The 139,323-nt window shown below is 41.2% G+C and overlaps 2 protein-coding genes and 1 pseudogene across 9 annotated transcripts; 1 reads left to right on the plus strand and 2 right to left on the minus strand.

Annotated features, from left to right (window-relative positions):
* Positions 1-5,576: 5,576 nt before the first annotated feature.
* Positions 5,577-9,073, minus strand: LOC127953053 (uncharacterized; annotated as a pseudogene).
* LOC127952766 (gastrula zinc finger protein XlCGF8.2DB-like) lies at positions 9,004-103,549 on the minus strand. 8 transcript variants are annotated; one of them, XM_052551490.1, is made up of 3 exons: positions 103,449-103,549; positions 20,643-20,766; positions 9,004-11,641 (listed from the first exon to the last, which is right to left on the minus strand). In XM_052551490.1, the coding sequence occupies exons 2-3, from the start codon at positions 20,746-20,748 to the stop codon at positions 10,578-10,580; spliced, it is 1,170 nt and encodes a 389-aa protein (XP_052407450.1). In that variant the 5' UTR covers positions 20,749-20,766; positions 103,449-103,549; the 3' UTR covers positions 9,004-10,577. The 8 variants fall into 8 exon arrangements, with proteins under 8 accessions (XP_052407450.1, XP_052407451.1, XP_052407445.1 ...); XM_052551491.1 differs by having other exon boundaries at positions 103,466-103,543; XM_052551485.1 differs by lacking the exon at positions 103,449-103,549 and adding an exon at positions 21,107-21,204 and having other exon boundaries at positions 20,643-20,799.
* LOC127952774 (uncharacterized) lies at positions 78,652-80,183 on the plus strand. The gene has a single exon (XM_052551509.1). The coding sequence runs from the start codon at positions 79,058-79,060 to the stop codon at positions 79,829-79,831; it is 774 nt and encodes a 257-aa protein (XP_052407469.1). The 5' UTR covers positions 78,652-79,057; the 3' UTR covers positions 79,832-80,183.
* Positions 103,550-139,323: the final 35,774 nt, after the last annotated feature.

Below are 139,323 nucleotides of genomic sequence, written 5' to 3' on the forward strand. Positions count from 1 at the left end.
CTGTGAATAATGTCTATTGACAACATACAAACACACACACACACAAAAATGTATGCATAATTATTATAATTTTTTTTTCTGTTTGCAGAGAGGATCATGTCCAAACACCATGAACAAAACAACACCTGCTCAAAATCCCAGTTTTCAGAACATTGTCAAGAAGTCTGGAGCCAGTAATTCAGACACCAGTCTTAAGGATAATTGGTAAGAAATGGTATAGTTAAGTGATTGTATTTGTCAGGTAACTGATGTCAGCTGAAGATTTGAAACAAATATGATGATTTTCGGATTGCTTAAGTGGAGGAAACTGTGTATTTAGGTATTTACGTTTCCAGTTTTTTGAACAAACACTGTCCCGTATCTTCAGTCAAGTGTGGACTTGGAATTGTTCAACCAGAGCAAGTGTCGCTGAATGATGTTTATGCCACCATTGGTTATCCATCATTTATTATGGACACGTGCATTTTTTTTTCCAAGACTCAAGTTTGTGAGTATACTGAACAAGTTACTGGATCAGCTCTAATTATTATAACACAGTGCCTGTATGAAGAAGAAAAAAAAAATTCAATTGGTGAAAACCAATTTACAATTGGTGGTATTAGTTTATTTAGTAATTTACAATGTCCTGACTGTTTGTTGACTTTAAAATCTATGGGAACTAACTGTAATTACTTATGTATTGTACTGTTTTATTTACGGATAAATTCTGGCAACCACAGCTGTTTTCTGTAAAACTGAACTTTACAATAAAATATTTCATACAGTTGTATTTATTACGGAGATAGACTGTACTTAGGTTTAAAGTATATTTGTTATTTCTTAAAGTAGTTTACCGTGAAACAAGTTTACATTTACAGCTATTATTTTTAAAGTAAATTACTGTAAACAGGTTTACATTATATCTTTTTTATCAAAGTTTAATTTACCGTAAACATTTATTTATTTTAACTTTTTTCCCACTAACTTGTACTTTTACTTTCAATACTTAAGTACATATAAGATTTAAATTTTTTGTACTTAAGTTCAATACATATCACATACTTTAAGACTTTTACTCAAGTAATATTCCAAACAGTGACTTCAACTTCTACCAAAGTCATTTTCTGGTAAGATATCTGTACTTTTACTTGAGTATGATGATCTGTTTTAAAGTTATACAGACTTTTTTTAACCGTGGGGATTATTTTTGCTAATTTTGTTAGATGAATTCTACTACTGGAACCTGCTGTTCATGCAGCTTATAGATTAAATTAATATTTTGAAATTCCTCAGTTTCAACATAAGCATAACATAAACATAAGCATTTTTCCATTACTGGGCTTTATTGCTTGACATATTACTGGGTCTGGTTTGAAATGTTAGATTAAGTCTGACCCCGGCCAATTAAAAATCTGTCAAAAATATGTTTTGTCTGGCATTCAAACAAGCAGTCAGCAGTTACCTTATACCCCAAACCTGTTAACAGCAAGTCTTGTTCCTAGAACTGTATTAACAGTCTTTATCTGTCAGAAAGTTGACTGTGAAGAGGCAGACAAGGGCAGAATCAGGTGTAGAAGTAATGATGATAAAAACGACCAGCAAAAATCCAACAAGTGTTATTATACCACAAGCCGTAGCAAAGGAAAATTATAGCTTCACAACATCAGATTTAACAGTGATGATAAAGGGGTCATATGATGCGATTTCAAGTTTTCTTTTCTCTTTGGAGTGTTACAAGCTGTTGGTGAATAAAGAAGATCTTTAAAAACACAAAGACTAAAGTATCAAATCCAAAAATATATTCTTTATAAAGGTTAAGACTAGGGCTGTAGTACTCGAGTCCGGTCTTGGAATTTGCACTCGGACTTGGCCATTGGACTCGCCAAGTCTTCTAGTTGGTCTCGACCGAGTCCAGCAAAAAAATTAAATAAAACATTTCTCCTTCAAAACAAAACCACATTTGCATGATGTCGCGACTGAAAACGTGTGGAAAACGCTAGGCGCGCCGCTCTCCTTATTTCCAAAGCACTCTGTAATCTGCGCTCGCGCTCCAGTGTCGTCTGCTGTTGCTGGGCAACCATGACCCGCTCTTCATGATGACGCAGAAGTTTCAGCAAAGAATAAATGGAATTCCAGCACTTAAAATCACTTGCAGTAGCTCTGCTAATAGATTCATTTAAAAAATGGCTATCCTTGTACAACTATGATCATCTGTTTCTCCCGGGAAAGGATGTGCATGACCAGCGGTGCACTTACTGCGACCTGAAAAGTTTAGATGTTTCTAATTTATTTTTTTACCTGTTAGATTGTGTTTTATTTACGTCTACACCTAGATAGCCTTTTTTTTTTTTTATCAATAAACACGTATTAATGTATAGCCTTATGCAACAATTACATATGCAAATTTTAAAAACTTTATATATGACATTACATATTTAAATTGTCATGTAACAGCCAGTATTTGTATCTGTAACAATCACAAAATTTTTCCTATCTGCATTCGGATACAACATCGTACAGTTACTTGATAAGACTGTTATGACTTTTTATATATTTTTTCGTAGTTATCACTGAACAAGTATGTCGTGTTAAACTGAAATAATTATTAATTTCTAAAATAATATTTATCATGCAAGCAGAGAGATGTCATGACAAACGTTTAGTGATCATTTGAACACGACTGAATTCATTCGATGCACACATTTTCATTACGCAGAACACTTTGAGTGAGTCTTAATGTTAATGAACTTCACTAAACAGATGTGTGTGTTCCGCGCAAACCAGCAAAAGGTAAATATGCAAACATGTAGGACAAGTAGACAATGTATCCGTAAGCTGATTATTAGCCTACTGTTGAGAGAGAACTGATTTGGTTTTTGAGAGACTGAGACGCGCAGCGCGGCTGTTTGATTGTGAGCGCGCTGTGCTTCGTATCATGGTAGCCTAAGCTTTCAAAATTTGCCTTTTAAATATATACAAATAATATAACGTGTAGCTATGATGTATTATTATAGGTAAAATTACTCTTGCAACGCTCTGATTTCTGAGAGATAAACAGAGAGGCGACAACAATGCGGTGATTTGTGCTCTTTTCACTCATAAAGTTTACATTCATTCACATCTGGCGCTGATCCCCTGGCTCACCTGTTATCTAGCAAACACCAGACTGTGTCAGCTTTAGCCGAGTATTCAGGCAGAATTATTCCTTGAGCGTTATTCGTTTTTTAAGCCATTATACTTGCCATTCCGAATAAGGCATTCGCCTTCAGGCACAACCCTAATTATTACATATTTTATTTTTAGATAAGGTCATATAGTAACAGCTCCATGCAATATTGTAATTCTAAAATTCACGTCGTACTTGCAAACACTTTGTATGCATTATGGTTAATGCATGCTGGAGTAGTCGATTGTTTCCGACAGAGCTCGACTAGTCTATGCAAGCACTAGCACAGTATGACAAAAATTTCGCTGTATTTATGTGCGCATGGCCAGTAGAGCCAAACGTATCCGTTCTAGCCTTGCTGCGCGCATTTGTCATATCCCGAGCTTTGCGTGTGTCTGTGCACTGTGCCAATTAGGCATAGTCATATACATTTTTGACCACAGATATAATGTCAACAAAAAATAAAGTACATAAAAATGATTTGACCTTACAGTTCCAAACTTTGTTTGTTTATCCAAGTTTAGCTCCCAGGGTCGGACTGGGGGTAAAACCAGTACTCATTAGCAAGGCCCCAAAGGAAGAGAGGGCCCTTGAAAAGTATGAATCTGAAATATATATTTTTTACCTGGATATTTTCATGGGTGGGGGCCATGGGGGCCCATCAGGACTGCCTATGCATAGGGCCCGGGATCTTGTTTAATGCCCCTGTTAGCTTTAACCCTAATTATACACACTTGAACCTAATCAAGCTCTTACTAGACACACTAATCTTCCAGGTGTTTTAAGGCCAGTTGGAGCTAAACTTTTCAGGACATTGGCCATCCAGGATGTAGTTTGGAGACCCCTGTCCTACAGAGTTGTTACTTTGCACATGCTTATTGATCATTACAAATAATAATGTAAAATGATTTTCTTAGAATAGGAGATATGCTGTCTCTCGCATCACAAACATTATCAGTAGTTAAGTATGTGGTCTTGAAGAGGACCCTTTTTTCTTTCATTTGGACTCGGTCTTGGACTTGGACTCGAAACTTTTGGACTTGGACTTGACTTGGACTTGAACCTCTTTGGACTCGGTCTTGACTCGGTCTCGACTAGTCCTGGACTTGGACTTGACTTGGACTCGACAAAGCCGGACTTGACTACAGCTCTAGTTAAGACTTGTCCACACCCCCTTAAAACAACTCGTTCTAACACGCCCCCGCATCATGTTGCCTCCCTGTACTCACATACTGCATTTTAATGCAGCCAAATTCTCAATAAAATGGTTTTAATTTATTTATTTTTATATTTCTGTTGTCAGACAAAGGAATTAATATTATAATGACTGAAACACGGTCCAGTAAGACTACATAACCAGCTCTCAAAGATGTTAATCTGCACTGAAATCCTATTCACGACATTGTCTAATGAAATCAAGTAAACATATGACTAAGAGTCATGTGATTTCGGCTATAGACCAAGGCTACTTTGGCGTCATCGAAGGGTAATTCCCCTTTTTGGGGGAAAACAAACGGATTCCTGATACAGAGCTCACTCCAGGGACCTTTTGTTTTTCATTGTTTCTGATGTGTACAGGCCTGTCAGACACAATTACAAACAGATATTGTATAATAGTTATATTGTTTAGTCCTAGCCTGCGAATATTTGAAACTTAAAATCAGTTAACAGCCAAGGTAGCATGCCTAATGAGAGCTAACGTTAATCACGTAGCTTCTAGCAGCTTCGTATTTCTAACTATAACAAAACTGTCAATATATTAAATCAAGTGAAATATGATCCAAGTAAACCACCGACTCCTCTTGACATGGCCTCATCGTCTAGTTTATCATACTGCGAGTATGTTAATGACAAAAGTAGGCTACTTGGTGATTCCACGAGATAATGGTAACGACAATGGTTAGATGTCCATATTTGGCCACTGCGTGGGGTTATTAATCCAGTTTTCAACCATTTCAAAGGGACACCTCTGTAAACACCGTATCCAGTAGCTTCTTTAAATACCTCTCTCGGTCCTCGGCCGGCAAAGAGAGTGTGTATGTTTCTGCCATTTTTGCTATCAAGAAAGTAGAGCGAGTTCTGTATCAGGGGAATCCGTTTGTTTTCCCCCCAAAAGGGGCGTTAACCTTCAATGACGCAAAAGTAGCGCTGGTCTATACTTGCATGCAAAATAGAGTTAGAAGCAGGCCCGGCGCCACAAGGGGGCAAAGCCCCCTCAGATCTGACTTGTGGCCCCTCTGTTTCATTTTTTTATTAATGGTTAAAAATAAAATGTTCAACCTTTTGAGTTAAATAATAATTTAACCGTATCCCCATGGGATTTAGAATGTTCAGTGCTGTAACTCGTGACATTTCTGCCAGATTCAAACGTCTTTCGCGTTAGTTGGCGCTGAGCCAGATACGGACGAGCTCAAAGCTGTCATATATCACGACTATGCAGTGTTTTTAACCTCATGTTTATTTTAGATTTCAGACATTTAAATACACATAAGCACTGGTAAAGCAACAGCCTACATTTGGAGTTTGTAAAATACACACTGTTGTCTGTGGAAGCAAGTGCTAGTGTCGCGTTGGTTGGCACTGAGCCAGAGACGGTGTCCTGACGGGCGAGCTCAGCGCTGTCATATCACAACTATGCAGTGTTTTCAACCTCATAATGTTTATTTTAGATTTCAGACATTTAAATAGACTACACTTAAGCACTGGTAAAACAATAGCCTACATTTGGAGTCTGTGAAAACAGCAAAAACAATCTATTCAAATATAATTTGCCGACGTGTTTTTCATATCAGATAAACACAGTGGAAGTAGGCTAATTATAACGTTTACTCTATTGTTATAAAGATTTTTAAACGTCCAAACACACTCTCTTACACATATTTGAGAATCGGAATATAGGATAGTTGATGACATGGTAAGTAAGTTTGTTAATATTTCAAATAAAAAAGGAAAAACGAAATGAAGGATAGCCTACATCTGTTATACAGTGTTATTGTGGCTGCGGTGTTTCACATGACAAATATGACACGTTGCCATGGAAACATTAAGGGGGGACGTTCTAAAATAACTGTTGCCTTAAAATATTACTCTCGGGAGTCATTTTTGTCGACTGTGCGATTTCCTGATGTGGGTATTAAGTCACATGGAAAATAGAGTTGTTGAAATTTAAAGCAAGGGGCGTGGTTTTATCCAACTCCACACCATTCGGTGTCCGTCGAGCAAATATCTGAACGTGTGATTTTATCAGCAATTCATATTCAGCTAAAATGTGAATTATCATTAATATTCAACAATGGACATAAGAAAGTATATGCAGCATATTTCAGACCATAAAAAGGACACTGAAACTGTTATTGAGAGTGCAGCTGATGAAGATGACAGCCATCAAAATGCAGCTAAAATTTTTTGATGAGCACCAACACTCTTGTCTCTTGTTACCTGCAGTTGCATATGGAGTGTTTTAGGGAGCCCTGTATTTAAAAATCTGTCGTTGCATTAATCATTGATAGTGTAATAAAGTTGAGCCCTCTCAACAATTTCACATTCCACCTCGTCATTTTATCCTGCAGCCGGGCCTGGATACAAGCAACAGAATGTCTGTTTTAACTGAAAGTGCTGTTCCTTTCTGCGCTCGCTGAACAGAGCAGATGCAGAGAGAGGTGTGCGTTGGGAAAGAGAGAGCACACGCTCGTGTGGCAATACTGAAGAGTGAAGAGACCAAATAATGTATGTCCAAGTCGCTAGATTTGTCACTAGCTGGCCAATCAGAGCACACATCACTTTTCAGAGAGATGGAGCTTTGATAAAATCAGCGTGGTTCAGAAAACGTGGCATAGCGGAGAAACTAGTTCTAAAATACACCTCAAGGTGGTGCTTGGACACGTCGTCAGTGATAAACCCCAAGTCAACTGGTGTTTCTGGTCTTTGATCAACAGACACCCTCGCCCCCGGGGCGACCCTGCCGGGGGTGATTAGCCTGTGTCCAAGTGGCGTGCGACTCCACGGATCTCCCCTCCAGATCCACAGCCATCGTGAGGCTTTTTTGGCAACCTCAGAGATGTCCTTTAACTGCAAGGATTTTGAGTGTTCTGAGCAATGACTGTCCAGCAAAACCCATTTTTACCCAACCTCCATTGGCTCACTTCGTGCTTTCCAGCCACCACTCCTGCACTGCTCCACCAGCTCAGCATACTTGGCTCTCTTGTGCTCATTTGCCTCCTCCAGTTCGTCTTCCCAGGGGACTGCATGACCACCTGCCTAGTCGACTCAGATGTTATCACCACATCTGGGCGGAGTGAAGTGACCGGGATGTGATTCGGGAACTTGAGCTGCCTTCCCAGGTCCACTTGAAGATGCCAGGTTCTTGCATTTGCGAGGAGCCCACCTGGGGAGCATGGCTGCTGATATGCCTTCTCCCCAGCTCTGACAAAGGAGATGGTTTGCTTGGAGGGATGCTGACACTTACTGCTCTGGATTGCTACAGTGATTGTATCTCCCAAAGCCCTGAGGATTTGGTCATGTCGCCAGCGAAACCGCCCATCCTCCAACGCCTTTGGACAGCAGCTGAGGATATGCTCTAGTGTGCCACTCCTTTGGCACAGTTGGCATGGTGGTGAGTCTACCAAGCGGTGAAGGTTGGATGGGTTAGGTAGAAGATCATACACTGAACTGATGAGGAACTTGATGCGCAGTGGTTCAGAGTAGGGATATGCCAGTATAAAATTTTCCTCTTGCGATTAATTGCTCATGCTTTTATCATGGTAAACAGTATTATCACAGTATTGAAATTTAGTTTAAATGGGTTAATTAACTTTTTTCTAATAAAAATAATTGAACATTTAAATTAAATAAAACAAAAAAATATATATAAAGCTAAATGTTTTACACAGATTAAAGTGCAAAAGACCCATAGGTATCACTTTACAATCTCATTAGTCAACCATTAACATTCACAATAACTACATTTGCTACATAAGTTATTAATCTTTGTAAAAATAAAAAATAAAATACAAGTCATAGTTCATATTAGCTCATTAAATAATACAGTTGCAACATTACTATAAATAAATTTAAATACACAAATCTGAATGGCTTTTTTAAAAATGCAATAATGTTTCAGAAAGTAGTCCAGCTTGTTTAAGGGGTTTCCAGGGTAAGGACATTTTCTGCAGTTTAGCGCCATCTGCTGTCAGAGAGTGAATGTGCTTTCATTCAGCTCGTCCCTCACGTGTTCCTCCATGTGCTTCTTATACGTGCTTGTTGACATCAGAGTACACAGAGTCTTTCAAGCAGCATACAGCAGTGTTGTGCACTTTGACCAGTTGATGGGAATAGTATTCTCAAAATACATTCCAGATTCAGGATAATTTGTAATATAATTATTCGCGGTATTTAGAAGTGCCCACGATAACAGTATTGTACATATTCATTACAGAGATATATCACATTACCAAATACCGGCACAAGTCTAGTTCAGAGCTCCACAACTCTGCCCAGGTAATCTTGCGCTGCTCTGCATTCTCCCACCTAGTCCAGACGCCTTGCTGTTGCATACCGACCATCTTGGTCAGGCGGTCTTCATCCAGCTCTGTCTGCACCTTGTCCTGCACCAACTGACGCTTCTCCCTCCCTTTTGCTTTATCGTAACGTGGATTAGGGAAACTGCCCAGGCCTGCACGACCCACTGCCACGTTGCCAACTAAGACACCATGCCTCAGCCGTGCCTCCGCTCTGTCCACCGCAACCTGAGCCTTCCACTTCCTTCCTGCCTTAACACAGATTCCAGCTGAAGAGTTTTTAGCATTGGATGAACCTCAATACATTAAGACCTCCCTGGTACGAGTGACCTTGAACTCCTCGGACAGCGGTTGTGTCCTTCAGGGAGCTGTGAAAGATCTTCCCCAAGCTCTTAACTGGTCTTTCGGTCATTGATGAAATGTGTGACCCCTCCAGGGTAAAGCCGAATCGATAGCCCACTTGGACCTGGACTTGGCTAGAGCGAAGAGATGTACTGAGATTGTACATACGGTAATAATTCCCTTCTCTAGCCGTTGCCAGTCAGATGTCAACGTTCCTGATGAAACTCTCAATCTGAAACGGTTGTAGTAATCTAGAATGAGGTTGCGGATCGTTTCTGGCACGTGATGTCTTGTCAGTGTTTCTTTGACCAGCTTGTGGGGTATAGACTCGTAGGCGTAGGTAAGATACAGCCAGAGTACGGCTAGGTCTCCTCTGGTCTCCTTGGCCTCCTGGATCAACTGGCTCACCATTATAATGTACAGTATGTGGAAAATAATGTGTTTTTACCTTAAACTACATAAACACATTTCATTACACCAAATACTCAAAACAATGGGTCTCATTCATGAAACATTCGTAAATATACGAGTAAATATCTGAGTGATTTGCGCGTAAAGAGAACTTCCCGAAAACTCTTCTCCTGATTCACAAAAACTTCGTAAACATCAGATGTGATAGTGAAATGTGTGTGTGTGTTAATGAATTCCAATCAGTCGTAAATGGGACACGCGTGCACGCTCACTCTCAATTACCATAAATCCCGCCTATTAAATCCGACTGACAACTATATATGAGCATCATATTATGACCCCAAACGAAGGATTTCAACATGTCTTCTCAAAAGCGACTGAAAAAGAAACATTTCTCAGCTGCAGAAATTGAAGTTTTATTATCAGAATTTCATTCAAAACGCCACATTTTATTTTCAAGCGTACTAGTGGCGTATCAGGTCCTAAAAAAGGAAGTTTGGAAGCATATTACAGATTCTATTACTGGCTCTCATAATAAAAGTTAAAAGAAAAACCGTATGTAATTAATATATATAATATTATTTTCAAAATGCTGTGTAAATATGTACCCGATTAAGGTGAATTAAAATGCATCCGTATTAATGTGCAAAACGTTCAGACGTTAAACGCACTATTTACGCGTGGCTGGGAGCAGGTGTAGATTTCTTTCTTACCAACTAACATTTGGAAAATACTACCGTTTTAATGAATCCGAAAATTTACGCCAAAACCACTTTACACGCGATTTACACAAAAATTCGTTTTGCTCGTGTTTCATGAATGAGACCCAATGTTTTTTTTTTTATCAGCATCGTACGAGTCCTTTAACAACCTTCAATGAAGACATTATCTTATATCTTAAACTTATATTCCATTTTACAGTTGAAGGAAAAATATTAAAAAAGCCATAATTTTTTTTATAATTACAAAACATATAAACACCAAAAATGACAATAAATGCATGTGTATACAAGAAAGAAAATAAAACAACACAAATGTAGGGTTTCTCTCCTGAAGCCATGCACACACACATACACAGAAGCACCAGATCTGAACATGTCTTCTTCGTATGACTGAGTAGATACTCGGGTGAAACTCTTCACAGGACTGGGGGTGATATGACTCTATCTAGAGTGGACACTCTCATGTCTTTTCAGGTTTCCTAAAATACTGAATCTCTTCTCACAGTGTGAACACTGGTAAGGTTTTTCTCCGGTGTGAACGGTCTGGTGCTGTTTCAGTACATAAAGTGTAAAGAAAGTCTTTCCGCACTCAGAGCAAGTATGATCCCTCACACCACTGTGTCGTTTCTGGTGTATTTTTAAACCATTCAGATGTCTAAAGCTCTTTGCACACAAATAACACACGTAAGGCCTCTCCTCTGAATGTGTTTTCATGTGCTCCCTCAGGTTATCTGGCCTAAAAAACCTTTTACTGCACTGGTCACAGTTATAGATCCGGTCTCTAGAATGATGGAGCAGATGTACTTTGAAAACACTGGACTTCCTGAAACTCTTCCCGCACTGTTCACAGGTGTGCAGGTTTTGTCCCGTGTGGATCTTTATGTGATCATTAAGTAGCTGTTTTCGTGTAAAACTCTGCCCGCAGTGATCACACGAGTGCGGTTTCTCTCCAGTGTGGATTCTCATGTGTTGATTGAGGAGATGTTTGTGTCTGAATCTCTTTCCACACTGACTGCATGTGTGCGGTTTATCTTCAGTGGTTTTAATGCAGGACTTCGCTCCGGCGTGGATTCTCATGTGTGTATTGAGGTTTCCTTTATGTCTGAACTTCCTCCCGCACTGATCACACATGTACGGCATCTCTCCGGTGTGGATTTTCATGTGTTCATTCAGGTTTCCTTTATTTCTGAAGTTCTTCCCACAGTGATCACATGCGTGTGGCTTCTCGTCAGTGTGGATTTTCATGTGTTTGGCCAGGTTTGCTTTTTGACTGAAAGTCTTCTCGCAGAGATCACATGCGTAAGGCTGCATTCCACTTTCAAATTTTGTGTGAAGATTAAGACTTTCTTCACATGTGAAGATCTCTCCACACTGAGGGCAAATGAAACATATTTCGGGTCTTGGTTCCCACGAGGGACTCAAAGATGTTTCATCAGTTTCGATGTCATGATGTTTCTTCCCTTCTTCAATCACTTCTTCCATCTCATTGATCTCTTCCATCAGGTCTAAATGAAATAAAAAATAATAATTTTCATTAAATCATTCAAAATGCCAAAAAGACCTAATATAAAGGGAAACCAATGTGAACAATGATACATTAGCAATAAGTATGATAATTTTGATGGATTCTTTTGACTGGTGTACACGGACCATTCGATTATAATGTCTTTGCAGTGAGAAGTATTAAACATTTGACATTTTTCAAGTCAGAGTTGTAAAATGTTCAAAGTAACATTAGCTAGGTTTCCATCCACCTACAGTCATGTGAAAAAAATAGCACACCCTATGGAAGCCTGTGTGTTCTTTAAAATATTTGAAAATATGGATATTTCATATCAATGTAAAGCAATACTACAAAAAAAATTGTGGAAAGTAAAAATTAGGTCATCCCAACAATTATTCCCACTTAAACTGGCTTAAAGCACACACAGGTGTATCATATCAGGTACACATGATTAGAACATTGTTACGAGGAGGTTGCCCTATTTCAATCTCACACTTTTGGTTTGGTGTGCTCTTGGCTGATGAAGTTAGAGTGGACACCATGGTGAGGTCAAAAGAGCTACCTGGGTCCTTCAAAAAGAAGATTGTAGAAGCTTAGGAGTCTGGAAAGGGATATAAACAGGGTTTGTACAAGGTGCTTAAAGTGCTTGAAGTACTTGAATTTGACTTTTTGAAATTTAAGTCCTGGAAAACCCTTGAAAACAGTCATATTAATGACTAGGTAATTGAAAAGTGCTTGAATTATTTAAAGGCAATATTTATGAATTTACAAAGCAATTTTGAAGTGTATATTTTTTTTCTACGCCTCAGCCCATCCCCCTCCTTCTACCCGCCTTATACGTTAACTCGCTCGTTCTGACATCACTTACCTGGAGCACATTTACGAAATGGTAAAGAGTAAGACGAAGAAATGCCGGGGAAGTGTAAATTTAATCCAGCTTGGCTGGAAAAGGAGCCATATAAAAATTGGCTTCTTGAAGACCCTAAAAGTGTGCATCGTGCACATTGTAAAATATGCCGCAAATCCCTCGAGATTTCAAACATGGGCGAATCGGCACTGAAGAGTCACATGCAAGGGGAGCGTCATGTCAGTGCAGTTGCACGCACTGGACCACCATCCGTCCGAGAATATTTCACCCCAACAGTCACAGAGCAACATGTAAGCATTTTATTTTTGTGATTAATATTTTCAGTTTAAGTAAAGCACCATCCGTTTTCTTCTGGCATTCTTTGGTTTGGTTATAGCATATGATCATGCTCTCATTCAAGTGTTTTTCAAGCGCGATAAGAAACAAAGTAGAAATCAATTCGTTTCCGAAGAAGCGCTGTCTGAAGAGGCATTCTTTGCTGCTCACACGTACACCGAGAGAAAGGCCGCTTCTCCTCAGACAGTGCGCGCCAGTACCGCATTGATTACTTGAGGACGAAACATAAAATTGTCAAAATGACAATTTTGGGGAGTATCCTCGCAAGCACAGTCTTAAATGAGTTTCAAAGACTTAAATGAAGGTCAAGAGCTGGAAAACCGGATTTGTGTCAGATCCGCGAAATGTGCGTCAGGTCTTAAAAAGACAGCTGTCTAATAAACCCACTGCTGTCAGTCTCAATGTTAATCAAAAGAAAAAGAGAAAATCACTTGCTGCTCTTGATTGAATAACATTTGAAGCTTTAATAAGGATAAATCTATATTTTAATAAATGTATTTGTCATGACCATGTCACAGTTAAAACTTTTACGTTTTTTTTTGCAGAGTACCGTGACTTTCATGTTCTCATACTTAGAGTTGCCACAGTCATTGAATACTTTAATGTGCTGTACCTTATTTGTACCATCTTGTTTAATTTTTATTCATCTATTTTCCTTTTTTAGAATTTAAAGTAAATAAAGTATATGTTTGATAAGTGAGACCTGATTGTAGTCCTTGAAAATCCCCAAAATAGTGCTTGAAAATTCCTGGAATTTCATTATACAGTATCTGTACGAACCCTGTATAAAACGATCTCCAAAGATTTTGAAATCAGCCATTCCACTTGTCCGAAAAATAGTCTACATTCAAAACAACTATCAACATGCCCGGGTCTGGCCGCCCAAGCAAGTTCTCCCCGAGAGCAGACCGCAAGATGCTAAAAGAGGTCACAAAAACCTAAAATTTAATCACAGGACCTACAGCAGGCTCTTGCTACTGTTAATGTGAAAGTGCATGCCTCAGCAATCAGAAAGAGACTATAGAAGTTTAACTTTCATGGGAGGTGTGCAAGGAGGAAACCCCTGCTCTCTAAGAAAAACAAAGGCCAGACTTAAGTTTGCCAGAGAGAATGTAGACAAAGGCCAGGACTTCTGGAATAATGTTCTTTGGACAGATAAGTCTAAAATTGAATTATTTGGACACTGAAATAAAGGACTTGTTTGGCGTAAATCAAATACAGCATTCCAGGAAAGGAACCTCATACCAACTGTAAAACATGGAGGTGGAAGTGTCCTGGTTTGGGAGTGTTTTGCTGCAGCAGGACCTGGCCAGCTCACCATCATAGAATCCACCATGAATTCTACTGTGTATCAGGGGGTGCTTGAGAAACATGTGAGACTATCCGTAAAAAATTAAAGCTGAAGTGGAACTGGATCCTGCAACAGGACAATAGCCGTATTTCCTCTGTCGGGCCAGTGTGAGCCAGATCTTAAAACAGGCTGGGCGGGGCTCATAGCCTCGGGCCAGTAGCACCGAAGTCAGAATAGCACAGCGTTTCCACAGGTTTTCGTTGGGCCAAAAAACCCTAGCCATTGGCCCCAAGGAAGCTCAAACGAGGCACGATCAAACCCCGCAAGTGACAGTGGAAACGCATACCAGTAAATCCACTAAGAACTGGCTGAAAACGAAGAAATGGAGAGTAATGTATTGGACGAGTCAAAGCCCAGATCTGAATCACATTGAGATGCTGTTGGCTGACTTGAAACATTCTGTACATGCAAGAAACCCAGCATATATCTCACAGCTGAAACAATTTTGCATTGAGGAGTGGGGCAAACTTTCCTTCGACGGATGTCAGAGACTGGTAGATGGCAACAAGAAGCATCTCGCTGAAGTGATTTCAGCCAAAGGGAGTAACACTCGCTATTAGTGGGCAGGGTGTCCTAACTTTTTCCTCCATTAGAATACACGCTTTGTTAATCTTTTACCAAAAACCAAAAAAGAAAAGAAAATTAAGTTTTATGTTCCATTTTGTGCCCAGTTCATGTAACGTTACCTGGATATTATTTGCCCTGAAGCTGCAGTACAGCAGAGTTTAATCGATCAATTATTGACCAAATAAATAAAAACAGTGTTTAGAATGGTAAGCATATAGAGCAAACACCATTAGCAACGGCTGTTCAATTAATCGAAAAAAAAAAAAAAAACCTGTTTTGATTTCAATTTCTACCGATTATGAAAATACAGTAATCAAGATTAAACAATTAATAATGAATTATAATTTGAATAGTCAAGGATGGTTTTCGTGGGATATGTCAGTCTTATGACATTCAGTTTTAAATGATGGCATCAAATTCATAAAGACCAATATAAGAAAGCTTTTCAGAGATTTCAACAGGTTTAAACTGTAAAAGATGGAAGATATCCAGTGCAGAAGAAAATTTCACAGCAGTGAATAAACGCCTTATTGATAACCCAGTAAGGGTTGGAGATACTGTACATAATTTACCCACTAATGATAACCACTATCAATATACGGGGTCTTAAGATTGCTTTTAAATCCACACTTGCAATTCACTTTCACATTCATGATCATGTTTATACTTTTAAAAGACAAGATATTAGTCAATGACATTCATGATCTGTTGCGCACCAAATCATCCACCGTGGTCTTGTCAATTCATTTTGAGTTAATCCAGTAACATAAAATGAATGAAAATGGCAAAATAATATACCAAACAAAACTATTTCACAAGCCCTGAAGGCATTTTTGGAGTTGTTTTGTCTGAGTGACACACAAAAAAGTAAAGACTCATAACTCATAACTAATAGCTAATAATAGCTCCCCTGTTTTGAAGTGGACAATTACAACCCCAGCGCATCTTAAATGTAGTGTCTGGAAACATCTTGGGTTAATAAAAAGAGCTGCACTTGATCCAGATCAAGTTGATAGACTGGTGTTTCTTGCAAGCAATATTAAGAAATGAATTAGGCTAGGCCAGCGGCTCCCAAACTTTTTTTCCTGCGCACCCCCTTCTATGTCCGCACCCCCAATCCCCACTTAAAAAAAAAAAAAAAACCACAACAAAGCTTTCTTTTATCACCATATAAAGAGTCATGTTTAATCATGCGCAAATAACCAGAACACGCATGACAATAAAAACATCAACAAAGTTTCAATATAATGCAACAAAGCTACGCACAAGCTTCCACTTTTAAGAGGACAAGTGACAGACACAGGCTCAGTAACAGAAAGCACGGTTATTTTCAGCCGCGTAAAAGAAACATTGCAGCATAGGCTAGGCCTATTAAATGACCATGGAGCTAGCAGCATCATCATCTCAACCCGCGGCCCATCACAAATTCAAATGCGGCCCACCATGCTCAATTAATTTATTTTATTTTTTTTAGTTTTACAATTATTATTTTTTTTACACTAATTTAAAAATGTACTTAAGAAATATAAGCTATAGCCTAATTTTTTTGTTAAATTATTTTGTTTCATATATTATTTTCAGACATGATCAGACCTAGTCACACAACATTAGGCATTTACCAAACACATACAAGCGCCCACTTTGGCAGAATTCAATTCAAATAGTCATAAACAGCCATTAGTTCAGTAAAATTGAGCATCAGAATGGCCAAATTTGTTTTTAAGGGAGAAAAAAAAAAGAAATATGAAAAATGCCAGTGATTGAACACATAAAAACAAGACTAGTTGCAGTATCAGTAGTGAAGGAGAGGGCTGGATTTTCGGTTTGCCCCGCAACTTGCTTGAAAAAGTTCAGGCAAATGGAAACACCATATATTATAGCTATCATCCTTAATTGAAGAAATGTGGCAAAACATCTCTGGAGAGAACCTCATATTATTAAATTCGAAAGTGCTTTCCATATTTGGATCAACATAGGCTACATTTGTGAATGCACATTTTCTGCAATGTCGCACGTGAAGTCCTGTTTGTGATGGTCACTGTTAATAAATTTGTGATTGAATTTCCATTACGGTGTGTTTCATTTTTTTGATGCGCGGGAGGTCACGCAGATATTCAAATATATATTCGAATACATGCATGATATTTGAGATCTGTTCGAATTAGATTTTTCTCAAGTGACAGCCCTACAGATGAGCCAACAAAGACTGTCGTCTGCAGAAATTAGCTTAATTTAATATTGACAGGACACAGATGACTGCTCTTTGTAAGGCTTGCATTGAATTGAGTTTAACGTTGAATCTTGCAAAAAAAAAAAAGTGAAATTGAATTCAGACCTCAGGAAGAGGTAGTTTTAAAAATGTTTGTATTTTTTATTCTTTTATTATGTGTTTTATGTTCTGTCGCTGTCATTCTGTTGTACTGCGGAGCTTCCTGTCACGAAAACAAATTCCTCGTATGTGTAAACATACCTGGCAATAAAGCTCATTCTGATTCTGATTTTCTTATTTTGTTTTCTTAATGTGCTACTAATGTTGCGTGATGTCTTGTCTTATATGTGGTTTAAATTCTATCATGCTGCAGAACAAATTGGGGAACGAACTTTAGGGGACAATGAAGTTTTTACAATAACATTTACCTATTGGCAAAATAACAAAATGTAAAGAAACACTGCATAATCTCAGCTGTATACACACACACACACACACACACACACACACACACACATATATATATATATATATATATATATATATATATATATATATATATATATATATATAAATAAATATCCACAGCGATTGATAATGGAGAGTACTGTCTGTGTTTTTATCAACCTGAACAAGGCATTTGATACCATAGATCACAATCAGCTTTGGCTAAAGTAGAACGATATGGTATCAGAGGCATTTCCCATGATTGGTTGAGAGATTTTCTTAGTGCCAGAGATCAATACGTACATATTTACAACTTTGACTCTGAAATAACAAACATAACGCATGGAGTTCCACAGGGCTCTATACTGGGGCCAAAGCGGTTGTACATAAACTGTAATGTACATAATGTACATTGTACATAATAATAATGTAATGTATATAAATGACATTCCGGAGGTCCTGATAAAGTTAAATTGTATCTTGTTTGCCGATGATACTAGTCTCTATTGCTCTGGACAAAATTTAGAGTTCCTCTTGGAGATAGTGGAAAAAGAGCTTTCCAAATTAAAAACTTTATTTGTTTGATTATAACAAATTATCAATGAACTTGACTAAAACTAAATATATTATTTTTGGTAATAGAAAAATTGAGAAACCAATCAAAATTAATCATATAGAAATTGAGAGAGTGTGTAACAAAATTTGTGGGTATCTATATTAAGGCTGCAACTAACGATTATTTTGATAATCGATTAATCGGTCGATTATTTTTACGATTACTCGATGAATCGGTTTATGTACTTATATTTTAGTTTTTTTCAATTTTTTCCCCAAGTAAATTATTAATAAAGGGGTTTTATCATTCAGCATAGATTTTTAAGAGATTTTAACCATTTTGCATTGTCATATCCTCATCAAAAATATACCTGGAGTTGTTTTATTACGTGTTAGCAATCCTTTGACGAACTCTTCTGCAATCAAAACACTGACCCATACTCTAGCAAATTTCACAAGATTTCAAATAATGTTTTCACCATGGCAGTCCTTAGAGCTCCTAAAGTAGTTTAACATTCCAAACAAAGCTTATTAAGGAATCTTTCAGAACATATTTTCACGAAGAATAAGGATAAAACAGAATAAAATTGCAGTGCGCTGTATTTTATTATTTACTGGGAAACAGCTTTATAGCTTATGCTGTGAAAATCTAAACAATCCTTAAAATAAAGTGCCAATGGCATGGAACCTGAATGGAACTCACAATTTAAAGTAAAATCCATCAGAAGGTTGTCCAGAAAAAAAAAAAAAAAATTATTTATTTAAAAATGGAAATCCATATACAGCTATGATCCTTCATCTTGGCTGAGCTTTTAACGTTATTACAGGAAAGGATGAAGCTGATTATTTAGTTCTTGTCACATGACCCGCGGTGCGCTTGCAGCATTCTGAAAAGTTGAAATGTTTTTAACTCGATGCGGTCCGTACGCGCCGCGACCGCGTCGCTTCCATTATGAGCACACATACTGCGCACCTACATTGGAAATAACGAACTTGAGCGCACAAAAGACACGACATGTGAACGGCCCCTTAAACAGTTCAGTAGTGCAGAGTTTACAGGTTAATCTTCTTTTTTGAAGGCTCAAAGTAAAGTACTCCCACATCCCGCTGAATGCTGCAGAGACGCTGTTCGGGAAGCACGTGACATAAAACGAGGCCAGCTATTGGCTATTTGCTACTTCTCCAGTTGTACTGGCTGAGTAAAACCCCCGGTGGCTCATTACTGCCACACTTTGGTCATCGCAGATTTGAAATATGCACGAAATGAGCCGCTTACAGCAAATAAGTTGTTTAGCAACGAATCAATGACTAAATTAGTTGACAACTATTTTAATAATCGATTTTAATCGATTAAATCGATTCGTTGTTTCAGCTCTAATCCATATTGATGATAAACTCAACTGGAAATTAAATATAAACTTTCTAAAGACAAAAATATCTCAAATAATTGGTATAATGTGTAAAATTAAATCATGTAAAAATCAAAATGTACTATATATATTATATAATTCACAAATTCTTCTGTACCTAAATTATTTTGTAGAAATTTGGGGGAATAATTATATTATATTATAATATTATTTATTATCAAACCTTATCTTCATAGTGCAGAAGAAAGCTATTAGAATTGTTAACAGAGTTAATTATTATGCACCAACTAACACATTATTTATTCAATTAAATGCATTGAAACTACAGGATTTAGTTGATCTTAGCTCAGCTCCAATGATGTATCAGGTTCACAATCTCAAGTTTCCAGTCTGTATTCAGGAGAGGTTCAAGCCCAGAGAGACTCAATATAATTTGAGAGGAATCGGGGTCTATCAAAAAATAAGGCCAGGACCAATACCAAAGGGAGGTGTTTCTCAGTTAGAGGTTGTAAATCTATGGAATAGCAAGGATGACACATTAAAACAATCTATATCAATAAAGGTGTTCAAAAAAAATTTTTTTTTAAATCAAATGTGATGGGTAGCTATATTGCATTAGAATTATGTTATTTAGTTTAAATACCATTAAAATAAGTTTAATGAGATTAATAAGTTGAGTTTAATAAGTTTAAAATGGCAGTATAATAGAATGTTTAGAGGGAAATTAACAAGGTGACTTGTGTAATGTTATTAGTAATGGCTTACATTTGAAAAATATCTTCATTAATATGTTATTCATATGAGCCGTTTTTATAAAGCTGGTAATATTCTTACATCTGTTTCCACTTTGCTGCTTTCTGTTGCCTCATGCTGGGTATTTAAATCTTGGTGTAAATTGCGCTAGGCATCAATAAGTGTTTCACTTCAGCCTAAACGCCTTCAGTCATTGCTGTACTATAATAATTCTGTTTGTGTATGTTGTTATGTCTGAATGACTGAAGAAATAAACTACTACTACTACTACTACGAGAGAGAGAGAGCTTAATCACTATCAACACTACAGAAGAGAGCAGAAGAAGAGCAGTGAGTGATTTTGTGTCGTGTCGTTTGATAAATCATACTCAAAGGTTTACTAGACAGAAGAACCGATTGATTAAATGACTGCATGAGTGACTGAATCACAACCATACAGTGATTAACTGTGCAGCTCTATCATATAATCTGACTCCTCACTCCTTCAGTATATAACTGTGTTACACACACATCTGATGAACTGTTTGAGGAAACACAAACACAAACCTATCTGTTCTTCGATGACCTCCTGCGTGATCCAGCAGGACTCTGCTTCTGCTTCATTCATGATCTCTGTGTGATCTTCAGGAGATGAAAACACTCCAGCGTTCATTCATTCATCAGTCAGACACTGAGAAGCACACACACACCGAGGAATACACACCTGTCAGAGGGAGAAGAATCATTTACACCTGTTTGAACTCACATGTCGCGCATACACGGCACTTAGACAGCATTACTTCTCCTCACAGATCACTCTTTCGATCAAGAGACACACACACACGAACACATCTCAGAAGTCTGACTGAATGTAACAGTGTTCCTCACATCGCTGCTACACGATTATTCCGGTCAGCAGACGCACGCGCACACATTTAGCAGTGCACCACACGAACGACCCCGTGAAGAACGGCTGTAACGAGCGAACTCTGTAACTGTATGAAGTGTGTTTACCGTCAACTGCTTCTCACCTCAGAAGAGAGCCGAGGCGCGCGTGGTGACGTCACCGGCGAGCGACACGAAGTTCTTCTTCTTCTGTCGGGTTTCATGGCGGTCTGCATCTCATCTCATCTCAAAGGCGCCCATTTCCGCCCCCCACGAGACTGGAGTGTGAGTATGAGAACGACATCAGAGGAGAGCATAGATGTATATTCTAATTATATATATATATATATATATATATATATAAAAATCAATTTACCTTTCTAATCTTTTTGTACTCTATTTTATTTTAATTTATTTTGCAATTGTGAGTGTATATGTGTGTGTGTGTGTGTGTGTGTGTGTGTATATATATATATATATATATATATATATATATATATATTGTGTGTAAAGACCTCTAACACTAGCTTGCTCTATTCTTTTTTTTTATTCTGTTTTTCTTTTTATTTATTATATTATTTAAGAGCTCATGCTACATGTACTGTGTTAAGCTAACTGAGACTTGTCATAGCACTTATATATCATTGCTCTTTTTGTTGATTCTGATTGCTTCCACTGTCCTCATTTGTAAGTCGCTTTGGATAAAAGCGTCTGGTAAATGAGTAAATGTAAATGTAATGTAGATGTCGCCTTGGCCACGGCAGTTAATTGGAACGAATGCGTCAACAGAGCCGCCAGCTCGGAACAGGGGAGCCCCTCCTCTTTAATGCATCAGCGTCAATGTAGGCAAATGTGATCATGAATGTGATTTTCTAGCTTTTTTTGTGTGTTTTTTTTTTTTGGTTCGTTCCAATGGTCAGACATACATTTATCATTGCGTCAAGAGAAAATTTAAGGTGAAAATGAAAGAGGAAGATTCTGAGTTTATGCCGCCAACACGGCGAATTATGTAGTGGCGGTGCCCCGCACTCATTTGCCATCTTGGCTGGCATTGGCCAGTGAGAGTTGCAACTTCTCTGCCGTTGTGCAATAAGATTTCAGGTAGGTTAGGAAGGAAGGGAGCATATTTACAGAGTCTTGAGTTAATATATATTTAGAGATATTAATTACCATTATTATTACCATATTAATTTGCATTCTTCTTTTGGTTCCGAAGATTCCAACGTGGCTTTTTAAGAACTTGACCAAATCCTTTTGTGCTATCAAAAGGATTGACTTTTTCCCCTACAAGTGAAGCTAATGCATTTAAAACTAAGGTGGACCTTTTTAGGTTCTACAGAAACCTTCATTTGAAGGTATGGTACCATCAGTCGAATAAACTCTTGAATAGCACACCTGAATTGAACTTTGATACCACTCATGATGCCAAGAGACATTTTAAGCCTAAGTTCTAATCACACCTTGATTGCTTTTACCAAAAAGGTTTCTCATGATGTAGACAATATGTTTGACAAAAGACAGAACAGAATAAAACACAATCTTTCAAAACGCGAAAGAGATGCACTGAATTCTCTAACAAAGAATGAGCAGATAATAATAAAGCCTGCTGACAAAGGGGGTGCAGTTGTAGTAATGGATAAATGTTCATGTATGATTGAAGTACAAAGACAACTAGGAAATAATATTTATTATGAACAATTGCAGAGAAATCCAATTGTTCAAATGAACAACGAACTAAGGAACATTTTATCCTTTGGTAGAGACCGATCTCAGACAAGGAATTTACTTTTCTAATGAATGAGAATCCCTAGATGCCATGTTTCTACATGTTGCCGAAGATCCATAAGAATTTAGAACAACCCGAGGGTAGACCCATTATCTCAGGCAATGGATCTTTGACTGAGCCCTGCTCCCAATTTGTGGACTTTTTTTTATAAAACCTCTAGTGCGGGATCTCCCTCCTTTCATTGAAGACAATACTGATGTGCTGTGTAAACTCATGAATATCACAAATGTCAAATGTTATTTGGTGACTCTAGATGTAGCCTCCCTATATACCAATATTGACCACCATTATTTGTTACATAAGTCGGAGACATCACCACCCAACCATTTTTTACTTTCTCTCACAGAATGGATTTTACACAATAATGTGTTCCTCTTCCAAGACGATTTCTTTAGACAACTCAAGGGCACAGCGATGGGTGCATGTTTTGCTCCTAATTATGCCAATTTATTTTTAGGTCACTGGGAAGAGCAATACATATATAATCGATCTATTAACAAATTCTGTGACAAGATAGTATTTTGGGGACGCTTTATTGATGATATCCTCTTTGTTTGGTCTGGGAATGAGGAAGAACTTTTGCAGTTCTATGAGTACATCAATACACCTAACCCTAATACAAAACTATCAATTGAACATTCAAAAACATCTATTAATTTTTTGGACTTGACTATCTCCATAGATGACAATAATCTTTTGCACACAACAATATATAGGAAAAGCTTAACAGAAACACTTAATTGAGGGCTGACAGCTTCCATCTAAGGAACCTGAAAGATAACATTCCTTTTGGACAATTTCAGTTTAGACGAATCTGCAATAATGACTCTGGTTTCGAAAATGCAGGCTCAAGATATGACATTATGACACGCTCGACAACACGCTCTGATCTACTAAAGAAAAAAAAAAGCGGAGGAAAGACATGGCTAAGAACAACTCTAGACCTGTCTTTGTTACCCAATATAGTAGTAGTGCCTCTGAAGTGAAACAAATAATTAAGTCCAATTGGGGGTTGATTCAAAGTGATTCTATTCTGAAAGACATTTTTCCAGAGCCACCTATGACTGTGTTCAAGAAGGCACCATCCATAAGGGACAAACTTGTAAGAAGTTACCTTCCAGGTCCTAGACAAAAAACATGGCTAGAAAAAGGGTTGTGGGGAACCTATAGGTGTGGATCTTGCAGTCATTGTGAGGGTGTCATTCAAAGTGTGATCTGAGAACGCAGAGTGAATTTAAGACTAATGGTTTTATTAACTGTAACTCTGAATATGTGGTCTACCTCCTACAATGCCCATGTGGGTGTTTCTATGTGGGCAGAACTAAAAGAAAACTAAAAGAGTGGTTTTATGAACACAAATACGCAATTAGAGTCAATAACGAAGATTACCCTATGGCCAAACACTATAAAGAAATACACCATAGTGACCCTTTATCTTTGAGAATTCAGGGCATTGAAATTATAAAAAAATCAATATGTGGAGATGATATTTTAAAACAGTTATTGCAACGTTAAACCTTTTGGATATGGAGTTTCAAAGCAATGGACTGTCCAGGATTAAATGAGGAGATAGATTATAGACGTTTTCTGTGATTTTGTAATATTGTTCTTTCCTGTAACTACTCTTTAAATATATTGTAAATGTATATGTGTATGCATATGTATACATGAAGGTGTAAGCATTAATATATGCATGCTACCTGTTGCTTGTGTTTTTGCTTTTTGCTTTGGTGTGCCTGAGTAGTATATGCATGAATGTATGTGCATGCTATTTATTGCTTCTTTGTTTATTGTTGTGACCAGCAGCTTAGGTGTTGAGAACCATGTGAAAGGCGTGCCCTAGCAATGTATGCATGAATATATACATGCATGCTATCTGTTGCCTCTGTGTGGCTGCGTCCGAAATCGAATACTTCTCTACTATATAGTATGGAAAAAGCAGTATGCGACAAATTAGTCACGAGATTCAGTTGTACGTATACTTAATTTGCGTTCTAATATGCCTACTCACCTACTATATAGAAGAAAGAAAGAAAAAAAAAAAAAAAAAAAAAGTATGTGAAGAAAGAAGTACGTTCGAAACCTTAAACCATAAAACAGTAGGCGAGTAATCCCCGGATGTCCTACTGCTTCAGCCAAGATTCTGAAGGGTTCATCGATGGATACTTTTCAATCCCAGAATGCCATGCGGAAAGGATAAATCGTCATCGAACGTGAAGGAGAGCAGAGTAGAGGGTGTTTACAAAGGTGAGTATTATAAAACAAAACACGGTTCCCAGGTCATAAAATCTTATTTGTTGAGCTACTGTAGAGTAAACTGTTGATTTGTTAAGGTGTAAAGACGCTAGCCAGTAACATCATAGTATATTTGTGATGAAAAACAACATCAAAACATGTTTTATTATGTAAAGCGAACAGCGGATCTCCAGTAAGCACATGTACGTCTCCAAAGTGGATTTGCATGAACCATATACATCTTAAAGATGATTAATTGTCTGTTTAATATGAGACAGAGAAATGTTCTAAGAGAACAGCAAATCACATGAACAGACATCTGAGTGAGAGATGTGTGTGTTATTATGTAGAATCAACTGTCTACATTGCTTTAGATGAATGTTAAGTAATGTAAATAAGTAAATCTACATTAAGTAAACATAAGTTATCTATTTCATTTGACCATTAGTGTTGTTGATAAATTGTGGAGCTCTTGTGTTGGATAAAGGGAATTAACACATCACCATTTAGTTCAACTCCGGAGGGTCCACTGGCACCTGACTCGACTCCGGAGGGTCCACCGGAACCTGACTCGACTCCGGAGAGTCCACCGGAACCTGACTCGACTCTGAACTGTCTGTGGAGACCTGAGGCGCCTCGGCTTCGGGCACTGCCTCTGGAACGGTCTCGGGCACCGCCTCGGTCACCAGAACAGCATCGGGCACCGCATCGGGAACGACCTCGGGCACCGCCTCGGCCTCCGGAACAGCATCGGGCACCGCCTCGGCCTCCGGCATCGGGCACAGCCTCTGCCTCCGGAACATTATCGGCCACCGCCTCGACCTCCTGAACAGCATCGGGCACCGCCTCGGTCACTGCATCGGGAACGGCCTCGGGCACCGCCTCGGTCACCAGAACAGCATCGGTCACTGCATCGGGAACGGCCTCGGGCACCGCCTCGGGGACGGCAGCAGCCGCTCGGGAATGTCCTCCTGGACAGCTGTGGCCCGCTCGGGAACGTCCCCCTGGACGGCAGCGGCCTGCTCGGGAACGTTCTCCAGGCTTTGAGGAACAGTAGAAGCCTGTCTCCTCGTCCTCCGCCCTCTACGATGGCGAGTTGGTGGCTCCTTGACTGGCGACTCAGAGTTTGAGTCGGCCATCCTGTGCTGTGGCTCTAAGCTGGCGGCCATCTTGGGCTGTGGCGCTGGACAGGTGGCCAATTTGGGCTGTGGCGCTGGGTTAGTGGCCATCTTGTGCTGTGGCGCTTGGCTGGTAGCCATCCTGGGCAGTGGTGTTACTGATGCTATGAAGGGTTTAATCTTCAAGGATTGAACTGTGGGTCATTTCAATAGAGTTAAAACATAAAAACAACACAAATATATCGGTTAAACTACAATAACAATAAAAGGGCATTTGTGTATTCAACAAGACCGACCACAAAAGGAGCAAATTGCATCAACATCAAAATATTTAGGTAGTAAATATTAAACCTGTAGCAGTCAGTCATATATTTGAAGTTGTTATAACGTCATAGGTCACATGATAACGTAAACATGGCGGAATTAATTCATACTCAACGAGATTTGGCTGTAGAGTACGTACTTTGTTAGCGCTCGTTAAGTAAGTACTTATTGAAATTTAGTACCTACTCATTAAGTATGGGATTTCGGACGCAGCCTTTCTGTTTATAATTGTGACTAATAGCTTTAGTGCTGAGAACTGTGTGAGAGGCATGTCCTAGTAATTACCTGCAGACCTTCAATACTGATTGTCAGCACCTGTGTGTTTGCTTCTACCTGTGTGTCTTTGTCATTATAAGATCAGTTTTTTTATCTGCTTCACTATGCCCTGAAGAAGGCCTCATGCCGCTACGCGTGGGCATTTTAAAGTTGTCCATTTAGGACATGTCATTTTTGCAATGAAGACATTTTAATTATGGAGTGCCTCGGCTATCAGAGATTTATTTTTCTCTACACTGCCTCTTGGGAAAAGTAATTAGTTAGATTACCCCGTTACTGAAAAAATAACGTCGTTACCTAACACCATTCTTTTAAACAGCGTTATTCCAAACACTGTTCCTAATAAACTGTTTATCTGCACTCACACGTGGATGTTAAATGATGTTGTGGGATAATTAAATATATGCTAAATAAACTACAAACATACAATTATATACATTTATTTTGTTCTCACATTCTTTCTTGTAACCCTTCCCTCTCAGTGACAGCTGACTGAAAGGCTCATGATGCAGCTCATTATGCAGGGCTTTCTCTTCTCAGGTGTAAATCACAATGATATTCATGATAGTTGACGCATACTCGCATATGACTTTACCAACAAAAAGTTAATCGATATATTGTTTTCTGTGAGTGAGTAAACAAGATGATTTTCACATAATTTAGAAAGAAAAATTCTAGGCTACAAGCTCCAGTTCTCAACAGTCCCGGGAACCAATGTTATGTATGTGTTTTATTGCCTTATTCAAGTGATTTAACATTTTAGGTTTTTCACTAATCACGCATAAGATTTGTTTTCTCAAAAACATAATCATGTACATATATGCTGCTCACATATTATTATAGCCCAGTTCGTGCTGATTACAGTGAGACTAGAATTTAGCCATTTAGATGTGTATAAGAAACTGAAAAAAGCACAAATGTCAAAACATGACAAAACTTCTCCAGGTGCCAAAAATACCCTTAGACTCCAGAGGGTTAAGTCTATGTGAGTTACAATGCACATATAAAGTGTTGGGAAATGTCTTCTTCAGTATCGCATGTACCCTTCCTCTGTTCCCCGACAAAATCCGACGCACGGCACCGGGTCCAGCTGCTATGGCTCCAGCACTTACAAAATCTATGCTGATGTAGCATCTTGTGTCATGTAGTCCGTTTCCAAATCCCACAGCCCGTTCTTTCAATGTGCCGTTGTGCTGGTCGTTTTGACAAGTCTTTGCACTCATCTGCTAAAATCGCATAATATGTGTCTGGCTCATCATGCAAATCTGCCTATATGTCTTTTGACAAGGAGTGATGTTGGAATTTCCTGTATCTCATTTTGTAGTGTGGTGGAGTAGTTTTCCATTCTTGGTTAATTCATTCAGTCACCTTTTTATTTCTGGGTCATATTTAGAAATCAGGTCAAGTAGTTCCAAAAGGTTACCCTTGTTTAACGCATCTGGGTTTTCCGGCTGCCCACGCAATAGGATTTCTTGTTTTGCACAGAACGGGAGGTCTATGTCTATCAATTAAGGAATTGTCGCTGGCATCGCTTTTTCAGCTGGTTAATAATATTTCGCCGTCCTCACTGTTGACATTGCTTGAAACCATCCATTTTCCCCAGCGCTGCAGCATGTGCCCTGCTGGCTTCATGTTTGCCACAACCCTCAGAGAAATGTTTCCAGTCTTTGAAGCCCGTATTAATAAGTCTATCCTCATAAGCTGCTATCTTGCCCTGATATTTGTGTGGCTGGGAATGTACAAGTTTGGGCTGGCTTGCAGCCTCATCTATTGATGACAGGTCTTCTTGGGGAATGGCGTTTGTGCTAGGCTGCTGAATCCTGTCTCCTCCTATAACACATAAAATGCTATCATAAGTTACCTCTGCTCTGCCTACTGCCAATATTATTTTCCCTCCAGAAAATGTGCATATAGACAGACACTAACGTTAACTTTAGCCTAACTTTTAGCACCCTACATGCCTTGCTGGTGTGAGGGTGTGGCTACTACGGGAGGACTTGATGGGGAGAGGGCGGCCGAGCAGGATGGTCACAACATAAAATTGTCACAGTGTCTGGGTTGTGTTCCCTGGGTTTCCACTAGGTGTCCTCCGTTCCCACGGTGTCTGTCACCTTATCACTTCCTGTTCCCTTATTTGGTCACCTTCCTTCTTGTTTTAGTTAATTGATTGTTCCCCACCTGTCTCCAGTTTCCCCATTATCCTTCTGTGTATTTGTACCCGGTCTGTCTGAGTCTGTGTCACGGAGTCCTTGTCTTATGTGTGATACTTTCCTGAGTCTGTTCTTGACGTGTGTTCTTGTTTGTTATGTTATTGGATATTCTGGTTTTGACCCTGCCTGGACTGTTTACCCTTTTGGATTTGCCCTTTAATAAAATCTCACACCTGCATTTGAAACTCTCTGGGTTTCCTGGATCACCAAACGTGACAAAATTGCAGGAGTTTCCTCCTGCTGTTCCTCTGAGCATTTCTTGTCGAATTTAAAATAAAATAAGCTGTGTTGTGGAAATTCTAATACAATAACAATTTGTAGAGACTGAGAATGAAAAACCAAACAGAGTTTTGTCTTTGTATTGCTTTAATTCTCTGCTGTGAATGATCTGGTTTACACACAGCTTCCGAGTCCGTGTGCAAAGAGATAACACACAGACTCACAGCCCACTTTTTATAGAATGTAAAAAGATACATTGAAGGACAGACTAGGACCCTTGAGCCAATCAAGTTGCTCAGTGCACATCACATCATAACACATGCACATCTCATGCACATCTCATCTTAGATGCCTGGTAACTCTCAAAAACTCCCCATCCCTGGTACACAGTTTCCCTTCAAATGTTGTTTTTCAACCTAAAGCAGTTGCGTGCACAAGTTACATAAAATAACTCAATGTGCCTATCGACTATATATACTACATTTTTCTATGTATGTTAACAAAAGATACTTAAATGAGATTAATGCAATCAATGCCAAATTAACAAAACTAAAAATGTCCATAACCCTCCTCCCTTTTGTTCATTATTGATCACTTATACTGATTAAATGTAGATAAATTTGTGAACACACTACCCTTATAGTTTACATCAATCATGTAAATTCATGATTTAAAACACCATTACTCTTACAAGGGTGAAAAAACAGCATTTGCATTGTCTTTTTTTATGGAACATGGTCATTCCTAACATATAAGCAAGCTATAAAGAAAACAATAACTCTTATACTTGATTATATGTAAAAATCTTAGTGTGATATTCAAACAGAAAAAACTTTCTTAACTTTCCTTCCAGTTGCATCATCTCGTAACACGGACAATGACCTGCTTTAGACCCTCTTTATTCTACAGCATGTAATGCTTACTACTCTTCTTCTGTAGAGCTGCTGCTGGTGTCAGATTTTAGCATCTCATTGTCTTCATCATCAACATCAGAAGCACTCACATATACAAGTCATTGTACATTAACATCTGATGAACTACTAAAGATTTCGTGATTTAATTTGCAGCTCTTCTAATCATTCCCACTACACAAGGCCACATACACAGCAAAAATAAATTCATGGCCAGTGCTGAGATGGCAATTAACCCAAATGTATTCTTCTTTCTGCCGTAAACCCTTAAACCAATTCCATTCCCAATCATCATTGGCATTTACTTCTCTAGCTGTTAACCTGTGAATTGAATTAGTCATGTTTTGAATACAGTTCCCACAAGTACACACACATCCCACCAGGAGATGCGGAGCGCTGGTCCAGTACAAATCTTGCAGTGCAGTCGGCCTCAGTCCTCGTGGTTCCTTCTTGATGCCTTCCATCATCACCTTAGTAGTGTTCATGAAACTTATCAGTTCATACCTCGTGATTTGGACTTCAATTTGAAGAAGGCTGACCCCAAGTGATGGTATTACATGTATAGAAGAACTTTTCAGCTCCGTTCCACAGCCTGTGTTCCCTCTTGTTGAGTTGGTCGTGTAGTTTCACTGCAGTGGTCGGATGGTATGTCTCCTAACAGCTCTTTTCATTGACTTCACCCCCACACAGTGATGTTGCTTCGTGTTCAGCTCCCATTCACCACTGTATGTTTGTTCACCTAAGTCAGCAAGACGTCCCCCTTGGCACGGGACCGCTGGTCAATCACTTCACTGAGCTGTAGACCTCTGGTGGCGCTGGAACCTTCCTGCAGTGACTTGCATGTAGCCACGTAGCTCCCTCTGCCACTTTCACCTCAGTTATGTGTGTTATCAGCAAGACCTGATATCATGCAAGACTCCTTTCGCTGGCTTTGGCAGAGCATCCTTTACCTGCTAAGATATCTGAGAGAGAACAACAGACAACTTTCTACTACACTTTAACATGTCATCTTCACACAAGGCTGTAGATCACAGTGGTTGTGGTTCTGGTCCTACTCCATTGGAAGTTGGCCTGCCAAACAAAATTTCAAATGGACTCAAGTTAGACTGTTCTTTTTGTCATTCTCATGTACATTAACACAATGGGGATTGCTTTGACCCAAGACAGTCCTGTCTGCTCACAACACTTCTTTAATTTTCTCTTTTATGTCACATCTGACTGATGGTTTTATTTGCATTATCAATTGTGCTTTCAATTGTACATTATATTATCAATTCTCTGATTTGGAATTGGGTGTGCCACTTGAGACATAATTTGCCCTCTGTCCACTTTACTTGTGGCACAGATCATAGATGATTGAGAATACCCATCTGCAAAGGAAGTAAATCCCTTTGTGAACCAATATTAATTTAGCAAATCAAACATTCCCCCTTTACTCATGTGATCTAGGCATGTACAAGTTTTGCATAGTGTGGGAAAAAGTGTTTTGGCAGACATGGTCTGTCACCCATTATTTCAACCTTCACCCATTATTTCTTCTCATCTGCTGTGGCAAAAGCTTGCATAGCTGTAAGATAATCAGAAGGGAGTGTGAATTAATCATTGTTAAATGTTACACAGGTAAAAGAAGGTTCTGTTCTCATAGCTGTGTCCTTCGCCGTAGTATCAGCTTACTTGTTACCTAAAATCACAAAATCATAACTCTTGGAATGTGTGACGCATTTGCAGATAGCAACTAACTTTGGTAACAAAATTGCTTCAAACAATGCTGCTATATTATCATGATTTAAATCAGGCTTACCATCACACTTTAGAAATTTCCTGTGTTTCCACAATGCCCCAAAATCAAAACAAACCCCAAAAGAATAACAATAATTTGTGTAAATGGTAACTGTTTGTCCATCAGCAATTGTGCAAGCCTCCGTCAATGCTACTAATTCAGTCGCTTGCGCAGAGCAATGCGCGTGGAGCGCTCCAGATCTTCTTGATGCATATGCAGTGGTTACAGCTTAACTTGCTCTGTTTTTGCCAATTATTTGGGTCTCTAGATACTGAACCATCAATGAATAGAATTAAGTCAGCAATTTTTAAGGGGGTTTCTTTTAAATCTGGTCTTGGTGTACAGACCTGTTAAAATGTGGCAATACAATCGTGTTCTTCCCCATCCTGCTTCGTAGGGAGCAGTGGAGCTGAATTTAACACTGTGCATCTTTTAATTGTGATGTTTGCCATTTCTAATAGAATTGCATTGTACCTGAGCCACCTAGCCGATCACAAATGGGATGTTTTTCTGTTCCAATAGGATCACAGAGACTGTGTGTGGCCTGAGCAAAGTCACATCAGAGTACCCCACAATTTCCCTTGTAGCTAAAATAGCTTTTTCTGAAGATGCAACAGCTCTCAGGCAATTTTGGTATGCCTGCAGCTATCGGACCGGGCTTACTCGAAAAATAGGCCACAGGTCTCCCCCATGATCCTGTAACACACTGGTACTCAACCGGTGGGGGGGTGTGGACACTCTCTTGGCGCGAGTAGGCTACAGGATAGGAGGAAAAAAACCTGAAAAAAAAAATAAAAATTTGCAAAAAAAATGTATCACTGTCATAAAATTTATAGTTTTGTATATACATAACTCCTGAATCAAAATTAAAATGTTTTTGGACTGATTAAAAAAAAGAAAAAGTTTTGAACAAATTGGTTGGTCGATAGTGAGCGCAAATGCAGATGATGCGGCTTTATTAAGCGAGTCATTGAGTCGTTAATTTTAAACGATTCGTTCAAACGGCCGATTCATCCAGAATGAGACAGATGTTTGTGAATGGGTCATTGAATCTTTGACTCAAACGATTTGTTCAAAACACTGAATCATTCAAAACACGATTGAGAGTGTTTCTGTGAGATGTGCTATGTTGTGATCTTTGTATGGATTAATCGGATCTATTTTCGTTGCTAAAATAGACCAAAACAGTCAATATTACGTCTAAAATGTAAGTGACTTAATATTATTAACTTGTTTGTTGAACTGTCATATCAGTGTCACATTTTCAATCGCGAGGTGATGGTAAATTAAGTGATGGTCAATTGTCAGCTCTCTTGGGAGCAGCGGGTGCTGCCGTGAGCCCCTCTCCCGTCCAAAAGCACTCACAGGCGGTCTCAGTAGCCTCGCGCAGCAGTCCCAGCCTGCAGTCAGAGCAGAGAGCAGACACACACACACACCCATCCGCGTCCAGGCTGCAAATGACTCACGCATGCGCATGGCCGCCGCTGTTCCCGCCCTGGCTTACAGAGCGGGGTGCAAATGTAAATGTTCACACTCTCATAAAAAATAAATAAATCACTGCATTTAAATTGACTCACAACATAGCTCTCCATTCACTCTAGTCTAGTCTCTTGCCAAGTTCGCTTGTGCCAGCTCTCGCTCTGTTATCAATCTCGAATTACATAGGCCTTTACTACAGAACCCCAACAGTCTTTTTAAAGACTAAACCCACAAACATTCTTTTTAAAGATTATATCAAATCTCAGCCCTAGCCAGTAATTTTTTTAGCTACACTTAGCTAAAACTACCCACGCGACTAAGACACACACTCACTCACTCACTCACACACACACACACACACACACACACGAGGACTACAATCATTTAGTATTAAAATAAAATCTGAATTTCTGTTAAATAATTATTTTGTTAATTAAAGATCGTGCCTGAGTCCTGACTGATTAGCCCCTGATACGTCTCTCAACAACGCCACACACACAGTTACATATTGCCTAAACTTTATTGTAAACACAAAAAAAATGGAGAAATTTCTTGTGAGGACCAACAAGCCAACCGACGCACCACCAGCTGCAAAAAAGCTTCGAAGGTACGATGAAGCATACCTGCAGTTTAGGTTTACAGTATCTGATCTGAGACCTCAGTGTGTCGTGTGTGCCGAGGTGCTGGCTTACGACAGTATGAAGCCCTGCAAATTAAAAAGGCACCTCGAAACAAAGCATGCTGGCATTAAAAATAAACCGGCTGAATATTTTAAAAGAAAGCTTGATGGCCTCCATCAGCAACAGGCAACCATTTCAGTGCACAGCACTGTGTCTAAACAGTGTTTGGAGGCATCGTATGTAGTGGTCAAAAGAATCGGTAAACTGGGTAAACCGCATACAATCGCAGAGACTCTCATTTTGCCGGCCTCTTCAGTCACACACTACAGGAGAAGCCATTTTCAATGTCCTTGATATTTTTATCCGTGAAAATGGTTTGGCTTGGGACCGATGCGTTGTGTGGGATGGTGCACGTTGTGTGGGATGGTGCGCGGGCAATGACGGGGCGTGAGCGTGGCCTAGCTGCTCGCGTTCAGCAAGGAGCTCCACTTGTGAAATGGACACATTGCATGGTCCATCGCGAAGCACTAGCTGCTAAAAAAAATGCCAGTTCTCTTTGACTCCGTGCTGAACCAGTCCATGAAAATGATAAATCTAATCAAATCACGGCCGCTAAACTGTCGCTTGTTTGGGGTCAGGGCACGAACAGCTGCTTCTGCACACTGAAGTTCGCTGGCTCTCCAGGGGTCGGGTGTTACAGCGGTTGTATGAGCTGCGAGAGGAGGTGAAGTGGTTTTTGACAGAAATCAAATCAGATCTGGCGAAGCATCTGGATGACACTATGTGGCTTGCATCTCCGTCCAATTTGGTCGATATATTTGACCACTTGAATGGCCTCAACCTGTCTTTGCAAGGCCGCGAAACTCATATTTTGCTCCTTGCAAACAAAGTGCACGCCTTCACACAAAAACTAGACCTCTGGCATGGGCGTATCAGTCGAGGGAACTGCGACATGTTCCCCAGCTTCGCAGACTTTATCACTGATGCAGGCACGTCACACGATTTCTCCTCCCTGTTTCAATCAGCGTCTGAGCACTTGTCAGCAATGAGAAAACAATTTGCGACATACTTTAAAGAGGATTATCACTCTTTTGCGTGCACAGCAAACGAGCTATCAATCGATATGCAGGAACAGCTTATTGAGCTGAAGAGTGACGGTAGACTGAATTAACTCTTTAACTCCTGCCCTCTCCTCATTCTGGGCAGCAATGATGCAGGAATACCCTCAACGCTGTGACGTTGCCTTGAAGATTCTCCTTCCTTTCGTGTCAGCGTATTTGTGTGAGGCAGGATTCTCAAAAATGACTGCACTCAAAACGAAATACCGCAATCGTGCACAAATTGAGGATGATTTGAGGCTATGTTTATCAAACATTGAGCCAAGAATTGAGGATCTTTGCAAGGCAAAGCAGGCTCAGGTCTCACATTAACATCACCTACCTGCAAGCTTCTGTAAAAAATGCAGATGATGCCTACTATTAGGCCTAGTAATAATTTTAATAAAGCATATATTAATATCAGAGGTCTGGAGCAATTCCCAATTATAGCAATAGCCTAGTTATGATAATAGGCCTACTGATGATGATGATGATAATAATAATAATAATAACAAAAGGTTGAGAACCCCTGCAGAACAGAAGTCAGAAACCCATTCTCTCATCAACGGTTTCTCTCTGGCTCTGGGAGTCCCAGTGTTGGTGATGTTTGTAGCAATAATATATTCTTTAATGCTTTCTCTGCTTCTGGAATCCAGGTCAGTTTGTCATGGGGTTGCAAGCCCTTCCCATGAGCCAAAGCGTTCAGGGGCGATTCTTTGATAACATAATTTGGAATGAACATTCGACAATACAAACACATGCCCAAAAATGACATTAGTTGCTTTGTCATGATAAGCTTTAGAATCTTTTTAATTGTCTCTTTTAGTTTCTCAGATAAAGATTTGCCATTTTTAGTGATGACCTAAAAATGTCACCTCCCCTTTTACAAACTGACTTATGACCCTCAGCAGCCAAAAGTTCTAAAAGTTTGACAGTATCTTGTTCGCATGTTTCTTTATCTTTTAACAGGGAAAATAGATGTACGCACAGGAGAATTTTACCCCAGCTGCTCTTAATGATTATAAAACTGGTGTTCACGGAGTCTGTAATCAGACTTTGGAGTGACTTGAACTGGTTCCCAATTTTTAACCAGCCCCAAGTCAAATTTAGATAAAGCCCAAAGTGTTTTAGGGAATTCTTTGAGCACTAGGTGAGTCTCTACTTCCTCTGCTGAAAGAAAGGTTGTTGTCGTGTCATCAATCCCTTTAACAACAGTCCCGTGCAAACACATTCTGTCAGGGATCTGCAAGAAATGGGACCCAAATGCAGAATGAGCAGACGAGGGTATTTTATTAACAAGACAAAGACTGGGGAACAGCTGGGGAATTTGCAGTGTAACGGTTCAAACAGATGGGCAGGGCAGACAACAATACGGGCAGAAGGGATGACCACTGAGACAGTCCAAGATAGGTAGACACAGGAAACCCGTAGCTTCAAGCGAAGCTCAAAAGTCACCAGGTAGAGACTCACAAGACCAGATACTGGACACGTCAGAGAGGTGAGCCGCTTCCAGGCAGTGGGGTTCAGTGGTTGTGGGGTTCAGTGGCAAGGAAGTCTGAGTGAGGGCAAGACAGGACAATACACAAAAAAACAAGACTAGGCTCAAAATGACACGTACATTTGAAGACAAAGTTAGAACAAAGTAAAAGAAAACCAAAAGCTATCCAAAGATATGATCAAAGAGTATGAACATAAAAACAAAATCCCAAACTGGAATCACTTAAACAAGAATAGATGAAAATCTAAATCGAATGAGAAACCAAACGAGTTTAGAATACACACAATATTTCTTTCCTTTCTTTTAAACTAGACAAAACTAGAGACCAAAAAGGATATACATAACTAGAAGAGATAAAAAAAAAAAAATAATGATCAAGCTCAAAGGGATAAATTCTGGGCCAAGAGACAAGTAAACACCAAAAACGAACCAGCAGAGACACAAGGAAAGAAACCCCAATATATAGGACAGTAAACATGAGGATCAGGTGAAAGCAATCAAGCAGACAAGGGCTAAACAAGGGGGTGTGACCAGGGGTAACAAGGAGGTGGGACAAGGGGAGCACTTGGCAGACACGAACAAAGACAGAACCATGTGCTCAGACACAAAATAAACAAAGAAACATGGAACAGAGACAAGATGGACAGGGCTGTCAGGGCAGGATCCTGGAACATTCAGTATGCAGACAGTGTTGGATTGTGTTCAACCTTTTCCTCTGCTGTCTCCATCCAATTCACATAAAAAATACACGAACAAAGACAGAACCATGTGCTCAGCTGTTTGTTGTTGACGGCTGAACTGCGTTTGAGCTCCGTCACTATATTCTTTTCATTGACTATTTTTAACTTAAAAATCTATTTTATACACCATCGTTTCCGTTTATATAACGCGTGAATATATCCTCTATTGTATTCTACAACAAAAACAATTAGAGCGACTCGCTATCACTAGATTTATTTTGATCTCCCGGGTCCGCTATTAGCTTTTAGCCAGTTAGCATCAGCAAGCGTGGTTGCTGCTAACTGAGCTTACATTGCTAATACTCTATTCACACACATTACCACTGCTGTACTCACTGTTACTTGCTTTAATGGCGGATGAATGTCTCCACTCTGTGCAGCTCGAGCTCGAGGCCGTGGGGAAGCAGATTCGCGACCTGGAACGGAGGCAGGCCGAGCTGAGAGAGCGGAGAGCCGCGCTGGAATCATCCCGGGCTTACGCTCACAAGTCTGGGTAAGTATACAGCGTGCTGTTAACAGTCCCACCACGTCTACTCCGTGTGTTTCTCTGCGCAGGCCCGGTGCACCCAGGACGCGATCTTCCCAGATGTCCTTCACTGCGACGCCGGGACACCACGGACCCTGGGTGCATCCACAGCGGAGGATGCGAGCCGGGTCCCGGGCGACGACATCTCCCCCTCCTGCCTTCGAGATCTCCATCCAGAACCGCTTCGCTCCCCTCCGCGAGACAGGACGCGACGCTGTGATCATCGGAGACTCCATCGTCCGACACGTAAGTGCTACGTTAGCCGAAGGTAAAGTGCACACTCATTGTTTGCCTGGTGCTCGTGTTCTCGATGTTTCTGCGCAGATACCCGCGATCCTGAAGGACGACGAGAGCCCGAGAGCGGTCGTGCTTCACGCCGGGGTTAACGACACCACGCTGCGGCAGACGGAGACGCTGAAGAGGGACTTCAGGAGCCTGATCGAGACGGTTCGCAGCACGACGCCCGCGGCGACGATCGTCGTGTCAGGACCACTGCCCACGTATCGACGAGGACACGAAAGGTTCAGTAGACTTTTAGCTTTAAATGAATGGTTGTTGTCATGGTGTAAAGAACAGAAACTGCTATTTGTTAATAACTGGAATCTTTTCTGGGAGCGTCCTAGACTGTTTCGCGCTGATGGATTACACCCCAGTCGAGTCGGAGCGGAGCTTCTCTCTGACAACATCTCCAGGACACTTCGCTCCATGTGACTAGTAAGTCAATTCTCAAATAACCATTATGATGAGTTTTGTTCCACCCGCTTAAATGATAAAAGTACTTGTGCTGTAAAACCTATTAAGACTGTGTCTGTTCCCAGAATAGTGAGGTCAAAATATAAATATAAATATAATGTAGGATCTAGAAAAAATCTTATCGTAATTAAACCAGAAAAATGTAAAGTAAATGAACAAAAACAATTTTTAAGGTTTGGGCTCATAAATATTAGATCACTCACACCAAAAGCAGTTATTGTACTAGTTAACACTTCTTTAATTTTCTCTTTTATGTCACATCTGACTGATGGTTTTATTTGCATTATCAATTGTGCTTTCAATTGTACATTATATTATCAATTCTCTGATTTGGAATTGGGTGTGCCACTTGAGACATAATTTGCCCTCTGTCCACTTTACTTGTGGCACAGATCATAGATGATTGAGAATACCCATCTGCAAAGGAAGTAAATCCCTTTGTGAACCAATATTAATTTAGCAAATCAAACATTCCCCCTTTACTCATGTGATCTAGGCATGTACAAGTTTTGCATAGTGTGGGAAAAAGTGTTTTGGCAGACATGGTCTGTCACCCATTATTTCAACCTTCACCCATTATTTCTTCTCATCTGCTGTGGCAAAAGCTTGCATAGCTGTAAGATAATCAGAAGGGAGTGTGAATTAATCATTGTTAAATGTTACACAGGTAAAAGAAGGTTCTGTTCTCATAGCTGTGTCCTTCGCCGTAGTATCAGCTTACTTGTTACCTAAAATCACAAAATCATAACTCTTGGAATGTGTGACGCATTTGCAGATAGCAACTAACTTTGGTAACAAAATTGCTTCAAACAATGCTGCTATATTATCATGATTTAAATCAGGCTTACCATCACACTTTAGAAATTTCCTGTGTTTCCACAATGCCCCAAAATCAAAACAAACCCCAAAAGAATAACAATAATTTGTGTAAATGGTAACTGTTTGTCCATCAGCAATTGTGCAAGCCTCCGTCAATGCTACTAATTCAGTCGCTTGCGCAGAGCAATGCGCGTGGAGCGCTCCAGATCTTCTTGATGCATATGCAGTGGTTACAGCTTAACTTGCTCTGTTTTTGCCAATTATTTGGGTCTCTAGATACTGAACCATCAATGAATAGAATTAAGTCAGCAATTTTTAAGGGGGTTTCTTTTAAATCTGGTCTTGGTGTACAGACCTGTTAAAATGTGGCAATACAATCGTGTTCTTCCCCATCCTGCTTCGTAGGGAGCAGTGGAGCTGAATTTAACACTGTGCATCTTTTAATTGTGATGTTTGCCATTTCTAATAGAATTGCATTGTACCTGAGCCACCTAGCCGATCACAAATGGGATGTTTTTCTGTTCCAATAGGATCACAGAGACTGTGTGTGGCCTGAGCAAAGTCACATCAGAGTACCCCACAATTTCCCTTGTAGCTAAAATAGCTTTTTCTGAAGATGCAACAGCTCTCAGGCAATTTTGGTATGCCTGCAGCTATCGGACCGGGCTTACTCGAAAAATAGGCCACAGGTCTCCCCCATGATCCTGTAACACACTGGTACTCAACCGGTGGGGGGGTGTGGACACTCTCTTGGCGCGAGTAGGCTACAGGATAGGAGGAAAAAAACCTGAAAAAAAAAATAAAAATTTGCAAAAAAAATGTATCACTGTCATAAAATTTATAGTTTTGTATATACATAACTCCTGAATCAAAATTAAAATGTTTTTGGACTGATTAAAAAAAAGAAAAAGTTTTGAACAAATTGGTTGGTCGATAGTGAGCGCAAATGCAGATGATGCGGCTTTATTAAGCGAGTCATTGAGTCGTTAATTTTAAACGATTCGTTCAAACGGCCGATTCATCCAGAATGAGACAGATGTTTGTGAATGGGTCATTGAATCTTTGACTCAAACGATTTGTTCAAAACACTGAATCATTCAAAACACGATTGAGAGTGTTTCTGTGAGATGTGCTATGTTGTGATCTTTGTATGGATTAATCGGATCTATTTTCGTTGCTAAAATAGACCAAAACAGTCAATATTACGTCTAAAATGTAAGTGACTTAATATTATTAACTTGTTTGTTGAACTGTCATATCAGTGTCACATTTTCAATCGCGAGGTGATGGTAAATTAAGTGATGGTCAATTGTCAGCTCTCTTGGGAGCAGCGGGTGCTGCCGTGAGCCCCTCTCCCGTCCAAAAGCACTCACAGGCGGTCTCAGTAGCCTCGCGCAGCAGTCCCAGCCTGCAGTCAGAGCAGAGAGCAGACACACACACACACCCATCCGCGTCCAGGCTGCAAATGACTCACGCATGCGCATGGCCGCCGCTGTTCCCGCCCTGGCTTACAGAGCGGGGTGCAAATGTAAATGTTCACACTCTCATAAAAAATAAATAAATCACTGCATTTAAATTGACTCACAACATAGCTCTCCATTCACTCTAGTCTAGTCTCTTGCCAAGTTCGCTTGTGCCAGCTCTCGCTCTGTTATCAATCTCGAATTACATAGGCCTTTACTACAGAACCCCAACAGTCTTTTTAAAGACTAAACCCACAAACATTCTTTTTAAAGATTATATCAAATCTCAGCCCTAGCCAGTAATTTTTTTAGCTACACTTAGCTAAAACTACCCACGCGACTAAGACACACACTCACTCACTCACTCACACACACACACACACACACACACACGAGGACTACAATCATTTAGTATTAAAATAAAATCTGAATTTCTGTTAAATAATTATTTTGTTAATTAAAGATCGTGCCTGAGTCCTGACTGATTAGCCCCTGATACGTCTCTCAACAACGCCACACACACAGTTACATATTGCCTAAACTTTATTGTAAACACAAAAAAAATGGAGAAATTTCTTGTGAGGACCAACAAGCCAACCGACGCACCACCAGCTGCAAAAAAGCTTCGAAGGTACGATGAAGCATACCTGCAGTTTAGGTTTACAGTATCTGATCTGAGACCTCAGTGTGTCGTGTGTGCCGAGGTGCTGGCTTACGACAGTATGAAGCCCTGCAAATTAAAAAGGCACCTCGAAACAAAGCATGCTGGCATTAAAAATAAACCGGCTGAATATTTTAAAAGAAAGCTTGATGGCCTCCATCAGCAACAGGCAACCATTTCAGTGCACAGCACTGTGTCTAAACAGTGTTTGGAGGCATCGTATGTAGTGGTCAAAAGAATCGGTAAACTGGGTAAACCGCATACAATCGCAGAGACTCTCATTTTGCCGGCCTCTTCAGTCACACACTACAGGAGAAGCCATTTTCAATGTCCTTGATATTTTTATCCGTGAAAATGGTTTGGCTTGGGACCGATGCGTTGTGTGGGATGGTGCACGTTGTGTGGGATGGTGCGCGGGCAATGACGGGGCGTGAGCGTGGCCTAGCTGCTCGCGTTCAGCAAGGAGCTCCACTTGTGAAATGGACACATTGCATGGTCCATCGCGAAGCACTAGCTGCTAAAAAAAATGCCAGTTCTCTTTGACTCCGTGCTGAACCAGTCCATGAAAATGATAAATCTAATCAAATCACGGCCGCTAAACTGTCGCTTGTTTGGGGTCAGGGCACGAACAGCTGCTTCTGCACACTGAAGTTCGCTGGCTCTCCAGGGGTCGGGTGTTACAGCGGTTGTATGAGCTGCGAGAGGAGGTGAAGTGGTTTTTGACAGAAATCAAATCAGATCTGGCGAAGCATCTGGATGACACTATGTGGCTTGCATCTCCGTCCAATTTGGTCGATATATTTGACCACTTGAATGGCCTCAACCTGTCTTTGCAAGGCCGCGAAACTCATATTTTGCTCCTTGCAAACAAAGTGCACGCCTTCACACAAAAACTAGACCTCTGGCATGGGCGTATCAGTCGAGGGAACTGCGACATGTTCCCCAGCTTCGCAGACTTTATCACTGATGCAGGCACGTCACACGATTTCTCCTCCCTGTTTCAATCAGCGTCTGAGCACTTGTCAGCAATGAGAAAACAATTTGCGACATACTTTAAAGAGGATTATCACTCTTTTGCGTGCACAGCAAACGAGCTATCAATCGATATGCAGGAACAGCTTATTGAGCTGAAGAGTGACGGTAGACTGAATTAACTCTTTAACTCCTGCCCTCTCCTCATTCTGGGCAGCAATGATGCAGGAATACCCTCAACGCTGTGACGTTGCCTTGAAGATTCTCCTTCCTTTCGTGTCAGCGTATTTGTGTGAGGCAGGATTCTCAAAAATGACTGCACTCAAAACGAAATACCGCAATCGTGCACAAATTGAGGATGATTTGAGGCTATGTTTATCAAACATTGAGCCAAGAATTGAGGATCTTTGCAAGGCAAAGCAGGCTCAGGTCTCACATTAACATCACCTACCTGCAAGCTTCTGTAAAAAATGCAGATGATGCCTACTATTAGGCCTAGTAATAATTTTAATAAAGCATATATTAATATCAGAGGTCTGGAGCAATTCCCAATTATAGCAATAGCCTAGTTATGATAATAGGCCTACTGATGATGATGATGATAATAATAATAATAATAACAAAAGGTTGAGAACCCCTGCAGAACAGAAGTCAGAAACCCATTCTCTCATCAACGGTTTCTCTCTGGCTCTGGGAGTCCCAGTGTTGGTGATGTTTGTAGCAATAATATATTCTTTAATGCTTTCTCTGCTTCTGGAATCCAGGTCAGTTTGTCATGGGGTTGCAAGCCCTTCCCATGAGCCAAAGCGTTCAGGGGCGATTCTTTGATAACATAATTTGGAATGAACATTCGACAATACAAACACATGCCCAAAAATGACATTAGTTGCTTTGTCATGATAAGCTTTAGAATCTTTTTAATTGTCTCTTTTAGTTTCTCAGATAAAGATTTGCCATTTTTAGTGATGACCTAAAAATGTCACCTCCCCTTTTACAAACTGACTTATGACCCTCAGCAGCCAAAAGTTCTAAAAGTTTGACAGTATCTTGTTCGCATGTTTCTTTATCTTTTAACAGGGAAAATAGATGTACGCACAGGAGAATTTTACCCCAGCTGCTCTTAATGATTATAAAACTGGTGTTCACGGAGTCTGTAATCAGACTTTGGAGTGACTTGAACTGGTTCCCAATTTTTAACCAGCCCCAAGTCAAATTTAGATAAAGCCCAAAGTGTTTTAGGGAATTCTTTGAGCACTAGGTGAGTCTCTACTTCCTCTGCTGAAAGAAAGGTTGTTGTCGTGTCATCAATCCCTTTAACAACAGTCCCGTGCAAACACATTCTGTCAGGGATCTGCAAGAAATGGGACCCAAATGCAGAATGAGCAGACGAGGGTATTTTATTAACAAGACAAAGACTGGGGAACAGCTGGGGAATTTGCAGTGTAACGGTTCAAACAGATGGGCAGGGCAGACAACAATACGGGCAGAAGGGATGACCACTGAGACAGTCCAAGATAGGTAGACACAGGAAACCCGTAGCTTCAAGCGAAGCTCAAAAGTCACCAGGTAGAGACTCACAAGACCAGATACTGGACACGTCAGAGAGGTGAGCCGCTTCCAGGCAGTGGGGTTCAGTGGTTGTGGGGTTCAGTGGCAAGGAAGTCTGAGTGAGGGCAAGACAGGACAATACACAAAAAAACAAGACTAGGCTCAAAATGACACGTACATTTGAAGACAAAGTTAGAACAAAGTAAAAGAAAACCAAAAGCTATCCAAAGATATGATCAAAGAGTATGAACATAAAAACAAAATCCCAAACTGGAATCACTTAAACAAGAATAGATGAAAATCTAAATCGAATGAGAAACCAAACGAGTTTAGAATACACACAATATTTCTTTCCTTTCTTTTAAACTAGACAAAACTAGAGACCAAAAAGGATATACATAACTAGAAGAGATAAAAAAAAAAAAATAATGATCAAGCTCAAAGGGATAAATTCTGGGCCAAGAGACAAGTAAACACCAAAAACGAACCAGCAGAGACACAAGGAAAGAAACCCCAATATATAGGACAGTAAACATGAGGATCAGGTGAAAGCAATCAAGCAGACAAGGGCTAAACAAGGGGGTGTGACCAGGGGTAACAAGGAGGTGGGACAAGGGGAGCACTTGGCAGACACGAACAAAGACAGAACCATGTGCTCAGACACAAAATAAACAAAGAAACATGGAACAGAGACAAGATGGACAGGGCTGTCAGGGCAGGATCCTGGAACATTCAGTATGCAGACAGTGTTGGATTGTGTTCAACCTTTTCCTCTGCTGTCTCCATCCAATTCACATAAAAAATACACGAACAAAGACAGAACCATGTGCTCAGCTGTTTGTTGTTGACGGCTGAACTGCGTTTGAGCTCCGTCACTATATTCTTTTCATTGACTATTTTTAACTTAAAAATCTATTTTATACACCATCGTTTCCGTTTATATAACGCGTGAATATATCCTCTATTGTATTCTACAACAAAAACAATTAGAGCGACTCGCTATCACTAGATTTATTTTGATCTCCCGGGTCCGCTATTAGCTTTTAGCCAGTTAGCATCAGCAAGCGTGGTTGCTGCTAACTGAGCTTACATTGCTAATACTCTATTCACACACATTACCACTGCTGTACTCACTGTTACTTGCTTTAATGGCGGATGAATGTCTCCACTCTGTGCAGCTCGAGCTCGAGGCCGTGGGGAAGCAGATTCGCGACCTGGAACGGAGGCAGGCCGAGCTGAGAGAGCGGAGAGCCGCGCTGGAATCATCCCGGGCTGACGCTCACAAGTCCGGGGTAAGTATACAGCGTGCTGTTAACAGTCCCACCACGTCTACTCCGTGTGTTTCTCTGCGCAGGCCCGGTGCACCCAGGACGCGATCTTCCCAGATGTCCTTCACTGCGACGCCGGGACACCACGGACCCTGGGTGCATCCACAGCGGAGGATGCGAGCCGGGTCCCGGGCGACGACATCTCCCCCTCCTGCCTTCGAGATCTCCATCCAGAACCGCTTCGCTCCCCTCCGCGAGACAGGACGCGACGCTGTGATCATCGGAGACTCCATCGTCCGACACGTAAGTGCTACGTTAGCCGAAGGTAAAGTGCACACTCATTGTTTGCCTGGTGCTCGTGTTCTCGATGTTTCTGCGCAGATACCCGCGATCCTGAAGGACGACGAGAGCCCGAGAGCGGTCGTGCTTCACGCCGGGGTTAACGACACCACGCTGCGGCAGACGGAGACGCTGAAGAGGGACTTCAGGAGCCTGATCGAGACGGTTCGCAGCACGACGCCCGCGGCGACGATCGTCGTGTCAGGACCACTGCCCACGTATCGACGAGGACACGAAAGGTTCAGTAGACTTTTAGCTTTAAATGAATGGTTGTTGTCATGGTGTAAAGAACAGAAACTGCTATTTGTTAATAACTGGAATCTTTTCTGGGAGCGTCCTAGACTGTTTCGCGCTGATGGATTACACCCCAGTCGAGTCGGAGCGGAGCTTCTCTCTGACAACATCTCCAGGACACTTCGCTCCATGTGACTAGTAAGTCAATTCTCAAATAACCATTATGATGAGTTTTGTTCCACCCGCTTAAATGATAAAAGTACTTGTGCTGTAAAACCTATTAAGACTGTGTCTGTTCCCAGAATAGTGAGGTCAAAATATAAATATAAATATAATGTAGGATCTAGAAAAAATCTTATCGTAATTAAACCAGAAAAATGTAAAGTAAATGAACAAAAACAATTTTTAAGGTTTGGGCTCATAAATATTAGATCACTCACACCAAAAGCAGTTATTGTACTAGTTAACACTTCTTTAATTTTCTCTTTTATGTCACATCTGACTGATGGTTTTATTTGCATTATCAATTGTGCTTTCAATTGTACATTATATTATCAATTCTCTGATTTGGAATTGGGTGTGCCACTTGAGACATAATTTGCCCTCTGTCCACTTTACTTGTGGCACAGATCATAGATGATTGAGAATACCCATCTGCAAAGGAAGTAAATCCCTTTGTGAACCAATATTAATTTAGCAAATCAAACATTCCCCCTTTACTCATGTGATCTAGGCATGTACAAGTTTTGCATAGTGTGGGAAAAAGTGTTTTGGCAGACATGGTCTGTCACCCATTATTTCAACCTTCACCCATTATTTCTTCTCATCTGCTGTGGCAAAAGCTTGCATAGCTGTAAGATAATCAGAAGGGAGTGTGAATTAATCATTGTTAAATGTTACACAGGTAAAAGAAGGTTCTGTTCTCATAGCTGTGTCCTTCGCCGTAGTATCAGCTTACTTGTTACCTAAAATCACAAAATCATAACTCTTGGAATGTGTGACGCATTTGCAGATAGCAACTAACTTTGGTAACAAAATTGCTTCAAACAATGCTGCTATATTATCATGATTTAAATCAGGCTTACCATCACACTTTAGAAATTTCCTGTGTTTCCACAATGCCCCAAAATCAAAACAAACCCCAAAAGAATAACAATAATTTGTGTAAATGGTAACTGTTTGTCCATCAGCAATTGTGCAAGCCTCCGTCAATGCTACTAATTCAGTCGCTTGCGCAGAGCAATGCGCGTGGAGCGCTCCAGATCTTCTTGATGCATATGCAGTGGTTACAGCTTAACTTGCTCTGTTTTTGCCAATTATTTGGGTCTCTAGATACTGAACCATCAATGAATAGAATTAAGTCAGCAATTTTTAAGGGGGTTTCTTTTAAATCTGGTCTTGGTGTACAGACCTGTTAAAATGTGGCAATACAATCGTGTTCTTCCCCATCCTGCTTCGTAGGGAGCAGTGGAGCTGAATTTAACACTGTGCATCTTTTAATTGTGATGTTTGCCATTTCTAATAGAATTGCATTGTACCTGAGCCACCTAGCCGATCACAAATGGGATGTTTTTCTGTTCCAATAGGATCACAGAGACTGTGTGTGGCCTGAGCAAAGTCACATCAGAGTACCCCACAATTTCCCTTGTAGCTAAAATAGCTTTTTCTGAAGATGCAACAGCTCTCAGGCAATTTTGGTATGCCTGCAGCTATCGGACCGGGCTTACTCGAAAAATAGGCCACAGGTCTCCCCCATGATCCTGTAACACACTGGTACTCAACCGGTGGGGGGGTGTGGACACTCTCTTGGCGCGAGTAGGCTACAGGATAGGAGGAAAAAAACCTGAAAAAAAAAATAAAAATTTGCAAAAAAAATGTATCACTGTCATAAAATTTATAGTTTTGTATATACATAACTCCTGAATCAAAATTAAAATGTTTTTGGACTGATTAAAAAAAAGAAAAAGTTTTGAACAAATTGGTTGGTCGATAGTGAGCGCAAATGCAGATGATGCGGCTTTATTAAGCGAGTCATTGAGTCGTTAATTTTAAACGATTCGTTCAAACGGCCGATTCATCCAGAATGAGACAGATGTTTGTGAATGGGTCATTGAATCTTTGACTCAAACGATTTGTTCAAAACACTGAATCATTCAAAACACGATTGAGAGTGTTTCTGTGAGATGTGCTATGTTGTGATCTTTGTATGGATTAATCGGATCTATTTTCGTTGCTAAAATAGACCAAAACAGTCAATATTACGTCTAAAATGTAAGTGACTTAATATTATTAACTTGTTTGTTGAACTGTCATATCAGTGTCACATTTTCAATCGCGAGGTGATGGTAAATTAAGTGATGGTCAATTGTCAGCTCTCTTGGGAGCAGCGGGTGCTGCCGTGAGCCCCTCTCCCGTCCAAAAGCACTCACAGGCGGTCTCAGTAGCCTCGCGCAGCAGTCCCAGCCTGCAGTCAGAGCAGAGAGCAGACACACACACACACCCATCCGCGTCCAGGCTGCAAATGACTCACGCATGCGCATGGCCGCCGCTGTTCCCGCCCTGGCTTACAGAGCGGGGTGCAAATGTAAATGTTCACACTCTCATAAAAAATAAATAAATCACTGCATTTAAATTGACTCACAACATAGCTCTCCATTCACTCTAGTCTAGTCTCTTGCCAAGTTCGCTTGTGCCAGCTCTCGCTCTGTTATCAATCTCGAATTACATAGGCCTTTACTACAGAACCCCAACAGTCTTTTTAAAGACTAAACCCACAAACATTCTTTTTAAAGATTATATCAAATCTCAGCCCTAGCCAGTAATTTTTTTAGCTACACTTAGCTAAAACTACCCACGCGACTAAGACACACACTCACTCACTCACTCACACACACACACACACACACACACACGAGGACTACAATCATTTAGTATTAAAATAAAATCTGAATTTCTGTTAAATAATTATTTTGTTAATTAAAGATCGTGCCTGAGTCCTGACTGATTAGCCCCTGATACGTCTCTCAACAACGCCACACACACAGTTACATATTGCCTAAACTTTATTGTAAACACAAAAAAAATGGAGAAATTTCTTGTGAGGACCAACAAGCCAACCGACGCACCACCAGCTGCAAAAAAGCTTCGAAGGTACGATGAAGCATACCTGCAGTTTAGGTTTACAGTATCTGATCTGAGACCTCAGTGTGTCGTGTGTGCCGAGGTGCTGGCTTACGACAGTATGAAGCCCTGCAAATTAAAAAGGCACCTCGAAACAAAGCATGCTGGCATTAAAAATAAACCGGCTGAATATTTTAAAAGAAAGCTTGATGGCCTCCATCAGCAACAGGCAACCATTTCAGTGCACAGCACTGTGTCTAAACAGTGTTTGGAGGCATCGTATGTAGTGGTCAAAAGAATCGGTAAACTGGGTAAACCGCATACAATCGCAGAGACTCTCATTTTGCCGGCCTCTTCAGTCACACACTACAGGAGAAGCCATTTTCAATGTCCTTGATATTTTTATCCGTGAAAATGGTTTGGCTTGGGACCGATGCGTTGTGTGGGATGGTGCACGTTGTGTGGGATGGTGCGCGGGCAATGACGGGGCGTGAGCGTGGCCTAGCTGCTCGCGTTCAGCAAGGAGCTCCACTTGTGAAATGGACACATTGCATGGTCCATCGCGAAGCACTAGCTGCTAAAAAAAATGCCAGTTCTCTTTGACTCCGTGCTGAACCAGTCCATGAAAATGATAAATCTAATCAAATCACGGCCGCTAAACTGTCGCTTGTTTGGGGTCAGGGCACGAACAGCTGCTTCTGCACACTGAAGTTCGCTGGCTCTCCAGGGGTCGGGTGTTACAGCGGTTGTATGAGCTGCGAGAGGAGGTGAAGTGGTTTTTGACAGAAATCAAATCAGATCTGGCGAAGCATCTGGATGACACTATGTGGCTTGCATCTCCGTCCAATTTGGTCGATATATTTGACCACTTGAATGGCCTCAACCTGTCTTTGCAAGGCCGCGAAACTCATATTTTGCTCCTTGCAAACAAAGTGCACGCCTTCACACAAAAACTAGACCTCTGGCATGGGCGTATCAGTCGAGGGAACTGCGACATGTTCCCCAGCTTCGCAGACTTTATCACTGATGCAGGCACGTCACACGATTTCTCCTCCCTGTTTCAATCAGCGTCTGAGCACTTGTCAGCAATGAGAAAACAATTTGCGACATACTTTAAAGAGGATTATCACTCTTTTGCGTGCACAGCAAACGAGCTATCAATCGATATGCAGGAACAGCTTATTGAGCTGAAGAGTGACGGTAGACTGAATTAACTCTTTAACTCCTGCCCTCTCCTCATTCTGGGCAGCAATGATGCAGGAATACCCTCAACGCTGTGACGTTGCCTTGAAGATTCTCCTTCCTTTCGTGTCAGCGTATTTGTGTGAGGCAGGATTCTCAAAAATGACTGCACTCAAAACGAAATACCGCAATCGTGCACAAATTGAGGATGATTTGAGGCTATGTTTATCAAACATTGAGCCAAGAATTGAGGATCTTTGCAAGGCAAAGCAGGCTCAGGTCTCACATTAACATCACCTACCTGCAAGCTTCTGTAAAAAATGCAGATGATGCCTACTATTAGGCCTAGTAATAATTTTAATAAAGCATATATTAATATCAGAGGTCTGGAGCAATTCCCAATTATAGCAATAGCCTAGTTATGATAATAGGCCTACTGATGATGATGATGATAATAATAATAATAATAACAAAAGGTTGAGAACCCCTGCAGAACAGAAGTCAGAAACCCATTCTCTCATCAACGGTTTCTCTCTGGCTCTGGGAGTCCCAGTGTTGGTGATGTTTGTAGCAATAATATATTCTTTAATGCTTTCTCTGCTTCTGGAATCCAGGTCAGTTTGTCATGGGGTTGCAAGCCCTTCCCATGAGCCAAAGCGTTCAGGGGCGATTCTTTGATAACATAATTTGGAATGAACATTCGACAATACAAACACATGCCCAAAAATGACATTAGTTGCTTTGTCATGATAAGCTTTAGAATCTTTTTAATTGTCTCTTTTAGTTTCTCAGATAAAGATTTGCCATTTTTAGTGATGACCTAAAAATGTCACCTCCCCTTTTACAAACTGACTTATGACCCTCAGCAGCCAAAAGTTCTAAAAGTTTGACAGTATCTTGTTCGCATGTTTCTTTATCTTTTAACAGGGAAAATAGATGTACGCACAGGAGAATTTTACCCCAGCTGCTCTTAATGATTATAAAACTGGTGTTCACGGAGTCTGTAATCAGACTTTGGAGTGACTTGAACTGGTTCCCAATTTTTAACCAGCCCCAAGTCAAATTTAGATAAAGCCCAAAGTGTTTTAGGGAATTCTTTGAGCACTAGGTGAGTCTCTACTTCCTCTGCTGAAAGAAAGGTTGTTGTCGTGTCATCAATCCCTTTAACAACAGTCCCGTGCAAACACATTCTGTCAGGGATCTGCAAGAAATGGGACCCAAATGCAGAATGAGCAGACGAGGGTATTTTATTAACAAGACAAAGACTGGGGAACAGCTGGGGAATTTGCAGTGTAACGGTTCAAACAGATGGGCAGGGCAGACAACAATACGGGCAGAAGGGATGACCACTGAGACAGTCCAAGATAGGTAGACACAGGAAACCCGTAGCTTCAAGCGAAGCTCAAAAGTCACCAGGTAGAGACTCACAAGACCAGATACTGGACACGTCAGAGAGGTGAGCCGCTTCCAGGCAGTGGGGTTCAGTGGTTGTGGGGTTCAGTGGCAAGGAAGTCTGAGTGAGGGCAAGACAGGACAATACACAAAAAAACAAGACTAGGCTCAAAATGACACGTACATTTGAAGACAAAGTTAGAACAAAGTAAAAGAAAACCAAAAGCTATCCAAAGATATGATCAAAGAGTATGAACATAAAAACAAAATCCCAAACTGGAATCACTTAAACAAGAATAGATGAAAATCTAAATCGAATGAGAAACCAAACGAGTTTAGAATACACACAATATTTCTTTCCTTTCTTTTAAACTAGACAAAACTAGAGACCAAAAAGGATATACATAACTAGAAGAGATAAAAAAAAAAAAATAATGATCAAGCTCAAAGGGATAAATTCTGGGCCAAGAGACAAGTAAACACCAAAAACGAACCAGCAGAGACACAAGGAAAGAAACCCCAATATATAGGACAGTAAACATGAGGATCAGGTGAAAGCAATCAAGCAGACAAGGGCTAAACAAGGGGGTGTGACCAGGGGTAACAAGGAGGTGGGACAAGGGGAGCACTTGGCAGACACGAACAAAGACAGAACCATGTGCTCAGACACAAAATAAACAAAGAAACATGGAACAGAGACAAGATGGACAGGGCTGTCAGGGCAGGATCCTGGAACATTCAGTATGCAGACAGTGTTGGATTGTGTTCAACCTTTTCCTCTGCTGTCTCCATCCAATTCACATAAAAAATACACGAACAAAGACAGAACCATGTGCTCAGCTGTTTGTTGTTGACGGCTGAACTGCGTTTGAGCTCCGTCACTATATTCTTTTCATTGACTATTTTTAACTTAAAAATCTATTTTATACACCATCGTTTCCGTTTATATAACGCGTGAATATATCCTCTATTGTATTCTACAACAAAAACAATTAGAGCGACTCGCTATCACTAGATTTATTTTGATCTCCCGGGTCCGCTATTAGCTTTTAGCCAGTTAGCATCAGCAAGCGTGGTTGCTGCTAACTGAGCTTACATTGCTAATACTCTATTCACACACATTACCACTGCTGTACTCACTGTTACTTGCTTTAATGGCGGATGAATGTCTCCACTCTGTGCAGCTCGAGCTCGAGGCCGTGGGGAAGCAGATTCGCGACCTGGAACGGAGGCAGGCCGAGCTGAGAGAGCGGAGAGCCGCGCTGGAATCATCCCGGGCTGACGCTCACAAGTCCGGGGTAAGTATACAGCGTGCTGTTAACAGTCCCACCACGTCTACTCCGTGTGTTTCTCTGCGCAGGCCCGGTGCACCCAGGACGCGATCTTCCCAGATGTCCTTCACTGCGACGCCGGGACACCACGGACCCTGGGTGCATCCACAGCGGAGGATGCGAGCCGGGTCCCGGGCGACGACATCTCCCCCTCCTGCCTTCGAGATCTCCATCCAGAACCGCTTCGCTCCCCTCCGCGAGACAGGACGCGACGCTGTGATCATCGGAGACTCCATCGTCCGACACGTAAGTGCTACGTTAGCCGAAGGTAAAGTGCACACTCATTGTTTGCCTGGTGCTCGTGTTCTCGATGTTTCTGCGCAGATACCCGCGATCCTGAAGGACGACGAGAGCCCGAGAGCGGTCGTGCTTCACGCCGGGGTTAACGACACCACGCTGCGGCAGACGGAGACGCTGAAGAGGGACTTCAGGAGCCTGATCGAGACGGTTCGCAGCACGACGCCCGCGGCGACGATCGTCGTGTCAGGACCACTGCCCACGTATCGACGAGGACACGAAAGGTTCAGTAGACTTTTAGCTTTAAATGAATGGTTGTTGTCATGGTGTAAAGAACAGAAACTGCTATTTGTTAATAACTGGAATCTTTTCTGGGAGCGTCCTAGACTGTTTCGCGCTGATGGATTACACCCCAGTCGAGTCGGAGCGGAGCTTCTCTCTGACAACATCTCCAGGACACTTCGCTCCATGTGACTAGTAAGTCAATTCTCAAATAACCATTATGATGAGTTTTGTTCCACCCGCTTAAATGATAAAAGTACTTGTGCTGTAAAACCTATTAAGACTGTGTCTGTTCCCAGAATAGTGAGGTCAAAATATAAATATAAATATAATGTAGGATCTAGAAAAAATCTTATCGTAATTAAACCAGAAAAATGTAAAGTAAATGAACAAAAACAATTTTTAAAGTTTGGGCTCATAAATATTAGATCACTCACACCAAAAGCAGTTATTGTAAATGAAATGATCACAGATAATAGTTTTGATTTACTCTGCTTGACTGAAACCTGGCTAAAACCAAATGATTATTTTGGTCTAAATGAGTCTACTCCACCAAACTACTGTTATAAGCATGAGCCCCGTCAGACTGGTCGTGGCGGGGGTGTTGCAACAATATATAGTGATATTCTCAATGTTACCCAGAAAACAGGATACAGGTTTAACTCTTTTGAAATACTAATGCTAAATGTTACTCTGTCAGACATGCAAAAGAAATCTAATGTATCTCTTGCTCTGGCTACTGTGTATAGACCACCAGGGCCGTATACAGAATTCCTAAAAGAATTTGCAGATTTCCTCTCAGACCTTCTAGTTACAGTTGATAAGGCGCTAATCATGGGAGATTTTAATATTCACGTTGATAATACAAATGATACATTAGGACTTGCGTTTACTGACCTAATAAACTCCTTTGGAGTCAAGCAAAATGTCACCGGGCCCACTCATCGTTTTAATCATACACTAGATTTAATTATATCGCATGGCATCGATCTTACTGCTATAGATATTGTACCTCAAAGTGATGATATTACAGACCATTTCCTCGTATCGTGCATGCTGCGTATAACTGATATTAACTATATGTCGCAGCGATACCGTCTGGGCAGAACTATTGTTCCAGCCACCAAAGACAGATTCGCAAATAACCTGCCTGATCTATCTCAACTGCTATTTGTACCCAAAAATACACATGAATTAGACAAAATTACTGACAACATGGGCACTATTTTCTCTAATACATTAGAAGCTGTTGCCCCAATCAAATTGAAAAAAGTTAGAGAAAAACGTACTGTACCATGGTATAACAGTAATACTCACTCTCTCAAGAAAGTAACTCGTAGTCTTGAACGCAAATGGAGAAAAACTAACTTAGAAGTTTTTAGAATTGCATGGAAAAACAGTATGTCCAGCTATAGACAGGCTCTAAAAACTGCTAGGGCAGAGCATATACACAAACTCATTGAAAATAACCAAAACAATCCAAGGTTTTTATTTAACACAGTGGCTAAGTTAACAAATTACCAGATGCCACCTGATTCAAATATTCCACCAACGTTAAATAGTAATGACTTTATGAATTTCTTCACTGATAAAATAGATAACATTAGAAATACAATAGCGAATGTAGATTCTACAGCATCTAACACTTCAGTTTCATCCATCGCACCCAAACATAAACTGCAGTGCTTTACAACCATAGGACAGGAGGAGCTAAATAAACTTATCACTGTATCTAAACCAACAACATGTTTATTAGATCCTGTACCCACTAAATTACTGAAAGAGCTGTTACCTGTAGCCGAAGAACCGCTTCTCAATATCATAAACTCGTCGTTATCTTTAGGACACGTCCCAAAACCATTCAAGCTGGCGGTTATCAAGCCTCTTATTAAGAAACCAAAACTAGATCCTAGTGTACTGGCAAATTATAGGCCTATTTCAAATCTTCCATTTATGTCTAAAATTTTAGAAAAAGTTGTGTCTGCTCAATTGAGCACCTTCCTGCATAAAAATGATCTGTATGAAGAATTTCAGTCAGGTTTTAGGCCCCACCATAGCACAGAAACTGCACTTGTTAAAATTACAAATGACCTGCTCCTTGCGTCAGACCAAGGCTGCATCTCATTTCTAGTCTTACTTGATCTTAGTGCTGCGTTCGACACCATAGATCATGACATACTCATAGATCGATTACAAAACTATACAGGTATTCAAGGGCAGGCTCTAAGATGGTTTAGATCCTACCTGTCCGATCGCTACCATTTTGTTTACTTAAATGGGGAGTCATCTCATTTATCATCAGTAAAATATGGAGTGCCACAAGGATCCGTCCTAGGTCCCCTTCTATTTTCAATATACATGTTGCCCCTTGGTAATATTATTAGAAAATACGGAATTAGCTTCCACTGTTATGCTGATGATACTCAGCTATATATATCAACGAGACCAGATGAAACTTCCCAATTATCTAAGCTAACAGATTGTGTTAAAAATGTAAAAGATTGGATGACAAAGAATTTTCTCCAATTAAATTCGGATAAGACGGAGATATTAATTATTGGACCAAAAAACACTACACAGAATCTTGTAGATTACAATCTGCAACTAGACGGATGTACTGTAACTTCCTCTACAGTCAGAAATCTGGGTGTTATATTAGACAGCAATTTGTCTTTTGAAAATCATATTTCCAATGTTACAAAAATTGCATTCTTCCATCTTAGAAACATTGCCAAGCTACGAAACATGTTATCTGTTTCTGATGCAGAAAAGCTAGTTCATGCATTCATGACCTCTAGACTGGACTATTGTAATGCACTTCTAGGTGGTTGTCCTGCTTCTTCAATAAACAAGCTACAGGTCGTCCAAAATGCAGCAGCGAGAGTCCTTACGAGGTCAAGAAAATATGATCGTATTACCCCAATTTTACAGTCTCTGCACTGGCTACCTATTAAGTTCCGCATCAGTTACAAATTATCATTACTTACCTATAAGGCCCTAAATGGTTTAGCTCCAACGTACCTAACTAGCCTTCTACCACGTTACAACCCATCACGCACCCTAAGGTCACAAAACGCTGGACTTTTGGTAGTTCCTAGGATAGCAAAGTCCACTAAAGGAGGTAGAGCCTTCTCACATTTGGCTCCCAAACTCTGGAATAGCCTTCCTGATAATGTTCGGGGTTCAGACACACTCTCTTTGTTTAAATCTAGATTAAAAACACATCTCTTTCGCCAAGCATTCGAATAATGTATCTTTTTAATTTTAATTGTGAGTGTAGTTGCATCTGATCAAAGGTGCATTTTTATTCATTAGCTTGGGTTAAACTAATTTTACTTTGTTGGATCAGCAGCTATGCTAATGATGTCTGTATTTTGTTTCTATGTTTTGCCACGGGATTCACATCCCGTGGTAACTAGGATTTACACAAGCTCCAGTCTGGATCCAGAACACCTGAGAAGAGATGATGCTGACCCTCAGAGGACCTCAGATGATGCTAACCCTGAATGAACAAACAGAACTAACAATTATTCCTAAATGTGTGACTTAATCATATAATAACTTAATTAATAATATTGATAGTTCATCGTCTAGCTGACTACGTCTTGTATTATTATTATTTTTTAGTTTTTCTAAAATCCTGTCAAATGTGCACAAACTACTAGCTACTACTAAATATTGTAGAAACATAATTTTCTGTAAAGTTGCTTTGTAACGATTTGTTTTGTAAAAAGCGCTATACAAATAAACTTGAATTGAATTGAATTGAATACACATTTTACAAATAAACCAATGTCTTCCCTATGGTCATTGTTCTTTTTGGACAATGAAACATGTGGAAGAGAATCAAACAACATTTGCTGTTCACTTCTCAAATCAACAGAAGCAGCACATCTAATTTATGTCTCGATTGAACATTTCAGGTCTGTTGTTTCTATACATTAAACCATTTTTGTTCTACAATTTAATCTTTTCCCAATGATATATGTGCTGAGAAATGTAAATCAGAGAATGGCACAATTCAGAACTAGGTGAAACTGTCTTTTGCAGCCTTGACAAGCTTTTCACATAATTCATCATCTTTCAGTTTACACTGGTAAATATAACTGCGATTGTTGGATTGTGGCTTAAACGGGGGGTGAAATGCTATTTCATGCATACTGAGTTTTTTTACACTGTTAAAGAGTTGGATTCCCATGTTCCCAAAATACTCCTTCCGGTTTGTCACAAGTTTGGGAAAGTTTTTTTCGAGTATGGCTCTGTGTGACGTTAGATGGAGCGTAATTTCCTTATATGGGTCCTGAGGCACGTCTGCCGGAAGAGCGCTCGCTCCCGTATAGCAGAGCACTGAGAGCACAACAGACTTCACTGATCAGAGCGAGAGCGTCGCCAAATGTCACAAAAGAAGTGTGTTTTTGGTTGCCAGGGCAAGACAACTCTGCACAGATTACCAAAAGAGAAACAGCATTAAGGGACCAGTGGATGGACTTTATTTTTACAGAGCATCAACGGAGTTGTGCAAGTGTTTGTGTTTGTTCCCTGCATTTCGAAGATGCTTGTTTTACAAACAAGGCCCAGTTTGACGACGGATTTGCACATCGTTTATTTCTTAAGGATAATGCAATCCCAACGAAAAAGGGTCACGATCGTGTGTTGGAACCGCAGGCGGTGAGTAAATCTGCTTAAAATATCTCTGCCTCCTTGTTAGTGCGTCCCCTTACGAAAATTAACCATGGTTTTACTACAAATAAAACCAAAAAACCATAGTTACTGTACCATGGTAACCAAAAATTAACCATGGTTTTACTACAAATAAAACCAAAAAACCATAGTTACTGTACCATGGTAACCACAAATTAACCATGGTTTTGCTATATTAACCGTAGTTTAACCATGGTATTTGTAGTAAATCTGTGGTTTTACAAATGGCAGTCAATACGCCAAAAAACCATGGGTTACTACAGTTTTACTATAATAAAACCATGGTTATTTTTCGTAAGGGTCCCCTCCCATCGGAGACCCGGGTTTGAGCCCCGCTCGGAGCGAGTCGTTGCTGCTGCTGCTCTCGTTCAGTTTCAGCCTCGGGATCTGATTCTGGATCATAAATATACGGCTGAATCTGACTGTTAGCCATGGTTTGTTTTGGATGATGTATTTTTCCTCACGGTAATGTCACAGCTTCCAAACGCTCTCAACGCAAAAGCCTACTCGCGCTCGTGATTCTTTAGCTCCGCCCACACGTCACGCCTCCAGCCGCTCGTGTTTTTCCGGGAAAAATCGGTACAGACTATCTTTCTTTTATGAATATAATAAAACTAAAGACTTTTTGGAGTTATGAAGGATGCAGTACTACTCTATAGGTACTCAAGATTAACAGGATATTGAGTGAAAACGAGCATTACACCCCCCCCCCCCCCCCCCTTCAAGTTTGAATTTGGCACTGGACCACTTCCCAGTTTCACATTAAATCTCTTTCTTACAAATTTTGAAGGCAGTTTTCTGACAGTAGTAAACAATGCTTAAAGTTCATGCCATTCTAATCTTTACATCTCAGTGGTACGGTGAAATTTTATCTGACCGTATAACCAGATGCAGTAGTAGACCAAACTAAATGTCCACTTAATTTTGGAATTGTATCTATTTCATCCTTTCTAATTACTGAGTTGCCAGCCCTTTCAATTCCATTAACCTATATTATTTGTGGCATTTGTTTACAAGCTAATTTATGTGCCTATGTTCTTGTCAAAAGAAGATCTATCATTTTCTAATCTTTCAATATGATCATTTATTAAAGCAAGCATTTTTCTTCATTGCTAAGAGCGGTAATATGAGCAAGCGTATTTTCTTCGTTGCAGTGAGCTTTAGAGAAAATGTGTGTGTTTTCAGACTTATCTGTTTGTGCTGCGTGGCCTTGGTGGACTTTGCTCCCGACTCCCCTCTCCTTCTCCAGCTTCTGCTGTGGAAGTCTCTGTTGTCAGTCTGCCTCAGCTTTCTCTGGTCCAGCCGCCATTTGGTTGATCAAATGTGCACAGTGAAATGTTTCAATGTCCCCTCTCCACCAGTAAAAGCAAACATCAGAATCAGCCTGAGACAGTCTTTGTCCTCTGCTCTTCTGCATGATTTTGGTGGTGTTCACTCTGACTGGAAAGTGAGTCTTGATCCGTTGACACCATGTTTCCACTGCTTGACGATATGCTTTGTTTTGTCTCTTTCAAGTCTTTCTCGTTCCGTGGTTGAGAGATCATCACAGTTCTATTCAGCCCAGCCGCTTGAGTCATGGGGAAAGCTCTGACATGCTCTCCTTTTCCTCCAGTTTCTTCTCGTTCAGGCTGTTCGGCTGCAGTGTCACTCTCTCAGGAGCTTTAGATCTGGTGCTGACTCCATCCATGGAGTATTTCATCATTACGGTGATGTTGCTGGTGGTAGAGCAGACGGTTTGGATGATGATGATGCTGTCGCAGTTGTGCTTGTCTTTCGTCAGGCGGTAATTACTGATGCAGTTGCTCTTTAGTATGAAGGCAGCTGTGGTGGTTGAATCTGGTGCTGCCGTGGCATTTGTCGATAGGGGTGAAGCCAGGACTTTGGCACACCGCAGTTCTCTAAGGGGATAAAGAGAAGAATTCTGAACTGTATGATCAGTTCTTTTGTCAGCATTTTCTACAGAACTGTAATTTTTCAGTTCTTTCCTAAATGGCATTGATATATATTTCTCAGCATTCTGCTACTTCACGCCTGTGCTTTAAAAAGTAAAATAAAAATTCCCATTTTTCTGAAACTTGTCTTTTTGCTTGTTTTTCGCTTTTTATATTCTCTTAATTTGTTTTCATATTTTTCAAGCTCTCTTTTATTTTGTTAAGGGCTGTTATGCTAAAGGTACCTTTTCTTTTTTGGAAAACCATAATTCTTAACCCAGGGTATGAATTCCATAATTATTTCCCCTATTTCTATTTCATGTCATTTTAACCCTCTGGAGTCTAAGGGTATTTTTGGGGCCTGGAGAAGTTTTGTCATGCCCTGATATTTGTGCTTTTTTTCAGTTTCTTATACACATCTAAATGTATAAAGTCTAATATCACTGTAATCAGCACAAACTGGGCTATAATATTATGTGAAATGCATGCATGTACATGATTGTATTTTTGAGAAAACAAATGTTATGCATGGTTAGTGAAAAACTAAAAATGTTAAATCACTTGAATAAGGCCATAAAACACATACATAACAATGGTTCCCGGGACTGTTGAGAACTGGAGCTTGTAGCCTAGAATTTTTCTTTCTAAATTATGTGAAAATCATCTTGTTTACTCACTCACAGAAAACAATATATTGATTTACATTTTCTAAGACACTTTTTTGTTGGTAAAAGTCATATGTGAGTAGGCGTCAACTATCATGAATATCATTGTGATTTACACCTGAGAAGACAAAGCCCTGCATAATGAGCTGCATAATAGGCACACTCCCGGAGCAGTGAACACACACACACACACACACCCACACTGTGAGCACACACCCAGAGCAGTGGGCAGCCATTTATGCTGCGGTGCCCGGGGACCAGTTGGGGGTTCGATGCCTTGCTCAAGGGCATCTAAGTCGAGGTATTGAAGGTGGAGAGAGAACTGTTCATGCACTAACCCCACCTACAATTCCATCCGGCCCGAGACTAGAACCCACAACCCTTCGATTGGGAGTCCAACCCTGTAACCATTAGGCCACGACTTCCCCCTAAAAAAAGCAACATGAAAATGGAGTGCTTCTTCCCTGTCCGTGGCCATAGTTTTCTCCCTGTTGACAGAATTTTTGGATGAATTGAGCAGGATATTCGTAAGCAGGACACCATCCTCCTGCCAGACAAATACAACAACATTCTGAAGAAGCATGGCTCTGTGTATGTGTACGGGAAGGACTGGTAGAGCTTTGACCACAAAGCTGCAGCCAAGGCTCTCATACAGTCCACGCGGTCTTACAAGATCAGCGAAGCCTGGGTGCTGGAGATCGATGGCAAAGGGTTGGGAGTGAGAACCACCTTCAGTGGTCCCACCTACCAGCACACTCTCCTGAAGAGAGGCAACAACTGGGGCCAGTATAAAGCAAATCCCCTAATGACCACAGTGAAGGCTGTGAAGAAGGACATCATCAGCCTGGTTAAAGCCATTGGTGCCCCAGCAAACGTCGAGGCATTCTACAGTCACGCTTAAGCTTTGACCAGTGATGTCCACAGGGGGGAAGAGTAGACTAAAAGGCACACACTGGCATCTGAAGCCCATGTGATACACAAGAAAATACACACACACACACACACAAACACCCACACACAAACAAAACATTGATTCACTAGCTTTACTTACAGTAGTAGAATATAGCCATAAATAACATAAATAAAATTAATTGGTGTGAATACAAAACTGAAAATTTTAGTAATTAAGCAGAATTGTATAAGGTTTAGTAACAAGCTACTTTTTTATTGCTTGACACAAGTTTTATGATTTCAATTCAGTTCAGTGATAGTGATTTGATTCAATATTGACTTGATTAGGCTTTCTATAGATATCTCTCTCATGTCTCTTCGTTGAGTATTCACGGAGTTACAGTTCATTTTAATGACATGTTTGTACATGACGATCAGCACAAACAAAGGCTGCAGACAGCGCACCTTGTTTGTTATCTTTATTTTATAAGTGGTAAAATAAAATAAATAAAAGTAGACCCTTTACAGATTCGATTGATGTACTGCTCTTATCTGTACGATTAAAACTGAGAGTGTAATTTAAGTTCTTTTTGGGGGTAATCAGGAGAAAATGACTCAAAACGCATATATGCATTAATCGACTCGAAAGGGTTAAATTGGACTGTCCAAATCATCAAGATCGATCTTAGATTTTACATTTCCAGACCCCACCCTGCAATCCTCGACCTTACCTGGAACGCGTCCTCTTTACCTCACACTTGGTCATCACCACCATGTGGCTTCGCACTTACTCGCACGAAGTCTTATCACCCCCGTCCTGCTTACCTGCAGCAGGCCCGTTTTCCGTACCCGAGAAAAATCAGTCTCGCGTACCTGCAAAACTATCCTGTTTCATGTACCGGCGACAAACTGTTTCACGTACAGGCAAAACGTACGCGTACCTTTGAAAACCCGTTGCACTATGGAGCCAGAAGAGTCTCAATAAAGATAAATGCACACACTACATTCACATATGCACACACAGGATTCATAGATGCACACACATGATTCATAAATACACACACAAGATGCACAAATGCGCACAAAATTCACAAATGCACACACAAAATTTAAAAAGCACAGAAGATTCACAAATGCATACAAAATTCAGAAATGCACACAAAAATCAGAAATACACACACAATTCAGAAATGCAAACAACATTTACAAATGCACTCAAGATTCACAAATGCACAGAACAAGATTCAGAAATGTATTTCTGATGCACACACACATATATCTTGATTCACAAACTGCTTGCATTCGTGTGTGAATTTTGAGACTCCCCTGACTTGGCTCAACACACAAATGCCTTTTTTTAAACAGGGAATGATCTGCAACCAATCAGATATCTCCCTTGTTTTAGCCAATCACAAGAATGCACCCCACGTGGGGGATTGTTTACTTATAAGCCAATCACATGAATGTGTTCACATAGCAATTGTATTAAATTGTATGAAAATACAGATGTTTAGATTACAATTCAGGTTTATTTTTTTATTATTTTTTACTAAATATAAAGTTAAAAATGTCTCAATACATATAGCCCAGTGACTGCAGAAAAAAAGTTAACCATGGATTCATAAATTTGCAATAGGCAATTATTTCATTTTATTGAAATATTTTAATGAAAGTAAAAAAAAAAAAAAAGTTTAAACCTTTTTGAATATTTAAATATATCTAAATATTCTTTTGGATGCAATATAGAAGTCACTTTAATTATAATATTCAGTCCCTACATGAAGAGAGAGTCAGTGGTCCGCTGCAAGAGGAAAGTGGCTCTCTGGCTGCGAAAAGTGGGTCTCCGGCTGTCGTTCGCTTAGGAAAGTGAGTTGATCGCTGCGTGAGGAAAGGGAATCGTTCGCTTTACTTCGCTGCTTGAGGAAAGTGAATCGTTCGCTGAGGAAAGTGAGTTGCTCGCTGGGTGAGGAAAGTGAGTCGTTCGCTGCGTGACTCGTGAGGAAAGTGAATCGTTCGCTGAGGAAAGTGAGTCGCTCGCTGGGTGAGGAAAGTGAGTCGTTCGCTGCGCAAAGTGGGTCGCCGGCTGTGTGAGGTAAGTGAGTCGTTCGCTGAGGAAAGTGAGTCGTTCGCTGCGTGAGGAAAGTGAGTCGTTCGCTGATTGGCTTATAAGTAAACAATCCCCCACGTGGGGTGCATTCTTGTGATTGGCTAAAACAAGGGAGATATCTGATTGGTTGCAGATCATTCCCTGTTTAAAAAAAGGCATTTGTGTGTCGAGCCAAGTCAAGGGAGTCTCAAAATTCACACACAAATGCAGTGAAGTTCACAGACCGCAAGCAGTTTGTAAATCAAGATATATGTGTGTGTGCATCAGAAATACATTTCTGAATCTTGTCCTGTGCATTTGTGAATCTTGAGTGCATTTGTAAATGTTTGCATTTCTAAATTGTGTGTGTATTTCTGAATTTTGTGTGCATTTCTGAATTTTGTATGCATTTGTGAATCTTCTGTGCTTTTTAAATTTTGTGTGTGCATTTGTGAATTTTGTGTGCATTTGTGTATCCTGTGTGTGTATTCATGAATTATGTGTGTGCATGTATGAATCCTATGTGTGCATATGTGACTGTAGTGTGTGCATTTATCTTTATTGAGACTCTTCTGGCTCCATATTGCACGTGTATCTGTGAAACCATTCATTAGCTCCACGTACCCTTGAAAAAACCGTTCACGTACCTGCGACCTGTGGGGTGGCTTGGACTTGCAACATAAGGTCTAGGAATATCAAACCGCAGTTTACCAAATTAGAAACCCAATTTTGTAATTTCTAAGGTTATTGGAATTTCAAAATCAGTCTCACCGTTTGTAGCACGCGTTTTCTAATTTGTTGAGAAACCAGCAGTGAAGGTCCACAAGCCCTCAGACATCAGTCCCCCCTTCCCTGAAACCTTTTTGGGGTTTATGGCTAAACCAATTGTGGGTTTAGGGTGATCAGCCAACTAACGTCCTTCGGTCCCGGACGATCAGCTGTGGAATCCCGTCGCTCGTCGCCAAGTTTGTTGTGGAAATTCTAATTCAATAACAATTTGTAGAGACTGAGAATGAAAAACCAAACAGAGTTTTGTCTTAGTATTTATTTAATTCTCTGCAGAGAATGATTTGGTTTACACACATCTTCCGAGTCTGTGTGCAAAGAGATAACACACAGACTCACAGCCCACTTTTTATAAAAATGTAAAAAGATACATTAAAGGACAGACTAGGACCTTTGAGCCAATCATGTTGCTCAGTGCACATCACATCATAACACATGCACATCTCATCGTAGATGCCTGGTAACTCTCAAAAACTGTCCGTCTCTGCTACAGTTTCCCCTCAAATGTTGTTATTCAACCTAAAGCAGTTACGTGCACAAGTTAAATAAAATAACTCAATGTACCTATGGACTATATATACTACCTTATTCATTGTATGTTAACAAAGATACTTAAATGAGATTAATGCAATCAATGCCAAATTAACAACACTAAAAATTTCCATAACAGCTGCTTTGTTTTGTTTTACATTTCATATTAGCAAAACTGCCTGAGTCTGTCAATGGCCAACGCCATTTCATTGGATCACTTGTGATGATGCAGAGTCCACATGTGGGGTAGAAGCCGCTGATTGGCTGAGAGGCTTTCACTCAAACCTTTACTCGGGCTGCTTATTGGATGAACAACTAGAATGAAAATCACTCACTACTCATAGGCCTGGGCCAAAAATGGGCTGGCCCAATTGTGTTATTTGATGCTTTTATTGTGTAAGGCTGTGAACCTCTGGAAGGTGTTTCTGAGGGAGATATACATGTTAAATTGGGGTGGAGCGCAGCCTCCTCGGGTCCACAACACACCATGCTCAGCTCTGTCTCATTCAGTGCCAAATATTTTTATTCCACTTGAATTATTTTTCATCCCCTGGTAAATACATGACATATGAGACTGAATAATTAGCAATACTACACAGAGACACCCAGGCTACATGGAATTATCATACGTCATCCCTTACGTACATAAATTAATCCCTGCGTTTTCTGGTTCAGCACCCCGCCCACCATCAACGTTACCATGGAAACCCGCCAACGGCTTGCAAAACCAGTCTTTTATATTCAGCCGCCTGATGGGCTCATTGTGCTGTCTAATTCTTTATTGAGCATACGAGTATTTGGTTTAATTTACCTCAGATAAATAAGATACATAATTATTCAAACACAACCTACAACTTTATTTTCTAATGTGACTAATGTAGCCTCGCTCGCACGGTTTAGTTTTTCATTTGATTTGTCTGCTAAGACCATAGCTGCCAACTCTCACGCATTCGCGCTTTCACGTGACGCCACATCAATTTCTCACACACAGTAAAATCGAAAAGCAAAGAGGACAAGGAGACCGACAGACAAGACAGAGCAGGATACGTATTTTATAAAAAATAATCTCATCTCTCAGATTCTGTCAATTTTATTTTGAAATTCAAGCAATAAATACCGTTTTGGCACTTGTAAATGTGACGTGACAGATCCCTATAGCATCACGTGAACGGATGATCTCTAGCTAATGAACAATGTTAAATACAGTTGTTGTAATAAAAAAACACGTATTGATTAGGGTTTTGTTTTGTTTTTTGTCTTGAGAAAAATCTTGTGTAGTCTACCTAATCAAGTCAATATTGAATCAAATCACTATCACTGAACTGAATTGAAATCATAAAACTTGTGTCAAGCAATAAAAAAGTAGCTTGTTACTAAACCTTATACAATTCTGCTTAATTACTAAAATTTTCAGTTTTGTATTCACACCAATTTATTTTATTTATGGCTATATTCTACTACTGTAAGTAAAGCTAGTGAATCAATGTTTTGTTTGTGTGTGGGTGTTTGTGTGTGTGTGTGTGTGTGTGTATTTTCTTGTGTATCACATGGGCTTCAGATGCCAGTGTGTGCCTTTTAGTCTACTCTTCCCCCCTGTGGACATCACTGGTCAAAGCTTAAGCGTGACTGTAGAATGCCTCGAAGTTTGCTGGGGCACCAATGGCTTTAACCAGGCTGATGATGTCCTTCTTCACAGCCTTCACTGTGGTCATTAGGGGATCTGCTTTATACTGGCCCCAGTTGTTGCCTCTCTTCAGGAGAGTGTGCTGGTAGGTGGGACCACTGAAGGTGGTTCTCACTCCCAACCCTTTGCCATCGATCTCCAGCACCCAGGCTTCGCTGATCTTGTAAGACCGCGTGGACTGTATGAGAGCCTTGGCTGCAGCTTTGTGGTCAAAGCTCTACCAGTCCTTCCCGTACACATACACAGAGCCATGCTTCTTCAGAATGTTGTTGTATTTGTCTGGCAGGAGGATGGTGTCCTGCTTACGAATATCCTGCTCAATTCATCCAAAAATTCTGTCAACAGGGAGAAAACTATGGCCACGGACAGGGAAGAAGCACTCCATTTTCATGTTGCTTTTTTTAGGGGGAAGTCGTGGCCTAATGGTTACAGGGTTGGACTCCCAATCGAAGGGTTGTGGGCTCTAGTCTCGGGCCGGACGGAATTGTGGGTGGGGGGAGTGCATGTACAGTTCTCGCTCCACCTTCAATACCACGACTTAGGTGCCCTTGAGCAAGGCACTGAACCCCCAACTGCTCCCCGGGCGCCGCAGCATAAATGGCTGCCCACTGCCCCGGGTGTGTGCTCACAGTGTGGGTGTGTGTGTTCACTGCTCTGTGTTTGTGCATTTCGGATGGGTTAAATGCAGAGCACAAATTCTGAGTATGGGTCACCATACTTGGCTGAATGTCACTTCACTTTTCTATTTTGATTTTCAAGCCTCACATAGAGATGACAGTCACTCAGTGCATGCAGACTCCTCTCTCCATGGTGGACCACAACACCATACACATACATGTAAAGCTGCCTAGAGTAGTAGGTCTGGCTAATGGGAGACTTGGGCAGAGAGAGGTTCTGCATCATGTCAAAGCAGAAAGTAACTGTGTCCTCCACTGCATTTAGCAATGTGTAGAACACCCGGGCTCTGCGTCGGTGGAGCATGGCAGACACGATCTCTGCCTTCCTCTCTTCCTCAGTAAAGTGAGGATCTTTCATACGGAGTCTCAAGCTCATACAGGTGGCACAGCAGTCCTTTGCTGGATGCCCAAATCCCAAGTTGATTGAGGTGCAGAAAACATTGTAATACAGGGAGTAGCTGATGTCCCTGTGGTTCTGCTTCTGGAACAGCCGGTGCATTTTGGTTACTGACATGTCACTTGGGAGGTACTTCCGTCCAGGTGCACCACGACAAGCGTAGTGGCTGGCCTTGCACATGAATGAGGACACATGCTGAACTACTGCCTGCCTGTTCTCCATCTTCTCATCAACATTTCTGGTTCCACCCCTGCACTCTGGTCTGGCTTCACCATGTTGACTGAAGTATTTCACCACTCTGGAGACTCTGTCTTTACTAACACCTATGGAGTACAGAAAAGGTATTAATAAGGTTGTCTGGGTTTTTTTCTGGAACCTGAAAATCATAAATTAATTGAATAAAAGGCTACACCTCTGGCTTCTACCCAAGATTGAACAGGCCATCTTAGACTATGTTTATAGCATCTGGGTTGAGGATGGGCATTTGAAGAAATCTTTTGGATCATCAGTGGGAAAATTATTATATTCAAAAACATAATGCCATAATAAACATAATGTGACTATGGCGTGTGCCAGTAATCCAGGGCAGTCCCTGAATGAAAAGGTTGGATAACAACGTACGGACGTCTGTGTGCTTTTGCTTCACATGGGGACAGTGGGCATTAAAAAAAAACACTGTTGCGCTGCCTGGCTAGCTGAGCTGTAGCTAGCCTTATCGTTCCAACCACCCTTAAACAGCTTCAAACTATTTGTGATTATTTACAATTTAGATTTGTAAGATTAAGTTAGTTAGATAAACAACTTGTAGCTTGTTACAGAAAGAGTGGAGGCTCCTTCCACACTGCAGCTGAAAACCAAACCTGTATGATCAGAGCGGGCGGAGCCACGGTGTCACAGTTCTTGTCTCTGTTGCACAGAGTCCGCGACACAAGCTCGCCTTGCCCCGTCATATTTAATTATTTCACTGTAATAATAATAATAATAATAATAATAATAGCTTATGGAGTTTATTGGTTGTTGTGAAAAGACAGAACTGTTTATTTTTCTCCATAACAACCTGTGCCCTCTATGATCCCTTATAATAAATCAACAACAACAAGATTTAACGTGAGGTTTTAGGCTATAAATAATAGGTGCAACCGCGTAAATAAATCTTCAGATAGGCTACTCAGCTACATGTAAGAAATTATTTAAAAAATAAACTTACCAAGGACACTTAGAAATGTAGCTGTCACGATAATTACATGGAGTCCCCATGAACTTTTGTAGAGGGCACTCCAATCAGGACAATTCCACACTCACCACCAGATGGTGATATAGCCTCAGTTGATGATGTCATCGGAGCATGCGCCCGCAACATGGGTCTATAAATAGATACGCCACAGGTGCATCAACAGGATATTTTGTCTGAAGAGCAGTCCTGTGACATTCAGTATGGCAATGCAGCGCAGCATCTCGTTCCGCTTTCTCAGGGAACAAGGTTACAGCTAAGTAAGCGGGAACGTTCCCTTTTGAAAGCTTCAGTCAATGCTGCACTGCTCAGTGCATTGGGAACGAGAATACCCACGCCGCCGTGCTTGAAAAATGTCTGAAGACATTAAATGTCTCAGACATTAGCTTATGCCGTTGACTCAAAGACACAAGAGCCCGGAGTAGCTCAGAGAGAAGTAGAGGGGACATTGCGCTGTCTGATGGGAGGTGAAGAGGTCCACCTCTGCCTCGTAAATTTATTTTCCAAATCTGTTTCACTACCTTTGGATGGAGTTTCAATTCCCCCATCGGTAGTGTCCCCAAGATTGGGCGCACTCCCCCACCCCTTCTTGCGAACCAAGAAGTGTCTGCTGTAATAGCCCAACTCTCTCATTGGACAAGGAACATGTTCTATGGCCTCTTTTCCCAAAAGAGTCTGTAGCTCTCGAGACAGTACCTGCATCAGCTCCGGTTTGAAGGAAGTGGAGGCCACACCGTTGAAACGTGGAGGCTGCCGAATAAATTGGATCCTGTATCCTATCCGTACTGTGCTCAATACCCCCGCAGAAATGCTCTCTGAGAGTGGTAACAATTTTAACACTTCCTTTTAAGGGGATGTTAGATGTTCCGTGTCCTGAAAAACGGAAGGAAACATGGGAACATCTACCATTTGCAGTAAAAACCAACGCCCCCCAAAGCACAAGAAGTGGCGGGGATGGAGGGGTTTTGTAAGGGTAACGGGAAGGGGCAAACCCTCCCATGTACACCTAGAGCCGGCACCGAAACACCAGCATGGATGGCATAACGGTCTCCTGAGAGCACTGAGGAGAGACGGTCACCGTGTAGTGTGGTGCTGATGGCACCTCCCCTTGTGTGCAATGAGGGAGGAAATTATGAATGCCTCTATAATGCCAGTCAAATTAATCCACAGATGCCTCATAGTGCTGACCAAGACTGACATAGAATGGCCAAAGGCATGGGCCGTTTGCCTAGGCGCACAGGGAGACAAATAAGCTCAGTGAAGCTCAGTGCGCCTAGAGCCACTAGTTTGGTGCCCTGAAGCGGCGGACCGGCAGGGGACAACCGTACTAGCTGCTCTAGAGACCTCCATAGAGGTGGCATGCCTCTTAGCACCGCTAGTTTCCAGGCGGTAACTGAGAGAAGTGCTCGCTGGAGATCGCTGCACGCTGAAACACCGGCAGGGTTGGCAGAACGGTCTCCTGAGGGCACTGAGGAGAGACGGGCACCGTGTAATAAGGATGCCAATGGCCCCTCCCCATGAGACAAATTCATGTCTCGATGTAGCTCAGCAACCACTTCCTCGTGTGCCCAGAGCCACTAGCTCAGAGCCCTGAAGTGGTGGACTGGCAGGAGACGACTGTGCTAGCTGCTCTAGAGACATCCGTAGAGGTAGTGAGCCTCTCAGCACTGCTAGTTTCCAGGCGATAACTGAGAAAATCGCTCGCCGGAGATTGCTCCTGTGAAAAGAGTTACACAACACTTAATACGTTTGGGGGTCTCTTGTTCGCATGGCCAATCAAGCTCCAACCTGTCCACTGCCCGAGTAACCTCTCGCAAGAGGAACGCTCATAGGGGGGCTGCTCATGGCCCGAAAACCCAAGAGATATAAAATCCTCCTCGTGAACCGAAGAAACACCAGAGCGTGCTTCAAGATCATGAGACAGGATGCGTGGATCCGGTGATACTGCAAGCGAAAGGGACGAGCCCATCGCTCGCTCGTCACGCAGATCGACACAACAGCCCTTCAATGAAAAGGTGGGTGCGGTCTGAAAATAGCTAAGATGAGCAAAAAGCATTTTCACTGAGAGCAGTTCACAATGCTTGCACTCGCCCGTCTCTAAAGCCGGAACCGCGTGCTCTTCCCCCAAACAAATAAAACAGTAATCATGTGTATCCAGTTTATACATAAGACAAGAGTATGGAGGAACACAATACTAACCGTTTCATTGGCTCATCCTACAAAGAAAAAAAATACTTACCGCAGACTTACCGTTTTGTTGAGGCACACATGCACAGAATGATCTGAAGACAAAAGACCTGTTGATGCACCTGTGGCGTATCTAATTATAGCTAGTGTTGCGGGCGCACGCTCCGATGACGTCATCAACCAAGGCTATATCACCACCGGGTCAATTCTATCAACGTGTTACACGCATTATTAAAAAAGCTGGTCACGAATAAGACGTTTCTCAATGCACTGAGCACTGCAGCATCGACTGAAGCCTTTGAAAGGGAACAATAATTGAGGCAGCTGTGTGATAGTCTGGCAATGAACTACAGTATTGTTGTGACGACCTCTGCTGTTGGTATTGGGTATTGTAGCTTGGTACTTGTTTCCACAAATTGGCAGTCTATTGAAGACACCTGTGACCAGTGCTTCAGGCGCTCCTTTAAAAAGAGATCTCCACTTGAGCCAAGGAAGAACTTGAAGGATTTTGGAACTTTGGTCTTTGTTTGGTTTGGACATTGTTTGGTTTTGGGACTTTGTTTTGTTTGATTTGTTCTTTTGCATTTTATGCCTCAACATTTCCAACCATGCACTCTGCTTTACACACTGACATTACTGACGAATACCGACACATTGTGATTTTCTTTTAATTGTTTTCATTTTATTTAATATTACTTTAATTTAGTGGTAAATAAACATTTTTTTGAGTTTAATATTGGTTTGCATGTGTCCCTTGTCTTTTGTTGCTTCCCTTGAGCCAGGTGTCATAACAGTGTCAAACAAGGTTTCAGGGACTACAAGGAAAACCAAACATGGTAATTAAAGAGGGTCTTCTGAAATGAAAACACACAGTAGATACACTGGCTGTGAGCACAACTGAATGTGAAAGGGGATTTTCAGCTATGAATATGATTGTTTCACCACTTAGAAATTAGTTGAAGATTGTCAGTGTGTCCTCTTTGATGTTCGTAAAGTTGGATGAATTGAAGACCGCGTTTAACACGCCCCTTGGGCACTTTGAGTATCTCGTTCTCCCGTTCGGCCTTGTAAACACCCCCGTTGTCTTTCAGGCGTTGGTAAATGATGTTCTTAGAGACATGCTAAATATTTTTGTTTTTGTTTATCTTAAAGACATTCTTATCTTCTCGCCCTCCCTCCAGGTGCACGTCCAGCATGTTCGCCGCGTTCTTCAAAGGCTTCTCGAGAAAAGGCTGTTCATCAAGGCAGAGAAATGCTGCTTTCACGCGCGCTCTGTCACCTTTTTGGGATCGGTCATTTCAGGGGAGGGCATTAGCATGGACCCCGCTAAGGTTAAGGCGGTTATTGATTGGCCAATTCCTGATTCTCGCGTCGCCTTGCAGCGTTTCTTGGGGTTCGCTAATTTTTACCGGCGCTTTATTTGCAACTACAGTCAGGTCGCAGCGCCCCTAACTGCCTTTACTTCTATTAAGTCCAGTTTTGAATGGACCGAGTCCGCCCAGAGCACTTTTGACCGCCTAAAGACCCTTTTCACATCTGCTCCCATCCTTATGACCCCTGACCCCTCCAAACAGTTCATAGTCGAGGTTGACGCATCGGAAGTAGGCGTTGGAGCTATACTCTCCCAGCGGTCCCGGCATCATGGTCTGAACAGCTCCCCTGGGCTGAATATGCTCATAATTCGCTCCCGTCCTCGGCCACCGGGCTATCCCCTTTTCAAGCGAGTCTCAGTTATCAGCCACCCCTGTTCTCGTGCAAGGACTCGGAGTCCAACGTCCCGGGTACTTCTTTCCCTCTCCTCCCTACCTGCCTAACCAGATTATTCCTCTAAGAATCGCTAACCTTGTATGTCTTATCCCCTGTCATTTGTCTCAGTCCTAGTCCTGTCTGTTTGGGGTTACTGTGAGTGTGAGCCTTGAAGTTTTGCCGCTGTGAGTGTCCTGACCTGCCGATATCTCTCTACTGTGTGGTTGCGGAGCTGTCCACCGTACTGAATCCGCCTGGGTGGCCGGTGGCTTTTGTTTTCTCCTTTTGTACAAGGATGAGTTTTTGGTTCCAGTTTTTTCCCTTTGGGACTCTTTCTGGTTTTTTTACAATAATTCTCAAGCTCCTGTATTTCGTTCATTAAAGACAGAATTTGCTCCGCAAATTGCTCTCTCTCTAAACTGATTGATTTTCCACAAACAGCATATTAATCCACAAATAGCAGGTTATAAACCTGTTGAAATAGAAAGGCTATGGTGTAAACAACAATATTAGCCACATTGACATACATAATACACCATCAATTCTGAAATATACTAACATGAATAAAATATAAATGTCAATATAATCAGCAATTATAAGAATTTTAATATAATTAGTGTTTAAAATTCAATGATTAAACAAAGCACATATCTCTAAACACAGAAATACACAATCAATGTAAAACACATCAAACCAATAGCCCAAAACCACAAAGGTGTATGTTGGTCTAAAGTGAATACAGTGATTGTAATTTTAAATAGTGACGCTGTGCATAGCAATCCATTACCAATGTAAAGCGATTGACTACATTAGCCATCCAGCACCACAACCAGGAAGTAGCTTATGTAACAGTGAAATGCTCCAAATTCAAATATTTACTAGAATATAGTCACGGATATTATCGAGCAGACAGCGTTAACCCTTTCGAGTCGATTAATGCATATATGCGTTTTGAGTCATTTTCTCCTGATAACCCCGAAAAGAACTTAAATTACACTCTCAGTTTTAATCGTACAGATAAGAGCAGTACATCAATCGAATCTGTAAAAGGTCTAGTTTTTTTGGATACAGACATAACAACAAAACACCTTTGTGCGCTTATAAAATAAAGATAACAAACAAGGTGCAGCCTTTGTCTCCGCTGATAGTCATGTACAAACATGTCATTAAAATGAACTGTCACTCCGTGAATACTCAACGAAGAGACATGAGAGAGATATCTATAGAAAGCCTGACATGTCTACTTTTAAACTAAACAAGTGCTGCCGAAAACAGATATTCTGTGATAAAGTAATCCATATGAAAACAACGCGATGTCTGTTTTTCATGTCTCCCTTCATTATATCTAATGTGACCACGCCCCCGCGCTTAACGCGCTGTTCAGATTCAAACTGAAGCCCGCGGCTTGAATACGCACACACAGAAGAAAAAGCAGCAAGACTGTTCTTCAAGTTTTTATTTTATTTTACTGTTTGCTTCGCAATGAGAGGAATAAGACATAATTCACCCCAAAAAGATGTGATGTGGTTGAGGATTTGAGAAATGGATTTCCTCAGAAAAAAGAATGAAGCACTTTATTCAGCAGAGATCATAAACATTAATAAGTCTCTTTTTATTTAGTTATATACTTGTACTAGTTTTCACATAACGTGTAAACATTTTACTAGTTAAGTCTTTTTCCAAATACTTTTTCCAAACTATAATTCCTGACTAAATGTATAATCAAGTGAAACATTATGAAGTTTAAATAACAATGTACAATACTATACCATTCAAAAGTTTGATGTAAATAATATAAATGTAACAAATAGAGATAACTCTAACAAATGTAAAAACAATGCAGTTCTTTCAATTTATTCCCCCTAAAAAAACCTGAAAAATATTCTCAGCCCTTTTCAACATTAATAATGATAAAAAAAATAATGATGATAGTAATAAATGGGGTTTTTTTGGTAGAAAATAAGATTGTTAAAAGGATTTCTGAAGGATTGTGTGACTGGAGTAAGGATGCCAAAAAAATTGTTTGAAAGTAAGCTTTGATTGTTCCTAATAAACTGTTTAACTGCTCCCCCAAGTGGATATTAAATTATGTTGTGGGACAATTAAATATATTCTTAATAAACTACAAACATAAAATTATATACTTTTATTTTGTTCTCACATTCTTTCTTTTAACCCCTCACTCACAGTGGCTCAGCTGAATGAGAGGCTCATTATGCAGCTGATTATGCAGGCCTTTGTCTTCTCTGGTGTAAATCACAATGATATTAATGATGGTTGACGCCTACTCACATATGACTCTTACCAACAAAAAGTGTCTTAGAAAATTTAAATCAATATATTGTTTTCTGTGAGTGAGTAAACAAGATGATTTTCACATAATTTAGAAAGAAAAATTCTAGGCTACAAGCTCCAGTTCTCAACAGTCCCGGGAACCAATGTTATGTATGTGTTTTATTGCCTCATTCAAGTGTTTTAAAATTTTTAGTTTTTCACTTACCATGCAAAACATTTTTTTATTTCTCAAAAATACAATCATGTACATGCATGCATTTCACATAATATTATAGCCCAGTTTGTGCTGATTACAGTGATATTAGACTTTACCCATTTAGATATTTATAAGAAACGTAAAAAAGCACAAATATCAGGGCATGACAAAACTTCTCCAGGCCCCAAAAATACCCTTAGACTGCAGAGGGTTAAACCTTAGACCGCAAATAAGATTGTATCAACGTGACCAACGTAACAGTTATCAAGTATACAGACTGCACACATACATAGCGGCAGTACAGCAGTAGCGCAACAAACAAACAAACTTAAATCGCAGCTCAATGTAGAGAAACAACAGCTTACCGGTGGCGCATCTCTCCTGACGAGACAACATGTCAAACCTAATACTCGCTTCTGCATATAGCCCGTGCTTATAAAGTACTGGATTCCAACATACGGATTTTACTGGTCCACGTTTCAACTCTTGACTGCCCGTGCTTTAATCAGGTAAGTGAACCTCCCACTTATTTACCTGCGTTAGATTGCTGTTAAACACCCGTGACGTAGTAAACGCTACACCTCCCACTTGACCGACTGATCATGTGATTTAAGGCGGTCAGAGACAAACATTACATTTCACCATATTATATAGATATAATTTCTTTTTTGAAGAAGAAGAAGAAGAATAGAATGTCATTTTCACTATTCAGGTTTGGTCATATGGGGTATGTACTCTTCATTTCATAAATGATGGTGCAATTGGTGCCGAAAGCAGCATAAATACGTACCAACCAGTGATGGATAGAAAGAAACAGAGAGAAACGGAGAGAAATAGAATGAGAGATCCTGAGGTAATGCTTTCAGAATCGGGGTCTGGGCGCTTAGACAGCGCTTTCTAGGAATCACTGCTCTTCCACAGGAATGAAGACTACCAGTCTCCTCACATCTCTCCCTATGATGACTGACGTTAGCTGCTGAGGATTCCTTCTAAGTTGCCCAACCATTAGGTAGGCAGGAGGACCTGCACTCATCTTAACGTCAGCGTCTTTCACTAGTCCTTTCTTATCAGGATACACGGCTTGGATCCGTCCGTGCCGGAATTGCCCTTGCAGCGCGTTCTGATCAGCAATCCAAACGATGTCACCAACTGCTACATTCCTTTGCATTCGGTGCCACTTTGAACGAATGAATAGATTAAGTCTGGCAAGTTCACTCCACCTCTTCCAGAACATATTCACACCAATCATGATGGCTCTGAGCAACACCAGGGATGGGTACATAAGTCAGTATCTCGTGTGTCTTCTCCTTGCCTGGTCCTTCCGAGATGTAGAATATTGGGGGTCAAGTACTCTATAGAGTCTTCTTGTTCTTGTGCCCTGGCATCAATCGGCCTTTCATTAGTGAGGTTAATTTCCTGGTAAAAGAGGGTTTGAAGTTCACCCCAGGTAAGTGAGTTTGTTGTCCCTCTGAGGCTAGTGAGAGCCCTTTTTATGAGCTTGACTGCAGCTTCCGCAGCCCCGTTGCGATGAAGTGCGTCAGCTGGATGAAAGTTCCATGCCCACACTGTCCCATTCTTCACAGCTTTGTCCTCTACGGATACTTCCCGTAAGGTATTTAAATACCTTGACAGAACCCACGGTTTGAGGAAGAAGCCTCCTGCTTTCAAAATCTCCTCCACCCATTTGATGATCATTTCCAGAGACTTGAGGTCATTGTGTGAGGTCAGGATATCATCCACATAGTTGTCCTCAATTAGAACTTGTCATTCTTCAATCATATCAACAAACTGAGGAAGATTGGCTGTCTCCTTCATTGCAACTTGGGCGATACATCCTGCGGGTTTATCACCGATATTGAATCTGACGACTGCAAACTCCTCAATGTCATCCTCAGGGTTGTCTCTCCAGAGAAAGCGGTGGAGGTGAACTTCATCATCTTTCAGCCACACTGAGTTGTACATCTTCTTTACGTCACCCAGTGCAGCATGGAGTCCACTTCTGAACCTTAGAAGGACACCTCTGATGGGATTGAGTACATCAGGACCCTTACTGTGCGTTCACACCGCCGCCGTCGAGAGCGTCAAAAATCGCTCTGGACGCGCTGCCAACAACGCTGTAGAAAGATTCGTGAGCGCTCTGACGCTCTGACGTAGTTCGAATGATTATCTTGTATTTAAAGGGGCCGCAAAGCAAACAAGCTTGTTGATCTTATATGACTGACCACAAGGTGGGTAACCTTATAAGTTAACCTCATTAAATATTTTAAATGTAAAAGTAAGAAATTGATCGGCGGAAATACCTTTATTGTAGTTATGTTTGCTAACGAAATAAACCAATTAAAAGCCATTTGTGTGGTGTGGCTTTTGTGTTCATGGTAGTCTTAATTTAACATTATAGGAGACATTTACTAGCCTTGGTCTTTATTTAACTTTACCATTAATCTGTGTGCAACCTACATTTCAAACTCTCCTGGTTGAAGTGTAGCTTTAATGCAGTTGGTCAAATCGGTGTTATTTTGAGCAAATGAATTGCATTCCCGCTGAAAATCAAGCGTTCTAGCGGGAAAATGTTGCCTATAAATAGTGTTGTGCGCCTTATTAAATTCACATTACGATGGAGGATCAAGTTGTTGCGTTTGGCGTGGGATTGCTCTGCCTGCGGAGAAGACGTCGGAGATCGGTGTGGGTGCATGACATTCTCCAAGCCCGTCAGCAGCTTGGAGAATATCACCGGCTGGTGCAGGAGCTGCGGCTGGACGACGGCAGGTTCCAGCGATATTTCAGGCTGGATAGGGACCAGTTTGACAACCTGCTGTCAAAAGTGGGGCCGCGAATTGCGAGGCAGGACACCAGTTATCGGCGCGCAATTGAGCCGGCTGAGCGCCTCGCAATTTGTCTACGGTGAGTTCATGATTTATTTTTTTCTTTATGAGTTTACCCTTTGTTTTGTAATTTATGGGTTGGAAATTCGTTTCATAGTTTGTTACATGGATATTTATCAGTTTGTAATCTAGTCTAATGCTGTATTTTTTGCAGTTGTGGACGAGGTATTAAGATCCTTTACTTAATGTATAAAGCACTAATACCACACTGTAAAAATATATACAAGTATATACAATACAAGTCCTGCATTGAAAATGTTATTTTAAGTATAATCAGGTATAAACATTACTTAATGTAAGTATAATCAGGAAAATTATTTTAAAGGTTTAAAAGTGAACTGGGACTATGATACTATTATACATAATATCATTGTATTATTATTACTAATTAATTATTGTAAAAGCATGATTTTACTGTTGGAGTTGGTTGAGGAAGTTTGTTGTGGTGGAAAAAAGTAAGTTAAGTTAAAAGTACAATATTTCCCTCTGAAAATGCAGTTGAGTAGAAGTAGAATAGAGAAAGGGCATAAAAAAATTGCTCAAGGAAATTACAAGTACCTCAAATTTGTACACAAGTAGGCTACAGTACTTCAGTAAATGTTCTTCTGTTCACCCCAATTTTTTTGTTTGTTCATTTTGCCTAAGTAATTAGTTGATGTTTTTGCAGATTCTTGGCCACTGGAGACTCCTACCGCACCATAGCTTTCAGCTATCGTGTGGGAGTGAGCACCGTAGCAGGGATTGTTGGAGAGGTCGCCAGGGCAATATGGGATGCCTTGGTGCAGGAGGTCATGCCAGTCCCCACCACTGAGGACTGGCGAAGCATCGCCACTGACTTCCTCCATCGGTGGAACTTCCCCAACTGTCTTGGGTCCATCGATGGAAAACATGTTGTGATCAAGGCCCCTGACAACTCAGGGTCCCTGTTCTTCAACTACAAGGGGACTTACTCAGTTGTGCTCCTGGCAGTGGTAGATGCCCAGTACTGCTTCCGGGTAGTCGATGTGGGCAGCTACGGGAGGACAAGTGATGGCGGTGCGCTGGCTAACTCCACTTTCGGCCAGGCACTACGAGATGGGACCCTTGGCCTGCCACAGGATGCTCTGCTGCCAAGTGCAGAGCATTTGGGACCCCAGCCACACGTGTTTGTGGCTGATGAAGCCTTTCCACTCCGCCGAGACCTCATGCGGCCTTTCCCAGGACACAATCTCTCCAGCAGGCAAAGAATATTCAATTACAGGCTGTCACGGGCAAGGCTGATTGTTGAGAACACCTTTGGTATTCTCACAGCTCAGTGGCGTATGTACAGAGGAGTCATTGAGATCAGCCCTGCCAACGTGGATGCCTGTGTGAAGGCTACCTGTGTCCTGCACAACTTCCTGAGAAGGTCCACAAACAGCACCAGTACGTCCATACCATCAGCTGGAGACGGAGAAGCTGCTGGTCTACAGGAGGTCACCCGAGTGGGCAGCAACAACCCCACACGGGAGGCTATCCGTGTCCGGGAGAAATTGATGACCTATTTCTCCACAGAGGGAGCTGTCCCCTGGCAACCTGTGGCATAAGCCTTTGCTTTTAACGGCTCTTTTAAGAGCCACAAATTAGTCAAAAAAAAGCATGATTTCCATAAATATAATATGACAACACCCGCTCTCCCCTGGTGAAAAAAATTACACTTCCATAATGTACTTAAAGTGCTCTACTTTCATGCACTAATTTTGTACTTAATATACTACAAATTCGTCTTTAGTAGTTCTTAAGGACATCCAAGTGTACTTAACTATGCTATTTGTGAGACACCATGAATATGAACTAAAATGTGCTGAAAATGTATTTAGAAAATGTGTTTAGGTACCACTTGAAACTCTTTCATACAAAGTGGTAACTAAATATATTTTTTAATAAAAAGACAGAACGTAAAAAGCACATTTTAGTTCATATTATTTTTATTAAAAATAATAAAATATTCTTTAAAAAAAAACTTCAGCAGTATCCATTCAAGTTTCTGCATTTTTTATTTTTGGAGCAAATACTTATATGCAGAACAGTTTAGAACATTGTTATAGCAAATACTTTTATACTGAACATTTTTGAACACTGTTGGAGCAAATATTTTTATACTAAACATTTTCTAACACTAATGGAACAAAACGTTTCATAGAAGGCTTACTGTGTATGAGGGAGAAAGCACAAGGTGCAGCTGACAAGACTGCGAGGGAAATAAGCTTACTAACACCCCTCACAGTCTTGTCAGCTGCCCCCCGCTACTCTCTCCCCAGTGTTCAGTGAGTCCAGCCTCCAGACATTTTGCATCATAAACCAGCTTATGAATTTGGAACTTTAAATCCTGCCTGGTCCTCAATGACAGGGTCCTGAAGTCCTCCAGGAGGCTTTTAAAAAATAAACTGTCACTGTCCTCCTGAGGAGTGCTAGCTCTCCTACTCACAGACTCCAAAGCTGTTAGCATCCTCTCCTCAAACTCTGTGCTGCTGTGTGCTCTCTTTCTCCTGTTTGAGTGCCCTGTCTGTCCTTGAACACTGGACTGGCTCGGGCTTGATGGTCCTTCCTGAACCTCAACGCTGAACTGGCTCGGGCTCTCACTCAGCTGGTTTGCCTCACACTGCTGACTGTGTGTGTATGTTGTCTGTGCTGACTGACTGTGCCCGGCCATGGCATCTTCTCTCTCCTCTGGGGTCAGGGCTTCCCCAACCCCCCCTACCATATTACTGGCAGTTATTCTGTCTTCTAGGAAGGGGTTGAGGAAACCCATAACCCCACTGTAGCGCCATGGCCGGACACTGCTCGCCCCTGCTCCACTCCTCTTCCTCTCTGACTCCTTCCTTCTCTCTCTTCTATAGGTGTCTCTAAGAGACTTCCACCTTTTTCTACACTCATCCGCTAGTGAGAAGACAGTAGAAAACACATTCAATATAAACACCTCATTACCCACAATTCAGAATAATTCCTTTGAATGCTATGTCTGAAATGGCACAGCTGTATGTGACACTGACTGTATATTTATTTAAGTCTAATGACATTTATCATTATTTTTTCCAGCTAAGCAATTTGTTGACAATACCAAAGGGGAGACCAGTTATAGAACACTTGTTTTTCCTTGTAGAAAATAAATAAATAAATAAAAAATAGGCAGAAGTGACTGCTTTCATTTTAAAATATGCAGCAGCTCTCTACAACACCTATTTTTCGTTTAATCAATATGTGTCGACATGTCAGAAATATTCTGCAGCAGTAACACTGTTTTGCAAGCTCTGGCGCTAAAGTTAGCATGGAATTCCCGCTTTTTTTTTTGTTTTTCAGAAAATATATAATGCACATCATCAACTCACCAGGAACACCAACAATCTCAGACACCTTGGTCCACGCATCATTTTTTTTATTTATGTCCCTGTACGCAAACAGGGACACGTCGTAGATTATTGGGAAACCCGCAACAGCAATGATCAATCTCTCCTCCATTTTGCTTGGGAACTAATGTGGTCGGAACCAAAGTTTACAGGACTGCGTTCTCTGGAATCCTCTCAAGCGGTGGACTTCTACGTTCTGATTGGTTGCTGCCCAACCGCGTCATAGATCATTACCATAAAGTTGCCCTGATTTCAACTCTCCTCGACGCTCTCAACGGCCAAGTCGCGCCGCGCCGCTCCTCGCCGCTGCTCGACGCCGGCTCACATTGAAAATGAATGACTTCCGGCCACTTTGACGCTCTCGACGCTGGCGGTGTGAACGCACAGTTATGAAGGACATCATTTAGACTTATGCCTCGGAACTCTTGGCTACTATTCCACACAATTCTCACAGGGGTTGAGGAGGAATGAGGGTTTGGTGCAACCAGATGGCTAATTTACCATTTAGGTCCTTCCCAGTTGTTAATTTCCTCTCTTGTGAGTTTTACAGCAGCCATCCTGGACACCATTTCATGTATTTGTTCTTTGTATGCAGCATTCCACACAGGTTCCTTCTCCAAACGTTTCTCTATATTTCTGAAGGTTGCCTCAACTGTCTCAATAAGGTTAAGATGGGTTCCCCCAACAGTCTTTCCCAGCAGACCATCCCAGAGAACGAGGTCTTCCACAATCTTAATTGGCTGGGGAACAAGAAGACTTTCCCAGTGACTAATAAGGAGGTCAATCTTTGTGGGACGGACCAGTTAGTCTCTGGGTACATCGATGAAGAACTTCTGTAATTGCTCGCCAGAGACTGATTGAGTCACCTCCACGATGTTTTCCAGTCCAAAGCAGAGAATTATATGCTTTGCTACTTTTCCCTTAGATGTCTTCACCTTCAGCCGCAGGGAATATCTTATGGTCAAGACAATATCTTTTGGTCTTTTTCATCACCCCAACTCCATGGACTATAAGTCGTATGTTCTCACCGCACAGTCCAAGGCGATCAGCTTTTTCATTTGTGATATTTGGATTCAGATGTGAGGACAGTTGATGATATCTTATTTGAGAACCCATTCTTGCATCTCTCTCTTTGTTCTAGAGTAAGCTCTGCCAAAAAATCCTCTTGTTTCTTGGTTAGGCCAAGTTTCTTCCCTTTTATGATACTCTGCTCCTCACTGCAGCTGTCCTTCTTTGGAGTCTGTGGCGTAGGGCACAGAAGGTAATTGTGGTCCGACACCTCTCCTTTCCGACAGTCTACTTTTGGGCGGAGATATCTGGATGTGCATCCTTTTCTATCCTTGGGGTGGAGCCGCAAACACTTGGAGCACAACCCTAGCTCCTTCACATTGGTCCTTTTTCTTAAGAGATCTTGCTCTCTGAAGACCTTGCAGGCAAATAGCTTACCGGCATGGGAGTCATCTCCACAGACAGTACAGAAGCGTCCTCTTCACCAAGAATCTGGAGGTTGCAAAGTGCCCTTTCCACAGCTTGGATCAGTTCAATGCATCTTCTTGGATAGTTTCCTTTGACGGGCGGGAGAGACTGGACCTCATTGGTGATCATTAGGACTATTTTGGCTTTATTCCCGTATTTGCTTTCCAGCAGCCCAAACATATCTTTGGCAGATTCACAGCTAGATAGAACTAGATTCTTCTTGACCTTTTCATGGAGACTATTTAATAAGTGTAACTTTTTTATACATCCCACACCTTGTGGGTTACCCAATTGTTCTAGGTCCTCCCACTCAGTCTTCCAGCGATAATAGTCCCTCATATCACAAAAGAAAGTGGGTAGTCGTGCTCTATCAAGGCTAATTTGAGATTGGAGATCAGAATTTCCTTTGGTCCTATCTGGGCTACTTTGCTGAAAAAGGGTTCGGGTGTTCATGTTCGATGCCCCTGTGGGTTTTTTTTGGCTTAAACTTGAGATCAGAAGACATGTCAGGGAGAGAAAGGGAAGAAGCATTTTGCCTTAGATCACCAACCGTGCTACCATCATCTCCCAAGTTTCTTTCTCTACCCTTTGCTCGGTCTGCTTCATCGTCTTCCAGTTTATCAGACAACACCAAGACCCTCTTCTTTAGTGTCTTATGGCGTGTCCTGAGATCTAATGTCTTCAGTCCAGGAACCAACTCCTTCCACTTCACCAGCATTTTTCTTCGATCTCAGTGACCCCTCTTTAAAGACCTCTATTCCTTAGCCTACGGTCCTTGATTGACTTCCGAAAGTTAACTTCCTGACTCAGCGGTTTCAGCTTGCCTGAAGAATGCCTCCTCTGCATAACTGGCCCAAAAGTTTCCCTGGGTGGCTTTCTTTACCTCAAGGAAATTTTTCTCACACTCCATTGTCTTTACATCAATTTGGGTTGCAGATTCTATGACCTTTTTATCAGTCGACTCCCTCAAGGCTTCTGCATACTCATATCCCACATCTGTGACTTTAGAAAAGTCCACCCTAAACATACATTCTTTAAGAACTTCAGTCGGTTCCAAAAATCCCAGTTTGGTGAGAGTATGAGCTCTTTTTGTAAATGAAGCCTGTGCTCTTGATCGCACACTTCCAAGCTTTTCCAAGTCTGCCATTATAACTCTCTTTCTGTTGACATATGCACTCTTTTATCCTTGATCAACAGGCAGTTTGATTAATGATAAACTTAGGATCAATCACTGAAGAGAAATGAGAGGCCAACTGATCCTGGGTTGATTTAGCTTCCTTAATGAAGCAATCCGTGGCTGTTTTTAACTGCACTTAATCCAGTGCAGTGGGCCTCAGTTTATAACTGTTCGGTTCTTTAATAATCTCCCCACCGAACGTGTCCTCTCCTGTTGCCCCGTTCGGTGGGGAGATTCTTAAATAACCGAACAATGACTAAATAGTTTTGTAGAAGCCTACAATACTGTTGGTAAATATTTTTTTTTATATTTTGGGGTATATATATATATATATATATATATATATATATATATATATATATGTATATATATATTAGGGCCGGGACTCGATTAAAAAAAATCAATCTAATTAATTAGAGGCTTTGTTATTAATTAATCGAAATTAATCGCATTTTAATCGCATATAAATATTTGACCTGAGAACAGTGAGAAGTAATTTTTTTTCACATGGATTTATAGTATACCATTGAATAATGACTGAATACATAAGTTTAAGCAACAAAATATTGTTTATTTTTGTTCAACCAAGTCTAGCAGACCAGTGCAATTTTTGCCATTAAGTGTAGCAATAGCATATTTAGAAACAATTTAGAAAAAGTACATTTCAGAAATTCAGGTAGCTTATAGGTGCTGGAGCCTTCTGTAAAGTGTTTTTTTTTTAAGTAAAACACAATACTGCTAATAACAGTCAGAACATTGGAAACCCTGACTATTAGAAAACATGTCTCTCTGTTGCTTCATACATACTAAGTCCAACTCTCAATAACCTTGTCCAAAACAATAGAGTTCAACATAAACTGCCAGTTGCACCAACAAAATAATACATAGTTCAACATAAAGTGTGAAGTCCACGCTAGCTGCCAGGGCCGTGCACAGACCTTTTGAGGGGCATGTGCTGAAACTGAAAAAGGGCACCACCCTCCCTTTTTTATCAAGATTATTTAGTAAGCCTGCATAAAAGGAAGAAATGGTCACATCTTCATGACAAATTCAATAACACAATAATAGTCTCAAAAGCTTTAGATTTATTCACGATTAATAACAACCATAATAATAATATTAGATAATTAGATAATATAGATAAACAGGGTTTTAAGGGCTTCTTTAAACCTAATTACAACAGCAACCTTCTGTGAGCCATGTGCTTGAAGATGTTTATGACTTCACTGTGATCCACTGGGATGTCCCTCTCTATGGCTATGAGGAGAAGATCTGAGACTCTCTCCTCTGAGCAGAGGTTTCGGAGTTTGTTCTTAAGAGTACTGAACTGGAGTAATGATGCTGAAAATTCAGCTTTGATCACAAAAATAAATTACATTTTAAAATATATTCAAATAGAAAAATTGTAAAATTGTAAAATTTTGTCTTTTAAAATTGTAAAAATATTACACAATATTACTGTTTTTGCTGTATTTTGGATCAAATAAATGAAGCCTTGGAATGAATCATGAATTACATTCTGCATGATAAAATATAAAGATTTCACAGTGATCTTCTGTATTTTTTTTTTTAGTTACTACTACATTACTGTAGTAAAACCATGTTTTATTACATTTTATACATGTGAGGAGGATGATCACTTGTCGCTTTGTGTAAGTTCCAGTACGAAACAGCGCGGGGGCGCACCGGTTATGATTTCCCGATGGTAAAAACAAATTATATGTTGCTGTATTACTTACCAATATATAGTTTTTGACCAGCGAATGTGTGCAAATGTTAATTTTTTTTTTTCGTCATTAAAACGGCGACGGCGCCGCTGTCGGTCGATTCTGTTCCCCTCGGAATGTCTGTTCCCCTTTACGCAAATATACTACAATTCCTGCGTAGTTGCAGAGTTACTAATACGTACGATCAGAAATAGCGTGCGCAAGAAGCGTGACAGGATGTACGGCAAGTCAAATCTTTCAAAATACCGTCCTAAAGCTTAAACTTGAAAATAAATTTAAGACGAGAGGTTTTTCAACTTGAAATGTAAAACAAAAATAACGGAACAACTGCAAGATGAATAATAAAAAAGAACATAAACGGGAGTGTGAGAATCATTTTACTATGCTGCAGTGTAGCAAGAAATTTGTCCCTTTTTGCTTTCCTTACATCCAGGTGTATTTGCATGCGGGAATGTTGCCAAATCCGCGGAATTTAGGCAACTTTGGGAAATGTTTGATTAACTATTTGGTTGGGTTTATTAAACGGACCTGGCAACCCGAGGGGAACAGAATCGACTGCTACACCGGCATCACATTACATTTTCACCTACAGGTTACAAACTATTTTTTGTAGCTATATAGACAGAGCGCTCAGTTTTTCCTGTGGTAAAATGCATTTGGCCAAAATCGCATTTTATAAAAGATGAAATGCTACTGAATGCACAGGCTATTTAAGTGTTGGCTACGTCCCACATGTCTCAGTCAGTGGGTCAGTCAGACATCAAATAAATAAAATATGAGCCTTTATAGACATAGTGTTTAGTACTTATTTAAACAACAAGATATTTATTTACCCTTCCCAAAACTTTGTTCAGCTCAGCTGTTGTCTACTGTGTGGCTTCTGTGGAACTTCAGTTGATTCAATGAATATATAGAGGGGGCGGAGTTATCAGCTTACTGACAGCTTGAGTATCGAATAAGATTTACACAAGCTCGTTTTAAGAACTTTCATTTGCTAAATATTTGTAAAACAGACAGACAGACGTTAAGGGTGACCAATAGCATTGATAAAATTTTTTTAAAAAAAACACCACCAAAAAAAGGGCACTTCGGAGTGTAAGGGCAAAAAGGGCATGTGCTCTGCACAGGTTGAGCCCTACCTGTGCACGTGCCTGCTAGCTGCTATATGTTTTGCGTTGAGGTGATACTTGAGGTTCGATGTGCTGCGGTGATATGCGATTGCGAATGCTAGTTGGTGCTTCAGTATAATCGGTCCGCCGAAACTCATCCAGTGAGAAACGTTCCGCGGTGCAAAAATAAGTTATAAAAAATGCGGGATTTTTATTTCTGTAACTAATTAATCTTAATTAACGCGTTATTTTTTGTGTAATTAATTAATCTCAATTAACGCGCTAAAGTCCCGGCCCTAATATATATATATATATTTTTTTTTTAAGTGTGGCAAAAAAAATTTCAAGGCACTTCAGTGTCTATAACTTTCAATATTTTTTAGCATTTATCAAATTTGGTTGATAAAAAGTAAAGCCCAAAGACATATCTATCTTTCCAAAGACACCAAAATTATGTTTGTAACACACTGAAGTAGGAAACTGTTACAATTGTAACAACCGCACAAAGGACAGGGAAGGCAGAGACCCGCACAATCAGATGGCAGTTTATACACGATTCTTTATTACTTGTTAAAATATAGCATTCTCTCATAAAACAGATTACCCCTGGTTTGCCTAAATTGGCCCACATACAAAACGGACAAGCTCACATCAGGTGAGGAGGATACACAGGAAATCTTCAATTATCAGTTTATGAGTCCACCTAATCAGCTTCTGCATTCTCGGTATTATCTCAGTTACATCGGTCACGAGCTCTCCTAGCCCAAAGTAATGTCCCTAGCTGTCTAACACATTTACCCACCACTGACTGCCTATCTTCACCGCCGGAGTTACTAATTATCCCAAGCGGCCGTCTAGCGTTTCCCCATCAGTGAGAGCTCGCGGAATCTCTCTCGAATAGTGCTCAACCCATCCTTAAATAATCCTCCTCTCCTCCTTCATCAGCTGTACACTTTAATTTAATCAAGCCACAACAATTCATTCAAATTAAGGGGCGTGTGCATTAACACCTAATTCCAATTATTCCCTTCTCATTACACAATTCTAAGTTTGGTAGAGCACTTTCAGCTGTGAGTCCCATAATGGGGGGGTTGCTGGCTAACAGGTTAACCCTTTTGATAGGGCTGTACAAAAAAAGCTTAGTTTCTGACTTGTATATGGAGTTATATGGAGCATATCAACATTATTATATTGTGTACTGTTGCGTTTTTTAAACATTTTCAAAGCATTTTCCCAAAATATGTGTAAAATAATGTCACCAAAAATCATTCCATTGGCTGAAACACAGAGAAAGTTGTGGCCATAATAAGACTAAACTTTACCTTGTAGTGGAGGTAAACGTCCCCCAACACCGCATAAGAGTTATACACCACTGTACTTCTCAAGCCAGCCAGAGCGAAAAGAGCGTGAGAATTTAAGACTAAATACAGAGACTAAATATTCATGACATAAGTGAGAAGTATTATGTTGCCTCCCTGTATTCGCATACTGCATTTTAATGCAGACAAATTCTAATTTAAAATGGTTTTAATTAAATTATTTTTATATTTCTGTTGTCAGACAAAGGAATGAATATTATAATGAATGAAACACGGTCCATTAAGACTACATAATCAGCTCTCAAAGATGTTAATCTGCACTAAAATCCTATTCACGACATTGTCTAATGAAATCAAGTAAACATAAAACTAAACTTGAAATAAAAATAGAGTTGGAAGCAACAGAATGTCCATTTTAACTGAAAGTGCTGCTCCTTTCTGCGCTCGCTGAACAGAGCAGATGCAAAGAGAGGTGAGCGCTGGGAAAGAGAGAGCACACGCTCGTGCGGCAATACTGAAGAGTTAAGAGACTAAATAAGGTATGTCCAAGTCGCTAGATCTGTGGCAAGTTGCTTTTTTGAAAAAGTCACTAAATCTAGTGACAAAGTCGCTAAGTTGGCAACACTGACCATGAAAGTGAAACCACTTTGTTTGGCCTTCCAAAAGAGGACGAGATCCATTTCGTCATGCCTAGAGCTGATCATAACATTTATGTCACATACTTGAGGTATTCGGCCAATCACAATGCACCGGATAGCTGGCCAATCAGAGCACACCTCACTTTTCAGAGAGATGGAGCTTTGTGAAAATCAGCGTGGTTCAGAAAACGTGGCATAAGGGGGAAAACTATTTCTAAGTTCTAAAATACACCTCAACGTGGTACTTGGACACGTCATCAGTGATAAACCCTGGGTCAACAGGTGTTTTGGGTCAATAGATACCCTCGCCCTGCACTCCTCCACCAGCTCAGCATACTTGGCTCTCTTGCGGTCATTTCTTCTTAGAGAAAAACGGTATATATGTGAGGATTTCGGATTTAGACCGTATCATAGTACTGAGACTGCTCTCCTTAGAGTTACAGATGATTTGCTCTTATGGGTGTATTTCTCTATTAGTTTTATTGGATCTTAGTGCTGCGTTTTAACACAATTCACCACAACATTCTTCTGCATAGACTTGAACACTTTGTTGGCATTAATGGAAGTGCATTAGCATGGTTTAAATCGTACTTATATGACCCCCATCAGTTCGTAGCAGTGAATGAAGATGTATCATATCGATCACAAGTGCAGTATGGAGTACCTCAAGGCTCAGTACTAGGGCCGCTACTCTTCACGCTTTATATGTTACCCTTGGGAGATATCATCAGGAAACATGGTGTTAGCTTTCACTGTTATGCTGATGATACTCCGCTCTATATTTACATTTATTCATTTAGCAGACTCTTTTATCCAAAGCGACTTACAGATGAAGACAGTGGAAGCAATCAAAAACAACAAAAAGAGCAATTATATTTAAGTGTTTTAACAAGTCTCAGTTAGGTTAACACAGTACACGTAATAAAATAAAAGAATAGAGCAAGCTAGTTAGAGGTCTTTACACATACACACACACATACATATACAATTGCATAATAAATAAAAATAAACTAGAATACAAAAAGATTAGAAAGGTAGTTAGATTTTTTAAAAAATAGAATTTGAGTGTTAAAATTAGAGGGTCAAATAAAGATGGAAGAGATGGGTTTTAAGCCGATTCTTGAAGATGGCTAAGGACTCAGCTGCTCGGATTGAGTTGGGGAGGTCATTCCACCAGAAGGGAACATTTAATTTAAAAGTCCGTAAAAGTGACTTTGTGCTTCTTTGGGATGGCACAATCAGGCGACGTTCACTTGCAGAACGCAAGCTTCTAGAGGGCACATAAGTCTGAAGTAACAAATTTAGGTAAATGGGTGCAGAGCCAGTGGTAGTTTTCTAGGCAAACATCAATGCCTTGAATTTTATGCGAGCAGCTATTGGAAGCCAGTGCAAATTGATATACAGTATAATTATATAGTAAGTATAAATTATATAGAAATATATAATTTCTTACTGCTAAACTCTGAAAAAACAGATGTTTTAATTATAGTACCTAAAAACTCTGCTTGTAATAATCTAGAACACTGTCTAAGACTTGATGGCTGGTCTGTCAATTCTTCATCATCAGTTAGGAACCTAGGTGTGCTACTTGATCGCAATCTTTCCTTAGAAAGGCACGTTTCTAGCATTTGTAAAACTGCATTTTTCCATCTCAAAAATATATCTAAATTACGGCCTATGCTCTCAATATCAAATGCATAAACGCTAATCCATGCATTTATGACCTCAAGGTTAGACTATTGTAACGCTTTATTGGGTGGTTGTTCTGCACACTTAGTAAACAAACTACAGCTAGTCCAAAATGCAGCAGCAAGAGTTCTTACTAGAACCAGCAAGTATGACCATATTAGCCCGGTCCTGTCAACACTGCCCTGGCTCCCTATACACAAACATTGTGTAGATTTTAAAATATTGCTTATTACTTATAAAACCCTGAATGGTTTAGCACCTCAGTATTTGAATGAGCTCCTTTTGCATTATAATCCTCTACGTCCGCTATGTTCTCAAACTCAGGCAATTTGATAATACCTAGGATATATCAAAATCAACTGCGGGCGGCATATCCTTTTCCTATTTGGCACCTAAACTCTGGAATAACCTACCTAACATTGTTCGGGAGGCAGAAACACTTCCCATAACACACCCGATGTACTTTCTACATCATTAGAAGAATGGCATCTACGCTAATATTTGTCTGTTTCTCTCTTGTTCCGAGGTCACCGTAGCCACCAGATCCAGTCCGTATCCAGATCAGAGGGTCACTGCAGTCACCCGGATCCAGTGCGTATCCAGACCAGATGGTGGATCAGCACCTAGAAAGGACCTCTACTGCCCTGAAAGACAGTGGAGACCAGGACAACTAGAGCCCCAGATACAGATCCCCTGTAAAGACCTTGTCTCAGAGGAGCACCAGGACAAGCCCACAGGAAACAGATGATTCTTCTGCACAATCTGACTTTGTTGCAGCCTGGAATTGAACTACTGGTTTCGTCTGGTCAGAGGAGAACTGATCCCAACTGAGCCTGGTTCCTCCCAAGGTTTTTTTCTCCATTCTGTCACCGATGGAGTTTTGGTTCCTTGCCGCTGTCACCTCTGGCTTGCTTAGTTGGGGTCACTTCATCTACAGCGATATCGTTGACTTGATTGCAAATAAATGCACAGACACTATTTAAACTGAACAGAGATGACATTACTGAATTCAATGATGAACTGTCTTTTACTATCATTTTGTATTATTGACGAACTGTTTTCCTAATGAATGTTTTTCAGCTGCTTTGACGCACTGTATTTTGTTTAAAGTGCTATATAATTAAAGATGACTAGACTTCATTGTAAGCTCTGCTATGACCACCTGCCTAGTCGACTCAGATGTTATCACCACATCTGGGTGGAGTGAAGTGACCGTGATGTGATTCAGGAACTTGAGCTGCCTTCCCAGGTCCACTTGAAGATGCCAGGTTCTTGCATTTGCGAGGAGCCCACCTGGGGAGCATGGCTGCTGATATGCCTTCTCCCCAGGTCTGACAAAGGAGATGGTTTGCTTGGAGGGATGCTGACACTTACTGCTCTGGATTGCTACAGTGATTGTATCTCTCAAAGCCCTGAGGACTTGGTCATGTCGCCAGCGAAACCGCCCATCCTCCAACGCCTTTGGACAGCAGCTGAGGATATGCTCCAGTGTGCCACTCCTTTGGCACAGTTGGCATGGCGGTGAGTCTACCAAGCGGTGAAGGTTGGATGGGTTAGGTAGAAGATCATACACTGAACTGATGAGGAACTTGATGCGCAGTGGTTCAGAGTAGGGACATGTCAGTATCAAATTTTCCTGTTGCGATTAATTGCTAATGCTTTTATCACGGTAAACAGTATTACATAATATACATTTTTTTGTAATAACAAAAATAACTAAACATTTAAATAATAAATAAAACAATAATGAAAAATGTATAAAGTTAAAAGTTTTGCACAGATTAAAGTGCAAAAGACCTATAGGTATCACTTTACAATCTCATTAGTTAAACATTAACATTCACAATAGCTACATTTGCTACAGGAGTTATTCATCTTTGTAAACAGAAAAATACAAGTCATAGTTCATATTAGCTCATTAAATAATACAGTTGCAACATTACATTAACAACGTGCTATTAAATATCGGAATACCTAAGATTAATGAATATTCAGAAGAATTTATTATTGGCAGTTAATGTTAACCAATGAATTAACTAATGATAAAAATGAAGCCCTGATGTAAAGTGTGAATCAACAATAAAAAATCTAAACATTTTCAAACTACATATATGGCACGTTGTAGTCCAGATTAAAATAAGATATTAAGTCTTAATACTAGTATTTGGCATTGTGATGAACATTAAATTTAAATACACAAATCTGAATGGCTTTTTAAAAAATGCAATTATGTTTCAGAAAGTAGTCCAGCTTGTTTAAGGGGTTTCCAGGGTAAGGACATTTTCTGCAGTTTAGCGCCATCTGCTGTCAGAGAGTGAATGTGCTTTCATTCAGCTCGTCCCTCACGTGTTTCTCCATGTGCTTCTTATACGTGCTTGTTGACATCAGAGCACAAAGAGTCTTTCAAGCAGCATACAGCAGTGTTGTGCACTTTGACCAGTTGATGGGAATAGTATTCTCAAAATACATTCCAGATTCAGGATAATTTGTAATATAATTATTCCCGGTATTTAGAATTGCCCACGATAACAGTATTGTACATATTCATTACAGAGATATATCACATTACCAAATACCGGCACAAGTCTAGTTCAGAGCTCCACAACTCTGCCCAGGTAATCTTGCGCTGCTCTGCGTTCTCCCACCTAGTCCAGACGCCTTGCTGTTGCATACCGACCATCTTGGTCAGGCGGTCTTCATCCAGCTCTGTCTGCACCTTGTCCTGCACCAACTGACGCTTCTTCCCTCGTATACGAGAAGGGGCCACAGAATCCTCGGCAGGATTCCGTGCTGGTACTTCCAGGTTTTTTACTTTCCTGGAAGCCCTGATTTTCGAGCGCAGTGAGCCAGTTCCTTGCATCGTTTCTGGTTTTTTGGACATCGTTGTGTCCTTCAGGGAGCTGTAAAAGATCTTCCCCAAGCTCTTAACTGGTCTTTCGGTTATTGATGGAATTTGTAACTCGTCCAATGTAAAGTGGAATCAATCGGCCACTTTGCCTTTCTTTAAAACCATGGACCTGGACTTGGCTGGGTTAAAGCTCATCCTTGACCATAGGATGAGGTGTTGGAGCCCCTGAAGCAGCCATCTACTACCCGGAACTGAAGCTGCTGTCATGGTAAGGTCATCCATGAAGGCTCTTATAGGTGGCTGCCGAGTACCAGATCTAGACATGGGGTCTCTACATTCCACTCATTCTCTGCTGCTTTTACAATCATGTTCTTGGCTAGAGAGGTACCGAGATTGTAATTCCCTTCTCTGGCCGTTGCCAGTCAGATGTCAACGTTCCTGATTAAACCCTCAATCTGAATCTGTTGTAGCATTCTAGAATGAGGTTGCGGATCGTTTCTGGCACGTGATGTCTTGTCAGTGTTTCTTTGACCAGCTTGTGGGGTATAGACTCGTAGGCGTTGGTAAGATACAGCCAGAGTACGGCTAGGTCTCCTCTGGTCTCCTTGGCCTCCTGGATCAACTGGCTCACCATTATAATGTACAGTATGTGGAAAATAATGTGTTTTTACCTTATTCTACATAAACACATTTCATGACACAAAATACTCAAAACAATGTTTTTTTTTTTTTTTTATCCGCATCGTATGAGTCCTTTAACAACCTTCAATGGAGACATTTTCTTACCTCTTACTTAAACTTATATTTCTTGAAACCGTTTAACAAGATCATTACAGATAAAGAAAAAAATATCAAAAAAGCAATAATTTTGTAAAATAATTACAAAATATATAAACACCAAAAATTACAATGAATGCATGAGCATATAAGAATGAAAATAAAATAACACTGAAGCAACAATCACTTTCTGGGGAATAATTAACTCAAATGAAGTGAATATTCATGAGTCTATGAATAAGATGTGCATATTGCTTACAAATATTTAATTACCCAAAGAGGGAATATTTAATCATTTAAAGGTAACCTTTACTAGAATTTATTATTACTAGAATTAGTTATCTAGACAATCTGTTTGTCGCGTGAACTGGAAGCTAGACTTCCTTATCAAAAATCAATAAAAATACCCTTCTTACAAACTCCAAGAAATATTTATCTTCTGATCAAGAAAAAAAAAATATTTTCTGTGCCAGTACTACTTAGATTACCGAAATTAATTCATACAAAACAAAGCTTGTAGCTTATATCACATGGTTCAGGGACTTCGATCTTGGTGAGCAATAAAATAGTTCAATTCAAGCAAATTATGGTATTTAATAAAAACAGACTAAACAGTACACAACTACAATTCACACGGAGTAAATATTAGTATATAGCAAAATGAATAGTACAATGTAGGAAAAGATAAACAAATGAGAATAGTAATGAAATAGAGAGGGAGAGAAATGAGAGAGAGAAAGAGTAAAGACCAATCTCAGCGTGACAATTTTCAAAGAGTTAACTTTGCAAGAGACCCCAAGTCACTGAATAATTTTACAAAAATGGAATAGCCTAGACAACCTTAAACAGCAATTTTAGTTGCGATATAAGAAAGTACTTGCTTTGATCTGGCTCTTGTGTGAAGCTGATTTCAAATTGTCCATCGGAGCGGCTTCAGCGTTGTTCTTTCCAGAACAGATGATGCGCGAGCTCGATGGCTAACGCCAATGTAAACTTTGCCAAATGATGATTAGACTTAAGTTCGTTTGGCCAAGTGAAGACAACTGAACGAAGTCAAATATCAAAAGACAAAGAAAAATTAAAATGAAACGAAAAGTAAAGAACAACAAACGGAGAAACTTCTTGAGAAATCCAGTCGCGAAGGTGAGAACCCCCTCTTTCTCTGGCGCAATGCCAACAACAAGGGTTTCCCTTTGTTTTTATGGAAAAGTAGGTTACACCTATCTTTCCATATGAACCAATGAAGTGAGAAACTGAGGCGGGAAAAATCTTCTTTGTTTGCTGATTTCCGCCCACTGGTCTAATTTATGGCGATGACAAAATTAAACCTTTTTACTCAGCAAGATTGCTCCTCTGAAACAATGCATCTTTTTGTAATTTTCCGACAAGATTCGTTACAGTGGGGTTTTTACAATATACAGACACCAAAAACTATGATTTTGCAAATCAGGTATACAGAGATAAGAGTTGTTCCTAACTACATGCATATAAAGTTTGATTAAACACACAGTATTTATCTATTCCACTATGCCACATAACTACATTTGAGCACATAAAAGGAGACATTAAAATACATTTAGAGGTAGTTTTATCGAAAAAGGCCCATGTGCTAGCCAAAAATGCTCATGCCTGTTTGTGTATGTGTGTGATCGCGCTGTGAGTGAAAAGGGCGGGTGTTTGTCTTTCCTTTGAGACTCGCACAGATATCTCTGGACAGTCTCCGAGGTGTTATAATTCTCATCGACGCCAGGATGTTGCCGCCGTGGCGGCGCCCAGGGTGGTGAGTTATGTTGAAAGATGCTGTAAAACGAAGGTCCTTGTTTTTTTTGTTTTTTTAACTCACGTTCTGGTCTTTGAGTGCAGAATGTGATAGAGGATTCATTAATATGGGACAGATGGTTGAATACCATCCGCTCATTAGTGTTACAACACAAATGAAGGGGTTGCTCTCCTGAAGCCATGCACACACACACACACACACGCAAGGTTGCTACAAAGACTCCTGAGAGCACCAGATCTGAACATGTCTTCTTCGTATGACTGAGTAGATACTCAGGTGAAACTCTTCACAGGACTGGGGGTGATATGACTCTATCTAGAGTGGACACTCCCATGTCTTTTCAGGTCTTTTAAAATACGGAATCTCTTGTCACAGTGTGAACACTGGTAAGGTTTTTCTCCGGTGTGAACGGTCCGGTGCTGTTTCAGTGCAGAAAGTGTAAAGAAAGTCTTTCCGCACTCAGAGCAAGTATGATCCTTCACACCGCTGTGTCTTTTCTGGTGTTTTTTAAAACAATCCATATATTTAAAGCTCTTTGCACACAAATAACACACGTAAGGCCTCTCCTCTCTATGGGTTCTTATGTGGTGCCTCAGGTTATCTGGACTAAAAAAACTTTTACTGCACTGGTCACAGTTATAGATCCTGTCTCTAGAATGATGGAGCAGATGGAATTTGAAAGCCCTGGACTTCCTGAAACTCTTCCCGCACTGTTCACAGGTGTGCAGGTTTTGTCCCGTGTGGATCTTTATGTGATCATTCAAGCTCTCTTTTCGTGTGAACTTCTTCCCGCAGTGATCACACAAGTGCGGTTTCTCTCCGGTGTGGATTTTCATGTGTTCATTCAAGCTTTCTTTTCGTCTGAACTTCTTCCCGCACTGATCACATGAGTGTGGCTTCTCGTCAGTGTGGGTTGTCTTGTGTTTATTCAGGTATCGTTTATTTCTAAACTTCTTCCCACAGTGATCACATGCGTAAGGCTTCATTCCACTTTCAAATTTTATGTGAAGATTAAGACTTTCTTCACATGTGAAGATCTCTCCACACTGAGGGCAAATGAAACATATTTCGGGTCTTGGTTCCCACGAGGGACTCAAAGATGTTTCATCAGTTTCGATGTCATGATGTTTCTTCCCTTCTTCAATCACTTCTTCCATCTCATTGATCTCTTCCATCAGGTCTAAATGAAATAAAAAATAATAATTTTTATTAAATCATTGAAAATGCCAAAAAGACCAAATATAAAGGGAAACCAATGTGAACAATGATACATTAGCAATAAGTATGATCATTTTGATGGATTCTTTTGACTGGTGTACACGGACCATTCGATTATCTTTGCAGTGAGAAGTATTACACATTTGACATTTTTCAAGTCAGAGTTGTAAAATGTTCAAATAACATTAGCTAGGTTTCCATCCACCTACAGTCATGTGAAAAAAATAGGACACCCTATGGAAGCATGTGTGTTTTTGAAAATATGGATATTTCATATCAATGTAAAGCAATACTACAAAAAAAATTGTGGAAAGTAAAAATTAGGTCATCCCAACAATTATTCCCACGTAAACTGGCTTAAAGCACACACAGGTGTATCATATCAGGTACACATGATTAGAACATTGTTACAAGAAGGTTGCCCTATTTCAATCTCACACTTTTGGTTTGGTGTGCTCTTGGCTAATGAAGTTAGAGTGGACACCATGGTGAGGTCAAAAGAGCTACCTGGGTCCTTCAAAAAGAAGATTGTAGAAGCTTAAGAGTAGGGATGTGTACCGAAACCTGGTATTAAACTGGCCCCGGGGCTAAATTATGAAATACCGTAGTATCAGTATGATCTGACGGTATTGGTTCTGCTGTCGATAGTGGAACAAGGGGAAAAAATTAATGTACTGTGTATTTTTGCTTAATAATGTTATCGTGCACATCTTATCTCACCAAACATTTCTAATGTGCGATCATATTAAGACGTTTGTCTGTGAGATCTGCAAAATCTCTAATGCGCGCTGCGGAGGCTGTCTGTCAGTCACACACACACACACCACAACGAGCGCGGCGCACGTTTTCGTTGGGCCAAAAAACCCTAGCCATTGGCACCGAGGAAGCTCCAATGAGGCAAAGTCTTTTATGCTGGTGTTAAAGCTGTTATCTTTCTGAAATGATCCGCGCTGAGGCTCTCCAGATGCGGAGAAATTCCTCCTTTGTTCATAACCCCTCCTCTAGCCCCAGCAGGCCCGCTTTGGCCCAAGGTTTTTGTAGGGCCAAAAAAAAACGGCCGTTGACCCCGAGGAAGCTCTGACGAGGCACGATCAAGCCCCAAAAGTGACAGTGGAAACGCGACTGGCCCTGGCACACACTAGCAAGCCAGGTTTAAGCCCGACAGTGGAAACGCGGCTAATGACCCAAAACATGCCAGTAAATGGGTTGGACGAGTCAAAGCCCAGATCTGAATCACATTGAGATGCTGTGGGCTGACTTGAAACATTCTGTACATGCAAGAAACCCATCATATATCTCACAGCTGAAACTATTTTGCATTGAGAAATGGGGCAAACTTTCCTCCAACCGATGTCAGAGACTGGTAGATGGCAACGAGAAGCATTTCGCTGAAGTGATTTCAGGCAAAGGGTGTAACACTCGCTATTAGTGGGCAGGGTAATAGGGATGGGTACCGAAACCCGGTATTAAACTGGCCCCGGGGCTAAATTATGAAAGACCGTAGTCTTAATCATTAAGATCGGACGGTATCGGTTCTGCTTTCGGTACTGGAGGGAAAAAAATAATGTACTATGTATTTTTGCTAAATAATGTTGTCGTGCACATTTAATCTCACTAAACATTTCTAATGTGCCATCATATTAAGACGTTTGTCCGTGAGATCTGCCGCGGAGAATGTCTGTCAGTCACACACAGACACACCACAACGAGCGCACGCACATGCATTAATTGTACGTAAACTCCTGCTTAATAATAAAGAGTGACGATGGTGAAGAGATTTGCTTAATATTATCGTGCACATTTTATCTTACCAAACATTTCTAATATGCCATATTATTAAGACGTTTGTCTGTGAGACCTGCAAGAACTCGCATGCGCACCGCGGAGGCTGCCTGTCAGTTACACACACACACACACACACACAATGAGAAAGAGCGCGGTACATGCACACGTAAAACTCCCGCTTAATACAAAGAGTGACGATGGCAGAGAGAGCAAAACGTTCCAAAGTGTGGTTATACTTCACTACAGTTAATGCTGATAACCCTCGTTGTGATAAGTGCAAAACAATATTTGCATGTAAGGGCGGAAACACAAGCAATCTGTCAAAGCATCTTTCAAAAGTGCATTATGTGTATCGACTGCCTAGCTAATGTTAGCTCCTCTCTGGTTGTTAGCTCCTCTCTGGTTGTTGCCCCTTCCACGTCAGGTGTGTATGCTAAAATCATGTTGAATCAACGTTGTTCACGTCATTTAAAATAAATGTAAAATCTCCCTGGTTTGCTAACCTTACCTAGAAATTCTGTTGATTTCTTTTGGGAAAAATGAAAATGAAATCAACATATTTTCTACTTGTTTTTAAAATTCCAAATAAGGAAAAATCAGTATGTAAATGTAAACATTATTTGGCTAACTTAAATGCACAGCACCTCAAGTTAGTTTACAAAATACCCAATTGCCACATTTTGCAACCTTTTATTATATAAAATTTATTGAATATATATATATATTTTTAAGCTGCAGCTACTATCCAATAAACTCCTCCTAACACATCTGGTCCAAGACAAGCCCATTATTAATTTTACATAAAAAAATAAAGAAAATGTTAAACCTGTTCTCAACTTGTTCTTAAAAAAAAAACACACACACACACACACAACACAAAGTACCTATAAGAATACCGTTAAAGTACAGGACCGTTAAGCAGTATCGGTAAGAGTAGTAATACCGTTAATACCTTAACGATACCCATCCCTACAGGGTAATGGGGTGTCCTAATTTTTTCACATGACTTTATTTTTATGCGAATTTTGGAATACTGCATAAAAAAAAAGCCTGGATGGAAACACCAATATGAACATAAGTTAGTGCTGGGCGGTAAACCGGTTCATACCGAAAACCGGTGTATATTTTCGTTACGATGTTAATTTTGAATGTACCGGTGTATTTAATTACTCAGCGTTCAGAATGAATGTTATGCTGTGCCGCGGCCGCGCAACGTTGCAATGTTGCACTTCTGAGCAGCGACTGCGAGGCCTGGTGAAGGTAAACACCGCAGTGCTCTGGTGTTAAGTTATAACGCCTGTTTCACGCATACTCCATCTGCTGTGCGTATTAACAGATTCCAGCTGCACGAGGTGTCAAGGAGCGGTGCTCTGCAGCAGTGCAGCGATTGTTAATGTACTGAGTCTATTTTTGCTATACTGCAGGCGCTGAATTAAAGTGAAAGCGCATTGTTAAGTAAACACCATCAGCTAGAACTGTGCAATTAATCGAATTTTAAAAAAAAATCGTTTTCCAATGATTGTGAAAATACGATAATTGAGATTAAACAATTAATAACTAATTAAAATTTGAATAGTCAAGGATGGTTTTCGTGGGATATGTCAGTCTCATGACATTGTAAGGATGAAAGAACCTGAGATACTTTGATCTCCATAAAAACATACACGGGCATCTTCGAGACACCCCACAGAGTGGAGGAGCAGGAGACCTCCTCCCCTTCTGGCCATTTGTTTCATTTGAAATCCCTTCACCCATTCTTCCTTCTACTCAGTCTGCTCAAAATGATAACATGAAAATGTCAATGCAAGTGAACTAACACTCATGTCTAGTATCATTGGAAATGTCCCAGTGCAACTGGTACAATGGTCTCAATCTTACAAAAATAGATTAGAAGATAATACAGATCCGAAGAGTCAAGAGATATATTGATTACTGTGATGGGAGTGTCCTTTCCTAGGGTCCTCCATGTAAATTACCTTCTGTTCCTATTGAGGTGTAAACTTCCCTGGTCTGGGACCTGACCTGATCAAATTCCAATTGTTAGTTTCTGTCTCCATCTCGGGGGATGTTTGTCTTGGTGTGAGGAATTTAAACGATTGCAGCGAAAGGATCAGGCTGATTCTGTAGCCAGAAAGCCTGAAGTGTGTTGTGTGTCTCTTCACTTCATACTATGTATTTACTAAGGTCAGGTATGCATAGTCTACTTTTAGATTAATCTTTGAGAATTTGATGTTTTATAATGCTATGATTTGTTTCAATTGGATATGTAATTGGCAGGACACATATTTACCTGACTGATAATAAATTGTTACATTTGATTTTATTCTGTTTTACTCTGTAATTATTGACTCTAGTAGATTACGTTGAATCCTTGTTAGTAACATGAGCACCCGAATGAACGAGTTAGTATAAAAGTAAAGAGTTAATTAGAATAATCAAATGTCAAGAATACTAATTAAAAAAGGCATACAACCAATTTGCATTTCAACCTAAATTCAAGGTCATACTAAAATGGAGTCAGATTAAATAAATAATGGAGTTAGATTTGAGTTTAACCTAAACTGAATGACTCTACGCATTGAAAGACCGAACACGCAGGAAACTCTCATCCAGCACCGGATACCTTCCTTGGGCCGAGTGCCTGGACCTTACACATGCATCTTTATATGATGGCATCAAATTCATAAAAACCAATATAAGAAAGCTTTTCAGAGATTTCAACAGGTTTAAACTGTAAAAGATGCAAGATATCCAGTACAGAAGAAAATTTCACAGCAGTGAATAAACGCCTTATTGATAACACGGTAAGGGTTGGAGATACTGTACATAATTTACCCACTAATGATAACCACTATCAATATACGGGGTCTTAAGATTGCTTTTAAATCCACACTTGCAATTCACTTTCACATTCATGATCATGTTTATACTTTTAAAAGACGATATTAGTCAATGACATTCATGATCTGTTGCGCACCAAATCATCCACCGTGGTCTTGTCAGTCAATTCATTTTGAGTTAATCCAGTAACATAAAATGAATGAAAATGGCAAAATAATATACCAAACAAAACTATTTCACAAGCCCTGAAGGCATTTTTGGAGTTGTTTTGCCTGAGTGACACACAAAAAAAAGTAAAGACTCATAACTCATAACTAATAGCTAATAATAGCTCCCCTGTTTTGAAGTGGACAATTACAACGCCAGCGCATCTTAAATGTAGTGTCTGGAAACATCTTGGGTTAATAAAAAGAGCTGCACTTGATCCAGATCAAGTTGATAGACTGGTGTTTCTTGCAAGCAATATTAAGAAATGAATTATGCTAGGCCAGCGGTTCCCAAACTTTTTTTTGCATGATATTTAAGATCTGTTCGAATTAGATTTTTCTCAAGTGACAGCCCTACAGATGAGCCAACAAAGACTATCGTCTGCAGAAATTAGCTTAATTTAATATTGACAGGACACAGATGACTGCTCTTTGTAAGACTTGCATTGAATTGAGTTTAACGTTGAATCTTGCAAAAAAAAGTTAAATTGAATTCAGACCTCAGGAAGAGGTAGTTTTCTTATTTTGTTTTCTTCATGTGCTATTAATGTTGTGTGATGTCTTGTCTTGTTTGTGGTGCAAAATCTATCATGCTGCAGAACAAACTGGGACAATAAAGTTTTTACACTAACATTTACCTATTGGCAAAATAACAAAACACTGCATAATCTCAGCTGTAACGTATACATGTGTGTGTGTGTGTGTATATATATATATATAGAGAGAGAGAGAGAGAGAGAGATTAATCACTATCAACACTACAGAAGAGAGCAGAAGAAGAGCAGTGAGTGATTTTGTGTCGTGTCATTTGATAAATCATACTCATCAAAGGTTTACTAGACAGAAGAACCGATTGATTAAATGACTGCATGAGTGACTGAATCACAACCATACAGTGATTAACTGTGCAGCTCTATCATATAATCTGACTCCTCACTCCTTGAGTATATAACTGTGTTACACACACATCTGATGAACTGTTTGAGGAAACACAAACACAAACCTATCTGTTCTTCGATGACCTCCTGCGTGATCCAGCAGGACTCTGCTTCTGCTTCATTCATGATCTCTGTGATCTTCAGGAGATGAAAACACTCCAGCGTTCATTCATTCATCAGTCAGACACTGAGAAGCACACACACACACATATAGCAGTGTACCACACGAACGACCCGGTGAAGAACGGCTGTAACGAGCGAACTCTGTAACTGTATGAAGTTTGTTTACCGTGAACCGCTTCTCACCTCAGAAGAAAGCCGAGGCGCGCGTGGTGTGGTGACGCGATGCGAAGTCCTTCTCCTTCTTCTGCAAAAGAAGGCGCATTACCGCCCCCCACGAGACTGGAGTGTGAGTATGAGAACGACATCAGAGGAGAGAGAGAGAGAGAGAGAGAGAGAGAGAGAGAGAGAGAGAGAGAAAACAACAACAACTTCCTATTAAATTATTTCACTTAATTCTTTCACTAAACCCAGTGTTTTTTTTTTTTTCAAAAAAACTTGTGTATTCTTCCGGATGCTTTCCCTAATAAATGCTTTGTTCATCCATCTGTGCCTTTAGTTTGTGCCTTTTATATGCTTCTCTGTCTCTTGCACATTACAATCAATGCATAATCCAGTGGGATGTTTTCCTATTCTGTGTAATGTTGCATTTAACCCAGTGAGACTACCATCTGTCCCTTGGGCTTCTGTCCTTCCTCATGTTTGTGATTACTTGTGTTTGTATACTGTATAAATGACGTCCTGTATGCGCTGTGTCCCAATATTCCTGCCATATTTTAAGTGAACGCTGCTTTTAATTGCTGTATATTGTTTGGTCATCCTTGAACCTTTGGCTCTGTATTTCTGAATGAATGTTTAAATAATAAAAATACATAAAAGTCTGGCTCTTTTCAAAGATTCGGCTCTTTTGCCTCGGCTCCTTCAGAAAAGAAAGCGCTTGTACGTCTCCCAAATGCCTCTTTATTTAGGATCAATCGGGGGACTAATATTTTAGCCCAACTGAGCAATTGTGAATGGTTTGTATATTGATATTTTTTTTTATTCCATTCTTTTTATTCATAAAATACTTATTTTTATGCAGTTTGTAATATAAATATATATATAAATGTACAATTTTAATTGAATAATTGAACCTGAACCTTAGCAAACAAATCAAATAAATAAAGACAAAAGTCTTAACATTAAGACACTTCATCATTAGCGCAGATTGGCATTCAGAAATATTCAGTAAACCATATTCAATATAAACTTAGTCTCCAATATCATTGAAATGCAGCTGGACACTTCTGTTAAATGGGTCGCAATTAATGTTCTATGTCGCAATGAGCTTGTGTTTCATCAACTTCACTCTAACAGTTAAGTATTTCTGGTATCATTTGTCTATATTTGTGATTAAACTGCTGCCTGAAACGGCTCACATTTTTATTTCCTGGATATCAGATTTTTTTAATTTTGGTGTTGTAAGAATTAGAGAAACCTCAGACACTTTGATCATCTGAGACATTCTAAGGACACACAGTGCATTAACATACAGACATCTGTCCCCACATCTCACTGAGAGAAAATGCAGGAATCGCCTCTCTCACATATGCAACAGTTCCTTCTCATTCCATTCCTTCCCTTCACATAGCTCACTCAGAATGGGCAATAGTAGAATATAACGGTCTATATTAATGCAAGTGATATTTACAGTCATGTTGTCACGTGTCATTTGAATTGTCTCAGTGCAACTGGTACAATGGTCTCTGTCGTTCAAAAGTAGATTAAAAGATAACTCATTTCCTAAGAATTAAGAGATATTTTGCCTACTGTAATGGGAGGGAGTGCCCCTTCCCAGGGTCCTCCATGTAAATTACCCCCTGTTCCCATTGAGGTGTAAACTACCCTGGTCTGGGACCTGAGTTAATGCAAATTCCAATTGTTAGTTTCTGTCTTCATCTCATGGGTTGTTTGTCTTGGTCTGAGGTATTTAAACGATTGCAGCAAAAGGATCAGGGCGATTTCTGTAGCTGGAATGAGCCCATAGCATGAAGTGCACACTTCAAACTATGTATTTTTCTAAGAGTCAAGTATGCATCTTTTACTATTAGATTCATCTTTGAGAATGTGATGTCTTGTATTGATTTAATATCTATGAATTGGCTATGTAATTGGCATAATCCTTACCTGACTGATAATAAATTGTTATATTTGATTTACTCTGACTTACTCTGAAATTATTTTCTCAAGTAGATTAAGTGAAGGCTATGTTTCCGCAAATCTGGGTCCAGGGTTAAGTGCATACTAAAACTCAGACTAGATGGAGCATAGGGCACATCAGGTGAGGTTTTAGATTTCTGGCTAAACCGCTTGACTTTAATTAAGTTGTACTCAGTTGCATTAACTATGGGGGGCTAGTAAAAGTACTGGTCATAACCGCTGATTATTGTCGCAGCTTTAATTAAGTTGTACGTAGTTATATAACTGTCGGGGGGGTGGGGGGGGGCATATCTAAGTTAAATTAGAATAATCAAATGTCAGAAGAATAACAATAATAATTAGAGACCAACAAACAACCAATTTGCCTTTCAACCTAAATTCGAGGTCATACTAAAATGGAGTCAGATCAAAGAGTATTAGAAGCCCAAGAGGCGAAACTCTGTTGTGTTATGGGTAACAGTCTGTAGATGGCGCTGCGGAAGCGCCAGTTTGAGTGTAGAGGTTTTGCTGTTCATTTTTAGAAATCTATACAAAATTTGAACTGGCTAGTAACTGGCTAGCAAGTAGCTGGCTAGTAGTACACATTTGCTAGATTATACACCTTTCTGACAAATGCTTCCATTCTATGTTAATGCCTCTCCTCTCACAAAAAGAAAAAAAAAATACAAACAAACTTCTCATACACAAATGCACACACAATAGATGGTGGTGTCTGATTAATAACTGAGATCTTATGGCACCACTTCCATTTTAGTACTGTTTATAGTTCATGTGTGCACTTCTTTAGATTTCACATCTTTTTTTTTCTTTAATAGGACATTCACAGATTGTTTTTGTTCTTGCCATTGAAACGTTCACTGTGTGAAAAACAAGTTGTCAATATTTTTGTGATTTTCTTGTTAAAGGTGAACTGTCTTTAGAAATGCTCATTTATAATTTTATTTATTTATTTATTTATTTTTCCAAATCATATATATGGTGATGGTGATGTTCACTAATGTCAAAATCAAAATTTGAATAAATCTTATTACTGTGTGTCTGCCTATATATATTATTTCATGAACTTCTATTATTCATATAACAAGGAAAATGCATAATAAAACATAAATATTGATAGATTAAAGGTTTGCAATAATTTTATAATTGTATCTTTATAAACTGTAAGTGGTAGGCTAATGAAGCCGATTCGGTGGGGGACATACCCTTACAAAAAAGTGCTATAGGAATCTTATATTATATAGGAATCAAAATATTATAGTAATCTTATAGGAATACTAGGCCTATAGTAATTTGGGACATACTACAGAAGTACGATAAGACAACTATAGAAATACTATAGCAGCTTAAAAATATTATAGAGGTATTACAGAACATCACAGAAGTATGTTACCTTTATAATATCATAGAGCCGCTATAGTATTTCTATAGTAGTCTTATAGTACTTCTATAGTAATATTTTGTCCCAAAATATTATTTTCCTAAGGGTAATTAGGCCATGCATAACCAACACATGGACATATATTTTCTGTCAATTAACGTCATTTAACGTTGGTCATCCTCATTAATGTATTTTAAATTGTTTTCATATTTAGATATGACGGCCAGAAAAAATTAAGTTCTGTTAATTTTTTGTTATGTTCATTTTTCCAGTGCCATTGACTCCCATTATTTTCCTTCAGTTTTCGGTCTATAATGGTGGCCGCGCCGTCACGTCATGGGGGCAACTGTTGCTATGGAGCGTTCTATTGAGTTTCGCCTCTTGGGCTTCTATACTCTTTGGTCACATTAGATAAGAAAATGGAGTCAGATTTGAGTTTAACCTAAATTGAATAACTCTACGCACTGAAAGACCAAACACGCAGGAAACTCTCATCCAGCACCGGATACCTTCCTTGGGCCAAGTGTCTGGACCTTACAAAGTGGTGACCCAGCCGACCAGATCTCCTTACAAAGTGGTGACTGGTAACCGGATCTGCTAAACAGGCGAGTGACGTCTTTCAGCTCAATATGGATTTGTACCGAACAAGAGGTTTGACCATCTCCTTCTCTTTCTCCAGCTGCTGTGGTAAGAACAATTCTTTTTTGACTTTTAGAAGTATTGAGGGAAAGACAGACGCATCCCATACATAAACATATCTCGAATGAGTCGGAAATACTCATGTTGTTTGACCGGAGACCGGATCCGGTGGGTTTGAGAATTAGACGAAACCGCAAACTTGTCGGGGACATGATAACCGCAGCGTAGATAAGGAATGAGATCCCTTGTTCTGAAGTGGAAATATCTCTTTGTATGCCTAAGCAACAAGAGATGAAACTTAAAATTGAAATACCATCATCCAAATTATTGTCTGGTACTCAAAAGAGAGTTCAAAATAGAACCTGAAGATTTAATCAGCAAACTGTGTTCTATATTGTTTTATTTGCTTCATTGCAACAAATGAGCAACAATTTAAGGAGAATGAACAAACAGAATAAAAATGCTTAATTATAAACAATTGGAAAACTTGTTATTTGATAAAGGAAGATCAATTAAGTTGATACATTTGAATATGATATGGAAGTTGGCAAAACCGAGTGATAAAATCACAACACAGATAAAAGAGCTTCCAAGAAAGCTTCATTGAGGCCAAAATGATACCTAAACTTTTGAGGACTTTTGAGGAGTGGTACACTCTGCTATTTTCCATATAGCTGCAATTAAATCACGTAGAGGAGCATAGAAATGCCATGTGGCCCCAGTGTGATTCACAATTGTCTTAACAATGAAAATGCTTTCCTCACAACAGGATCCAATACCTCTGAACTTTGCATTGCATATTGCCCCTTAACAAAACCATTGGTATGGAAGCATTTTTTAGCCAGATTACACCTCATACTCACATTCTCAGGCGGGCTCCCTGTTACTAAAGGACTAAATTTGCATTGCAATGGTGAAGCTTCCTTGCCTTTGTTTGGAGCATGACTGTATTTACACAAAGCCACAGTCGAATGCAGCCACAAAACACCATTCAATCTTTTAAACTGACTTGAAAAATAATGAAAGGAGGGTGTAAAATACTAAACATCATACCAAAATACAAGAGGTCTTCATGTGCCACAGATATCTGAATGTGTGAACAACACCATATAACAACATTTGTTAAACAGACAACAGCAAAACAGATGAACACATTTCTGCCCACAGATCTGACTGTAATGACAGCAAATGCAACTAAAGCCATGGACATTGGTCCATTGGAATTCACGATGACATGGGTGATAAGAACACCAAATCTAGAAAATGTCCCCAGTTGAACTGGGGTCTCTAATGCTCATGACACAGCAGACTGTGAGGGCTCGACTGCAAGAGCAGCATCAGGTGTTACACACTCAGACTGCACTGAAACAGGAGCAGTGATTCAGATCTGACCAAGCGAACTCCATTTCATGAGACATCTGGAATTAAAACTACAATACATGAGGATTAATGTAGTTAAAATAGTTCCACGTGCCTGTACATGAAACTGATTATAAGGTCCAAATGAACTGTGGTTCTCTTTGTATTTGTTTCTGTTGGAGTGAAGTGAAAGTGACATTCAGCCAAGTATGGGGACCCATACTCAGAATTTGTGCTCTGCATTTAACCCATCCGAAATGCACACACACAGAGCAGTGAACACACACACACACACTGTGAGCACACACCCGGAGCAGTGGGCAGCCATTTATGCTGCGGCGCCCGGGGAGCAGTTGGGGGTTCGATGCCTTGCTCAAGGGCACCTAAGTCGTGGTATTGAAGGTGGAGAGAGAGCTGTTCATGCACTATCCCCACCCACAATTCCGTCCGGCCCGAGACTCGAACTCACAACCCTTCGATTGGGAGTCCGATGCTCTAACCATTAGGCCACGACTTCCCCAAAGCCATAGCAGACCAATAAAAACATACTGAATCAATGACCTGAGCAGACATTTGTCTATTGCCTGGGTATCAAATAAAATGTTTCTCTCTCTGTCTGAATTTACTTGTGCAGAGACAACTGTCACACACAGTTCATTCATTATTCATAAATTGTTTGGATAGTGACAGTAGGAACAACAAAAGTGAGAGTGTGTTGAGTGTAGTTCTTATGGTGGAGGGAGTGTAATAACGCAAATTGCAACAGAAAAGTGTGGGGTGGGAAAGGTTAAGAATTTCTGGTGTGTTTTGTGCATTAAACTGTTACTAGTTTTAGTGCAGTGTTGTGCTTATGGGACTATGGGTTTAGAGGAACAAACTGCAACACTGGGTGGGTGAAGGAAGAATCACACATTCTTTTTATTGAGGAACAGAATTGTTTTCTGTGTTGGGGCTTAGACGATTCCTCCTTTTGGACAGAACCTCTCCAGCCTTGGAAAAGGTCCTTTCGCATGGAACAGAGGATACAGGGGAACATAAAAATGTCAGTGTCAGCTGGTATAAATGAGGATACAGATGTTAATGTTGAGCCCAATATACTAGTGGATCCTCAGAAGATTGTTAGTAGTCTGTGCATGCTCGTGCAGTGCTCGATAATGCCTGAGCATGGAGGAGGTGTTATTGTTGTATGACAGCTCCTTTAGGCACAGCAAGCATTTCACCTAGAAACATAAACGAATAGACATGAAATATAATACAGCCTTATAGTGAGTATTATTATTAGATCAAGATAGTAAAACAATAATAATACACTTACCTTATTGTGACCAACCATTTAAAAAAACTCCCAGACAGAGGAGGATTCCTCTTTCTTGCTGGCTCCATTACAAGGAAAAAGGAAGATGTCACAAAAAGCAAACAAATCCAAAAAGACAATCCAAATCAAAAAGCAGTCCAGTCCAGCAGTGGAGCCATCTCACTGTAATTTGTGTCTGTGACACTAGAGGGCATATGAGTATTTTTGAGTACATTTAAGCCAACCGCTGATGAGTTACAGGTGCGCAATGGAAGGTCAAACAAACTTTTTGACCGTGCTGTGCGTGCTGTGATGAAGGTAGAGGAAATTGTGATCGTACCTCTTAATAGTTTTTTTTTTGAATGAAAATATTTGTTTATTAATGAAGAAACGTAGTTACGTTTAAGTTATATTTTTCCTTTATTTTATTATGTTATTTGCAATGCCAGATGGACAATAAGTGGATTGGCATATCCGACTTTATTTTTTGACAATGATTTGATTTATTTAAGGCAAAGCACGCGTCAGAAACAGACTTCTAAATTCCATTTGCGTCCCTACAGTTTCTTTCTCAGGCTGACCACTGCAATTCTTTGGAGGACAGATACCAGGAAGGTGTCTGGTCCCATCTGCATCAAGCCAAGACAGCAGAATTGACACATAGTCTGAAATGCGGGAGTGAATGTGAAGACACTTGAAGAGGCCATTCACACCTCACCGAAGAGCATTACTACACAAACATCTACATGGCCTACCGGATTAGAACAGGAACTAAATTTTTGCAACACAGATTGCTATTGATTAGACTCCATTCATCTCCCAGAAATGACCATAGAACACACATCTCACCCATTGCATCACCTAATTTAGACTATCCAGTCTGTTCACTACAAACAGAAGACGATGATGGCTTAGATTACAAACGAGGTACTCCTCTAAATAAGACTGATGGCAGCAAAACAAATTACTGAAAAAAAACAAACGAGTCTGGGAACTCTTACAACGAAGCGAAGATGATGACATCACTCGATTTGCCTGACGGCGCACGAGGGTAAGCTAATCTTGTTTAGGGTCTCAATCGCTATATTGTCACAAAGCATATAATGGATTTAGCTGTAGGTATTAAAATGTGAACTCTGTGTATTTCATATGTATCATATTTTGCAAAGTCGCCGTCAAGGACCATCTGTTTGGACATTTAACAGAGCTTTTGAGTGGTGGGGTGTGATTGTTCCTGGTCCTTATTGTTTACAAACAGGCAGTGGTTGGAGAACTTTAGAATGTCGGAAGAAACGTTTATTTACTTGTGCAATAAACTGCGTCCTGCGATGGAGAGACGGGACACAAACTTCCGCGTGTATGTATCTCTAAAGAAGAGAGTAGCCATTGCACTGTGGAAGCTTGCTACCGGCTCTGAGTACAGAAGTGTTGGACATCTTTTTGGAGCAAGCATTTCAATTGTGTGTCGGTGTGTTCAGGAGTTCTGTGCTGCAGCAGAGACGTTTTTGATACCAGAACAAATTCGTTTTCCAGATCAGGAGAGGTTTAAAGATATGGCTGGCTACATTGAGAACAGATGGGGACTTCCACAGTGTATTGGTGCTATTGATGGATCACACATACCCATAATAGCACCACAAGACTATCACTGTGACTATTTCAACCGTAAAGGCTGGCACTCCATCATCCTTCAAGGTGTTGTGGATGGAAAGGGACTTTTTCTGGAATGTGTTCACAGGACTGCCTGGAAGCCTGCATGATGCTCGGGTTTTGAGACTGTCCACACTGTGGGAGGTGGCAAGCCGTGGAAACCACATACAAGCTAGCACCAAAAACATTGCTGGGGTGAATGTTGGCTACTACGTCCTTGGAGACTCTGCCTATCCCTTGCAGAACTGGCTATTAAAACCATTCATTGACACTGGACGGCTAACAGCGGAACTATACTAACTAAATATTTTGTCATACAGAATAACATTTTTGTTCATTTTATGCACAAACACTATTTTAAACCACGAGCAGAATATGATACAAATACTCAATAGCAGTTTAAAGTGAGTTTTAAGTATAAGTGTACTATAAATCTTTTAAATTGTGACATTTAGCTTGATAATACCTGTTGCTCTAATCCACATGTACCATTAAAAAGGAAAGTACATGTTTGACAAGTAAATCTTATTTAAGAAAAATGTAAACAGATCAAACGTTAAACAAAGTACTAATGTATGTAGTGCAAAAATGTATATAAAGAAAATATAAAGACAAATTTAAAAGTAAAGAATGTACACCAAGCAAACTTTAAATGTGAAAATGTATGTAGTGCAAAAAAATATAAATAAGACATATATATAAACTTTTATAAGTAAAAATAAATTACAGTAAACAAACTTTAAATGTTGTGCACGAACGTATGTAGTAGAAAAACATTCACAGGAAAAACAAGTTAAAAAATTAACTATTTCCGTAAAGTATGGACTAGGGAGGTTTTAGTCGGGCAGAGTGTTCTGTTCTTGTCAGTTCTGTCACTGTTCTGTTCTGTTACTCATCGCCTGTACAAGCATCCACATGATGTTGAGAAAGGCTTGATTGAATGCAGCCGTTTGTGCATTTTCCTCTCTCCTTCAGGCCGTTTCCTGCTCCCTTGCTTGCCGGGCCTCATCTCTTGCCATCTACAAATGTAGCTCCCTCTGTGCCCGGTTCGGTTCCTGCTGTTGAATATCAGCCACCTGCATCTCTCTTAATACAGCAAGCTGCTCCTGACGGTGCATGTTCCGTTTCCTCTTGCCTGGACACAAAGAAAGAAAAGTTCCCAGGGTCCTCCATGTAAATTACCCCCTGTTCCCATTGAGGTGTAAACTACCCTGGTCTGGGACCTGAGTTAATGCAAATTCCAATTGTTAGTTTCTGTCTTCATCTCATGGGTTGTTTGTCTTGGTCTGAGGTATTTAAACGATTGCAGCAAAAGGATCAGGGCCTTCTGTAGCTGGAATGAGCCCATAGCATGAAGTGCACACTTCAAACTATGTATTAGGGGGGCTAGACCGATAGTGCTAGCAGAACCGCTGATTATTGTTTTGAGCTTTAACTAAGTTGTACATGGGTAGCTGATGGGGACTAAACGGATTAGTCATAACCTCTGACTACTGTTGAGACTGGCGAGTTTGTGATCGTGGGGCACACATAAAAGAACGGCCGTCGTGGGGCACCCTGAGCGACATAGATTCCTAATGAACGAGTAAAATAAAGTAAAGAGTTAAATTAGAATATTCAAATGTCAGAAGAATAACAATAATAATTAGAGACCAACAAACAACCAATTTGCCTTTCAACCTAAATTTGAGGTCATACTAAAATGGAGTAAGATTAGATAATAAAATGGAGTCAGATTTGAGTTTAACCTAAATTGAATAACTCTACGCGCTGAAAGACCGAACACGCAGGAAACCTTCATCCAGCACCAGATGCCTTCCTTGGGCCAAGTGTCTGGACCTTACAGGGTCTATGCGATTTTGTTTTACTCAGTACTTTGCCATCTGTATTTGATAAGTAGCTTTTAATAGGTTAATTCACTCAGAACGCATTTTGCATTCCCTGCTGTTTTTTCCCCATTGTATTTCAATGTAAATCCACTAGCTGCCTCTTGAATGCTTCGCTCACGTTTCAGGTCTTTCTAAAACACAGCGCTCAAATTCAGATAAATTCAGCATCTAAAACACTTCTTTAGACCTTGATGTTTTGAGAGAAAAGAGAGCCGGCTCTGCTTCACTATTGGTTGTGAAGGAAAATTATTAGTCTCCCCTAATAACTTTTCACATAACTATGATAATCGTTCTCATAATAATTACTTGCAGTAGTTTCCCATAATACTGAGAGACTTTCTTGTAATAATGACTTTGTCAGAATTAAAAACTACAATTATTATTGCTTTATGCACAAACATTTAATAAACATTTTGTCATACAAATATCCTAAATCATAAACATCCTAAAGATCCTATTTTCACAGGAAACCTACAGCATAATGGTCAACAGGGGGCACTGCCTTCAAGTTAGCCTCCTTTTATTTGATAACAATTAGTGAAAATCATATCATAATTTATTTTACATCCAAAAATCAAAACAATATTTCTTTCATATGTGTGTGTGCGGGGGGCCAGACTAATGAGTATCTATGTAGGTACACAAACTTACGAACCGCTTGATGAATCTTTTATTCTCAATGCCAAAACACTGAATACTGTCAATTATTCCAATAGTCTGTGACAAACAACAATGCAGATATTTCACTTATTAGTGTTTTACATAAAACCAGCATCTAATGATTTCATAATCATAATCAGAATGAGCTTTATTGCCAGGTATGTTTACACATACGAGGAATTTGTTTTCGTGACAGATTTAACTACATTCCAGTAGCTTCAGATTATAATGAATAAGATACTGAGTATCTTTGGTGTACCAGTACAATGAAGCTATAAAAATAAGAAATTGTGGTATGTTGTTGTACCTGTTCTTCAACAAACACTGAGATACGTAGTTTGCACAGATTTTTTTTAATGGAGGTTTCAACTTCTGCCCAACCCCCATAAAAATGTTTGATTATTTAATTTGTGATAGCTTCCGTCCCTTTTAAAAACTAATTTGAAACAGCAGCAAACTGGGTCAGGTCCCCTGATCTGAGTCTAGATGGATTCAGCGTGTTTTTCGAACAGAGCGAACATCAGAGAGTACAAGGCAGTCCCTCCACGACTCTTTTGTGTGATTTTTGAGATCAAAATGACTGATTTTGCTGCAGCTTTTCTCAAAATTTGCAATGATATTTGCGGCATTTCTTTTAGTTTTGCAGTGAAAATATACCACAGAGCACATTCTTCTGACACTGTTATGACTCTTCTGACTTGGAGAACCACTGTATGTCTCCAGACTAATGATTGAGGACTAGCTGTAGTTTGTTTACTAAGCGTGCAGAACAACCACCCAATAAAGCAATACAATAGTCTAACCTTGAGATCATAAATGCATGGATTAACATTTCTGAATTTGACATTGAGAGTATAGGCCATAATTTAGATATATTTTTGAGATGGAAAAATGCAGTTTTACAAATGCTTGAAACGTGGCTTTCTAAAGAAAGATTGCGATCAAATTGCACACCTAGGTTCCAAACTGATGAAGAAGAATTGACAGAGCAACCATCCAGTCTTAGACAGTGTGATCACAAGTGCAGTATGGAGTACCTCAAGGCTCAGTAGTAGGGCCGCTACTCTTCACGCTTTATATGTTACCCTTGGAAGATATCATCAGGAAACATGGTGTTAGCTTTCACTGTTATGCTGATGATACTCAGCTCTATATTTCTTCACAGCCTGGTGAAACACACCAATTTGAAAAATGAATGGAATGCATAGTCGATATAAAAAACTAGATGATGAGTCATTTCTTACTTCTAAATTCTGAAAAAAGAGGTGTTAATTATAGGCCTTAAAAACTCTGCTTGTTATAACCTAGAACACTGGTGGCAGATCCTTTTCCTATTTGGCGCCTAAACTCTGGAATAACCTACCTAACATTGTTCGGGAGGCAGACACACTCTTGGAGTTTAAATCCAGATTAAAGACCCATCTCTTTAACCTGGTTTACACATAACATACTAATATGCTTTTAATATCCAAATCCGTTAAAGGATTTTTAGGCTGCATTAATTAGGTAACCGGACACACTTCCCATAACACCCTATGTACTTGCTACATCATTAGAAGAATGGCATCTACGCTCATCCGGTTACAGCGAATGATTCGTTCATGAACCGGATATCACAAACTGCTTTGTTTTGAACTCTCTCTCACAACAGACACAGAAGAGAAGACAATGCTGAAGAAAGTTATAGTTTTTGCTATTTTTGGACCAAAATGTATTTTCGATGATTTAAAATATTCTAATTGAGCCTCTGATATCACATGGACTACTTTGATAATGTTTTTCTTACCTTTCTGGACTTGGACAGTTTACTGTACACACAGTTTCAATGGAGGGACTAAGCGCTCTCAGACTAAATCTAAAATATCTAAAACTGTGTTCTGAAGATAAACCGAGGTTCACTGGTTATGAACGACATGAAGGTGAGTTATTAATGACATTATTATGATTTTTGGGTGAACTAACCCTTTAACCCTATTTTGGGTAGCAGGCGTCATGGGGAATTTAATAAATGTGTTCACATGTCGGACTAGGCTTGATGTTACTGCATGTATGGAAGAACTTACAGCAGGTGTGGATATGCCTCCAATCGAACTCAAGGGATGTTGGAATCACCCACCCGCAAAAAAAATTAACTCTAAAGGTGAAGCTTCTGGCAACACTCCACCTCAGACAGGGACAGATGGGTGGACCTCAACCAGTAGATCCTATGCCTCCTCTGTCTTTCAATATTTTGGCCGAGCAGGTACTCCATTTGGCTGAACTATTCAAAAATACGTAATATTATAAAATACAATGACTTATTAAACACACTGATTACACTGAAGAGTTCAACGAGTGATGTTTTGCTGAAGTTACCAGTTAAGTGGCCAGTCAATCTTTCAGGCGACTGCGTTAGATGCAGGCTTTCAAATAGCTTCGCACGATGAGTCAGTTAATATATATGTGTGTGTATTGGCACGATTGTTCATTTAATTCATCAATTACATTCATCATTATTAGTAATAATAGGCTGAATTGCACTGTCACCTTATCATGGTGGAGAAGTTTGAGCACTCGAATGATCCTGGGAGCTATGTTGTCTGAGGCTATATGCTCCTGATAGGGTCTCCCAAGGCAAACAGGTCCTTGGTGACGGACCAAACTAAGAACAGTTCACAAACCCCCTTATGTTGACAAATACAGCAAGGACCAAGTCGCCCAGCATGGCGCAGCCAGGGCCCCACCCTGGAGCCAGGCCCGGGGTTAGGGCTCGTATGTGAGCGACTGGTGGCTGGGCCTCCCGCCATGTGGTCCGGCCGGGGGCTCTGTGGGATCACCACCTGCAGGAGGGACCGTAAGGGGCCGTTGCATAGTGGATCGGGCGACAGTTGAAGGCGAGACCCCCAACAACCCGATCTCTGGACACAGAATCTGGCTTTAGGGACGTGGAATGTCACTTCATTGGCGGAGAAGGAGCCTGAGCTTGTGCGGGAGGTCGAGAGGGGCCAGCTAGAGATAGTTGGGCTCACCTCCTTGCACAGCAGGGCTCTGGAGTTTGCTTATAGCCCCCCAGCTCAGCCACCATTTGTGTTGGGAGTTCACCCCGGTGAACGAAAGAGTCGTTTCCCTGCACCTTTGAGTCGGGGATAAGTCTCTCACTGTCGTTTGTGCCTACAAGCCGAATGTCAATGTGGACTACCCGGCCCTCTTGGAGTCTCTGGGAGGGGTGCTGGAAAGTGCCGTGACTGGAGACTCCATCGTTCTACTGGGGGACTTCAACGCCCACGTGGGCAGTGACAGTGACACATGGAGAGGCGTGATTGGGAGGAACGGCCCCCCGATCTGAACCCGAGTGGTTTTCTGTTATTGGATTTTTGTGCTAACCACGGTTTGTCCATAACGAACACCATGTTCAAGCATAAGGGTGTCCATCAGTGCACGTGGCATCAGGACACCCTAGGAGGTCGATGATTGACTTTGTGGTCGTGTCATTAGACCTTCAGCCACATATCTTGGACCCTCAAGTGAAAAGAGGGGTGGAGCTGTCAACTGATCACCACCTGATGGTGAGTTGAATCCGACGGTGGGGGAGGAAGCTGGACAGACTCGCTAGACCCAAATGTACTGTGAGGGTCTGTCGGGAATGTTTGGCCGTGCCCCCTGTCAGAGAGATCTTCGACTCCCACCTCCGACAGAGCTTTGACCGAATCCTGAGGGAGTCTGGAGATATTAAGTCTAAATGGACAATGTTCTCCACCTTTATTGTCGCTGCGGCTGCTCGGAACTGTTGCTGTAAGGTCTCCGGTGCCTGTAGAGGTGGAAATCTCCTAACCCGGTGGTCGACACCGGAATTAAGGGATGCCGTCAAGCTGAAGAAGGAGTCCTATCGGGCCTGGATGGCTTGTGGGACTCCAGAGGCAGCTGACAGGTACCGGCAGGTCATTGGAGGCAAATTGTCTTCTGTTGAGGTTGTACATATAATGGGTTCATGGTAAAAGCACTCATATAAATACATTGCCATTGGTCGCTTAATGTTTCGAAGGGATTGTACTGTCAATTTGAATCAACTTTCTCCTTTAGAAAACTGGCGAACGGTACGATTCAATTTACCCCCTTTTCTGTAGGAAATCCACAGTAAATCGAGTTCGGACACCTCTATGGGGTGATGTTGAGCACCGGAAGAGAAATCTCTCAAAAGGCTATGATCATGTATGAGTCAGAGAGGGCTGAGGGAGAGATTTTGTGCAGGATTTTGTGCAGGAGGCTCTGAATTTTTCCGTCACCTTAGGGCCCCACGCCATCAGCAGCTCACTCGGGCGGCCCCTGGACCCACCAATCCGTATTTTGGGCCCCTGGGTCTTTTCTAAAAAAATCACCCCTGCCATTTACTTGAATGTGTTCGGCCTAGCGGTTTCGTGGACACGGCTTGCTGGGGTCCGATCAGGCCGAGTTTGGCATGTTTGCCTCATGGGGACCCCCTCGACCGGGCAGAAAAGTCTGTTGTCCCTACGACCCTCCTTAGGGGTCAAAGGATAAAAAAGGGAGCGCATGTCCAACAAACTGGTACACATTTACAACTTTTTTTTCTATGCAAACTCTACAGTATTATGGCATAAAACTTACACAAATGGATTCCGTTCCACCTGTGCCGACCGCTGTGCGTTTGTTGTCATGTGTGTTGTCCTACCAAGCCACTGGTAAGAGACTTTTTGAATGTAATCGATTCTTTCAATCTTATACAGCACGTGCATAAACCCACTCATGTTCAAGGTCATATTTTAGACTTAGTTTTGACTTATGGTTTTGACCATAAGTCAATTATTTTTAAGATCTTGACACCACATGTTGAAAAACCTAGAGCTCAAAGCCAACTACAACGGGCTTTAAATGCTGGGGCAATAGAGCAATTTAAAGATAATTTTTTTTAAATTAACCCTTTTTATTTTATGGATAGTTTTTCTCTTAATGTGGACTCCTCACTGGTGGTGCCATATTCTGTTTGTTTATCCCTCTTGGACTCAGTAGCCCCACTTTATGTCAAAAAGTGCAAATTTAGATCCGAGCCTTGGCTGAATGATGCGACTCGTGCGCTGAGGATAACCTGTAGAAAATTTGAACGAAAATGGAAAAAGATAAGTTACAGGTATCTTTTCAAATGTTACGGGAGTCTCAAGATAACTATCAGAATACCGTTCAGATGGCTAAGAGAAATTACTTTGCTGAAGTAATTACAAAAAATAATAATAAGCCGCAAGTGATCAGATCACGTGTTACAAGATGGCGTAACTGTGCAGACGTGTTTTGTCTCTGTCCCTGTATTCATTTTTGTTTATGATTTTATAAGCTGCAAGCTAAGCAATTTGCTCGTAAACATTTCTTTTGCTATTATGTGATATTTATTTATTTATTTTTCCTATTTGCAACACATATTTTTGTTACTAACGCCGACCAGCATTAGCGAGCTACTAGTTAGCAAACCAGTTACAGCTAGCGGCCTCCACCTATTGTTTTGAACCAGCCGGAGAGCTCTCTCCCCAGGATCGTCTCCTCAGACCCCAGGTCCACCTGCTAATCCGTGCAGCACATTACCACCAGCCCTGGGGTCTTACGTCTTTCCACTGTTCCATCGGACTCTTCATAATACAATATTGGACATTGGCTGCCGTGCATCATCGGATCATCACAGCCAGCCAGTTACCTGGAATCGGATCCGACAAACGTTTAACGAACTACGGCTAGCGGCATTGTTCCAGACTTGGCTCATAGCGTTGGCTAACCATTCAACACATCGACTGTTTACTAGTCTATTCTACGTGTTCACCGAACTTTTACTGGACCTTGGTCTCATTACACAGCCGGAGCATTCACAGCTAGCTTATCCCGGCTGGTCGATTAAGCAGTGGTAGCATTTCATCGCCCGGAGGACAATAACAACATAATATCACGGTACTGTTTTTGTCTGTTGGGCCAGGTCCCAGCACTGATTACTGTCCTTGCTCAGTCCTAGTTATTAACTATTATCTGTGATTTCCCAGTTTTTTGTTTATAGTAAATTATGTCGTGTTTTTTGCTGTTTTTGCTTTCCTTCACTACCCTACTCTCATGTAGAATATTCAACCCCCTCTGCTTCAATTATGCTAATTATTTTATTTTGACGATAGAGCCAGGCACCTCTGGCATATTTGATCTGTTCAGAGATTCGATCTCTTTTTTTACCACTTTACACTTAGGTTTACCTCAACTGAACACTTATACTTGCCATATCTATAGCTTTTTACACTGCATTGCAGTTAGTGTATTATGATCTGATACCCAGTTCTTTGTATAATGCTACCTGCCAATCTAAACGCCCAGTCCTTAAAGCCATGTGCCACACTCTTATTTTTCTTCTCCTTTGTTCATCTGGAGACGTAGAGCTCAACCCTGGCCCGAAAACACCTAGTGCCTTCCCTGAGTCCCAGGCAATCTCTTTCACTGACTTTTGTGATCGTAAAAGCCTTGGGTTCATGCATATCAACATTAGAAGTCTACTCCCGAAACTAGACTTACTTCCAGCTCTTGTACATTCAGCCAACCCTGATATATTAGCTGTATCCGAATCCTGGCTTAGGAAGTTTGTTAACAGTACTGAAATAACAATCCCCAACTATAATATTTTTCGGCAAGATCGAGTTGCAAAAGGTGGTGGAGTAGCAATCTACTGCAGAGATAAGCTACAGAGCTCAGTAATTTTGTCCAGATCAGATTGTACTTTTAAAAATCCAGTTATCTCGAAATAAGGCCATTACTGTTGCTGCCTGTTACAGACCCCCTTCAGCCCCGTGTAGGGCCCTTGACTCCATATGTGAACTCATTGCCCCACACCTATCCTCTGAGTTTTTATTGCTTGGTGACCTAAACTGGGATATGCTCAACCCCCCAGTTATTTTACTTTGTAAGCTTGATGCACTTAACCTCACACAGATTATAAACGAACCTACCAGGTTCAATCTCAAATTAGCGACGAAGGGAACGCTCATAGACGTTGCCCTGACTAACTTGCCTTGTAAATATTCCTCTGCTGTTTATAACCAGGATCTTAGCGATCATTGCCTTATTGGCTGCGTCCGTAATGGGACCGGGGTTAAACGACCACCCCTCATCTCCGTCAAACGCTGTCTAAAATATTTCAGTGAACAGGCTTTTTTAAATGACCTGAACGCTATTTCCTGGTTAAACATTAATCTTATACCGTCAGTGGAGGACGCTTGGCTGTACTTCAAAAGTGAATTTCTCTTTGTCCTAAATATGCATGCCCCTTTTAAAAAGTTCCGAACGAAAGATAGATATAGTTCGTGGTTCACCACAGAACTGACCTCCCTCAATCAACACAAAAACACTCTGTGGCGTACCGCGCTAGCCTCAAACAAGCCCCGCGACATGCAACTTTTTAAAGAAGCCAGAAACCGATATACTCAGGTAGTTAGGGACACAAAGGCCCACTTCTTTAAAAAGAAGTTTGCTGACTCACACCAACTCTAAAAAGTTTTGGGACACTGTTAAAATTCTGGAGAACAAAGTTATCTCCTCCCAACTTCCTACGATCTAGTAGGTATATTGCCTTAGTCACCCCGAAAGTCTGCACAACATTCGGCCGCCAATCCTTCCAGTTTGCAGCCGCCAATGACTGGAATGGATTACAAAAAACCTTAAAACTTGAAACACTCATATCACCAGTTGCTTTTAAACTACCCCTTTCTGAACATCTGACCGATCTTTGTACTTGTTAATTGTCTTCAATTCTTCTCTCCTTTATGCTATGTCCGCATTGCACAGTGGACTTTTTTCACATGCAATATTGTCATACCTGCTGAGTTTCTTGTATTATTATTATTGCTCAGATATATATATATATATATAAATATATATATATATATATATTTTAATGCTTCTTTCCATAATTGCGGTCATATAATCCATGCACTTAAATGATATTTCGGTTAGATAGATTTTGAATAAGATACACCTTATATATTCAGTAAAATTATTTATTTGTTTTTTAATCTAAAAATATTTTCGCTATGTCCTAATATGTCTTAATTATGTTGCTTAACAGACTCACATATATCTTATACTGTTTTTTGATACCCGGTATTGCCTTCTTGTGTTTTACTGTAATTTTATAAATTTGCACTCCTGTGTTCTGTGTATTTATTATGTAACACTATGTTGTTTTGCACGTTTCGCCTTATCTTGGCCAGGTCGCCGTTGTAAATGAGAATTTGTTCTCAATTGGCCTACCTGGTAAAATAAAGGTACAATAAAAAAAAAAAAATAATAAAAGTTTTATTTAATGTAATAAATTCAGATTTTAATCCAAAATTAGATGTGCTATTCCATCTGCCACCCATTACTTGTGAGACTTTTTTGGATTATTTTGTCCAAAAATCTCGGACATTAAAACTAAAATCAAACCTAGTTTGTTTGATCCTTCTGTTGTTCGGCCACCATTTGTTACTTTTGACCATTTTGAAATTATCTCTTTGCAGTCACTAGCTGAGGTAATCAAGCAGTCAAAACTGACTGTTCATTAGACATTATTCCAGCTAAATTGATTAAGGAAGCATTTGATGTTCTTGGCCACAGTATTTTAGTCATTATAAACAATAGTCTTTTAACAGGAGTTGTTCTTAAACATTTTAAATACGCTCTTGTCCAGCCCCTTTTTAAAAAAACTAATTTGGACCCTGCTGTTATATCAAATTACCGGCCAATCTCGAAGTTACCTTTTTTGTCCAAGGTTTTGGAGAAGGTCGTTTTGAATCAAATAAATAGCTTTTTGATTCAGAACGATATATTTGAAGTTTTTCAGCCAGGTTTTAGGGCTTTTCACAGTACTGAGTCTGCTTTGATCAGGGTTTTAAATTATTTGCTGACTGCAGTCGACTCAGGGTCTTCAGCAGTTCTTGTTTTACTGGACCTTAGCACTGCGTTTGATACTATTGACCTAGAAAATGTAGTAGGAATTCAGGGTACAGCGCTTGCTTGGTTCAAGTATTTACTTTTAAAAAGAACCTTTTCGGTAAATATTGGTCGAGATCGTTCAAAACCTGCTTCTCTGCTCAGTGGGGTTCCACAGGGGTCCATTCTTGGCCCAATCTTGTTTTCCTTGTATTTACTACCCCTTGGGTCAATTTTTAGCAAGCATGGAATCCCCTTTAACTTTTATGCAGATGATATGCAAATGTTTCTCCCTCTAAAAAAGAACAGCAAGAACCAAATAGAGTTGTTGCGAAATTGTATACATGACATTAAATCATGGTTATCTTTAAATTTTTTAAAACTAAATGAAGAGAAAACTGAAGTCGTCTGGTTTGGAGTTCCAAATAATCTTAATGATCTGGGTGATTTAGCACCCTTTTGTAAGCCATTAGTCCGGAATTTAGGTGTTCTTTTCGACAGTGATCTCAGGTTTGAGAGACACGTTTATTCTGTTGTTAAGTCTTGTTTCTATCATTTGAGCTTAATAGCGAAAGTGAAACCATTTCTGTCCACTCGTGATCTCGAAAAACTCATTCATGCATTTATATTTACAAGACTAGATTACTGCAATGCGCTTTAGGTCGGCATAAATAAGTCACTGATTAAACGCTTACAACTTGTTCAAAACGCCGCTGCGAGACTTTTGACGGGTACTCGTAAGCGAGACCATATTACCCCAGTATTGGGTTCTTTAAATTGGCTACCGATTGACTACAGAATAAATTTTACAATTTTAATTTGTTCATAAATCACTGCATGGTATGGCTCCATTGTACCTGGCAAATCTTATTGAGAAATATGCACCAAAACGGTCCTTGAGGTCAGCTGATCAGCTGGTTTTAACGACTCCAAGAACAAAGCAGAGAAGTGGAGATCAAGCCTTTGTAGCGATAGCTCCTAAACTCTGGAATGACCTTCCCCTTTCTATTAGATTGGAGTGTACATTTACGGTTTTTAAACATAAGCTTAAAGAATACCTTCTAGCTCTAGCATTAAAAGGGATATAGTAGTTGCTTTGTAGGTTATCAAACTGAGGGGTTTAATTCATTATTTATATGTGGTGTAAATGATGTATGTTTTTATGATTGCTTATGTGTTTGTACAGCACTTTGTTCAATGACAAGTTGTGTAAAAGTGCTTAATAAATAAAGGAAAGGAAAGAAAGAGTTGCTATTTAATAAACTGCAAGTGTACACATATGCCGTCAAATAAATTGAGGGTGGACACCATAAGTGGTGAAATTAACCAAAATCTAAATTTTCTATAAAAATTCTACATTATTATGGGTTAAATCTTACATTAATGGACTCTGCAGAGATGACTGAGTCCACTGCAGAAGTTTTGATCAAGAATATTGCATATATTTAATTAAATCAAATTTTATAGAATTGCTATTTATTTAACCTGAGGTGGACACTTGCCATTTATTCATATTGGATGGACACCAATTTTAGGGCACCGTATCTCCGCCTCCCCGGGGTTTAGGGACTTGGGGCCAGTGGCGTCGGATAGAGGTCCCCAAGGTCTAATTTTGCCCAGAGTTTGGTGTTTTTCCCGGGTCAAATTTTGGGACTTTTCACATTTGCAGGTCCGTATCTCTGGCCCATGGGGGTCTATTGACTTGGGGGAGGTGGCTTCAGAGAGGGCCCTTCGAGGGCTATCAAGTCCCCGAGTTTCATGTCGCTAGGTCTCTTCCTTCCATTTGACTAGCAAAAATATGGGGGGCCATAACTCCACCCCCCGGGGTGTTATCGATGGGGGGCCATTGGTGTTCGGTAGGCCTTCTGGAGGTTTTACTCTGACCCGAGTTTGGTGAAGTTTGCCCCCATTTTGGGGGAGTTACAGCTTGGCAAATTTTGTGACATTGTGGTGAACATGCACCATATGTGAAAAATCCAACCTTTTTTCTATGCAAATTTTACAGTATTATGTGATAAAACTTTAATGAATGGGCTCTGCTGAGTGTGCTGAGTACAGTGGATGTGTTTCCTTTAACAATATTGCACACATGAAAAAAAAAATTCTAAATAGAATTGCTTTTTAATAAACTGCAAGTGGACACGTACAATGGGGGACCCCCCAAGTTCAATGGCGTGCTCGAGACTTCGGTGGCAGTCCTGGACGCCCCTGTCTTGCACGAGGAGATTGCTGTCCTCCTGGCGAAGGATGCAATCGAGCCGGTCCCTCCAGCCGAGATGAGGACGGGGTTTTACAGCCCTTACTTCATCGTGCCCAAGAAAAGCGGTGGCCTTCGACCTATCCTGGATCTGCAAGTCTTGAATCGGGCCCTACACAAGCTCCCGTTCAGGATGTTGACGCAGAAACGCATTATCAAATGCGTCCAGCCCCAGGACTGGTTTGCAGCGATCGACCTGAAAGACGCGTACTTTCATGTCTCTATCCTCCCTCGTCACAGACCGTTCCTGCGCTTTGCTTTCGAGGGTCAGGCATGGCAGTACAAGGTCCTCCCTTTCGGGCTCTCCCTGTCCCCCCGTGTCTTCACGAAGGTCGCGGAGGGCGCCCTTGCCCCACTTTGGGAAGTGGGCATCAGGATCCTCAACTATCTCGTCGACTGGCTCATTATGGCCCGGTCCCGAGAAGAGTTGTGCGATCACAGGGACTTCGTGCTTCGGCACCTCAGTCAGTTGGGGCTTCAGGTCAACCGGGAAAAGAGCAAGCTCTCCCCTTTGCAGAGAATCTCTTATCTCGGTATGGAGTTAGACTCGGTGAGTATGACGGCACGTCTCACCAGCGAGCATGCCCACTCAGTGCTGAACTGCCTGAGTTCCTTCAGAGGCAGGACAGTGGTACCGCTGAAACACTTTCAGAGGCTCCTGGGGCATATGGCATCCGCAGCCGCAGTCACGCCGCTCGGGTTGCTTCATATGAGACCACTTCAGTACTGGTTACACTCCCGAGTCCCGAGATGGGCATGGCGCCGCGGTACACATCGTGTCACCATCACACTGATCTGTCGCCGCCTATTCAGTCCTTGGTCGGACCTTGCTTTTCTACGGGCCGGCGTGCCCTTAGAACAAGTGTCCCGGCACGTTGTTGTCACAACAGATGCCTCCAACTCGGGCTGGGGCGCGACATGCAACGGGCAGGCAGCTTCAGGGTCCTGGACAGGACCTCGACTGCTTTGGCACATCAACTGCCTGGAGTTGCTGGCAGTGCATCTAGCTTTGCGACGGTTTCGTCCGCTAGTGCTGGACAAGCACGTGTTGGTCCGCACGGACAACACTGCGGCTGTTTCGTACATCAACCGACAAGGCGGTTTACGATCACGTCGCATGTCTCAACTCGCCCGTCATCTCCTCCTCTGGAGTCAGACGTGGCTCAAGTCGCTGCGCGCTGTCCACATCCCGGGGGAGCTCAATCGTGCAGCCGACGCGCTCTCACGACAGCTCACTTTCCCCGGGGAATGGCGACTCCATCCCCAGACGGTCCAGCTGATCTGGAGTCGATTCGGGGAAGCCCAGGTAGACCTGTTTGCTTCCCACGAGTCCTCCCACTGCCAGCTGTACTATTCCCTGTACCAGGCCCCCCTGGGCACAGATGCACTGGCACACAGCTGGCCTCGGGCTTTACGGAAGTATGCGTTTCCCCCAGTGAGCCTGCTCGCACAGACACTGTGCAAGGTCAGGGAGGACGAGGAACAGGTCCTGTTGGTTGCGCCTCACTGGCCCACCCGGACCTGGTTTTCGGAACTCATGCTCCTCGTGACAGCCCCTCCCTGGCGCATCCCCCTGAGGAGAGACCTTCTCTCTCAGGGGCTTGGCACCATTTGGCACCCGTGTCCAGATCTCTGGAACCTCCACGTGTGGCTTCTAGACGGGACGCGGCAGACCTAAGTGATCTGCCCCCAGCGGTGGTAGACACTATCACTCAGGCTACAGCCCCTTCTACGAGGCAGGCCTATGCTCTGAAGTGGAGTCTGTTCACGAATTGGTGTTCTTCTCACCGAGAAGACCCCCGGAGATGCCCGGTCAGAGTCGTGCTTTCTTTCCTGCAAGGTAGGCTGGAGCGTGGGCTGTCACCCTCCACCCTGAAGGTGTATGTAGCTGCCATTGCAGCACATCACGATGCAGTGGACGGCCGGTCCCTGGGGAGGCATGACCTGATCGTTAGGTTCCTGAGGGGTGCCAGAAGGTTACATCCTCCTAGGACACCCCTGATTCCCTCCTGGGACCTCTCTATTGTCCTGGCGGGACTTCAGAGGGGTCCCTTCGAGCCGCTGGATTCGGTTGAGCTGAAGTTCCTGTCTCTCAAGACAGCGCTCCTGATCGCGCTCACTTCCATCAAGAGGGTCGGGGACCTCCAAGCATTTTCGGTAAGTGAAGAGTGCCTTGTGTTCGGGCCGGCCTACTCTCACGTTGTCCTGAGACCCCGGCCTGGATACGTGCCCAAGGTTCCCACCACTCCCTTCAGAGACCAGGTGGTGAACCTGCAAGCGCTGCCCCTGGAGGAGGCAGATCCAGCCTTGTCGTTGCTGTGTCCCGTAAGAGCGCTTCGCATATACGTGGACCGCACCCAGAGCTTCAGAAGCTCTGAGCAGCTCCTGGTCTGCTTTGGAGGTCAGCAGAAGGGGAAGGCTGTCTCTAAGCAGAGGTTGGCCCACTGGATAGTGGACGCCATCGCCTTGGCTTACCATTCCCAAGGCGAGCCGTGCCCCCTGGGGGTAAGGGCCCACTCCACACGGAGTGTGGCCTCCTCCTATGCGTTGGCGCACGGCGCCTCTCTGGCAGATATTTGTCGAGCTGCGGGCTGGGCGACACCTAACACCTTTGCGAGGTTTTACAACCTCCATGTAGAGCCAGTTTCCTCCCGTGTGTTGGGTAACAGGTAATTGGCGGGAAGGGCTGGCTGGGTGTCTCACTTGCTGCGCCATTCCCCCTAACACGGGGATGTGAGCGCTTTCTTCTCCCAGTAGAGTTCCCCGGTTGGCGTACCCTGGTCGAGCATCCTCCAGCACCCTCGGCGTCAGACTTGGCGGAGCAGTCTGTCGCCAGGCCCAGTACTGGCGTTAGCATGCCCGGAGCCGGTCAGCCCCTGTACTGGGCTAGGTGTCCATATGGCTGGGTTCCCTACGGGTAATCCCATATGTGTATTCTTCCACGGTAAGGTTTCCCTCTTGGCAAACCCGTGTCTTCCCTTGACAGATCGCTCTGTCAGTCTCTTCTGGCAGCCGTTCCATCCCTACTCCAAGGTAGGACCTGCCTCAGAGACCCTTTCCATATGTAGTACTGCCCCCTGGGTCAGTCCATATCGGTATATCCACATGTCACCTCCCTACGGGTAGGATGTGGTCTCCGTAGCGGCCTTTCCTAAAGGCTTGCTTCCCCATTTTCTTGCCAGCTGAAAGAACAAATAGGGAAGATTTGAAGCAATCTTTCTCCGAAGGTTGAAATCCCTTCCATTTACTTATGTGGGCGGAACAGCAGCATGGCCTTCTCCAGCAGCGATGTACTCACCCTTTGGCCCCTTCGGTACCAAGGTCAGTGAATTTGCGCTGGGGCTTTGGGAAGGTTACGACCTTAAGCGTAGCTTTTGTGGCACGCCAAGGCTTGTCAACAATTGCAGCGCCTCAGGGTTGTGACGAGGTTCAGGTTATGGCGTTTTCCATAGGAAATTTGTCGGTCGACATAACTCGTAGTGACCGACAGATAGGGAACGTCTCGGTTACGTACGTAACCCTCGTTCCCTGATGGAGGGAACGGAGACGTTATGTCCCCATGCCACAACCTTGAACCATTCGCTGTTGCCGGGACACGTTCTCGGCTCCTCAGCGTAAAACCTAATGAGTGGATGCACCTGTCGCCCTATTTATACCAGCTAGCACGGGGAGTGGCTCAGGTGTGTTAATCCACTTGCCAATTTCATTGGCGTTTTCTCTTAAAATCAGAGATGATTGGCCTCCCAAGTGAGACCCCATTTGTCGGTCGACATAACGTCTCCGTTCCCTCCATCAGGGAACGAGGGTTACGTACGTAACCGAGACGTTTTGGATTATTATAAATTGTAAGTAAAACGCCCTGCTGACGACTTGGTTTTGGTTTCTAGCAAATTCAAAATGTAATGAAATTATGCAAAAATTTTTCATTTTCTCATCAAAATATGACAAAATTAGCACTTTCCCAGCAACACTTTCTTTTGTTTCCACATGGGCAAGGGTGGCAATGTGTCAGATGCATCAGATGGAACAGGAGCGAGGCCGGTGGAGTGGACCCCTTCGGTCTCGAGTCCCACGGAGGAGACGGAGGGATATAAATCCGGAGCGACGAAAGTGACGCACGAGAGAGGACCAGGCCTGAACTTCATTTTGGATTTGTTTTTTATTTGTTCGCGTCAGTCATCCTTGAGGGGCTTTTGTCTTTATTTTGTAATTAAAGTTTGATTTGTATTATCTTCCACTTCTTCCCGATGATTATAAAGGTTTTATCGTTACAGTGGTGCCGAAACCCGGCAGAAGGAGGGATGCGCTGCTGAAGATCCTTCGCCTGAATCCGCGGTGCCATCGAGTAGGCGAGGAAGTGTGCCGCCATCGACACTCGAGGCGGTGGGCTGGAGTGAGTTTCCGGGGATGGGTGAGTTTGCTGCCAGCCGCCTGTGATGTGGAGGGGCAGCTGCTGTCTGTGAGGGACCGGAGGAGACGACGCCATTCGCCAGGGGCCGGAGTCTGCTGCCTCTGTGAAGGAATCCAGAGGAGCAGGGAACGGGGGACTCCTGCTGCCTGCCCAAAACCGGAGGAGTCGTCACCGTCCACCGGGTGGCGGAGGAGTATCGTGCCGTCCGCCGAGGGCTGTCCAGTGCCACCGCCAGGCACCGCAGCGTGTCTGGGAACTTTTTTTTTCCTCTCTCGTCTCTGTTGCTCCTCCTTCCATCTCCTTTTCTCTCACCTCGTCTGTCCTACCCCCAGGTTCCCGCAGGTCCCTGTGAGCGGTCCCCCCCAGAGGGTAAAGCACAGTCTGAGTGACACCTGCTCAACCCACTGGTCTCGAGTCCCACGGAGGAGAAGGAGGGATATAAAACCGGAGCGACGACAGTGACGGACCAGGACTGGGTTTTAGTTGTGTTTGCTTTTTATTTTATGTGCCTCAATCATCCGTGAGGGGCTGACGCGCTGTTTTGTTTTTATTTTTGTCATTAAAGTCTTGATTTGATTGTCTGCCGGTTCCCGCCTCCGTCTTCCCAATGATTATGAAGTTTGTACATTGTTACAAAAAGCTTATGGATTCATGCAAAACTACTTACTACTTAATATATATATATATATATATATATATAATATAAATGTTGTTATTATTATTATTATTATTATTATATAAATCCTTAAAAATAACTTAACAATTCACTTAACTTATTGTTATTTTCTTGATGATTTTGGGGCAATGGTTGTTCTCAATTTTTTTAAGTGAAGTCAACTTATCATTTTTCACAGTGTACATGCATACATACATGCGTTTATTTGCAAAAACCAATAACTTTGCTTTTAACAATTGACAAAAAAAAAGGTTTTTCCCAATTAATTGAGCACTCCAGTTAATCTCAATTAACATGCAATTGCGTTATTTTGATTAGGTAAGAAATACATTACAAATACTAGATTACTAACTAAATAAAACACAATAAAACCATTATTAAAAAAAAAAAATATATATATATATATATATATATATATATATATATATATATATATATATATATATATATATGTGGCATTGGGGGGGAAGTGGTAACGGAGCTCTAATTATCAGTAGTAGCGACTACGCCACCCCTGGCTAAACGCCTGGGGAAAATAACACTTAAAGAAAAGCACACCGGTTCGTTCGCTCCCACAGAGCATCAACCAATGAGGCGTGAATCAATATAAGAATACAGCTTTATTATCATAAAGGTAAAAATGACCAGAATGAACACAAGTAGTTCAGAATAAATGGCCAGAGCCACAAGCGATAAAACAACAGGACTAAATCAAAAGGGTTAACTCAAAAGGTTACATCATAGAACTGGGGTGTCTCAGAAAGTGGGTCGGCCACACATGGAGCATCACAACAGCCCAAATTAAAGCAGCCTTCCCTTGTGGATTTCAATCTCAAAAGACACTCTAGTGGAATTACACTACAAACATAAATTACACCCCACACTTTTGACAAAAGACCACCTCCACACCCTAGATAGCCGCCACTCTGATACACCCCACTCCTTAGTCAAAAGAAAGAGGGAAGAGAAAGAATAAACATTTTTTCTTTAAACATAAAACACACAGCATTGGGCTGATTACTGCTCAATTAACAAACTAATAACAGAAAAAAAAACGATACAAAGCAAAATACCAAATAAATACCAGCAATAACCGCAGGAATAATAGTGGTAATAATAAATAATTATTATTTTTAAAGATAAGGAAAAATGATAAGCAACAATAGGAATAATACACAATGACAAGAATGAAAAGAAACAAAATAAATGAAAATAAATCAATAAATGTTACAGGCAAACGAATTTAACCAAAAATATAATAATTCACACAAAAAACCGAAAGAAACGAGAAAGAAATCAAAAAATGAAACTAAAGCAAAACAGCAATGTCGCGGCTAGGCCATGCCGTCAAGCATGCCTCTTGAATGGCTAAAACATAACAAACAAGTTAAGATAAAAAAATTATTTTACCTTCTAAGTGGTGATAATAAACGCAAACTCTACATACCAGCTTCAGATATCACTAATTAAGCGTGCACCCAGATCGCCCTTATGCTGATCACTGGGGAAGGAGAGAACACGTTATTCAATCGTCACCAACTCATTTGATCAGTACGGGTATGGTATGGGAATACCACTTACCGAATCCGGGGAGAAGCAAATCACCTACAGTCTGTTGTCCAACACACATATATGGTCGCTTTATTTCCAGTTGTCAAAATAACATCGCGAGGAAGATCAACCTTCTTTTTAACAGTCATATAAACTCCCACGGGCCAACTCTAGCTGCACAGAAAACCTAGTAATTTCACCATACACCTGCCAGCCATCGGCAAAACGCCAAACACACATACCTCCAACTCAGAGCGGTGGAATCCCGGAAGCGGCAGCAACGCCGTGACGCAATCAAATGACGTGCCTCTATGCTTGGAAATGCCGCTTTTATACCAACTGAGGTACCGCTTAATTATCGGCGAACTGGTATTCACCACAATCTACCCCCCTCAGCTTTTGCATCGCCGACCCGACGATGCACCAGCCAATAACAACCCCGTCACCTCAATTCCAAGGTCTAAAAATAGCCCCTATACAATTAGACCCGGAAGCCACTGTCCCGATCACCGTACGAGGGAGGTGGTGAAGGTTGGAGTGGTGACCTGCAGTTACTCGCCCTGTTCGTCTCACCCCTTCAACTACTTCCAACCCTAAAACTGATACCGGGGCAGGATGACTTTCTACCACCTCTACTTCACCAGAGGTACCTATAAGCCCTGGATCAGCCAAGTCTAGTACCCCCTCTGGTGACCGATCTTCGTTGCATGCCGGTGAATTAGGCACCACACTCTCCCTGCTCAATACATTGGAACCACCAGCTATTACTTGTACCAAATCAATCTCCTCTTCCTCCTCCTCTTCCTGCATAGGCACCTCTCTAAACTCTAACTGCTGCTGTGGTGGTTCTACCGCAAAATCACTACCCTGTACCCGCCCTTTCAATAAGGAACGGTATACATTCCTAACCTTACTCAAATCGTCCCTGGGAGCAATGGAATAAACCCCACCACCTTCCGAAGGAGCCCGCACTACCTGATACTCAATCGAACTCCACACATCCTGGATCTTATGCCGACCTTTATGACCATATTCTCGCAGGTACACCCGCTGGCCCTCCACCAAAGGTACATCCCGCACCTGCTGGTCATGCTTCATTTTCCGTCGCTTGGCTGCCTCCTGTAATCGCCCTTGTGCCCCTTCAAAAGCCGTATGCAACCTGGCTTGATGCTCCAGAATCCATTCGTGTATACTACCAGCCACTGGTTCCTGTACCCTACCCAACAGGAAATCCACAGGCAATCGTGGTTCCTGTCCCAGCATCAAAAAATAGGGTGACTCACCAGTGGCTTGATGAGGGGTGGTATTATAATAGATGAGAAGCTGAGGCAAACATGACACCCAGTCCCTCTTCCTGGACACTGGTAAAGTACGTAACAGATTGTGCAAAGTCCGATTAAAACGTTCGCATTGACCGTTACCTGCCGGATGATAAGGGGTCGTACGAGACTTCTCCACTCCATACAGGCCGCACAGCTGGCGAATAAGTGCGGACTCGAAGTTCCGTCCCTGATCTGAGTGCAACCGGCCTGGAATACCAAACTTGTAAAACCACTCATTGACCAAGACCTGAGCAACAGTTTCAGCCCGCTGGTCCCGTGTAGGAACAGCAAGAGTATATTTGCTGAAGACGTCAGTCATTACCAGCACATTTTCTACCCCTGAGGTCGAAGGCTCTAACAACGTATAGTCAATGGCCAGAATCTCATTAGGCCGTGATGCCAACAAATGACCCATGAAACTCTGCGCCACTGGCCGTGTGTCTTTAGCAGACTGACATCTTTCGCATTCCTGGCACCAGCGGGCCACATCTGATGCTAACCCGGGCCAATAACACCTTCGCCGAACTAATTCAGCAGTTCGCTCAATGCCCTGATGTCCATGACATTGATGCAACTGTGTAAGCACCTCGGTCTTCAAAACAGATGGTAATATCAGCTGCAAGAACTCCTCTCCGCCCTCCGGGCACTGAACCCTACGGTACAGTGTCCCATCTTGTTCTACAAAACGGTCCCACTGGCGGAGTAACTTCAATGCCTCCACAGACAGCCCCTGCCTCTCCTCAGGAGCTCCGAAATAACTGGATCCTCCGTCTGCAATAAACAGACATCAACACCAGAAGGACCAGGTAAAGTAGTGATAGCTGCTTGCTGTACCTCGACAACTGATCTGACCTCCTCTACTTGCTGCAGCAATGCTGGTATTGCTGCTCCCGGGGCTAATGCATGCAATGGCCCCTCTTCTGGAAAATTCTGGCGGGAAAGAGCATCGGCATTCACATTACTTTTTCCCGACCTGTACCGTATCTGAAAATTAAAAGCAGCCAACTGGGCCGCCCACCGCTGCTCGGTGGCCCCCAATTTTGCTGTAGACAAATGACTCAAGGGATTGTTATCCGTGAAGACAACACACCGACTACCCAACAGGTACTCCCGGAATTTTTCAGTCATGGCCCACTTGAGCGCCAGAAACTCCAGCTTCATAGAGCTGTAGTTAGACATGTTGCGCTCAGTGGGCCTTAGACCGCGACTAGCATACGCAATAGGACGTATTTTCCCTTCCTGTTCCTGAGAAAGGACTGCTCCCAGGCCACCATGGCTAGCATCGACCTCCAGGATAAAGGGTTGGGAAAAATCTGCGTAAGCAAGTACGGGGGCAGTAGTGAGTTTATCCTTCAAGTTCTTAAAGCTCTGTTGGCACAGTTCGCTCCAAGCCGCCATAAAACCCAATCCAACTTGCTTCCTAGGCCTAGCCCTAGCACTCGAAAACTCTGCCGCTAACTTATGCAGGGGGGCTGCAATCCTAGCAAACCCCTCCACAAACCGACGGTAATAGCTAGCAAAGCCGAGAAAAGAGCGCAGCTCTGTAACATTAGTCGGACAACGCCACTGAGCCACCGCCTGGATCTTACTAGGGTCTGTAGCCACCCCCTTAGAGGAAATCACATGGCCTAAGTACTTCACCTCAGACTGAAGAAACACACACTTCTCCAGCTTAGCCTTTAAGCCCTCCCGATCCAGTCGACTCAAAACCACCTCCAGCCTCTCCAAGTGCTGCTCGACAGAAGAAGAAAAGACCACAATGTCATCCAGGTACAACAATAATGACTGGCACTGTCGATCACCAAACAGACGTTGCATGAGTCTCTGGAAGGTACTAGGCGCATTGCAGAGCCCAAATGGCATCCTATTCCACTCGAATAGGCCAAAGGGGGTGCAGAAAGCGGTCTTATACTTATCCCCCTCCCTAACAGGAACCTGGTTATACCCACTGGTTAAATCCAGAGTCGAAAACCAGCGTGCACCGGTTAGGGCATCCAGAGACTCCTCGATGCGAGGTAAGGGAAAAGCATCCTTCCTCGTCTTGGCGTTCAACTGGCGGTAATCTACACACATGCGTAAATTCCCATCTTTTTTCTTTACAAGCACAATTGGAGAGGCAAAAGGGCTACAACTTTCTCGGATGACCTGGGTCTCCAACAACTGGTTAATGTGTGCCCGTACTGCTTCATAATCAGTTGGAGGTACACGGCGATACCGCTGCCGAACAGGAACATCATCTAGTAATGGGATATCATGCGAGATCAAGTCGGTACATCCTAAATCTCCTTCAAAAGTGGAAAACACAGACTGATACTTCCGAAGGAGATCTTTAACCTTAACCCAATCTTCCCCCGACAAAAGAGACAAATCTACTGTATCCAGCAGATCCTGTGCATAAGAAACACCAGTCTGGGAAGAAACAAAACAGACAGTACCAGGCTTAACCTCTGAGACCCCAGTGGGTAATGAAACAACAGATACGCTCGTCAATGAGCCTATAACACGACGAGGGAACAACAGAACATCTGTAGTCCCCACATTAACCACAGGAACATAGACTGTACCCCTAATCACTCTGACTAATGCTGGGGAGATTAATAACCCCATGGGGAGCCCACCCTCGGGGGGCTCAAGAAGTACTACACTGTCAGAGTAATGCTCAGAGCAGGTGGCCGCTACCAATTTAATGGTGCCACCTGGGACACGACCTGCTCGAGGACCACGTACCCTCACTGCACCAGACTTCCCAGAAGGAGGCTGAGTACTCACTTGGTGACAATATTGTAACGCCTGAAAGACTAACTTGGGCACAGCTGATACTAGTGGAGACTCAAAAAGGGAAGGCCCGTGCTGCCCAAAAAGTTCCTGATAGCAACGACCCAAGATATTCATCCCCAAGACACCTGGTGCCTGGGCACAAATACCACCAGGAGGGTCCCGGACTACCAAGACACCACATTTTGGCAACAACTTCCCACATAGTTCAACGCTTAACTCCATGTATCCTATGTAAGGGATAGACAACCCATTGGCGGCTCTAAGCTGTAACCACTGACAAGTCTTAAGACGGTCCTGACCCCAAGGCTCGAAATGCTCCCGAAAACAACTTTCAGTGATTGTGGAAACCATGGATCCCGTGTCAACTAAACAAGGAACTGGCACACCACCCATTACCACCATCAAATGAGGACAAGACGACATTAACTGCAACACGGAATCACCTCTACCTGGAATATCAGAGCCAGAGTGGCCCCCTACCGAACTGTGGCTCAACAACTCGGCGGGAACTAGTTTCCCGACTCCGCACCTGAACGAGGGAATGCCCCTACTAAAGCCCTAGTATTAGGACGGGTGACAGAGGGAGAGCGGGGTGGGACCCTTTCCCCATCGCAATCCCTCGCAAAATGACCAGGTTTTTGGCACCTCCTACAGGTCACAGGGCCACCTACTGCTCGAACACTGCGTGACGGGTTTTGTAACGGAGCAACACTTTGAGTAAGCCGAGTTAACTGTTCCTGCTGCAGTTTCAACATCTCTCTAAGCTCACTCATTTCTACAGACGGAGAGGGTTGGTCCACCCGTGAAGGTGCACTGCTTTGAACCCCATACTGAAAGCCATGGGCTAAGGGGACGGAATGACTAAGGCTTCTTGTACCCCCAGGCAAACCCTCCCGTTCCCATCGAATAGCTTCACTACGAACATGCAGTAATGTTACTTCGGGTTGACGACGGACCAATTGCTTTAACTCACGACGTAGCGTACTATCAAGGACGTTTTCCACGAATTGATCGCGCAACAAAGTTTCTGCATTGGACAACATAACCGGTGACCTCTGCTTCACCCTCTCCAGGAGGCCCATCAGGACAAGAGAGAACTCTAAAAGAGTCTCTCCCTCCTGTTGCCTTCTGGAGAAAAAGGCTTCTTGCAAGGAGACATAGGACTGGGTATCCCCATACAATTCCCTTAAGGCGGCAATGATCTTATCTGGATCCTCCCGTTCACTTGCTGGCCTATATCTAATTTCCTCACGTGCCTCCCCCTCCAGGTGATCAAACAAAAAGAATGACTGGTCTGCCGTAGTTAAGTGCCGGGCCCGAATACAAGCCTGCACTTCTTCAACCCATTCATTAATTCCCAAGCCAGACCTGCCGTTAAATTTGGGGCATTTTCTGTCCCTAGGTACCAATACAAACCGCTCCGCTACGGCAACACCAGCTGAAACAGATGGCGTTGCTGCAGGGAACTCTGGTACATGGTCACTGCTAGGACCAGGTACACTGGCCTGGGCCTGCTCCTGACGCAGCTTTAAATTATCGGCTTTTAATTGGGCTACAAGTTCTCGTAATTCCCTTAACTCGTCTTCCATGATGACAAAATAAGGAATACCACTTACCAAGGTAAAGGAATTCAGCCCAAACAGACACTCCTAACCAAATGGACACCGCTGTTTTGCTTGTACTAGACACAGAAAAACAACACCACAAGAAAAGATGAAAAACAAAAACAGCTAGAACGCAAATTGAAAATCCAGGGAAACAAAAACAGCTAGAATAAAAACATCCACGCCTCAAGTTGATGTCTCATACTGAGAGCAAACCCTGCCGACTACGCCAAATGTGGCATTGGGGGGGGAAGTGGTAACGGAGCTCTAATTATCAGTAGTAGCGACTACGCCACCCCTGGCTAAACGCCTGGGGAAAATAACACTTAAAGAAAAGCACACCGGTTCGTTCGCTCCCACAGAGCATCAACCAATGAGGCGTGAATCAATATAAGAATACAGCTTTACTATCATAAAGGTAAAAATGACCAGAATGAACACAAGTAGTTCAGAATAAATGGCCAGAGCCACAAGCGATAAAACAACAGGACTAAATCAAAAGGGTTAACTCAAAAGGTTACATCATAGAACTGGGGTGTCTCAGAAAGTGGGTCGGCCACACATGGAGCATCACAACAGCCCAAATTAAAGCAGCCTTTCCTTGTGGATTTCAATCTCAAAAGACACTCTAGTGGAATTACACTACAAACATAAGTTACACCCCACACTTTTGACAAAAGACCACCTCCACACCCTAGATAGCCGCCACTCTGATACACCCCACTCCTAAGTCAAAAGAAAGAGGGAAGAGAAAGAATAAACATTTTTTCTTTAAACATAAAACACACAGCATTGGGCTGATTACTGCTCAATTAACAAACTAATAACAGAAAAAAAACGATACAAAGCAAAATACCAAATAAATACCAGCAATAACCGCAGGAATAATAGTGGTAATAATAAATAATTATTATTTTTAAAGATAAGGAAAAATGATAAGCAACAATAGGAATAATACACAATGACAAGAATGAAAAGAAACAAAATAAATGAAAATAAATCAATAAATGTTACAGGCAAACGAATTTAACCAAAAATATAATAATTCACACAAAAAACCGAAAGAAACGAGAAAGAAATCAAAAAATGAAACTAAAGCAAAACAGCAATGTCGCGGCTAGGCCATGCCGTCAAGCATGCCTCTTGAATGGCTAAAACATAACAAACAAGTTAAGATAAAAAAATTATTTTACCTTCTAAGTGGTGATAATAAACGCAAACTCTACATACCAGCTTCAGATATCACTAATTAAGCGTGCACCCAGATCGCCCTTATGCTGATCACTGGGGAAGGAGAGAACACGTTATTCAATCGTCACCAACTCATTTGATCAGTACGGGTATGGTATGGGAATACCACTTACCGAATCCGGGGAGAAGCAAATCACCTACAGTCTGTTGTCCAACACACATATATGGTCGCTTTATTTCCAGTTGTCAAAATAACATCGCGAGGAAGATCAACCTTCTTTTTAACAGTCATATAAACTCCCACGGGCCAACTCTAGCTGCACAGAA

Source organism: Carassius gibelio, chromosome B3 (assembly GCF_023724105.1).
Source record: "Carassius gibelio isolate Cgi1373 ecotype wild population from Czech Republic chromosome B3, carGib1.2-hapl.c, whole genome shotgun sequence".
NCBI classification, from domain to species: domain Eukaryota; kingdom Metazoa; phylum Chordata; class Actinopteri; order Cypriniformes; family Cyprinidae; genus Carassius; species Carassius gibelio.

Coding starts and splice junctions, on each gene's coding strand:
- LOC127952766 (XM_052551490.1), bottom strand. CDS start 20,748: ATGAACGCTGGAGTGTTTTCATCTCCTGAAGATCACACAGAGATCATG. Junction 11,642..20,642: donor GGTCATCGAAGAACAGATAG/GTTTGTGTTTGT, acceptor TATTTCATTTAG/ACCTGATGGAAGAGATCAAT.
- LOC127952774 (XM_052551509.1), top strand. CDS start 79,058: ATGCCAGTCCCCACCACTGAGGACTGGCGAAGCATCGCCACTGACTTC.